The sequence below is a fragment of the Atractosteus spatula genome, chromosome 3 (genome assembly GCF_055471065.1).
Source record: "Atractosteus spatula isolate fAtrSpa1 chromosome 3, fAtrSpa1.hap1, whole genome shotgun sequence".
Taxonomy (NCBI): Eukaryota; Metazoa; Chordata; class Actinopteri; order Semionotiformes; family Lepisosteidae; genus Atractosteus; species Atractosteus spatula.
Genome location: NC_142708.1, coordinates 3,795,637 through 3,904,331, shown reverse-complemented (window position 1 = coordinate 3,904,331; position 108,695 = coordinate 3,795,637). Strand labels below are relative to the sequence as shown.

Below are 108,695 nucleotides of genomic sequence, written 5' to 3'. Positions count from 1 at the left end.
TAGCAGCCCTTTTTTTTTGACAATTAACTCTCCTCTTTAACTAAGTAGGACCGGCGAGCTGTTTGGCTATTCATTTCTGCCCAGTAGGTGCTTTGTTTTGCTCGGCGACGGAATGCGATTTTGTTCCACCACTTCATCGTTGAGTGAAATAAATGGGGTTTCGTTCAACTCTACAGAGCGAGCGGGTATCGGGCGTTCCTGTTCTGCACTGTTTTAATCTGTTCTGTTTCATCCAAGGCTTCAACATAGATAATGAGAGCCCACCGAAAAGGCAGTAGTCTTTATTCTAACTTCCAGTTGCATAACTTTCTGGGAGCATGTATGGAACCAAAGGTGTGTTTCCATTTTTTTCTTTTCCTTTCATTTTTTATTGGAATAGAGTAATATTGAAGGAGTAATATTAAATTTCTCCTTGGAAACAAGAAGTCCCAGAGCCATCGTACCTACACCAATTACGATTGATCGTGATTTTTTATGTTCCAAGTGACACTTTCAAAACCATAGGCTTTGAGGGCAGATGTATTTTGAGTAGGCAGATGAACCCATGCAGGAAGCGCAGAGTTCCGGCGTTTGAAAACAGAAAACGCCAGTCAATTCTGGGTGCACAGACAGCAAATGCGTTTGAATAACATTTAATGTCCCAGAAAAACAAACACACAGTACGTACAGGGGAAAGTAGAGTGTTTGTTGAATATTTCGTACGACTTAATAACAACACCGATAATAACTCGTACATTTACTTTCTAACCGTATCATCCAATCCAGGGTCGCGGGGGAGCTGAAGCGCATCCGGCGAGCATTGAGCGCCTGGCGCGACACACCCTGGACTGGACACCAGTCCATCGCAGGCCACACACACTCACACCGGGGCCAGTTTCCACAGAAGCCAATCAAACTGTCATTATGTTTTTGGACTGTGGGAAGAAACCCGTGCAAACATGGGGAGAACATGTAAACTCTGTCACCCCAGTTATAAAAATAAACTGCTCGAAAGCCCATTTGCATTGGGAAAAAGAGGCGATGGTGTGACCCATCTTACCTGTAAAAAGGCAGCCACTATGAAACCTACTTCTATTTACTGAATAATCGATGATTAAAAACGTTAAATATTTCAAAACTATTTCGTAATTTATTTCTTGTTAATGCAATTCGTTGCATTTCTTTAAATTTTTAAATGGACTCTGGATTTTGGTACGAAAAAAATGTTTTGCGAACGTATAAAACGCGAGTCTAGATGTCCGTTTTAATCCCTAATTAATGTTTGTCATGTACAACTCAATATTGCCTAAATACGATCTTTAAAAGAAATAACGCCATGCAATAAATTCCGTCTCATTTAGTATTTTATTTTGAGAGGTCAAATGGATATATCCTATTTCTTTCGGTTTTTACATTTTTAACTATAATACTATGTTAAATGATTTCCCGTACCGCTAGAATTACTACAATTAACGCTTTTGACATATTATAAATCGCACCAATGTCTTATTCTGAGTGTAATTGATCGATTTCCATCTCGCAACCAGCACCGACGTGACTCATTTAAACAAAACAGGTGTGTGTGTAAGTCTGCTTTACAAGCAGGATAAATTTAAGAAAAACTGCAAGAACTGTAGTTTTGTATACCGAAACATTAAAATCGCGTGCCCATCGTCTTAAAACAAGATTTATCAACTACGTTTTTTTAAAGGTCTTTAAAATAGATTTTTAAAAGATAAAAAGCAGCTCTGCACTTTTGTGATGCAGAAGCTAACTGCATCTCACAAGCGCATTACAATTTCAACGATATCTAGCCAAATTCAACGAAGCATGTGATCAATAGAATGTCTGCTTTATCAATAAAGGCAAACAGTTCAAACAGTGGAATATTACACATTGGACGCATTTTTCTTGTAAACGTGGGTCGGTTTTATTGTCTATGACACAGACGTACTACAGGTTGTGTAACAATTCCAAATGTTTAGGCGAAAAACCGTTAGATGAAAAAAAATGTTTTTGTCCTTTTAATAATCGTATCTAGATCTATTATGGATTCCGTCAGATGTGTTTATGTATGCCTCATACATCGATTTAAGAAAACACCAACCAGCTTTGAACCATACCCTGATGATGGTCTAAAAAAGACCAGAAACTGGGTTTTTGATTTTTTTTTCTCCAAGTGCATGTTGTAAACATGCTATTCCGGGAGAATTACGATATGCTAAATATCAAATTTATTTAAAGTATTTCATGATAAATATTGCAACTTTTCCGAAAGGGTCAGCCCGGACACACATATTATGTGGAGTGTTTTCTGTACAATGAACCTTATAAAATTTCAGACAGGTGACTGCTGAAAGATAATTCGTATTTTTATGAAGGCGGAGGGGTGGATTGGCAAAACAGCGTTGCGTTATGTCTGTAAGACTATAAACTGTAATTAACGTCTGGTTGTGAAGATAATCGTCGGATAGATCTTCGATTAAAACTAAGCTCGCTTGTGGTCATCTGTAGACTTAATTTATTTAAAAGGAATACTTATCAACGTAATGCAATCATAATGACGTTACAATACCGTGGTATTGCTTAAATGGAACCTTTTAAGCTTCTACTTCCAGTACTAAGAATAATCGCAGCTTTTTATAGCGCTTTACATGCGAACAGATCCCGTTATTATAGCGCTACACACGGAGGAAGAGACCGGCTTCATTCAAAGCTGAAGTGTAGCGCCCGCCTGAGTCACAACCAGCGTGTAAACAGAGCAAAACTGAAGTATGAAACCGCTTTACCATTTGAATTCAAGGAGACCAAAGTCCGAATCGCTGCAGCACCGCTGCTCGTATGAACAGTGCCGTGGACATCACTGCCGCCTACTGGTCCAGCGACACCACTTACAGAAGGACCTGTTTGTCCTTAGAGGTCTCCCACCTCAGGACTGACCTGGCTCAGTCAGGCTTCGATTTTGAGATATGACCCATACCAGTTACAACATGGTGCAGTAGGAGTAGTGTTAATAGTTGTACTCGTCATAATCATCAGATGCCTTAAATTTAACACTGAAGAGGATTTAGTGGGTCTGGTCTTTAACCAACAAGTCACATTGTTTGCAAAGCGAAATAGGAAGAATATAAGGAAGTCTAAAAACAGGCATTCAGTTGAATTTATTTTATTGCATTTTTTCACACTGTGCTGTGTTGTGTACCCTTTCTGTGTTTTTAGTCTGCAATCCAATCTTCTGTCAGAACCCCAGGAGAATGTCTCACAGCTGTTTACTAATGCTGATCCAGAATTTTGTTTGTTCTGTTTTATTTATAAACATTCCCTTTTCACCCAATTCATTTCTAGAAGTTCCAGTAGACACCAGATGATGATGGGTTAGGACTTCACAAAGCCTGCTTTGTTTTGGTGCCAGCCTGCCTGATACAGGTTTTAAGTGTGTTTTTGGTTTCCTAAACTATGAGAAAACGCTGTAATAATAACATTCCTCACCTGCTTCTTCAAATTTCACTGCACGTTTATGTATATTACATTCTATTAGGAATGTACCTTCTATTAGGTCCAGTATACTGTCATCTGAATGTTTCAGACATCCCCAAAATCTAATTTGGACTCCCTTCACCATTGCACTCTAAAGAGTTAGTTTTTGACTCTTGGTGGGGTGCTTCTTACAGGCAACTAGTCTGATGGATCCCTTCTCCTTGCTAACAGTTTGTACTAATGCCCTAACGCCACCATCTTCAGATAGTTACTGCACAAAATCAGGACCACTGATTGGCACCGTCGTCTTGATTTGTTGTGATTGTCTTCTTTATTTCTTGTTTTTAGTGCATCTATAGAATCTGCAAAGCTATCACGGTGTGTACAGTTTCCTCTCTTTGACTGTAACCTTCATTGGATAAGATTAGTAATTCCACACAGCCGGTAAAACATTAATCTGCTCTTCTCGCCATTTTGTGGCAAAACCACAAATTATTCTGAAACTGTGTCTTCGGTATTAGGATATTTACATTTCGTTTGCTTAATTTCAATTGACAAGTGGTAATAAAAAAACGTTTCCCAGAAAATGAATTGTAAATTACACCTCTGCCCGATTAATCTTTCTGCCTCTGTTTTTAATAATTGTGAGCACTCCTTTCTTTCTAGATCATAAAGAAAACGGTTTGAGTTCCACGTCAGTTCGCAGAAGTTAAGCAAAACAGAAACAATTATTTTGTAACGGTCTAATTCAATGTATTTCCTTTCGAAAACAAGTGTCACTGTTAGAATACTTACTATTGCGCAGATAAAAATGCAAGTGTGACCTCTAGTGGAACATCTATTTCATAACTTCTCTCAGTCTGTGGTGATGTTGTCTGTTTTGTGCAGGTGCAAGTACGCAGAAAAGACAGAAATACAACGCAACACATTTCGCAACACATTTGTTACCTACATTTCAAAGTATTTTACAACAACAACAACAACAACAACAACAATAATAATGTTTTATTTTAATAACGCGTTCACCGCCAGCTATAAAAAGCACATGTAGCTGAACGCGCTAGAACTGACTAAAAGCTTGGACAGTGTCAATTATACTTAAAACTCACAGAAAAACGTGTCAACATTTAATTGCATGCAGTATGACACAGTAGAGAACACGATATTGTGATATTTCCCCTGAAAATAAACCGCAAAGCGGATATGAAATGCAATTTCATGCATACGCACTTGCATTTTGTTAGTCTGGTGTAAGACATAGCTTTAATACGTGGGGGGAGGGTTCGAAAAGAATAGAACTAGCACGTAACCTCTACATTACTTAAATGGGCCTTAGTGCTTTTAGAACTACTTTCGACTTGTTTATATCAGGAAATGCATCATGACACGACAAGTTCTAATTTTCGTCTGAACCAGATAGAAAATGTACAATAAGAAAGTTCTATCTGTTGCTTATATTTGTTGTTTACTAATTCAATTCATGAAAATGGAATAAAACACACTTCCCGAATATGAGACGAAATGAGACTGATCTGCTGCAAAAAAAATATATAATGAATCATCCACAAAAACATCGAATTTGTGACCCACATCAAAACAGATACATTTCATAAATGAATTAATTAAATGTGATTACTCTGAACAAATCCATAATTTAATGCTTACATCTATTTTAATCAAACGCTTGGCAACGGTGTACATACACGACACGCCAAAATAATACAACCACATTTTTAAAGCATTTTTTTCAAACAGATTAAATATAATTTACTTTGTATAACGAAAATTCTAAAATTGAAAATAACCTGCCATTTGGTGACATCCTAACGTCTTCGTTAGAAAATCGTGCTCAAATGTGAATATTAATTTGTATTGCAGTATGCTAAATGGAGGCACACATGTGTTTCTTTCCTCTGAAAGAAATTTACACCTAAACAAGCAATGCTATCTCACGACAAACACTGTGATGTGGGTATAAACGTAGATATATATAAAAAAAAATTCCCGTCAAATATCGGAAAAGTGCCTTTGCACTGTGTGCTGTCCAAGGTACTGAACGCAAGCAAGGGCACCATCACCTAATGTTCCTCAAGATCCGAGGTTGTGGAGACTAATAACGCAGTCCGCATTATGAAACGCAACGTTTTCAGGCCATTATATTTAATAACACAAATATGTGTTTTAATTATATTTAATTTCGCCCTTGATCTAATTCAGACGAATTCAAACACTCTCTTGGTTGTCGTGTACTCGAAATGGAGTTGTCCTGTAAGCCGTGAGCTCAATTGGAATTAACAGATGCAAAGTGCTCAAAAACAGCCTTCAGGAGAAATGGATGTTGAGAAAATTTCTTGCCCAGCCCGCCACATGGTCGCCTTAGTCAATTCGACTTTTTCTCATAACGGTAAATACATTTTCAAATATTATATGTTCAGTTGTAAAATTTATTATATGGCAGCCGAAGAGATTATGTTTGTGCGTGTGTATTTTATCCATCAAAATGTATTTACATTATACGTATACATCATACATCGAAAGCAACTAGACATAACGAAAGACAACGATGACTGGGACAAATAATTAGGTGTGCACTTGTTGATTTTTAAAATCCCTTATCCCTAAACAGTACATATTTCGCGAACTAATTGAAGTGTTTGGTATAACGCAGACTAGGTTGTGCATTTCGGATTTTGTTTTTTAATAAATTAGTTTACTTGGTGGAAACGTATGTCGCCAGTGTGGTCCACCCCTGCGAAACTATGTTGTTAATGGAACACTCTGAACACTATCTCGCGTTAGAGATGAAAATCCTTCCTTTTAAAAACATAATAAAATTGGGTGATAATATAGTCTGTCATGGAGTCTAGCGAACCCATATAAAACAGGTAAATTCCAGACGCGTATCAACATTTCGTTTTTCTTTTTCATTTCAAGAGGAAATCCAAATGGTCAGGAAGAACGCCCACCATGTACTCATTTATTTCCCGGACAGACTGTAATATTCAAGTAAAAAAGTAATCATATGTTATATACCTATACATATATGTGGTCGTGGATCGTCGTTCTCCGGTTTCATAAAAGGGCAGCACAGCTAAATAAGTAGGGAACGATTTTGTATTGCAAAGGTTAGAACTGTAATGTTGACTGAATATCCCGGTGTGATTTATATCTCCGCGCTCTTCCGGAAGGTTTTAGAAAACGCTGCTTTGAGCCGCTTTTGAGATGTTTACAGAAGATAATATTTTTTTAAACTCGCACGGAAAACTTCAAGTATCTGGGACAGAACAGATATTTGTAAAGGTAACAAATACGAAAGGCTATGATTTTATTCAATCTGTCATTGGCTGGCCACGTAATTCTTTTACTCCGACATCTATCTACAAAATTCATCGTATAATAACCGGTTCTCTTTTGCTCAGCTAGTCTTCTTTGTGAGCCATGTTTAGTATGCATTATATCATATTAAGGCTTGGGCTGGAAAAGAAAAAAAAACGGATTTTGTAACATTTCGTAAGTACATTTCTTAATCTTAAAATCACGAACCTTTGAGATGTAATTGTTTTGAATAAAGCATTCAAAACAAATGCTGGTGGCATTTGCTTGCAAGACCACCCCCTTTATTGAAAGTCACATGACCTAGCAAATTCCTTTTTTTTTTAGTGCGATTAACTGCAGTTACTGACAATATTGAATAGTGGTGATGTCACTATCCTCAGTGGCCCTGAGTCTTATACAGATGTTGGAGCCTCTGTCTGGGAACCTAAATAGTACTGAAATTTCCTGTGGCAGGAAACTGGGTCCATTGATGTGGTGGAATTCATCTCAGTCTGGAGATCAGCGCCGTGTAGGGTTGAATCAACCAAGGATCCAGTGACTTTTATTTTACCTCCAACAGAGGTTTTGTCACACGAAGGCCTAGTTAAACAAACTGAGAGGTGAGTGTTGATTGCCATTGAAAGTAGGTGACTTCATTCTGTAATTTAAGTTCAGAAACAGGAAACAAAAATCACTCATTTCTAAAATCGAGGATTCATTAAAAGTTGAAAAAAATCAGTCCCTGAGAGTCATTAGTCCACATCATTCTCCATCTAGTTCTACGTGTATTAATTATATGGAATAGCTCTTTGGTATAGAAAGTCGTTATTATATACTTTCAGCATTATATAAGTCAGCATTAACTATTGGGGAATGATCGGACAAGTGAGAACATGCCTAGATGAGTAATTCCCAACCCTGATCCTGGAGGAGCACTGTGTTTTCTGTTTTTCTGTTCCAGCCAAGTTCTTAATCACAGACTCACTGATTTCTGATTCTTTTTAGGGACTTGAGACTCAGTAATCTAAGCAGTTGCATCAGACAAGCCCATGGTGAGAGGGAAGCTGTATAAAAGAAGGAGCTTTTATTTTCCTTCTGCAGAGGTCCAACTGGTTACATTTATTTTCTGGAAAACTGCTATCATTCAAGTGTGCTCTCGAAATGTTACCAGATGCGCATCTGTAGAAGGAAAATAAAAGCTGATTATGGGTGTGTCTGATGCAGTGTCACTTTCACTAGGGGTGTGTCTGATACAACGTCGGTACTATCACAATGGGTGTGCCTGATACAGTACCATGCAATCCATGAGCATGTCTGATGTAGTGGCATTCCCACCTGTGTCTGTTCATCGTGAATTGATCAAATGGAAAGAGCTGTTAAGTCACAAGGCTGAATAAAGTTCTGTATACTAAAGTTGTTCGGAAACGTTTCTTGAATGCAGGTATTTTGTATGCTCAGGACTAACTGAAGAAACAAGATAAGTAAAGGTTAGTTAAGAAAGCAAGCAGATCAATTAAGATCAATCAGCCCTGGTGATTTAGAGCTCATCTGGAATGAAAGCCAGCAGACACAGTGTTCCTCCAGGACTACTATTGTGAACCATTGCTCCAGCTGGTCACAGTAAGATATTAGAAGGGAAAGAAGTAAAAAGAAAAGGAAAAAAAAACAGAGAAATGAAGTATCGCATCAGAAAACAGGTTTCCTTGTGTGTACTGAGCTTTAGCAACAGTGTTATACTGTAGCTATACTGTATGTAACTATGGAAGAGTCTCTAAGCATTTAGATTCAATGGGTAACACCTGGCCTGTGTAAACATTCTCAGCTTCAGAGCAAAGGGATGTAGAGATCCAGATTCAGTGATCAAATCAATCGCAAAGTTTACCTCCGTTTACCTGAGTTCACGAAGTCCTGGGTCAATGGCTAAGTGTCACTCAGCAGTCCAGAAAGACACCAGATAAGAGGATGGTGAACCGGAGTGGAAGACACAGTGAAGACCAGGAGGTGAAGGGGAGAAGACCAGACTGGGGCTAAGTATTTGAGCCTTCTTAAGACAGCTTGCTGTTCTGTGGTTTTTGTGGAACCCTGATTTCCTGTATAAAGAATCCTTCCTTAAAAAACAGCCTCTCCTGGTTTGTGTGTGCCTATTTACCATAGGGAGATAATAATAATAATTCCTTGCACTTATATAGGGCTTTTTGTTACCATTCATTTGGTGACATATGGGTTTATAGAAAGAGATATGTAACTGCAGGCTGTATTTTTTTACTTTAAAAGGCAACTCAACTCATCTCTGTGTAGGTCTGCGTAAGTGCTATTTAAAATATGAATACTTGGTAACTGTGTTTATTTTTGGGTAGTCATATGCTTTTGTTGATGATAATAATAATAATAATAATAATAATAATAATAATAATTGCTTACACTTATATAGCGCTTTTCTGGACACTCCATTTAAAGCGCTTTACAGGTAATGGGAACTCCCTTCCCCCACCACCAGTGTGCAGCCCCACTTGGAAATATTGTCATTTTTAATAAATATTTAATTAACCCAGTGTGCCTGAGTTGTCCCTCCTTTTACCAGAGCTGTTCCAGAGAACTAAGATGCTTCACATGCTTCTAACTATACCAACCACTCAAGTACATTCTTGTCAACCTGCTGATCGTAGTTGCATTAGGTCTGTGAAAAGGATTGGGCATTTACCTTATGATTAAAAAATTCAGTTATTTATTTGTCCAAGAAACCACTGACAATAGAAAACCATTATCCAAAATGTTTCATCCTGAAAAATGATTGTCTCTCTTTCCCATTCAATGTCCAGACTTATTTCTGCACCTAAATTCAAATATCCCACTTCATAATGTAGTTGAACTTTCAACTACATTTCAGCTTTCAACTTTCACCTTTCAAAAGAATATTCAACATGCAGCATTATTTGGGTGGGCTCAAAGCAAATTGATACCAACTAGTTCAATGAACTGAGTACAGATCTATCTAAAAAGAATAACTACAGGTATGTGGTTCAATCCAGTTGTGTGGTCTGTAACCACAGTGCAGACGTGAGCTGAGATGTGAGACAAGCAGGTCTGATTTTTTGTGGGTTTTATGCACACCCTGCAAATCCCATAATGAAGGGGTGTTGGTGAAATGATGAATGACACCATCTTCATTAGTTACCAGCAATTACAGTATAATAAAAAAGTGCTTCAAAATAATTGATAATAGGCACCATGTTGAGAATTCCCCAGATAGGTAGGTTTGGTGATTATAGTGTCAGGATTTCATTGTTGAAATGTGTCTTAAAAAACATGTAATTTCACTGTTCAATACTGCTAATTTTGCCTTGTAGTATTTCCTGGTTGACAAGCATTCAAAGATGATGTGTTTGTTCACTTAAGACAGTCTGAAGCATTTTGAGTGTAACAGGGCTCACTTAGGACAGAGCCTGTTACAGGAAACAAAGCCCACATGGTGCTGCTTTGGAAATTGGTTAGTGTCAAATTCTTCTCTACAGGTGGCACATCTTTTTGATGTTTTCGAACTGAGTGTGGCTCTATGTGGCTCTGAAGCCAAAGGTGTCAATCAGTGGCCTTGATCTAGTTAAATCCAAGCAAGAAAGAGCCACAGCCATCGCCCTAGACTACATACAGTAAACCTGGAAAAAGAGGAAACACGATTGAAAAAGGATTACTAACAGGATAGTTAAAATAATGAGAACATAATTCAAAGACATCACTTGATTACAAAGGGTTGAAGAAGAATTCTAGCAAACTTGACTGGAAAAAAATAACACTTTACATCTGAATGTCCAGGAAGCTGTTAACTGGTAAGTTCACCAGCACAATTTCACTGATGAACAGAATTTGGAGACTGAAGCCACCTTTCTTCTTACAGTTCTCGAAAGCTGCAGTGCACGTTAAAGACACCATGAAGAGTGGACAACCCATTTCTCTTTCAAATCTTTTTGTCTATAATTACGTGGTTTTTAGCCCATGAAAATGGCTATTGTTTCTAGCCAACCACAAACCCAATGGTGGTCAGCTGTTGGAGAATGACACAGAAAAGCATACACTGAAAGTACGAGCTGTGAGATGGAATTGCTCACTCACACATTGTGCTTTCATTTAACTTAAGTATTATATTTAACAATATGAAAAGTGGGAATATTCTGGAATTTTGCCAGTGCCAGGGAAAAGTAATTTAATACAAGACTAGTGCCTTGTTTTCTATCTCAAAATGCAAACTACAGTATGTTGAAAACTTAATATTTACAATAGCACACATTGTATCCTAGCCTGTTCCCCTTGTGGGGTCAACGGAGATATAGGCTGTTAAAGGCAGGAAGCACAGCTCTGTCTTTCTGATAGTCCCTTTCAAGCTGGAGTCTGGGTGATGCAGTCTGTGACGGTGGTGTGCATCATCCTGTTTGTGTGAAATTGTAGTGTCGTCTTTTATCTTTTCAAAAAAAATCTGTCAGTTAAACAAACTCAAGTAGATGGCCAGAAGGATCACTTCCTCTTGAGTCGACTTGGAAGGCATCATCCGTCGGAGAAAAATGGGCATCATGGCTGAAATTCCTGTAAGTGATCATGTGTTTACAGCAGAATAAAGAAAAACAGATCTTTCTGATTAACTTACAAAAAGACAAAAACATAATAGTTAACTCCACTAAAGGGTGCCAGTGTCTGCTCTTTCTCAGGTGTGTTCCACATCTCTTATCAGCATTGCCTTCAGACATGAAAAATTATCAAAGTCTCAATATGATATAATGCACTAGGAAACTGCACAACCAGATAGACAACACACAAAGATCTTTTTTTTTGAGAAGGTATAGGAAAACACACACAACAATTTGAATGTTTCTCCACAAACTAACACCATGCTATATCACTCCATAACATTCAATTAATTAACATGATTGCAATGTTTTTCGTACAGTTTTGACAGATGAATTATGGCTCGATAGTGCCTGTGCTGCTATCTGGCATATTGGCTGAATATCAGGAATAATGATACAAGACAGGCCACTGTGGGACATCACAGTTAAAATGCCAAATGTCTAAGTAAGAGAGGTCTGCAAGAGGCTTTGGAAAAGACAATGTGCAGGGAAGATGTCACTGTGACTCTTCTTGGGACTTTTTCATCTGATGACACCGCATGAATGCACATTTTCAATGATTCTTCAGTGGGCATCGTTGAAGGTGTTTCCCATGAATGTTTTACTCTGGTTGCTGGGCGGTTATGCAGTTTCCAAGTACGTTACTGCAAGGGCCATTCAACAAAACCTTGAGACAATAAATATGAGTTATTTCTGACATTTACCTAGTGTATACTTTAAGAAAGTAAAAGCACCACCATTTTCATATCTCGTAGCCACTTAGATTATTCGTGTTTTATTTTTAATATCAGTACGGTTGTGGATACTCCATTCAGTAAAAGATGAACACATATTTATAATATTTATTTTGAATGCTTGTAACACACACCATATACCTGAAAGATGTTCCTTGATAGATACAGTATCTATGTCTGTACTAATTCTTTTCTATAATCAGATTCAGCCTCATATACTTAAGATGTTCCAGTAGGGAGCTTTCAGCATGCTTAGGCTGCAAAGGAACAGGTAAAGGTTTATTCCATTGCTGAAAGGAAAAGAAAAGACACACAACATTTCAGCTGTGGAGCTTTCTTCACAGGTAAATAAACCTTTACCTGTCCCTTCGCATATACTTAAGCAGTATAGTCAGAAAATGCCTATTCTATAAGGAAAATGGGCTTCACATTAGAAAGCAAAGCATAAATGTGCATCCAAAATTTTAATAGCTATGCCATATAATGCATATAATGTTTTTAACTTTACATCATTTATATAACGAAATAAAAAAATTAAATACCATCACTGGTATAACAGTGCAGAGAGAGAAAAAAACACTTGGTTCTGCAGTTCTGTGCTATGGGTGGGAAGACACTTCTCAGCACACAGGAAAATGAAAAATCTTCAACTTCATTCGCTCTGTTGTAAAGGCAGCTTATTGGTTTTTTACCCCCAAGCTAAACTTTGGGAGACTTACAACCCAGCAAACCCTCTCCAAATCTGAAAGCTGTACAATGCATTGGACCTGCTGTAGAACAACAACTACAGAATATAAATGAATGCATGAATATTCAGAATAAGGAGAAAGGTTTCTGTGACTTATATGGTGCTTTGAAAAAGTAGTCACAACTTTCCTTTAGTGTTCAAAAACTAAAATCATGAAGTATTCAGACCTATGATGTCTATACTTGGGTAAATATGGGTAGGTCTACCAAGCCTACTAACACCAGCTTGATGTGTCAAGTCTTGGTGTTTCAATAGGTTTAAGGTGACAGGGACACTCAAGGACATTCACTTTCACCTTTGTATTCCACTCCAGTGTAGTTTTGTCCTTGTGCTTGGGGTCATTTTCCTGCTGAAAGGTGAATTTTCATCTCAGTTTTAGGTCTTCGGCAGACTGAACAGGTTTTTCTCCTAAGATTTGCCTGTACTTTGTTCCATCTAACTTCCCAATCAGACTTGACAAGATTCTCAAGATTGACAAGAGTCCCTGTTGAAGAGAAGCAGGACTATAACACAACACTGCCACCATGATGCTTGAGAGCAAAGATGGTTTTGTCTGGACGATGTGCTCTTTTGTTTACACTACACTTAACATTTTGCTTTTAGACCAAAACGTTCCATGTTTGGATCATCACTTAAAAACTTAGTTGTAAACAAGCAGGAATTCAGGTGATGTTTCCAGTAATGACTAACTTCTTGCCACTGTCATAGAGTCCAGCTTTGACTTGTGGACATTTTCTCTGTTTGGCAGTGTCTGAGCAGTATAAAACACCTTGCACTTCTTAATGATTGGCTTCACTGTGTTCAAAGGGATGATCAATGCATTTTTTATGCTCCTATCTTGGTCTGTGCCATTCAGTCCCACAGTTGTTTTGATAACTCATTAGTCTTAAATGTTGAATCTTGGTGTGAAATTCACTACCTAGCTGAGAGGCCTTACAGAGAGATGTGAATTTATTCTGAAATCACAAGAACCACTCTTACTGCACACAGAGGCCAATCAACTAACTGTGTTCACCTACAGTATATGACCATGACTTTTTATTTTTTTCATTAATTTTTTTTTGCTTTGAACTTGTGGAGTAGATTGTGTATACTATATATATATATAACAAATTTAAATTGCTACTTAAAAGTGTCAAGACTGCAAGCATTAACGCAAGCTTTAAAGCAACAAAATGTGAGAACTGAGGGTCTGAATATGTCTGCAGGGCACTGCATTCATTACTTGTTTACCTGAATTTGTGCTAAAGTGGTATCTCATGAGCTCAGTGGGGGGATTAGGCCCATATTTGGGAACCATCCAACTTCTTCAACCTGACCTCTGATGTTCTGACAGCCAGGAAAGCTTACTTTTGCTATCTCTAGGCCTCGGTCTTTCTCCATTCTGCTTTTGACAAGTCATGGGCTTGTATAACAAAATCCAATTCAAGCCTCTACTTTCAGAAACACCACAGCTCTGTTCAGTGCCTATAGAATTCGGAACACTGAAGTATTTCAATCCGCAATACTATAGCGTTCAAAGACCTCCAGAAATAGAGGAACAATCGGACTATGATGGTGTGAGTTCTTGGAAACGTATACACTGATATTCAACAGTAACACCCCACAAGTTCTTTGTGTAAAGCGGTTTCTTTAAATCCATTATTTGCTATGCAGACACTTGTGGATACTTGTCTGAATAATTAAGATAACTTTCCTAATGAATGTCATTACAGTATAGGGACATTGCTGCTTCTGAAACAAGAATTAGGCACCAGTTTGGTTAAGTGTGGGTTCAAAATGAATGGAGTTAGGAACTATAGCTTCGGACAGAAGATAAATCTCGTGTCAGTTTTGTTGAGAAAAAAACTTATCTTTCTTTCCGAGCTGTAAGGGGGTGTTTTTAGGTACCATTTATTTGAGACTGGAGTGAGGAGTGGAAATCGAATATGAATTGAGAAAAACAAGACTAACAAGACCAAAAGCCCCTTTTGTCTTTCATGTATTTTTAAAAAGAATACTTTGGTGCAAACAGGAACCCTACAGTTACTGAACAGGAGCAAAAGATGATCCCCAAATGTCCTACCTAAATGGGTGTTGCTTGTCACAACAGCTTTTTTGTACAAATATTGATTCAGAAATACTTGTCCAGTACTCATATTATCATATAATCAAATGTTGGGCGGAGGACAATACTAATATCACCAAGACACAACAAGAGACTCTGACGGTGGACTGAAGATCTTTCAAATGGACAGCAGGGCTACATCCCTGGAAACACATTTAGCGAACTGCAGGCTCTTTGTTGGAACCAGTGGGCTCAAGGGTGCAGGAGCAATGCAGCTCATGTACAGCAAGACTCCTGTGTGAGGAGTGAGGTGTGAGGGTGAGTGTTGACATTGTACAACATATAAAACAAGACAATATAAAGAAGCACACATAGACACCAGGTAACTAAGAAAGCCAGTAACTTTACTGATTTGTCTGCAAAATACAAATACCTTATCTTCCAGCAGGAGAAACTGTAATTTTTTCCATTTTTTTTTCACTACAGACAGCTGAATTAAGTCCCTTGAGATACATAGATGCGGTTTAATTTAATAACATCTTATCTTCAAGTGGCGACAAAGTCCAGCTTATGCCACTGTAATCCTCTTATTTTCAAAACATTGTCTTCCAACGTTCCCCAATTTTGTACAAGCTACATTTATTACTATTGTTTTGTTTTTTTGTATTTTTTTAAATGGAAACAACTTTCAGGAAGAAGAAAAAAAATATATAAAGAAAACAGCAAACCAGCTGGAGCATTCCAAGAAGTCTGCACGAGTTATACAATTACTGAACAACAACCAAGGTTCTGTTATTGAACACTGCCTTCACGTCACGCACCGGAATACTTTACTTTATTGCTCATGACACGGACCTCTGTTCGTTATCTGAGGTACTCTGTGGGTCAATTTGAGGTACAAGTAAAGAATGGAACAGGAAAACCTAAAACTGCTCAGAAAAAGATCTGCAGGAAATCTTTGACTGAAATCTAAAATTTAACCTTGGTTGTTCCATGTCTTTGGTTAAAATATAGGAACAAAACCATTATCTAAACATCTTGAAGCAGTCTAGTCATAAAAAAAACAGTACTCCGTCCGTCTTTCTCGAGATCTGAAGTGTCAGGAAACCAGTATCACAAAGCAGACATGACATTTTTTTAATCTTGTTTCGATACAGAGAAATGGCACAAAGTAGAGCAGACGACAAACTACCAGTTGCTTAGGCAAATCAGTCTTTAGCTTGTGTGATCTAGTGGCTTTTCCTCTGAAATTAACTCACTGCCATGTGAAACACCTTTAGAAAAGACAATTTGCAAATTCTGTGAATATGCCAATCACAGCTTTCGGATTATGTATTGACTCAAATTAGATAGTTTTAGTACTTGTATTTAAAGTTATTCACATTTTCCAAATGAAGGTACTTTGTTTTAAGGATGGCATATATTGTACATGTGAATTATTGAAAATGTGCCTAGTGAATTATTACCACAGAATGAGGAAGCAAAGAAGAGCTGGGCACTTCTTTTCTTTAAAAATATGTAACAGAATAATAGATGTCTTGTACAGAAGTCATTTGAATTGTCTTATGTTTTTCGTGAATTTGGTATGGGAATATGTTATATACATTAGGATTTTAAACTGATAGAAATACTTGTAAAATGGTTATGTTAGCATTGTTGATATGTGATCATCAATAAGCATGAATTTAGAAAATGATATAGCAGCAATAGAAAAGCAATCTTAAAATGCCACTAGCTTTGGTTTTTCTTAAAAGACTGTTGCCTAAAAACTCTGTCTGCCAACAAGGTTGTGTAGTTTCATTGAATTAAAAAAAAGAAACTCTTGGGGCTCTGCCCCTGAAAAACTTGACCACAAGTACATGGTAATAATATTGTAACCTCGTATCAACTCTGCACAAAGCAATTCCATAACACTTGGGTAACAGCAGATTCAGAGAGAGGAGGCAGAGACAAAGTGAGATTACTAGCTTTATATAAAAAGTGACTTCTTAAAATCAAAACTTGTGCTTCTCCTTAACCAGCTTATGGATTTGCTTAATTTGTATGTTGCCACTGCTTCAAGTCACATTGAACTGGGGAAACAGAACAGCCAGCTGACAGGCAACCATGAGGGTCATGCAGTGACTAAGCACTCTCACGCTCTTAGCTTCACCACATCCTGAATAACTGAACATCATTTATTAGGTAAAATATGAGTCTTTCAATTATTTCCTGAGTTCAAAATCTGTTGATTCTGTATGGGTTTCAAAAATTCCAATGCCATTTAAAGTCAAAGCTGTGGTTTTTAATAAACGAACACACATTTGTTACAGGTAAAAAGACAGACATCTGAGGGTTTGGACTCTAAATATACAATAACTTTCCATAATATTTAAAAAGGGACAAACCCCCATTTTCAATGTTGCTTTTCACCTTGGGTGCTTGTTAGAAAACATAGCACTTGGGTTTCATTCCTTTAAGGATGGGTTGCAAAGAAAGGTTTTGTAACGCAGCACATCCAACAAAAGTGTGTTCTGTTCTCAAGCTTCATATCCACATTTCCAGAAACAATTTCTAATCATGCACTTTTAAACCCTCTGTGGATGGTAGCCACCCTGCTTCCATGATATGTCAGCATTTGTAAAGAGGTCTTTTTTTTTAAATACAGACACGGGCACATAACTTTAGCTGGTTATCAAGGTTAAACTAGAATAAACCCCTGACTGACTCTGTTAAACAGATTAAACAGATCAGCAAAAACAATATGTGCAGATGCACATACATACCCCCACTAGCAAGATAAAAACAATGTTTGCTATATCCATAATTATTTTATATATATTAGAAAGCTATACACAAGCATGTTAATTTCACAGATTTGTTTAAAGATTCTTAATATTATTATATATAATTAGAAATACACTTTTTTTAAACAAAAACCTCTACAAAGAGAAAACAGTTATTTGTTCAGCAAAGCACGGGATTTTCATCATCTATTTTCATGGCTTAGGGTGGGGCTTTCTTTACAAAAAGCCCGTTTATCTTAATTCCTGTAGGCCCTTTTTCCTTCTTTCTTTTTTTAAAAGATCAGCAAAGCTATCAAAAACACATTCTGGCTTAGGTAAACTACAAAAAGCCACAAGTGCTTTGCATTTTTTTTTCATTTTTTATGAAAATATAAGCAAAATGTATCATACATCTTTTTGTATACTGATTATTAAATGCAGACCCGGATTTGTTTTTGATGAACTACAACAGCTCTTTTCGCTAACGTTGTCTTTTTTCCCCTAATATATAAGTATGGTCCACTTTTTACGAAAGTCCTTTGATCCTCGTAATCACTGAGTGCCATACTTGCAATGTAAGCTGTCTTCAATAGGTTCTAGATGGTCTGAATGTGGAAGAGACCCGTCCCACCCCACCCCTCCCCCTTACTGGGTCTGCAAAGATTCCTGTACACGTTTTAAAATGTTGCATAACAGCTTTCTCTTTTCGGTAAATAAATCTGCAAAGTCTGGCAAATTCACCAACCCGCCACCCCCAACCCCCGACCCCCAACCCTCTATATACATAAATACGTTGAACCTGCAACATGACATTATCTATTGTAACATACATTTTGCTAGGGAGCACTGCGATGAAGAGAAGTGAGCCAGAAAACCTCATCTGTACACGTTGGTTTAGTTGTACAACTCAAGTGCTAGGCTGTTATCTCAGCCATTTAACTTTTTATTTTTCATTTTAGATATCCTTGTTATCACTGAGGCAAGTTAAAAGTACTTTTACAAAACAGAGTACCTGACTTTTTTTTTTGTTGCTTTGTTTTTTTTTATTTACTTTTTTTTTTCCACACACGGCACAAGTAATGCATAGTCCCGCCCCCCCTCCCGCCCCCATACCCCGCCCCAACTGCCCCCCCCCTCCACCCCCAGCTCCCCCTTCCCTCTCCTGCCCCCCCAACCACTTGAGTACGTATAGCACACACACTCTGCAAGAAAAATAAAATAACCCTTTGTTTTTTCTTAAAAAAACCCGCCGCGATCATGTGGCCCAGCCTTCTGAGAGCCGCACTCTTTTGACAGAGGGGCTTTCCCTTTCGTCCGGGGAGGGCCTGACGAGTCCCAGGGGCGAGTGGAAATCGTTCCTGTGCTCCTCCCGGTCGCTGCCCTCGTAAGAGCTGCTGCAGCTGCTCAGACTGTCAACGGGAGACCTCCCCGAGTCTTGGCGGGAGTGTTGCTGGGGGTACCCCGATGGCGTGGCGGTGCGGTCTCTAGGAGGAGAAACAGGTTCTGACTTGATGTGGAGGCTTTGAGCAGAAGGCAGGGAGAGATTTGTACTCTGAGATAAGTGAGTGCTAGTGCAATTTCTGTAGGAGGAAAGGAAACCCAGTTACAGAATGAGGAGCCCAAACAGCCCACTTTACTCCCCACACACATATACACACACATGCATGGCGCCCCCTTGTGGACAGCCGGTTCATTTACAGCACTCCCCCCCCCTTAACGAACCACAGTTCAAATGAGCCCACTGAAAGCACTACTACAGCTCAAAGGGCATTGCACATACAGTCACGTGCAGCACTGTGCATGTCAAGCAAGTGTTGAGAAATACATCTACCCCACTGACAGGGTCCTTAAGACCGCCTGTGTAAGCCTTTTCTCCTGATGAAAACGCGGCAGACCTGCGCTCCTTCTGTTGGCTGCTCATGACTTTCAGATGTGACCAAAAATGACCGTTCTCTGGACACAGTAAAACAGTGTCTCCAGTTGTTCTCCATTGAACAACTGCGATTATTTACTGACAGACACGCTATAAAATCAGTGCCTGGACCATTCGATACGGTTTTACAACACGTTTTACACCATTTAGAAATGAAGAAAGAATCTTTCTGATGCTAAAATAAAACGGAATTGAAAATGATTTGCAATAGAAGATCTGTCATGGAAAATTGTCAAATGTGGTAGGAGTTTGTTTGATGTAATCTATACATTCTTCAAGCCTTTCCAAGACAAAGATTTACCAGTGGTTTGAAAAAGAAACCTCTTGCTGGCATGCACCATTTGCACATGGTCTCAAAGGAATTATATTTCTGACAAATCTGCTGTAATTTCTAAAAGGAAGCTATATGGAGACTTATATACATTATGGTAGGCTAATAAGAAACAGATGATAGTGTGTATTGCACCCAGACACAAGACTGAAGTAATTTACCATTTTCTGTGTGTCCTTCATTCGGTTAACCAGCCTGCCATTCTCTGTTTTTATTTGTCATTAAGAACAAAAAAGCTTTTGTGAGGGCAGGCCTAGATGCATCAGCTAAACTCATTAAGGGTAGACGTTTGAGTTTACCCATGATCCTCTCTGACCACTGAACATACAGTCCATGATCACTGCAGAATCTGACAGACCTTGAATTTATAAGGGAACCAACACCCAAGACGAAAGAAACCACAACAAAGTGAGACTCAACAACAAGGGGGGCGATGAGGGAGTGGATAAGCTGCTCTTCACAAGCGATGTTAACGAACCCCTTCGTAAGTGTCGGCACAGTAATAAGACACATCTGAAAATCAGTAACTAGATTCAAAGTCTGCAAACATATTTCTGGGTGATAAGCTAACAGAAATCTGGAAATCTTTGTGATAACAGCAAATGCCCATTTTTCAAGTTGTCTGTTATAATGTGTATTGTTGCACATTTGGAGAACTCAAAGAAAATCTCAGTCTTTGCTTTTAAAACTGCCCTATTATCTCCGGCACTTTTGGCGTGGTGCAGGTCTGCCCTGAGCTCTCCTGCCCTTGAATCCGTGAGGCGAGCAGTGTTCCCGATACTCACCCTAACTGGCTGAGGGCTGAGTGCTGCATATTCTGCAGGTGCTGCTGCTGCCAGCCTGTCACTGAGCCCAAATGAAGGGCGCTGGCACTGTTGAAACCAGACAGCGATGATAGGTCTGCACTGCTCAGGGAATATTCTGCAAGAGCATGGGGAGAGAGGCCATGTTAATCATTCCTTATGTCCCTTTTCCCAGGAAAACCTTCACACCCTGCATCAGGAAGTCGAATGTCTATACTGACATTGAAGTCCGGACGCTGCTCTTGTGGAAACACAAGTTATACAGGACAGGAACAAGATCTGTGCTGACAAATGCAAATTGCACCATCTGCTGGTATAAACGTATCACTGCACTCAGCTCAATTGCTCTAACGGGTCCACAAGGTGATCACTTATTAGTTTGAGCAGTTCCCAATTCCCAATTCTTCTTAAATGTTAGAGCAGAAAAGAAACACATAACTAAAGAAATATATAATAAATTAGTTAAAGCCAAGAAGATAACATCACGCAACATTATTCAAGACTGACAAATCTACAACTGAGACATTGTAATTAAACATTAAATTACTTTTATTTCCACAAGACACTAAAATCAAATTTAATTACAACTGTCTTGTGCATATTTGCCACACACAAATAGAAAGTACTGTCTAAACGTAATTGAAATGGACGACAACGTTATTGTGTGAATTGGTGCTGTGCTGCTTCCTGCTTTGACCTTGTGGCCTCCTGAACGCCATGGAAGAGTATCCAGGCTGTGGTGGGTTTGTAATCAGGGCTTTCAAAGCTCTGGCCTCTGCTTGGAAAGGGCAGAACAGTGCTCCTGAGGAAAGGGAAGTAACATGAGGCTCAGGTGCGCAGGTATACTGCCCCATATAACAATGCCGTTGAAGGAAATCGGTATCTTATTTTCTTCTTTTTTTACGGGCTGATCTACAAAGCTGCGTGCCGTCCACTTTCCAGAGATGGTGTTTTTTTTTCATTTGTTTTGGTCTCTGCAATGTTCACTGTGAAAGATCTACAGGCCAGCTCACGGCAGGACAGGGCGGAGCTGGGTTCAGTGTGTGATGGTCTTTCCAACAGCAACAGGTATTCCTTACCAGTACCATATGTGGTAGAAATGGCTGATGGGTACCCTCCCATTCCTTGTCCTGGCAGAGTCGGTGTTGCTACAGAAACCACTGGAGTAGCCAACGACTGTGCAGACTGCGAGTTATTTATTCTCTGGTTCTGAAATGAAAGAAAGGGACATGATCGTAAATTAAGCTGAGGGCAAAACACATTTTGTTTTTAGGCACTAAAAGAATCAACAGGATGCAAATTTTTAAGATTAATCATTTAACATGTGGCTCCTCTGAACTCTGGCAACCCTATCATTTACAACCCTACAGAAGACTAGCTGTTGCCATAGAAACCCATTACATCATGGTCTCCTTGGCAACAGCACCAGTAACAAGTAAAAGGGCTGCTTTATTGTGGTAGGAAGCACACAGAATGGAAATATGATGAAATATGCATGTCGAGCTTTTGTTTTATACTGTTTTGTTTATTCACACTGAAAACTTTTTTAAGTACACTACAGCAAGCAGGCAGGGAGAAAAAATAAACATATTCTTGATATTTTGATCACTACAGCGATAACTACAATCCAGTGTAGTTATTTTAAAAAACCGCTAGGTGGTGCTCAAACCACTGTCATTAGTCTTTTGTCCTTAAAACTATAAAACAGACGCAATAGATCATGAGACTCATATTTAGCCTTGTTTTAAGAGTACAGCCAGAATTGATTTAATTTCTCAGTTCTTAGCTCTTTATGCCTTAATGAAGGATGAGGATGGTATATATATATATGTGTGCTGATTTTTTTTAAGAAACAGTAATCCCACTTACCAGTAGGAGATCAACATCCTCAGACTGTTGGCATTGAGATGAGGCAATAAGTAAGAATTAGTCGCAGTGTATTTGCTGAAGGGGAAGGCTCTTAATTCTAATTTTTGAATGGTGAATATTGCAAACACCTCAGAAATGCCTGTCCCCATAAGCCACAATCCAGCAGGTTTTCTAAGTCCGTCTTTAAGCTAGCTAGAAGTAACCTCAAACCTAGGAGAGGAGTTAAACTGGTCTAATAAGGTTTTAGGTAAGTCTACTCCAACGGTCTAAATCTACTGACATTTTACAGACCAAGCAAACCTGCTGGACTGCTCAATGACCGAAACTGGGGACTCTTGACGGTTGTTTAAGTGAACAGCAGCCTGGTTATGCATGCCACAAATACCAAAATATTTTATTTCAATTAAATTCGCTTAGTTTCATTAATTGCAAGATAAACCTGCTCCAGGCACATTTTTAAAAGCGTTTTTTTTTTCTGTTTTGCTAACAGGGAGGCATTTGGGTCTCTCACGTTCCTAACACCTTCACAAAGGCATTACAAGGCCGTCATGCCTGGGGACGGCTCTTCACTCAGCTAATTGCCACAGGCTTGGAGAACAATAGCGGCTTCTTATTTTAGGACCTGCCATGGTCAGGTTGTGGAGGTGGAGGCAGGGGAGGACACGGAGGAGCGGGGTGCGAACTGTCCAGCGGAAGGCGGCTCTTACAATCGAGGGCATGGTGTTCTTGGAGCCCGGCGGGATGAGCACGCGGAGGTCGGGCTTGCGGTTGTTCATTCCCAGGTTCATGGGCGGCGGAGACTTCGCCTGCATATTCTTGTTCATGTTCCCAGGTGAGACCAGCAAACCTGGCGAGTTGCGGTGGTTGCCGTAACCGTTTCCTGTCGGGGCGACACAAGAAAAAGCCCAGAATCATCAGCCTGCACTAGCAAGGGCACGGCCTACTGCTACGGCTCATCCTAAAGAACCCCAGCGCGTCTGGAGTGCAGTGACACACAGCAGCACCAGCCACGAGGTCTTTACCAAACCAGCAGCCCAGACATCGGTTTCATTTCCGGGTGTCCAGGAAGTGACAGCACTTCCTACAGGTGTCCCCAGTTCAGCTGGCCACTGGCTTCTGGTTATTCTGGTCCAGAGGGAAGGCCACCCCTTACTGGACCACCAACACAACTTAAAGCACCAATTGAGACTTTCTCTGGAAGTCTCCTGTCCTGTGCTGACCAGGCTCAGCGTAGCTTAACGTCTGAGATCTGACAAAAGCAGCCCGCTAGGTGGTGATGCTGCTGACAAGGAGCTAATGATCCTGTCAGGGTTAGACAACGATATGCCCTGCCCCTTGACCAGTTTTTACCTGGACGGAAGTGACTTTAATTATTGCACTCCGAAACAACTTATTCTGGAAATGATCTAAGATTGTAACCGCTTGGATTATGACTTTTACCTCTGCCACACCACACAGAAGAGCAACATTCCTTGCAAAATGCTCTGACAGTTACAGAACGTGCTACAGGAGCTGAGCAGTTCATGATGGAGCAAACTGTCTCGCAGAACAAATACATTAAAGAAAAGTATTTAATTAGAATCTTTATTTCTGCTTAGGCAGCACAACAGCCCAAACAGCCTGATTTTTCATTCATTCATGTACTTATTGTTTATTTTTACTTCATCCTCTTAGACAAAAAAAAAATGCCTCAACTTCACAAAGCAGGTGAAGAAGTCGCACATCGGTAATTGAAGAAGACCTACAAAGCTCTGTGGTTTGGCAGGGCTGGATTACAGAATCCACATCAATAGAAGAATCAAGCAAACGAGAAAAAAGGCATCTGCCCAATTTTGACAGCTTTTTCTGTAAAAAGGGAACTACAGCTCACACTGTAAATGTGCTGTGGTACTGATATGGTATGTGTCTTCCAATGTGTGAAAATGAAGCTTATATTGCAGTCTATAAACTATCTTTAGAACATTTAAATTATCACTGAAGCCCCAGTAAAGAGTCTCATTTGTCCCTAGTGTGGTTTGTGAACAGGTGTTTGGCGATAAGAAAGATACACAGGTTCTAAGATTTTTCTAATACCAGGTCAAATTTGACATGTGCCAAAAACTGTGCTGCTAGACGCCATTTGAAATACCAAACATGCATAACCTCCACTCTGTCAGTTGCTCTTTTCTATACATCTCACTCTGTGAACACTCTGTGAACTCTGCAAATAATGAATACATGGTCCGTACTTTCAGAGCATGCCAGGGATCAACGCGAGGAGTTTCAGAGTGGATCTCCCTAATGCATTGCTGCGTCAAAGTGAGACAGACTTTGGAAATGAGTCATAATTGCTTGCTTACCCCTGCATGATTCACTGTATGAACGCCAGACATGACAGGTGCTCATTTTTATCTGGCATCTACTCAGACATACATTCTCCTTACTATGTAGTTTCCCTGGCATTGCGACACCTGTTTTAGATATGTCAAATTAAGGGAATTCAAACCGATCAAGTTAAAGTCATTATTTTGAAAAGAATGATAAGTACACGTCTATGGTTTACTATAACAAAGAGCTTGCATTAAATCCAACAGAAATCAGAAAACCGTTTTTCCTCTGAAACCAAGTTTATTTTAGTTACAGCCAGAGGTGCAGAAATCCTGCTATCATTCAAGATGTATATATACTGTGTTTTCTCTTAGCCAACATTCAGATTTTTGAGGGACTAAATGCAAACACGCTATACTGCACTTCCCACTTAAAAGGGAGGGAAGAATTATATGTTAGGCATAAATGAAGTTCCTAATCATATACTCTGAACAGATGAAATGCAGCTGCTGTCCACAGTAATTCTTCATTATTTAATGTCAAGGCATGGTTTGTTTTTAAATGAAAGTCTTGAAGGCACAATTTGTACAATCAAAGAATATATGGGGTTTCTAGCAGTAAATTAAATGAAGCACCATAATTGTCAAAACATATACTGTATATATATGCGTATGGTTGGTGTGCTAAAGGGATTCATATTGCCAGCACTTCAGTGCTTTGGTATTTGCTTTTGCAATGGCTCCAGCCCGTCAGACAGAGTGCAGATCTGCAAATCTGCAAAGTATATTTTGCAAAAGGGAAAACTGTTTCTGCTGAAATGATTTAAAACTTACTCAGTAAATGCTGAAATTCATGACTCGCCATCTTTAACCAAAGAAATGCAGAACCAGACCTTTATAATGGTCAGGCATTTATAGCATGTGAAGTCACTAAACAGTACTATTTTCTAACAAACTAACATAGAAGCTTGTAATCATTTATTAACCTGATATTCTAATCTTGTAGGTACAGGTTCAGGAATTGTGAGATGACTGATACCTGCTTAATTCAGAAATAGTCCTGAGAAACAATCTTGAAGATAAGCTATGTGCGTCTTTAAAGATTGAGAAGTTGTTGTCCTAATGACGAAGGACCCTTAACTTTTACTGTATTACTTTACAGCATATGACGCTGGTTTTCACCTCTAAAACATTTCTATGGACACTACACTGGCACTCTACACTGGTCCTCTATGTCTTGGCAAGCTTGCGACTGGCATTTTCATGTATGACTAGTTTTCAGAAAGCTTATAAAACCCAACTAAACTCTCCGAACTCTGCTGTGGCCGTACGTCACTCTAATTGCTCACTCTCTCACCTGCTGGAATAAAAAAGGCCGTATCCATGGAAACCAAGTGTTGCCCACTGCTTTACTTTAATATTGACTCTTAGATCACAAATATCATTCGGATGCACTTTAAAAATCTGAACTAATGTCCTGAAACCTACATCAAACGCTCCCTTGCCGTGTGCGAACTCAATGACAAGACCCGAAAAGCAAATGACTGGGGCAATTAAATAACACTCTGGATTTTTAAAATTGCACTTTAAAAACACAAACCAGGAGGAATTCTGCAGCTAGTGGAGTGATACTAAGCCTTCATGTGTACCTGTAAAGTTTCAAGCAGGAGCTGCGCCGCTACATGAATACATCAACAAGTCAAGAAGACGATGTCTTCTAAAATATGACAAATGGAATGGGAAATGAGATAAAGGTCCCGTCATCATGTGAAGCACAAGGTGACAGGAACCTGTGGCAGTCCTAGACATACACTGCTATCTCATGGACCACTGTCTAGTTATCAACTCCTTCAGCTTGACCGAAGGAAGATGTGCTCGTGAAGATACGGTCACTGTTCCAGACAATTTATCTTTATTTATCCAGACAATGGAGTGTCATCACGATCACCAGTGGTGGGACTGCTGTGTGTGGGCACTGTACTGCACAGCCTTATGACACACTGTATCATACAGACACACAGTGATCAAAACTGAAAACAACTGGGTCACTTATTTTTTACTTTTAAGCACTGTCAAAGATTACTGCTGATATTGTACGGCAAAACCCTGTATAATCCACTTTTCACTGTGTCTACTGAAATGCAGTGTGCACGTCCAATATTTCTAGAACAAATGTATGTGTTTATCTTCAATGCATTCTTTTTTTTTTGCACACAGGCCAGGTGTGGTTTTGACTGTACATTTTCCTTCTGCTGTACAATCTAATTTCCGATATTTTCTTTTGTGGTCTAACAGATCTTTTCTATCCCGTTCTCCATTCACACCTACTTCTGTTTAACTTGCCAGTTCTCAAGTTCTCCAGTCCGCAAACTGAATTTGTGCAGTTATTACAGAAATAGCTGTAACTGCAAAACGCTGACTGCTGCTATTGACAGCAACGTGGATTCTCTTCACAAGTGCCTGATCTAGAGTGCTCAAAATCACCACCTCCACCTAAATAAAATAGTATTTGTACTTAAAAATGTTTAGTAATATATATATTGCAAAAGTTTTATGATCTTTTGTATTTTATGTCAGAAAATACACAATTGAAATCTGAATTTTGCATTTTTATAATGAATCAATTTTCTTTCCAAAAAAACAGCATAAACTATTTAAAATATCTGCATATACTGAGATTAAAAAACAATAAAAACACGGCAATTTAACTATTATTTTAAAGCTGCTGTCTTAACTTTGTGATCAAATATATTTGTTGTTTTTTTCATTTTTTTTCAGAGTACCAGCGTTAATCTAGATGTGGATTGATAAAACATAATGAATTATGGGTATGAATATTAATTAGCTCTTTGTCCAATCAAGAAAGTCAAAGCTGTTACTCTTGTGGCAGTTTGACTGGATCCATATTAACACCCATAATTCACTGTAACGGCTGTCTTTGTCACTCTAACCCTCACTCACTCCTGAAAGGATGTTCATGCTACAGAACTAATATAATTATTTCTTAAGACATTCATTTATTTTGGAAAGCACAGACCAGCTTATAAAATGACACTGAGAGCCTATGTCTAAATGTAGAGAATAACCCCATTCTGCTGTCCAGCCGTGGGATGTCCTTCAGCCCATAACACAGAAACATCGGGTTGTTACTTGTAATAGCACACAGCTCTGATCACTCTGTCTAAATACTACCTGTGCTGCAACGTGACCGTTAACTCCCTAAATTTACTGAAATGATAGATGCACAATAAATAGATTTTAGAAGGTTAGGAGCTACAGACATACAGTATACAGAAGAAGGTTATTCCTGCAGTGATGGTTGCATCTTACCCACTTCTTCCTGACCTGGAAGATTTGAAAAGAGTGGATTACACAGCGTTAGCAGGCCTCAAAGGTTCTGCTCAGAACTCGTGTCAGAGGAGATGAACAGCATTTTCATCCCTCTCTAAAAGCTACCCCACCGTGCTGCCCTGTGAAAAAACGCGAGCAGCTTCATTTCAACAGCAGTCTGTCAGACTACACTGACAACAGGCTGAGATTTTTGGAATGGTCAAAATAATTGTCACCCCTTTCTCACAGCTGCTTTTAGCCTGTACCAGCTGATCTGTAAAAGCTGCTTGTATAAGGACTCCTAGCTCTTAGTTTTCACCCCGGTCTGGGCTTTGCTGCTAAAACAAACAAGGGGACAACAGGTGGGGTGAGTTCCTGTAGCGGCTCTGTTCCACTGGCTCACAAATCACTTGGACTCACAGATACACTCTTGTCACAGAGTCATTTCAGCGTTCTTCTTGGCGAAGGACCTGTGATGATTAGAACAGGCCACCTTCGTCATAAAGACCTCTGGGAAATAATTGACACGGACGAAATTAGCACCCTACCTTCAGAAGGTATGGGAACTGCGTGCTTTGCACTGCTAGCTGACAGAGGCAGCTGCTGCTCCAGTATGTGACATTTTAGTAAGAGCTGCATGGTTAAGAGCAGTATCTCCTTACCATTTCTATTTAGAGCTGTGCATGAGTACCAGCAGCTGCATTATAAAGTTAATGTCTGTAAAACAAATTCCTTGTTCTATTTAATTTGAATAAAAAAATAATTGAAAAAAATGTTGTTTGATACATGATATAAAAAAAAACTGATGAGAAAAAGACCTGCCTTGTATGGCTCCTGTAGACCAAATACATTTATTTATTTATTCAACTTCTATACTTTTGTATGGACCTGAGATGCACTCATTCATTTTCACTCAGTGATTCACATGTCTCTTTCACACTCTTGATTATTCAGAGGTTGTAGGGGATTAAAAGAAGAGCAAAAAAGAAATTTCAGAATAGGGTCATATGGACACTCAAAGCACAGAAAACGTACTGTAATTTGTTCATACTATGTTTGCTATCTAATGCACAAAAGAAGTCCTCACAACAGTGCTGCTGGGCTTCTGGATGTCACATAATGAATTCGTACCTGTAGGTAAAGTACAGTAATACCACTGTTCCTGAGCTAGAAGCTAACCATAATGTACCTTGAAAATCAACATTGAGAATGTCAATCCTTCTTGTTGTTTAGAAAAAAAGGCATAAATATGACAAGCTTGCTAAAATTTATTTCAGTCTTGGGCTACTGTACATAGCTGCACATTCACGGTCAAAATGTGGGTGGCTTCAGAAACTATTACTCAAAGTTAATAAACTCACAAAACATGTTGACTGGCTCCATGTTTTAAAATATGACTTGGTCCAACATGTCTGTTCCACTTTGCTGACTTTCTCATGAGCCTCATGCTTAATAGGGTTCAGCGTTCTCCCAGTATTAAACTTGACAAAGTTTAATAACTCGCATCCACATCAAATATTAACTTGAAAGGACTATGACTGCACTCTGAATGCTTGACACTGAAATCAATGTGCATGGAGTCTAAGTTATCATGAGTAAATCAGCACATGAAAACAGTCCAAGAAACAGAAGCATATAAACCTAGTAATTCAAGAGCCTTGTTAAATTTTCTTATCAAACATCTAGATTGTTATTCATATCATATCATATCATAATGCCTGTTATTCTGATATGAAATCAGCTGTTTCTGGACAACTGTATTACAATATATGGATTAGTACTACAGACACCTCCTTCAACCATTTTCACTTCATCTTTCCCAACATATGGGACTACTTCACGAAGGTCACACTCAGACCTATATCAGTGGCTGGAAGAGTGTTATACATTTGAAACTAGGGAGAAACCTGTAGACCACTGTTAAATAGTATTTATTGCAAGAATGGTTTAATGATCTGTGTAGCAGTTTAATTTGCTTTGTTGGGCTGTGGTCTGCCTGCTACTTCCACCTCATCCTAAATTAGCCCACCTGAACTTCTTTATTGTCTTTATATTACTGCTCTGCCAGCTCTACAAGGAGGCGTAAGGGGTGAATAAGTGCCTTTTTAATTATTAACACTTTTTGCAAAATTCTGACAGAGCCAAACCACCAAAAATGACAACTCCCCTGGTCGGAGTCGGATACATAACTAAAAAACAAAAGTTTAAAAAATTCAGCAGATGCACATAAGACCCTGTTGTCTGTCTGTTAACAAATGGTGCTAAATGGAAGTTAAAAGCTCCACATGACCATATCCATATTTTTCGGGGCTGTGCTGGGAAAAGAAAAAAACACATAGGGTCTTCTGTTCCTTCAAAAAGGAAGGACAAAGGGCACATTTAATGGATATTCCTCAGTATGTGGCTGATGGAATGCATAGCAAAAAATGCAACTTTTGTCCGGGCAGTTACACATGGCCAGACAGTAAAACGTCCTTCTGACCTTCTGCCTGTCAACTGCTGCTGGAAGCCATCTCAGCAGCTGCACACGCACACATCAGTCTGTGAAACAGCCACACCAGCGAACTGAAGTCGACATCCAATTAACATCTAATTAATTGTTTCTGAGGCATGTATCACGGAAACTTCCAAAATGTAACAAGATTCCTTATGAAAATAGCTGTTGTTAGAAATAAAGAGCTATGGACACACAAACATTGACAGTGATAAGAGGCACAAACAGTACATTCAGGAATCCATTTGCTATCAAGCTTTCAGTGTTTTTTTTTAATTCACTTGGTCAATTTGCTTACGGCTTATGCACGCAGAGCTGAGTTTGCACGGAGATTACACCTTGGGCAGTAAATCATTTTGTGACTCTTACATTCTGCAAGTTTTGGGTTTCTAGGAGCATTACAGTGGGTGGACGTGCGTATGAAAATATATACATTTCTTACCAGCACTGGTGCCTGCACCAGTTGTGAGGTCTGAACCCAAAAGGCCACCTAAGATTAAATGAGAGAAAAAAAAACTGTTTAGGGAATGACTTCTAACTGCTCATTCCAGCCCCTTTTCCAGTGTGTTCACTGCATTACGGCAGGTCTAACCAAGTTATTTCAACAAGTCTTTCCCCACCTAATGACATGCCTGTGTGAGACAGAAAAAATAATCTTTTTGGTTTACCCATTTCCACTGACCGTATGTTCTAGAAATGGCTTCAGTGAGCTGATGACACCATCCAAGAAAAATGATATATTTTTAAAGTCAGAGTCTGTGTGGTTTAGGTATTGCTTTCTTTGCCAAAAATCATATTTAGTTTTGCTCCTGTAATATGAAGCAAATTGCATCAGGAAGCCAAAGATAATCACATTGCTCATGGTGTGGGCATTAAGCAACTGACCAGAAGACAAAATAGAGCTTTCAGACAATACAAACAAACCAGCATAAGGATTGAGCTGGCCACAGATATGTCACAAGAAACTCAGTATATAAAGTGAAATGTCAGGGGATAATGTGTTTTATTAAAATCTCGAGCGATGTTAACTTCCTTTCAGTAAAATATTAGGCCGCAAAACTGGAAGTTTTAAAAAATGAAAAAAAAAACCTGAAGTATTTCAATTGAATGAGTAAAGATGTCTTGTAATAATTGAAGCCAGAACTAATTTGGAGGAAAATAGAGCTGTTTGTTTCTGGGACACAGTTTTGATTATACTGATCAAATGTCTGGCTCAGCGTCGAAAGGCTAGCTCCTTAAACATAGGAGAAAATCAACCAAAGAAACTGCAGGGCAATCGGAACCAAACGGAGGAGAAAACGTTTTGGTGCTTTGGAAAGCTTTATTTATTTGTAACCATCTGTTAGAAATACTTCAGACATTGTCAGATATTTGAAACCATATGCTTCGAATTTCAAAAACCTATCATTCTTTCTCAGTCAGCTGTGTTTCGGCGCAACAACTTTGTTATCAACAAAAGTGATATCATTCCGAGCAAAGACACGGGCTACTTCTAATTTCCTTCTGAACTGCTCTATATAAGCAGATGGGGCCTCTTTGTCACTTATCAGGGCTGACTCAATAGCGTAATACGAGAGAACAGTGAACAGTGTCAGAAAAAGAAAAAAAAAAGCTCACTGGAAGGAGGAATAAGAATAAATGGAAGCGAGGCCTTGCAGCGTACCTGTGTTGCCCGCACTGGGTGGCCGGTGTGTCCCTCCTGGAGACATGCTGTTTCTCTGAAGAGAGGGGTGGGCCAGAGGCAGGAGACTGTGGTTCCCCAGTGAGCTGCCTGGGTGGCTGTATATCAGGCTGTTGGGGTTGCTCACCGGGATGGAAACTGGCATCTCGTAGTTCGAAGGGGGAACGGCCTACGCAGCAGCCAGGAGGAGGAGAGAAAGAGAGAGCATGATAACAGAGGGCACAGGACTCGGCAGGCAGGCGGAGGACACCACTCTTCCCGCGGTGGGGAAAGACTGGCGCACAGAGCTGGCTTCTGAGTGGCTCGGGCACGGGAGGCCAGCTTCGTAAGGCAAAGTCGAATCCGAGACAGACGCACTTCGAGCGCGACCGTGAGCGATCCCAAAGCCACCGTCACGTGGATCCTCGAGGGACTAGGGCGGGACCGGCCGCTTTCAGCCTTGGTAATGTGGCATGCAGGAGCCACACTCCCAGGTCCACGAAGGGCACAGAAAGGAAGGCGGGAGGATGTGCTCGCTGCAGAAACGGCTCTAGTTTCGCTCTAGTTATTACTTTGGCTCCGTGTAAAGGTCTTTGCTTGCAGCTGAACTCCAGCACTGTGCAAGAGGCAGGCCGACGTAGGTATAAAGCTGCCTTTGTCACAGCCCGAGCAATAGGCCCATGGGAAAGCATGACGCTGGTTTGGACACCAGTTTCTTCAGGGAAGCCTGTCCTTCCATCGACACGTTCTAGTGAGCTCCCTCTTTTAACTCAGCTACAGCCTGCTGCCCTTTCTCCTTCTATCAGCTTCACTTTCTTAAGACCCCTTTCAGCCCAAAGTAAAAACTGTGGTTTCCTTTCTATTCCTTTATCTGCCTCAGCACACTTGTTGTAAACTCAACCAAAGATGATACGTGGTAACAAGCAGAATTATTTCCTCAAAGGAGAAATTAAATTACAGACAACCATATTTAAGACATAAATACTTATTTTTTTGGTTCCTAAGTCTCCAGAACTTGTGAAGTCACACGTATTACAACATTTCAAACATATTTATAGGCTATCCATCAACACCAAATATTTCCAGACAGATCTGAATTTAATTCTGAAGGCTAAATCTTGCCATGGCTGCTATATTGAGTCAGATGGACCAATTAGCCTCCTCTCTTAACCTTTGATTTGCTTTTGACTCCTTCTTATCGCATTTTTGTTCAGTTGAAGGTAAAGTTCCACAGGAGACAAAATTGTAGCTCTGCTCTAGAGAACACCATGCTCCACTGGCACAACTTATCATGTTTATTGGTTGCTCTTGTGCTGCTTTTAACCAGTGAACAAGCTGGACGCTGTCCCTACACAGTGTTATCCTTGGGAAGTACAAATAGCCTTTTAATTGCTGCCATGTGTCCCAGGATCAAGTAAACACCCATCTCTAAGCACATCCAGTGGAAATTTGATCTTCTTCATTTTGCACAAGGCTATGGCCAGTTCTTTCCCTTTGGCTGCGCAAATATTATTTTAAAAGGATCAGCAGTGAAGGTCTCAACACTAGCGGCTTAGCGTTCATTCTTGTTTTTTTTCAATTGCAACCCACCCGGCGGGGTTTCAGTAGCTCTTTAATTACTGCCTGGCTAGGTCTTCCTTTTTTTAACATCTTCCATTTTGGCTGCCTCGTGCGCTCTCCCTGCCTGCCTGCCTGCCTGCCTGCCTGCGGTTGAGTGGGAGAGAGGATCTGAGAGGAACAGACCACGCCTCACATGCGTGGGCTTTCAGTAGGCTGTCATTTAGATGGTGCCATCCTTCCTGTGCACACTGATCATCTCCAGCTTTGGAATCTGGGAGCCCTGTACTTCGTAGCCACAGCGACTGTGGGCACTTGCTGTGCCCACAGTTGCCAAGGCCCCTAACACCCTTTCTCCCTGTGACACCCTCACTATCACAGCCGCTGGACAGCTGTTCCCCTTGCCTGGGGACATCCAGTTCAGCCATTCACAAATCATGAAATGAAAGTTATAAGTTCACAGAATAAAAAAAAAATGCAGAAATACGAAACCAAGAATGGTTTCTGTAGCTAAGCTGTAGCCAAGCTGGATTTCACAACTGTAATGAGAAGGGGCCACAGATTTAAATGTTTTGAAAGCACGTAAGGGTTTTTCACAATTAAGCACTACCCTTTTCTTGTCGTCCACTGGAAAATCATGCAAAAGCACAAATTTCAGAACACTTGTCACGCAAACTAAAAAAGTTCAAGCTTGGTGGCCCTTTAAATAGCCTGTTAAATTGCTTCAGAACTGGAGAACTCCACTTCAATCGCATGCAAATTTATAAATAGCATAAATCTAGACAGATACACTTCACCTCCTTCGGCCATGTTGTTTAGTTCACATGTAGCTGGGGCCAGTAAAGTTGTGTCCAGTTGTAGGCACACATGCACAGCCTTGCACAAGAGTGTTAAATGAACCTTGTTAAAGGCTGTGTTAATTGGATAAAGAAGAGTAACCACCAGGGTATGAATGGGAGCACTGCAAAGTATGTTCTGAAGATATACAAAAAAACAGCACTGGCAGAATTGCAGCTGAAGCAGTAGTTATTTCTCTTAAGAGCCTGGCAAGGCATAGGAAGAACTGTTAGACAGGAATATCATGAAGGGAGATCTGTGTTAAATGAAGATAAACCTCAGAACAAGGGGACAAGCACTCTGTCGAGGGCTGGGAGAGACTCAGATGTAACCTCCCTTTCTGTGCACACAGGGTTAACATTAAATCAGGAACCTCTCATGCAGAAATCTCTGCTTTAACCCTTCCAGTGTGGTGAGCTGTTTAAATTACCAATGCGGGCACAGCATCTTAAAATTTCATGGTTTAAATGAATGTTACCGTTTGATGTAAATGCTGTTACTGCTCAAATGCATATAATTAGTGATCAATGGATCTCATACATCCAGCAATCGCTGACAGCCTTTTAAACTCTAATTACACGGAGGAAAAAAAATGATATCTCAGGAAAAATAAAAACTCTTGGCTTATCAGACTACATGGTAATTATCTTCTAGTAAACTGTTTATAATTAAACAGAATTTCATCATTATATACCATATGTGTCCTGAATTATTATGGTGAATACACTGATAATGACCCTAGCATTATATAGAGTGGGACAATAATTGCAAATACTAAGATGTAAAATGATTTTCCCCTTTTTTTGTGTTAAACGGGGCGATTAAAGGTGGTAACTGAGAAACCCACACCAGGAGGGTTAAAAAGGTTACTGCAGCAGCTAGCAGCAGACCAGCTGTTGTGTTTCTCTTTGATACTTACAGGTATTTTATGGGTCTTGATCATATTATCAAACTCTTCGTTAATTTTTTTGTATTTTTCTTCAGTGCATGGGGTGAGAGCGAGAGAAGAGTCATGATCAGGGCTTTCACAGCCCGTACTTTCCTTCTTGCTCAATGCCTGCCAGGTTCGGAGAAATACCAGGAAACAAGACAAGACAGAGAAGAGGAATGAAATGAGGCTCAGGAGTACTTACACACAATCTTTGCCTGCTGATCATAAGATCAATATCTTCATTAATCTTTCTGTACTTGTCCTCAGACTCAGGGCTGTGACCCACTGAGTCGTCTGCATCTGGGTCTGGACTGTCACAGCCATTTAGCCCCTTCTTTCTCAACGTCTGAAACAAATAAGTGGTCAAGTTCAAAGGGCTGCTTACATGGGCAGAAAAAAAGAGACACGCACCTACGGACAAAAGAAAGGTTACAAACGAGAGCAGGCCATTCAACCCATTGAGAGCCCATTGCGGTTTCTAGCAGCTAGACCTCACCCTGCTGCTCCTTGAAAGAAACCGAAGATGTCATCGAAAAGCAATCTAGTATTTGAAAATCAACAAGCGGCTCAAATGTGTTAATCTCTCTGCACTTGGCCTCAGACTCAGGAGGGTACTGCAGTCTCCTAAAATGCCGCGAGTCAGTACCGCAGGCACTGTGACACCTTGTATGCACAACTCCCAGATTTGCTTAATGCCACATCATGAAGCAAAGCTGTGGGAAAGTGCAGATGTGTCTCTGAGGAACTGGGGGCCAACGTGAACTCAAGACGTTTTAATAAACTGCAGTGCGGCGCAACAATACTGGCCAATTTTGGAGAGCAGCGATGATGTGGCGGCTTGCTCCGCTAAAAGATCAGCGGTATGAGAATTTTCTTCAAAACAAAGGCGGAACCCAGAGACTGTGGGAACACTTCCGAGGGTCCCTGGTCACTGAATTGGTCTTTTATGGCAATGTTGACATACTGGGACAGGGAGAAAAGTGTATTAATTGGTGCTCACTGCTTTCTGACCCCCTCACTTTAGTGCACCAGGGTGGGACGGTCTTGGAAAATGTCCTGCAGGCTGCAGGAGGTGACCAGCTGATCAGGTCAGCAGTGGGGTCAGCGGTCACCTCCTGAATGACCCCCCCATTTCTTGTGGGTCAGAATGTTGTGCACTTTTTTATTCATGGGGGGGGTCAACTGCATTTTCTTTATTAGGTAAATTGGTTGGTTACCAGTTTAACATGTTTACATTTTTAATACTGTTAACCTTTATTCAATTACACTAGGGCTCAGTGGGCTTTCTCTCTCTCTAAACTACAACTATTTTATTATTATTTAATGAGATCTGATTTAGCGGTATTTTGATACTGCAAAGTGCTAGGCTAATTGAAAGAACAAAACAGTTTTTACTGATATTGCTAAAACACGGTGAAAACTGACAGACATAAAGCATTCCGAAATAAAATGTAAGAAGATATTTGTGACCGCAGCCCCCAACTCCACACTTAATCTTAGAGCCCAAAACAAACTTCATCCATTAAAACGAAACTGCTGGAAAAACAGAGTGTTAAAGAGTCTTTTTTGTAAGAAAACACATAAGAAAAGAAAGAGGGGAAGGTAATAAATATAAAAAGTGAAATTAATTCAAAGACGCAGTGTGTACTTGCTTCTTATTTCTAATCTTTCCAATACAGTTATTCTCTTTTAGTACAGGAGTCCCTAAGCTCTCTGTAAATGGCAGTTTCTAGTTTAGCCACCTGATGGCCACATTCTGGTAGAAATCAATGCTTCAGCAGAAGACCTGCTTTCCTGTCTCCCAGGGAAATTAATCTTTTTCAGTTTTTTTTTCTTCACCAAACCTATTTTTTTTACACGTAGAATTTGTTTTACTGGCTGTACATCCAAAATGCTGACATATTCTGCTATGAGATCACGCACGTCAGAGGAGTTCAAGCTGTATGTACGTGTTTTATTCTGTATGAAGGGATGAAAGAGACCAGATAGTTAGATGTTTCATCAAAGCCTCCTTTTTCCAGATTGACTCACTTTAATAAAAGGGGATTAGTGTAGGGGAATATTATCGGGCTGCTACTGTCTAAACAGTGATTGCTTCACATTATACTAGAGGCTTTCATGTGAGTGTTGTCTTCAGACTACAGTAATTAAATTTACTTTAGAACAGCCTGTATTTGATCTGAAATGAATGAGAGAAGCCAGACAGGTTATTCTCTCTCCTCCTTAATCTTCTAATTTGTGCAATGCAGTCCTAATAATTAGAAAATACATATATATATATACTTAGTCATCTGGATGAGACTGAAATGTATGGATCTTGCATCTTTGCATTTAGTATATAATATACTGTATGATTAATAACTCAGTTAATCTTTCAGTTAAGATTTTACAAATCACAACTTATTTTCCAACGAACAGCTCCACTTCCTATGCCAGTGTTAGCCGTTCTCAGAGAAAAGTGAGACAAAGGTTGGTCAGTATATCAAAGTTGATGACTTTTAGTCTGATTTATTATGTCTCTGCCAGATGACATGACATACAGTATATCACGTCCCACAGCAGTTTTATGACGGAGAATCGAGAGCTTTAAAAACCCATGCCTCTGGATTACTATGTGGGTCTAAACTTTAACGAGAAATTGGCTGGCAGAGACAGTTGGCAGATCTGAGGGCATACTTTCGAAGCTTGCCAGATAAACGGGTTCACAAATACTGCCCTACCTCCCTCCTGACAGGATCACATTTCACAGCTTTCTGATAGAGAACTCCGATAGCGAGATGCCTGGCTTGGCTGTCGCTGGGGGGGGGATTTCTTCAGGGGTCGCTGTGGGCCGGAGAGCGCCAGCGTCAGGCGACCAGAAGGCACGTGGCTTGGCCGTGCTTTCTGCCAGGGCTCAGCAGTTTCCGGGCCGGCCCGCGGCGACATCACTGGCCGTCAGCAATGCGACTCATTCGAGACATCCACACCTGTCAGCAGCCCTGCACCTGTCCTTCTCAGCCGCCGGGGTAGGGGGGGGGGGGGGTGAGGAGGGGTGCCTGCTGGCCGCCAATCGGGGGGCATGGCTCGCAGGCATGGCCATAGAAGGCTCGCTCTCTCCGGCCTCTGCGGCCCGCCGCCCCGAGCTTCGGTGTCACGCCATCTGGGACACGCTAATGCTCAAAACAAAACCCGGCCAGCTCCGAGACGCAAATCAGAGGCTGCTCGTCTGTTCTGCTTTTCCGTTTCCAGTCTTTGTATGAGACCATGTATGTATTATCATAATTATTAAAACTGATACTCAAGACATGGTTTTAATTCTTTGTACATTCTTTAACACAGCGATTTTAATCCATTCACTAGTCATTAGCCAAGAATGGTCTGATCAGATATAGAACAATCACTCAATTTCACTTTTTACTTTTGTATCAGCAACACTTCCTATTGTGATATCAAGGATTTCCGGAATAACACATACAGTATTGTGCAAGATCAAATATTACAAACACTAAAGATAATATTTTTAAAACCTGCCGCAGACCTATATCATGTAATATATTTTAATCAAAGAACATTTTTTTTTGTCTTTTCCTAACAAGACATCTAACCCCACCAGAAAGTCTCAGTGACTTGGAGCTAAAACTGTTAACGGGTGTAGTAAACAAAATCAAAAAGCAGCTGACTGGCTTCATCTGAAGTGCTGCGAATCCGGGGGGAAAGAAACTTTTTCACTCATTCTCGGCCTTCCCCTTCGGAGCTCTGCTCCTAATTAAACCGCTTCTTCATCATTCTCCCTCGGCTCGGCTTGTCAGGGCACTACTTTGTGCCATGCAGAATGTAGACATGGTGTCCTACATATCCTCATCATCTGTAACCTTCAGCTCAAGACTTGCAGCTAGGAGAGCACAGCACGGGGCTGGCTCAGGCTGTGGAGGGCCGCCAGCTGACGCCAGCCCATTGCCTTTTGTGGTGAACATCTTGCTCAAGCCTCCACGAGAGGCACATCAGAAACCCCCTGTTTCCCCTGTGGCTATCCTGTATCCCCCCTCACTTCAGCTTGTGAGGTGATTGGTTCAGATATAGGACCTGGTGCCTTGCTTTCTAAAGGGACTTGCAGTGCTCACCTTCAAAGTGAAGCTGTTCTTACATGTTACGCTTTCTTTTAAAAAAAAAAAACCTTCAGAATTCAATACTGGGAGAGACTACAGGCTTAGTACATGCCTCAGCACAGTATTTCAGTCATATGACTCTCTGCTTCCTACAGTCAGACTTTCCTGACATGTCCTCATTCTGCTAACACCATTGTAACGACCACACTCAGATGTTTCGCTCAGTATCAGCAGTGGCCTTTTAAAAGCAAAGCTGAAGATGTGATCAAAAGAGTGCTTTTTGTGTTTAGAAATGAACAAAAAAAATACATCTCAGCACGACACTCTGCAGCTGTCCAAGGCCTTGTCTTCCTACAGTGGATAAGTCTGGTGCCGAGTGAAACTGATGTTAAAGTTCATGTGGACAGTGACCATTACAAGTAGGGGGGTGACAGACATCACTAATTCTATATCCTCCAAATGAATATCCCCTCAGACCAATTATTATCACTGGTAAGCTTGTTTACTGTGCAATATCAAAATTCACTGCATCAGAATATCATCACAAAAGGCAACAACCCTCTGTGCCTCTACTAGATTTCCAGACTGTGGCTACACAGAAAAGGACAGAACCCATTTAAGTCCTGGATTCCTATTTGTATTGTTAAAACCAGGCTTATGTTGGAGAACAGTTAGATTTATTTTCTAAATAACACAAAACTTGTTGGCACTGAAGTAGTCCAATTAAGACTGAATTACATCATTCTGTTCTGCAGTTATGCCCACTCAGCTGAAGGCAAGCAGGTTTGTTTTTGTTTTTCTCTGAAAAGGGACATTTTAGCTATTAATTTTAGAAAACATTGGTAAAGCATTAACGCCTGAAATAAGACTGAGCGGTACATTATCTCATGAAACATTAAACCTTCTGAGCTTAGCCATCTCACTCTCACCTTAAAACAGTGCCATTTGAGATGAATGCTACACTACTTCTAAAACACAGCACCTTACACACATTTGCTAAACAAAACAAGACAGTTCAGTATGTCAGCATTTCTGACTGTAAGGTATATGATGAGTGCCTCTTTTCCCCACAACAGTGCTTGAGTACTAAAAATGTACTACAAAACGAAATTATAAGAGAGCAAAATTATAATATTCGAGTATTGATAAACAACAAAGTTGTTTTGATACCTGCTTTTTTTAAAAAAAAAATGATTATCCTTAAAAAATGCAGTAACATACTGGTCTTCCAAACTTCCCTTAACCGGGTAGTGGCTCTCAGGAATTTTAAAGAGGACAGAGTTTGCTGTTTTCTGTAAGAAACGCAGACACACATTTTAAAACTACACTTACGCAATGAGGATTCAATCCTAGCTCCCTGTGGACTCAGAGAAAAAACAACGTCACCCCCTAGACAGCTGATAACTCTACCACACCAAAAGACCGGGCTCTCTACTGCCATCGAGTTCCTACACCGTCTTGATTTCAGAGGGGGGTGATGTCACTCCGCCAACTAGTGCACTAAGGCCTGTTACACTTAATAAGCTGACTTAGTCGGATTCTTTTTTAGTCATTTTTGTAATATACTGTCACTGCGAGCTGTTTATTTCTACATCTTGTCATTAATATTAAGTGTAATAACGTATCATTGTTTTATGCGTCTCTGTGTTAGGTGAAGTATATTCACCTCAATGTTCCCTGCAGCTGCTGAGACAGTAGTGTGTGGTGGCCTAGCTTTACCTACACTTCTTCAGATATGGTGGTATGCAGTCTGATTTAAGTAAAAGAAAGGCTAAAGTTATAGTCGGCCTGAAGCTAAAGTTCTGATATGGTTTTTAACAACAGATGTGCATGATAAGACCTTTTATACTTTTTTAATAAGTATATTAAATTGGTAAAACTTTCCTTATTCCTACTTCATGTCAAGGAAACTCCTAGTAATTTAAGTGAAAAAATTATATGTATATCTTTTGTACAAGAATTATTATTTTCTGGTTAGCGCTGTTGAAATGCTATGCTTTTATTGATTTAGCATACGACACAGCAATAATTTTTAAATGATATGTATTTATAACATATCTTAAGACATCATATAACTGGATTCCTCCCAGTCAATGTTGTTCAGCGCGGACGTAGCCCACTGCAGAACTAGATTCTGAGTGCAGTCTCTGTTAATTTACAAGGAAAAAAACTGTGGTTCTTAAAACACAAGGATCCCCTTCACAGACTCACTGCATTCTAGGCAGACTCCTGGAGAGCGACATTGTTCAGCTTCTGCCAGTACAGAGCTGAATGGCAGGCTGATCAAAACGGCTGAGCATATTAAAAGCAGATTCTAAGAAAAAACGGGAAAGCCTCCATTTCATTATCTGTGGTTTAAACACACCAGAACCATGCAGCAGGCATTCCGGCAGACAACGGCACTGAAAACTGGAGCTGTGTTCTGATGGCATCACTCGAAAACCCCTGATGCAAAACGCCATTTTCATAGCACTGTATAATCTGGAGCATTTCCAGTGGTTTGATCCACTTTGATTCAATCTGTAGCAGCTGTGCATCATTTGAAACCATTGGATTGGTGACTTTTCCATAATTTGCCTCCTTTGAACACTCCAAATGCTATAATAAGGAATCAAAGACATAAACATGTGATTTTACAACCCAAAGTAAAGTGCCAGTGTATTTTGTAATAATGCACTTTAATATGTAATTATAGCTGTCTGAGGGATGACATAGGATGCGTTAGATGAAAAAAGAAATCTTTAGATATTCAATCTGTGAGGATTTACTGAATATTTAATCCGTCACACAAACAGCCAGAGGATTACAGCTGTGGCTGTACAACAACTGCAATTCACAAGCAAAATATTAAAGAAACTGTAAGGGTCATGAAACATCAAATTACACGTTTAGAGAACTCAATGGTGATCACGTGGAGTGTGTTGTTTACAGTGAGTTTTAATAGTCGGGGCTGAATGCGTTTCCACTACTGACATCAAGGAGCAACGTTTCCAGGCAGTTTTCGAACTGGGGGGGGGGGGATTTCTCAGATCTTCAGACAGGCAGCATTGGAATACGAAACTGCGTGTAACATTTGGAATAAAAACAGCGCTCGTCTTTTCATCGGGAGCGAGATCTAAGTTAGGTGACGGCTGACCTGCCAGCGGGAGGAGCTGCAGTTGTTTTCTGCTGTAACGCTGAAGGAAGAAAGACTTGGGGGCTGCAGATGAACTACAGGGACAAACTCGCTTGTTTTCACACACGCGGTGGCTCCGGCTCTAGGTTCACTGGGACTGTGCCACATTTTTGCCCTGTTTTTCCATGTCTGCTTTAGGGAGACAATACGGCAAATTCATTTGAAACCTCGGCCAATACGCCCCACTGACACAATGCCAGCAGTGTGAGTCAATAAAGAAGACGCTTGTGGCCGTGGTCCCTTACAAAAAGCAGCAGGGAGCCCGGCAGGCAAGATGAACAAAACGCTTTATAATGGAAGGAAGAGCTCCAGTCTGGCCGATGTGAGCAGATACAAGGACTCTGATTCTTTTCGGAGTGAGTCAAAGCCCTCTCCATCAATTATCAGCTTTTGTCTCCCGAGCCTTATCACCAGCAACACTGCAGGAAGGGGACTGGGTCTGACTACAACAATGAACAGGCGTTTGACCTCTTGGTACTTTGCTGCCGTCTCCACACCCTACCCACACCAAGCCGAGACAGAGTGCCCCGTACGTATGATTCCTAAAATAGCTCCTGATTATTCGCGATTTTCCATCCTTCCATCCAAATGCTGAAAAAAAGTCTCACAAAATACACGAGCATCAGTTTTCTTCTGCTTGGTGCACAAAAGCTGACATGTTTCAGAGTTTTCTTTTGTGCTGTACATTGTCAGGCGTCAGCTGCAACACAAGCAAAAAGTGTTACAGTATCTTAGCATCCAATATTTTGTCTCCCCTCACACTGCGGGATACGGTAATTTCCAAAACTGCCTTGATGGATATATCAGACTGTGACATTAGATGTGTGCGTCATTTTGATAAAAGCACATGTGCCACCCGGAATACATTCATGCTCAAAAACTGCATTGATTTCAAAACAAAGTTTACTTTTCTATCTTGGGATGAGGCAAATAATTTTGCCAAAACAACAGAGGTAAACAGGTAGAAACTGCAAGGGGTTTTAAAAAGTTGGAATTACTAACAAGGTGATTTTCTATTTCTTTGGAAGCGAACTGTCTTTCTAACCATAAAGCTGATAAAGTAGCCTAATGAATTATATAGTGCTTGTCTGACTTTTTACATTTTGGATACTTTTAATGAGATAAGATCACTTTATTGGCCATATACAATTTCTTGTATTAGGAATTTGTCTTTTTGCATACCCCAACTTGCTCTCCATGAGACACACAGACAGGGAGAGAAGATGGGGGTCAGAGCGCAGGGTCAGCCATTGTACAGCACCCCTGGAGCAGTTGGGGTTAAGGACCTTGCTCAGGGGCCCAACAGAGTAGGATTCCTCTGCCGGCCACAGGATACAAACCGGCAACCTTCCAGCCACAGGCACTGATCCTTAGCTACAGAGCCACCACACCTCCTATGAGGCAAAGGGTGTAGAAACCAGGTAATATCTGGTAGAAATCCTTTCTTAAATAATTCTGCTGATATGTCACACCACGAAAAACTTAGCTTGCCCGATGATCATATTTCTACAGGTTTCTACGATCGCTGCTAGTCGGACCTCTCCGCTAAGCGGTACTATAGCTACACATCTTGCGGTCTAAAAGAACAACAACTCATCGACATCATCCATTAGCAATCGCACAAAGCAATACACATGGTGTTGGACATGTTGTGGCGATGTAAAAAAAAGCCAAAGAGCCTTTGTATACAACAGTGCACTTGAAAACCCTCTTTCTCAACAGTGTGAGGGCATAAATAGTATTCATGTGGTGGCTCTCTCTGTCCCGTGGGTCCCTAAGGCATTTTCTCTCACTGTGAAAAGACATTAGCTACAAACTAGCATGGCGAAAGGCGGGAGGGTACTTGGGCTTGAAATTTCCTTTAGCTATTAGAGACTTTGGAAAACAAAGCTGTCCCTTTCATTTCTTAAAGTGTTTACAATCTCCCTGAAAAAAAAAAACTGTATCCTTGGGCTAAAATGTTTATTGGCACCTAGCAGTCTGAAGGCAGAGTCTTGTGCCTGTGGTTTTCAAGGGTACTTTATCATCGGCTGCATTCTCAGAGGGATCTCTGAATGAATAGAGCAGGGTTACTCAGACTGCTATTCCACGCCTATTCTTCTCCATTTTCCTTGGCACGAGTGTGAGCCAAATCTATTTTTAGCTGTGCTGCTTGCTATTTTTAGACAACTACCGGTTATGAGGCATTTATTAGGGAAAGAATACAAAAAAATACAAAGGGGGGAGGAGAGCCAGAGCCAGCTCCCAGGCACAGAGTTTGAAACCGGCTTGTTTTAACGTGTATCTCCAGGCCATTCAGCTGCTTCCAATCTGAAATGGGGCAAGAAGAGAGAAAAGAGAATTCAACAGTTCTGGCTTTATAAATAACCTCGCCTCCTGGCGAGAACACCCAAACGCAACAAGCTGTTATTATGTTGGAAACAGTAAGTCCAAGAGGAAAAAAAAACAACAAAATAAACAAAGAAAACTATTGGAACATTTGGGGGCTAACACAGCTTTGAAGGGTGGGGGGAAGCTTCACAGGCATGTAATGTGTGACAGTTTTTATGCTACTTTGGAGTTTGTTTGCAACTGTCTACGTTGTTTAAAAAAGAGACCACATGGCTTGTACACTAGGCCCGGTTCTATTTTTAACAGCTATGTATAGAGCCTCACACAACCCAAATCTAACTGCAATTTTTTGCAGAAAATAAATGGCAAATATAATTTAAGCTGTCCCCACAAAAGAGAGATGTACTTCCTTTCTCTAATACTTCTGTATGTCTTTTTTATTCTTTTTAATCATCAACAGTTGTTTCGTAATTAACCTACATTTAATTTCACGCTTCGGTTAGGTACAAAAAAGTGAAAGCCTGAATCTTTTAAGATATGCATATTCTTCAGTCACGATCTGAAACAAGTGGTAAGAGAATCGTGTCCTTACTAGCCCCTTAACTGTTACGTAACCATCCTCAAAAGGTAATTTACTTATTCCAGCAAATCCGATTCTCTGTTTAATCCTTTGCATACAAGGAAAAAATATGGCTGAACTGAACTAATAGTGCTCATTTTCAGATATACAAACAGGAAACAACTTTCAACCTTCTACTAAAAGCTAAATGTTTTTTAAAGAATTATGTAGATTTATTAATAAGGACATTAAACAGACATCTCTAATTTTAAAAATAACAATGAGTCATTTTTTAAAATAAAAAGCAACTACAGTATATATCCATTTCTTTCCAGCACTGCGGCATATATCCAGTAATTGTCATTAAACAATGTAATAAGGATTCAGAAGTTACATGTTGGAAAGAAAATTAAACAATTTTGTTTTCTGTCACAAGTTAAAACGTGAATGATTTTACAGATCTCACTCATCTAAACCAAAAACAATATTAATGAATAAAATTAGAAGATTAGACTAACAGTTTAAAGGCATATCATGTTGTAGAAATCTGTTGATGTTCAAGTAAATGATTAAACATTTTCTTAATTAAGTCAAGGGAAAAGGTCTGATGCAAATTAGCCTGAAATCAACCTAATTAATTAGCAAGCCTGTTATATTAAAATATTAAAATCAAGCAATTTTCTTTTTGCTGAAATAAACATTGCATAAGCAATTTAATGAACCGGTGAGAATGTTTATTTTTTTCATGCAACAGTTTTAGGGATGAAATTACACATCGCTCCTCACACATTTCAACACAAGACAAAACATACCAGGTTGCACATCCTAATGAAAAAGCTTTTTAGAATCTCATTAGCCAGGCAGCTAGTCATTAACACTGTGACCTTTGGAAATAATTAACAGATTTTTTTTCCTCTCCTCTCCTCTCATTCAGAAGTTCTCTGTGGGTAAGGGAAAAACGGTCTGCTGCTGGCTTTCAAGATTTAAGAGAGATAATTCAGATTAGGCTAATTGGGGAGATGGGATTGTCAGATTCCTTTCAGACACAGCACACTGTCCATGTGGCAGGTCATGTGCAGGGTGGCTTTGTCACCTGAATGCCATTCAATAATCCTCACTGATGATGCCAAGTCTTATGCGTCAGCAAACCCCTGCTTCTTCGATGCCACTGCACAGTCACAAGGGGATGTTTCAGTAAGCTTTCAGAAACGTGTACCTGTTAATGCCAGTTTGTCAAACACATACAACGGCAGGCTTTGAAAAGACAAAAAAAAATAGAGATCTTGCCTCTGACCAGCTGCTGGACTTTCAGATCTTTAAAACTGATTTTTAAATAATTTGCCACAAAAGGTCACCTTGAAGCTTTCTTTAGAATCCACTGTGCATGGTCTCTTCAGCGTAGCCAATTTTGGTAAATATCAGAGCTGAAGCTGAGGATCGAACCCTTGTCTTGATGTGAAACATCCTTCGATAGAGCAATTAATGAAACAAGGCATTATCATACACTGAGTGATATCTAGAAACAGCCCACCTTTCATGCTGTTCTGAGTGGTTTTCGACAACACTTTATTCAATATTCAGTTTCAAGTAATGTATTTAGTCCAAGCAGGTTAACCACAGATACAACACAAAAAATGGTGCAATTGTATTATGCTGTTTATGATTATAGTACAATGATTTATGAATGTTTAATTTGTGACACTCCGTCCTCAGACATGGGTGGATTTGTCTGGGTTTTTGTGATGTGTAATTACATATTTACATATGTGCAACTGCATTATCTAAACACACAAGCAATTATGACCAAAGAAAGAGGCATGAGACAAAGCCAGAAAGTTAAACTGTGATGTTTTACCGTTTTGATGTTATTTACACATGAATAACATACAAATAGTAAAAAAGATAATATTTTTCCAACTTGAACTGTATGGTTGGATGTATGACTTTTTATTAGCGATGAAACTGTGGCTTTACTGTTCAGTTACGATTCCTGATTGGATTTTGTTTCTGTCCAATAAACAGTAGCACAGGTTTATCAGTAAACACACAATAAGAGTTGGCTCAAGACCTTGAGGCAATTCAGCAATGCTATAGGTGTCTTTCCTAATTTTTTCAAGTTAGAGTTGATTATGCTAAGAAATAAAAAAAATTGCTTCTTTTTTTTTCCTCCAGTCCTGAAAAAAACAACCAAACTACCCTGCAGCACAGACATGAGAAAGGGGTTTTTTTTACAGAAGAAAGGGAACATTTGGACTTTATCTTCTGCCAGGATTCCCACAAAATCCGGTCTCTTTCTATAGCACTTGGTGACTTTCCTTGCTCCGAAATCACATCAGCTACACTATTTAAATGTTAGAGAAACAGCTAATAATAAAGAAATGCCAATTGAAGATAAATAACTAAAAAGCAAAGAGCAATTTCATGTCAAGCATGTGTAATCTCTAGTTCCACAGGCTCTGCTGTAATTATTAAGAACATCCTAGCCTTCTTTCTAACTTTTGATGTTTCCAGGTGGGAGACCTTTAATGAGAACCTTCAACGGCCAGCAACTCGGGGAATAATGTTTACATCATATATAGTCCTGCAATTCAAGGCTTACAAAAGCAAAAGGAGGGACCAAACAAAAAACCCATCCATCCACTTGCGCCAACCTCTTAGCGCAATACAGGGTGACAGTGAGCTGGAGTCCATCCGGGAAGCCTACAGGTGTCTGGCAAGGCACACCGTGGACAGGACACCAGTCCTTCACAGCACACACACATGCTGATGGGGGACAATTTAGAGGCAGGCGGCTTACCTAGACAGCATGTCTTTGGACAATGGGAGAAAGCTGGTGCACTTGGAAGCAACCCACCTGCAAACTAAACACACAAAAGCCAACCACAGGCCCGAATTGAACCCAGGACCTAAGTGATGTGAAAACACCATGCTACCTTTAAATTGAATTATTTTTGTTAAAGGACTGCTTTTGTCAAATTTCTGTTTAATTTTCTGAACGTAGTGCCTTCCTTTGTTTATATATTTTTTCCTTTTTATAGGACTAATTCCGGTAAGAAAACTAACGATTCAGTCAGTCAGCTGGAAAGAGAGCTGAGGTACCGACTTTTTCATATAAAACACACTCCCTGGTGCCTGTGCCATTATTCACATTTCAAACAGTGTATTGACAATACACCTCTGGCCGACACTCCTTTATATATGATGCGTGCTGGCACAGAAAACAAGGCTTTTCATTTGGTCGTTCTTAGAGGACGCACAGTTCAAGCTTTCATTGCAAAGGATAAGACATCTGCAAGAGCACCCAGAGACCAAAGCTCTTTAGTCTGTATAAACATTGCTGAAGAGCTTTCACAGTCCTCTGCGCCATTACACCAACAACGCTAATTATCAGCCAAAGACATGCTAATTACATGGAGCTTCATCGCTAATGTAAAGACCGCTTTTCAGCCACCCACACACTTCAGAGCTCTTTTCTCCTCTGCCTTGAGGCAATTCAGGCTCTTGAAAGGCTGGACAAACTTTCTTATGTACTAACACTGGAGCTGTACGGGCCCAGCACAGTCAGCTGATTATCTGCCAGCACTGCTTCAAGTCTCCTAGCCCCTGCACCAGGCTTCTTACTCACACTGCACACATAACAGGAAGCTTCGATTTGTTCCCCGGCAATATCCAATGACATAACTCAAGAGCTCATGAGTCTCAGCACAAAAGGAGCCGTGGTGATGGAAATCAGCGCGCTGACGCGTGTTCGAGGTCTTATAATGTTATAATTGAATAGGATACTGCTGAGCAACATTACGTTAGATCCCTTACTCAATCGAGGAAAGAGGCCCAGAATAAAATGTGTCAAATAATACGGACTTTTATTTTTCCTGCACATTTGTATCACTGAAGCTTGACATTTCATCTAGGCTTGTTGCCAGGTTCGGGTCACATCCTTTTTTCCCTTACATCTCCCCCCTTACAGATCTGTGTTACACAATATCTGTAACGCAGAGTTCCCTTTCTGCAGGCAGATATTGGAACCCAAGAGAAAGTCCAGTGCTCAGACTTTCTCGTCGGTGTACAGACAAAGATAAGGGGTATTTTGCTTTTTAAACATGCGGCGCAGAGCCAGTAAAGCTATGCCTTTTGCATCATTTACAGCGGAAAGCGTAGCGAACGTCAGTCCTGCACACCCAGCTGCAGGTGGTGTTATTCCGCAGCCCACTTGGATTTTACATCCGGGAGAACTGGGAGGGGAGACTGAAGGATTGAGCTTGCATTATGAAAGGTCAGCTGTGGGGAAACCTTCCATTTGTCGTTGGATTAATACTGAAAGCTAAAACTTTCAATGACTTGCTCAAATCACAGAGGGCTTTTGGGAAACCAGAAAACCCTGCTATAGCTCTACTTTATCTATAGGAACCATCTGGATGTAAACTCTTTTCTGTCGATCTCAACAATTGAGAAGGAAAGCGGCATGAGCTGTATCTACCCAAAGAGCTCAAATGAAGCATGTTGTCAATCTAACCCACAGCTAACAGAAAGGAGACACAACGTTTAATTCTGACTTTCCATTCTGATAAGACAGAAACACCCAGTGCTGTCGTGAGTCTCATCCGTTAGCCAACAAAATCAAAGTCTGACGTGCCCAGAATGTGAGCTGATGTTGACTGGGTCGCTTTACAGTGCAAACCATCAGGTTTTGTCTTCCTAGGACTGAAACGTATGTCATGATCCGTGTGCAAAGAAATCTCAATTGCACTCCAATCTGAAGTGAGTCTTGGGATGGGGGGGGGGGGGGTCACTTAATTATGCTGAATGCACAGCCATTCTGTTCCTTATTCTTACATGAGTGCACGAAGTTTGCGTTTGCCACATCAAACACTGTAAATTCCCTCCCCATGGTCTGTACACGCTACCTGCACCTGCTTCTTGACCTTTGAAATGGCACATGTTTCTGTAAATCTCTCCTCCCGTATCAGTGGAGATGAAGCAGGCATCAAGAAGCTCAGTCCCACGGCAGACCACCTTCCATTAGAGCGTACTCGGCCGTTTGTAAGCCTGTTGCATAACAAGGTCACTCTGGACTTAGGAATCCTTGAGGATATTCTTTTCATCCTTAAACTGACTTTGCAACTCCTTTGTCACTCCAGCTTGCAACTTAAGCCACAGCTACCTCTGCTTGTCACGGGCTGTCAAAGACGTTCACTCTGCTGATGGGTCAACATGTTTCCTATCTTTAGAGAAATACAATAAGCTTACACGCTTTATACATTTCTAAGTAGTACGAACTGTAAAGTAATGATTTTTTAAAATGCTACTTATTAACAGGAAAATGAAAAAACTGTGTCTTTGGATAAGAAGCAGCCAGCTATTATCAGTCTGAAAGTACAAAGCTGATATCATTTTGCTATGAAAGGCCTAAGGGAGATAGTGCCCTTACCTCAACAATATCTGAGTTTGTCCGGCTCTCATGTGGCTCATTATACTCTGTGTATTTCAGCAGCACCTTGTCCATGTCTGTGCTGGCGTACTGGAACAGTTTGTTAGTGCTGTTGAAGATGATCAGAGCGATCTCACAGTCGCACAGAACACTCAGCTCGTAGGCCTTCTTCATTAACCCAAACTTTCTTTTTGTAAACGTCACCTGCAGAAAAAGGAGACAAGGCGTCATCAGCTAACAAGCACAAAAATCCTGCTGTTCAGCTATGTTATTTTTATCTTTACGAGAGCACACGGCTGCAATCGCCTGGCATCCCATTCAGGGTGTGTCCCGCTATGTGCCCACTGCTTGCTGGGATAGGCTTCAGCTCCTCTGCTCCTGTATTGGGTAAAGTGTTATGGATAGGAAAGAAAAAGACAGGGATCCGCAATGGCAAGTAGCACTGCTTCAAACACGTTTGTGAACCTCAGGACTTGTGTTTCTCTCATTTGTACAACAGCAGCAAACATTTTTCTTTGAAGACTGTTTTTTGACACATGGTTTGCCCTTAATGCTTTAGAAACAATTCGACAGCGCATTAACCCACATGACAGTAGCCTGAAAGGTTTCTTTAAGGGGTTTTGGAAAGGCTTCTAAGTTTTCATTTTCAAGCAGCACTTAAGCTTATCCTAAACTACTTGTAAATGAATAACAGAAAAGTGATCATGTGTGCTGGACCTACACCTTATATCCTCTATGCCAGTGCTTTAAATGTAAAGACGTGCATTAAAGCCAGACCCTGGTTTCAAAATGTGAAACTTTTAAACCACATTGATTCACCTTTCTTCTGCTAGACGTCTTGCGACTTGTCCCTTACAATGAAATTAGGAGGTTGCAGCTCGCTCCCAAAAATAAACCAAGGCCTATTCAGAAAATAAGAAAAACTCGACGTGTCCGACGCACGTTAACGTCTTCCCACAAAAACCACATATGCCATCTACATGCTCGGGCCTTGTTCTTTCACCTCAGCACAGAACGTCTCCTGCTATTCTTGTGTCTCAGCCTTGCAGCGACCTGGGCGAAGTCTACGGCCCTTCACTGCTCTTGTTATCCATACTGTACGAGCCATAAATAAGAACAGAGCCTGTGGTACAACTTGTTTTAACTAGAGACCAAGGTTACGCCTACGTGATACTGAATCACACAACTATCTAAGATGAAAGGGCAGGTTTAAGACACTTGAACTGCAAAGCTCTACAAACACAGCCCATCTCTCCCCCTGGTGCAGAAAGTCTGAAGATGAATACGTGTATAGTCATGAAATCGTTAATTAACCCCTTTGGTAGATGAAGTTCAGAAGTGTGTTGAATACGACAGGCAGACTGAAAATCGATGTTATTAATTATTCAGCCCCTATATATTGTAGCGCATCGTGAAGAAGTCATTTTGAAGCAATTCATCAGCTTTGTTAATGTATTAGGCAAAATTGAATCCAGTGCGCTTGAGGTGAATTGTGACCTACTGCGTTAAAAAGAAGTGCGGTTCCTTGTTGTGTACCGGCACTGCTCGGGAATATGGTGAAGACTGGAGACATGTGACTGCTGCTGGACTCCAGAGTTCTCAGACTTCGACTGGCACTTTTCACCTCTGACAGGGAGCTATAAAAGTCAGAGGCAACCCTGGAAGCAGAAAGGAGCCGCTACAAAACCAAATTGTTCTCGGTGCAGAAGAGCTCAGGGGCCCTCAGTGGAAATGTGAATTCCTTGAAAGCTGGACAGTGGAGGATCGTGCTGCATCGTGCTGAGGCCTGGGCTCGCAGCGCTGTCTGAGGAGCGGCGCTGAGGGCACTCTGAGCCCCTGAGTGACCGGAATTCCCACCATAATCCCAACCGGAATCCCGGAAGGGGCAAATGGCAAAAAAGAACGTTGAAAGAAACCATCGTTTTGATTTGACTTCAAGTAGAAACACTTTTTTTCCCAGTGAGAATATCTGGGATCTGACTGTAAAATAATTACGCCACTGGACAACTGTTTAATGCAGCCAACTAATGCCAAGAGAACAGATTTCACTCCTTGAAAGTGCTTGAAAGTAAATTGTTTAGACATTTTAGCTGGTACTCTGATTATTAGGTATCATGAAAATGAATCAATGTATTTCCTACACTGCGATCAAATAATTATTTTCCCATGAAAAGAGACCTCACCTGGAGAAAGAAAAATATTGACCATTGTTATGAGTATTTTCAGTTCCCGATATCTCCAATTTGATCATACTGGACTATTCCTTCAAAATAAAAAAAACAATCTTTCAAACAGCACAGGAATTGCCAGTGATAACTAGGTTGTGCCATTACGAGAAAAAAGATCTGTATTTTTCTGGAATAACAGATGGTACACAAAGTTTCAGACTGACTTTTTGTTACATAAGAAACAGGAACAAAAGCGCAAAATTAGCTGTTAATCTCTTAGAATTAGCATACAAATCCTTCCAGCAACGATGGACATGGAGATCAGTGATAAGAATGCCAACAGCCAGCCATTTTGCTAGTGGGAACACTTTGGAGAACCTCTGCTCTAATTTTGCAGAGTCTCAGCTGCCTCAGACCAGTATGCGAGTGAAGAATAAAAAGAAAAACCTGGAGCACATGATGACTAACACCTGTGTCACAATGACTAATTGTCACTGAGAAAATCATCTCGGCTTCTTCCTCTTTTGTGCATTACTGTCTACTACTCGGACTATAAAGTAAATGAGAATGACTCAGAAACCCCAAAACACAGTCTATGGAATAATTCAAGAGAGGAAAGGGCTTGTCTTTAGTATCATTTTGAACAGTTCCCCAATCAAGAAAGTTCAAGAGCTGTGTATCAGTTTTAACGAAATGGCTGACCAAATGGTGCAGAAATGGTGGCATGTGGGGGTCAGTTCAACTATAGAACGCAGATGAAGAACAAAACAAACAAAATTCTACAGCGCTTTATTTAAAAGAACATTTTGGATGCAATGGATGTAATATGAGGCATTAACAGGATAACTGCAACCTGTAAGGTTTCCTGGAAACCACACAAGAGAGGGCAGCACTCAACAGCACTTTCGATCATTTGCGGCTCTTTAGGAACTGTGAACGAGGACGGGCAGCTGGGTTTGCACTAAGAATAAGTGGCTCATGTGGGAAAGCGAGTCAAACGCGCGAGAGGCCGAAAGCTGGAAGCCGACGAGGACAAGGCGAAGTGTCAGGGTGTAGGGGACAGAACAAGGAGCCGCCCGGAAATATGGCTGATTCGACTGTTTAGTTTCGGTCTCCTATTAATTTTTTAAAATGTATCTGTAATGCGGAGTCCACAGCTTGCAGTATTGGCTTTCCTTTGAAGCTCCAGCTGGTCATGCCAGGGAAAACGTGACATTCAAGGCCGTCTAATCCCAGCAGTCAGCCTGTATCTGCTCAAAGAGATGTCTCTGCATGCTAGGACTCTGTACTCCTACTCCTGGGGTTGGCACAGACGTCACATACAGACAGGCACACATTCAGGCTCCGAGTCACACACACACACTCTAGCACCAGTGTGCAGCCTGTCTGTACTGTGAATTACACTGTACTGATAAAAAAAGAGAAGCCTGATAATGCACAGCCTGTATTCTTCTAATATGATAATTAACCTTCTGGATAACACTTCATAATAAGTGTCATAAATGCAAAGGCAATTATTATTTAACATATTTCCTCTTGAATTCAAACATCAGTGGGTGGCACAGGGAATATTTATTACTAAGAGCCAGTTATCAGCTAAACATATTCAGCAGGAAACAATATTCACTGAAAGGACCTCATGCAATTATAAGGACCAGCAGCCGGGCCCTGTAAATCACTGTCACATGACGGGGGTAAATCTGACAATCTGAAAGGGTTCCGCAGAGCTAGATTTGTTCTTTATTCCTTCTGAATTTTTTAAATGATTAATAAAGAACAAAGAGAACGTAAAACGTTCACTGACACGGCTAAAACGATATGTTTCTGACTTACAGAAAAACAGACAGTGAGTGACTTCGCCTTCAGGGAGACAGCAGAATAAAATGAAAACCAAAACCTCAATAAAGATTAAATAAACTAAATCCAAGTATTTTTAATGCACTCTGCAGTGCATTTTCTTTAAAAAAAACCATGGCTACAAACAATGTATCAATGAGAACCTCATCATGTGTTTATCCAAGTATCAAACTTGAGATCTACTACTAGAGATCTCAAACTACAGGTAACCACTGTTCTTCTAGCTGGGGTGTGATAATGGCCAATGGAACACTGTTCTCAGTGATCTTAGTCAAACACACTTTCCTTGGAATATCTTTCAGCTGATTCTGTCACCACCGAGCTCCAGCTGAGCATAATTAGACATTTGCTCTTCAGATTTTACTTTTTACTTACTTTTTAATGTAAGTCACCTTAGGTACAAAGTGCAGTGTGATCATTGAAGCTCTTAAACCAGTGATATTACTTCAGGCAAGAGCAAATCTGTCTGCATCAAAGAACCGGATTCTACAAATACACATTTCTGCAGAATCAAAATATGGTTTTACTTGGATCTGCTTACTTTTGCCATTTAACACTGAACTCTGACATCTGGCTTCAAGATCTTTTACAGGTTAAAGGGAAACTATTAAAATGAAATCTTACGGAACATTCTGTCTAGTTATAATAAAAAACTTAAAATGTATTTAAAGTGGTCATACTGTATGTTTAAACAACAGTAAGATGTTTACAAACAGGCAGAGCACAAACAATGCAGATGTAGATCTATAAAAAAAAGTTTATTTTGTACATAGATTTTAGCACTAACTGCCCACCATGGTCACTGACTCAGTTAGACTTCAGTTTATCTGAATGTAACTCAAATACATGGCCTTGCGGGTTCAGTGCGATAGAAATTGTTGTCAGTAATGAATCCACAGATATAGCAATAGGAGCTTCAATCATTTCCTTTCGTTTTGCAGCTCCAGTCGAATTGGAAAATGTTGTCGAAATACAGAAACATTCCTTACCGAGAGTGACTGTGGTCTCCAATTCACTATTGGCGTTTGCAAACCTACACTTCTGAAAATACAATTTATTCAGCTGTTTTCTGTCGTTGTGATAATGTAACACACATCCAAACCATTATATCAAAGAGGATTGATACATGTTGTCAAACACCTATTTCCCACCGAAGCTAATTACAGAAAAGGACAGTTTAAACACCTTCACCACACTGTGAAGCGTTCAGAAGTGTCAATATGCAACAGTTTGTTTAAAACTGTAGTGCAAAACCCAAGCGTGGAAAAGATCCTTTGCTCCTTTGCAACCACAAACCATTTTTAAACCCTTTGTCGTTGACCTGGTAGCCAAATTTCCTACTGCTCTTCTATGTATAACTTCAATACCAGTTCTGAGTTTGCTAGATGATTTTATTCCACCCCAGGGCTTTCTGTTTCCCCACCTATGATTTTGGAAGGGCCCGAGTATTAGTACCAGAAGTAACAGAAGGTCACTCAACAACCGGGTGATTAATGGGAACAATCATCCATCATGGAGCCCGTTTCTCCAGAGCGTCCGTGCTTGTTCTGGGGGACGGACAAATCGCCGGGCTTCGCTCTTCCGGTCCCTCTCTTGGTGGGGCCGAGGCAGCGCAGGTACGCGGCGCAGACAGGACAAACATGTTTACTGTCGAGGAGGCGGGAGCTCAGAAGTACCTCCAGCTCAAGAAGGTCAATCGGAGCTTCATTCCCTGTCATGCGAAGGGTCAGGAAGCACATTTGTATGCATTTCCTCTCATAACAGGAAGAGCACAACTGCTTCCCCTTCACAATAGCTCCGGTTCTGCGCCCCACCGCCCGCCTCCAATCCCTCAGGGCCTCCCGAAAGAAACAAGGATGACAGGCGGCTCTTTATCCCTGCCCCCAGAGCCCTTCCCTTTGCGAACACTGTCCCATTGTTTTGGGAACCAAAGAGATCAGGGATGAATTCAGTCAAACTACTTGAAGAACTATGAACTTTTATGCCTTTACCGATCAATGACAACTAAGCCTTTTGTTCTTTTACTTTAACACAAGCCCAGATTGCGACCACTATCTTTTCCTAAGTTATGTTGTTTTTTTCCCCACTGTTGAGCTACACTTACACCAGCTAAATTGATAACAGCAACATGTAGATTGGTTCCTCAAATGAAAACAAATGAACTGCCTACCTAATAAAAAATTTAAAAAAGTCTTTCCAGGCTGGCTACTTTATTCACTAAACCTCCATATCAACCTATCAAAAACCTTTTTCTTCACTTTTGCAGAGATGCAGATGTAGCTGATGCTGTTATTCACCAGCGAGACGCTGAAATAGGTGACAGCTGAGGACTTTTCGGTGTTAGATTTGATACTCCCTATCAGACCATCCAAGGAATTTGCACAATATTAAAAAAAAAAGTCAGAGGAATATCTGCAAAACAGAAAAGGTGTTAAGGTTCTGAACTTCCGTAGAGAGCAGAAAGCGCGCCTGTTACGGGTGACGAGAGCAGACATTCTGAAGAACTGCTAGCAAACTAACAAGCAAGTAAAGGTGGGAAACATGGGGTGTACGTGTGGCGATGGCAGGGGGTGACAAGCTACCCAAAGGGCCTCATTATTTTCCTGCTGCTAATTTGACTGATTCTCGCTCTTCTGCTGCTATTTCCACAGAAGGAAGACATTTTACTTCCAGTGGCTTTCGCGAGCCTGGCTCTAAAGTCAGGAAAAACAAATAAATAAGTAGCGAGAAGCATTAAGGGGCAAGTTAGAGTGACATGAGCCCTTCCTGCCCATTCTCCCTCAGGGCTCTTCCCCTTTACCCTTCCATCCCGACCAGCGGATGCCCCGAAGAGCACCAGCCGACTTAAAAAAAAAAAACATCCGACGACTCAAAACACTTTGGTAGGCAGCCTTAGCAGGAAATGGTTAAAAAGAGGCACGTATCTTTTTGCTGTTCCTCCCCACGCGAGGTGTACACCTTGAAAGCTTCTGAAGGGCTAACTTACGGGGGACAAGAAAGCTCACCCGTGTCTAACTTTTAGCCGTGGCACTTCACAGAAACTGCTTGTGTGGAGCGGAGGGGAAGCAGACCTCTGTGTACAGTAACACTGCTTGTCTGTGTGCTCAGAAGAGGCAGCCTGCTAACCAACTGAACAGACAGCTTCCATTCGGATTTGTATGTACAGAGTGTGGGAGGACGGGCAACAGGACACACCGTATTTTTAAACCCCTGTCTTTGCTGTCCGCCTTCCTAAATATAGCTGCCTCTCCTCATGTCTGACTTTGGTTTTACTAGTCTGTACTTTAATCATCTTTGCTTACAAATTAACATACCATCAATGAAAAGGCACCGCCTATCTTTGCGAGTAGGAACGCCATGCCCATATAACTGGAATTCGATTGGCTTATATAATTTTCATAGGGAGGATCTAAATCCGTTACCTGAAAGGATTTTAATGGGGGAGACTCCAATAATTGCACGTCCCAATGCTAAAAATGAAGGACGTTCAGAAGTCACTGTGAGGCTGTACATCATGTGGACTGAGAACAGGTCAGCGTTTGTGTATGAGCTCTCAAGTGGCAGGAGGAGTAAAATGAGGGATAAGGGGACTGCGAAAGGCAGCCACTAACAGGATGTGAAATATTATTCTAACAAAGCTGAGGAGCATGACTGCTGCACAGAACTTCCTGTATGAATTGTTAAAAGAATCCCACAAATACCCACCCACGTCAACTCAAGATCTTTTATGCCCGGATCTGATATGAGTAGCCAAGGAAACAACACAGGTAGTTTCATCAAAACATCATTATCAAACATCAGAATGGGCGACGAAATGCAGCACAATCATTTATATACAAATATCACGCACACACTGTTGGATACACACACAATGGGGATTCAAAAGGGCAAGAAAAGACACTAGAGCTGGACTCTCATACAAACACCTCGCAGGCTGCTGACTTCTGTTCTGAATAAACTGAAGATCTCGATTGTTTTCGGAACTCAGCAGGGACAACGTGAGGAGTATAACACTAGACTGGGGGGAAAAAAGTTACCGTGCCATCTGGGGTGTGCACTGAGCTTTCTCAAGTGCCGACTGACTGGCGTAAGAAGCAACAAATCATTACTTCTGCCCAGCTGAGAACTTTTATTTGGAATTCATGGGAAAATGTAAGACAATGCAAGACAAAAGGTTAAGGGGAGATGAAGAAAGAAAAGCCTGACATAACCAATTCCAGCTGGTGCATTTCAACTGGAGCAAAATCATCCGACAACATGAAAAATCATTGTTCGTCTGTTCTTTTCATCAGTGTACTTTTACTTTACAGCAACACAGATCAAAATCACACAATTTCTGTTCTTCCAGTATTATTATGAGATTCACATGGCTGGGAACTTAAAGACAACTAATGAAATAACTTTACAGTTGAGTCTTTTTTCCTCAACAGCTTGAAACAACTCAAAAAATAAAAGATCCTGAATAAAAACAACAGTTTTAGAAAAGAGTCCTCAGTATTCCTGTTTGTCTCAAAGAACAAAGGCAATATAAGCAGGAATGTTTAGATAAATGTTTTAGTGATAATGACATACATGTCAAATTGAAAAGTGTGTTTAGAGGACTAGTGTTAAAACCTGACTATTTTGTGAACTAAAAGTTTGAACCTCTATGCTCTTATTCCAGTGCGCTGAAGGTGTTGATCCTTGTAATCTTATTAAAATTAATCTGACTTGGAAAAAACTAAATATAATAACTGGGCCTGATAAGCATCACAGCTTTTGACCTTACCCCACAGCTATTAAGTTTCAATAGTCTAACAAGCCAGCAGAGACCAACACATTGGGGTCTTTCAGAATTAAGTTGCATGAAGTGTAAGAGAGACTACTAATAAAAGGAAACTGCAAATGTGTCCGTGCACTTTCAGACACATTGCTGCTTGTTTGATCTAGAGTAGAATTTTAATCGGACCGACAGCAAATCCACATTGAAGAAAAATAATGTGAGTACGACAGTTTATCATGAGCTGCTGCAGAAAATCGATTGGCTAAAACTTTGTTTTTAGGGGCTCAGAAGTTATGCTTTATTGCAAAGCTATGCATGAGAGGTCTTAATTTTGTCAGGAATGAAAAGATACATTGTGGCGTTTTCTTTCATTTTTCTTTTTCAGTTAGAAGGACCATTTTAGCCGTGTAAATCGTTCATCTTCCAGCAATTGGGGTGTCTCAGGACACAAACCAAAAATATTATCCCATTCTGTTCAACTTTGATATGCTAAGTGCATGGCTGAAGAAAATGAATATTAAACAAAAATGCAGACAGACATCTAGGATTTTTTTTTCCTAAATTAATATATAAAAGCATTACCACATATATTAGTCATTCAAATTCTTCTTTTTGCAACTTAATGTATACTGTATTAACTTGCTAAAAAGAGCTATTTCATAGAAAATTAATAGATGAACTAGCCTTTAATTGAAATAAATCATCGATCACTTTAGCAGTTAACCTTGCATCTAGTTCAATAATTCAGCCTGACTTCCAACTCTAATGCGTAAACCAATTAAAACAAATAGAGTACGTTTGGTCTGACAGAGGTATTACTTTCTGGTTGGGTTCTAAAGTAATAAGTGACCTGTTAGGAGTAAATGAATACTATACCCATCATAAATCCTACAATTTTCTCTAACAGAATTTAGTATTTAAAACACAGAGTCCTAGTCATGATTTATTATGAATATACATGATGAAAAACTCAAATGCCTGTAGTGGCTGTATAGCCATGATTAGCTTAAACTAAAGCTTAAATCTTCAACAATGTTGTCAAAGGGAACAGCTGCTAATAAAATAAATGTATTCTTTTTGAAATACCACAGGCTTCATGCCTAGATACTCTGATTCTCAAAAACCAGTTTCTTCATGCTAAATCTAAGATGACCTAAATTTGTCTTCCTATGACAAAAAGGGAGGTTTCAGGCAATTTAGTTTAGTGAAACCAATTCTCCCTATGTTTTCTACATTTAGCTAGCAGTTCAATTCCAAAAAGACGCTGAAAGGGATTTGCTTTTTACCAATATTTAGAAAAGTTCTCCAAAGATAAGTGATGTCTGGCTGAAGCCGATGTGCTTTCAGAAATTATTAAAGATGTTTTACTACTGTACTTCACGCAAAGCAAGTCTTGGAGTTGTCATTCACAGACAACGATGTGAATATCGGTCTTTCAAATGCAGCACACTGAGATGTAAGACATTCTGAGAACGTAAGCAACCACAAGTATATTATAGAACTTTGGCTCTATATACTTTGCACATGTTTAATTCCTTTGTACACTATATTAGGTATTTGAGGGCAGAATGGCACACTCAAAATAATCTTTTTACTTCAGCAATCTCATTGAACAGACCTCTGCAGACTATGTTCAATAATTCATAAGGCATGCCCTTGAGATTTGCATTTAATGGAGTCCATTTTTTAAAAACTAGAATTGACTTCTTGTGTTTTATAATTAAGTTATTTATTTTAAATGTTAGATCAGATTTTAAGCCAATGAATTTTTAAAGGCCACTGGATGAAACACTGAAGAGTGGGCTTCATATTAAGGGCCCGAGGTTTTGTGAACTTGCAGCAATCCTTTAAGGTTTACAAGACATTTTAAAGAGTGTCATTAAAACTGTTAGAAATCTACGTCTCTTTCGCAAAACATTTAACACTTTGGGCTTTAAAACACGTTACAGCTCAAAGCAGACAAGAGGCTAACAATAAGAACAATACTATAGGTTTTGTGGTTTTGCATCTTTTCTGAAATATGTATTTATCTAGGTGAGGCATTTTCTTGTCATGGTGGTTAAAGGTAGGTTTAGGGCTAGGGTTAGGCTTAGGGGGTTTTCAAAGGATTTAATTCTTCTTGGGCTGGTTCCCAGTACCACCAGCACTGACCAGGTGACTATAAAGAAACAGGACCAGATGAGCAGAATGACCTCCATTCATTCAAGGCTTCTCCAAGAAGTAAGCTACAATATGAACTAAAGATTTTAAAAAAGTGTTTAAAAAAGAGAAAAAAAAAGTTTTCCCCAACTTGAAAACCTCAAATTCGTTAGGCAAGGCTGTTCATTAAAAGCTGATAAATCATTGTGGCGTTTGCTCTCAAATGCCAGTGCTAATGCATGGATCAAGCCTTGTTGTTTAGCTTCACATTTCCTATATACAGATAATGGGAAACGGATGGATAGTGCAACTACTGTATCTAAAGCACAGAAAATTAAATACTTAAATGGATTATTTGATTGTATTTTTCTTGTCAAATCAGGTATTGTGACACTGTTAACCTGAACACAGATTTCTCAAACTTTTTTTATGTTTTATGCCAGTATTGGTAACCTAAAGCCAGTGATCTCAAGGCTGGGCATGTTAAACACTTCTGAAAATAGGATTTATGATTTGCTGAAAACACCAAGCCTTTCTCATGTCTTCTCAAATGCGTGCAGATTGTGAAATGGCTGCTAGATTTAAAAGACCTCAGACTATTGTGTTAAACAAAGGTAAAAAACAAAGGTAAAAATAGTCTATTAGCTGATAATGGCTTTGTGGCCGTTATCGTTTACTGGCATCTTGGTTGAGGTGTAAGATTGAAGTCATGCGTTCTTGGAAAATGTAACACCTCATAAACCTGTAGCTCAGCCACTAGATGCCTGCAGGAAAACCAGGGACCTCAAGATAGACTTGACACTCTTGAGACAGATAATAACAGAAGATGCCAGAACTCATTCTTTATAACGAGGGCCATTTTTAAGTCATATCAGAGAAACTACCAATCAGAGGAGGCCATTTGGCCACAGAGCTCATTGTTTTCTATTTCTCTGCAGTCCCAAAGCCAGTGAATGAACACCCCGTTGCTCACATACAAAATTCCCTTGTACACACCCTGCAAAGGGACAATTTAGAGGAGCCAATCAAGATGAAGCTGGATGTCTTTGAGAGATGGGAGGAGAACACACCACATGAGCACTGGGAGAACTGAACCCAGAGCCCAGGAGCCACGAGAATTTGAATAAAAGAAGCTCAGACTGCAAGTCGGCACGCCTGTTTCACCTGCCACGTTACCAGATTTCTATTCCATGGAGATGGCGCCACGTGTGAGGGATGTGGCACCATGAAGGGAGATGTGTCGGTGGCTACGCTGCTTCAGAGCCGATCATCTTCAACGCTCCCACATGGGAAAGGCTCCCACCTGTGCAATCGCATTCCCTTGGTGCTGAATGCCAGCTTGAGAAAAAAAAATCAACGAGGTTTCCGCTTACCTGTCTGTTACGTTCGTCCATAATCCGCGTGATCTGAATCTTTTTTCTCCCCATAGTCCCCGTCTTCTTTCCTCCCTTATCTCCAAAGTATTGTATTTTTCTCCTTCCTTTCCTTCGAGTATCCTTCCCACCACTCTTTCTCTTCTTGACTTGCTCCGCTCAATTCACAAAATCTAGCATCCACACCTGAAACAGAAAAACAGAGGCAAGCTGTGTTTAAACTGGCTGCAGGAGCAGAGCCACTCACCGGGATAATCGAGCAAAAGACCCTTGTTCCCTTTTACAACGAGAATTCCTTCGTCGTTTTGTCAACCGATTGCTGTGCATCACCTTCTCATGTCCAACCTTAGTGAAGCAAGTCTCAATCATTCATTATTTCTCTTCTTTTGAGACTTATACCGTAAATTCACCTAACGTTTTACTCCTTCACTTTTGTGTCTTTATTTGTGTCTTTATTTCTCCAGGATTAAACTGCTGTAATGCCTTGCTTACTGGGGTATCTACTTGGTTGTTAAATAGGCTTCAGTATGTCCAGGATTGATAGGAGAAGTCCAGTGGCTCCCTATGAGTAAGAAGGTGCTTTACGTTTCTCCTGTTCTCTTGGAAGGTTCTGAATGGTTATCTGAAGGTCTTATTGGAGTACAGTCCAGCTCTTAACCTGAGATCTGCTGATTCTGGCCTCCTTACTCTGGGAAAAAGAACAGGTTTTCACCACATAATGGGCAACAGAGCCTCCCATGTGCTGCACCACGTCCGTGATTGTCACTGCCTGAATCCATTCGAGACGGTTGATGCTTTGAAAACGACTTAAATGCCCGTCTTTTCACTTCAACTCCTGGAGATTTTTTTCCTAGAAGCAAACTTTGTGTTGTGTATTAAGTAGATGCAACTGGACAGCACTTTGAGTTTCTTAAAATAATAATTTACTACAAATGATTAATCTTATTGAGCCCACTGTTCCTAACTCATGAGGCACCATCAAACATGCAGCTCAAATGTGAGTCCTAACGTTATTTTTTATGGTTTAGGCCTGGAAACGCACAATTATATGAATCTTTTTTTTGAGCTTGAAGAAATTAATATTGGTACTTAAGATAAATTCAGTTTTTCTTGGTCTTCTTTTAACTAAATGACCAAATCTCATGAAGGACAGTGCAAATGAGAGATGTAATGAACCTCTCTGTATCTGTGTGCATTAAGTAGGCCAGCTAATTCATTTCTGAAGAGAAAACAGTGCTGTGTTTTGACAGCAGAGGTGATAACGTCCCTCGTTATGGAAATGAATGTCCCATTACTTAAGCTCTGCTTAATACACGAGAACTGTCAGCGCCTTTGGATCAAAAATCTTTCTTTCCCTTTTCTTTCAGAAGCCAGATGTGTGGCGACTGAGGCACGTGCACGAGACGGAATGTAGGACGTCTGTGACAAGAAAGAAACATGAGACGAATCCATTGGTGTGTCTGTCTCTGAACGTGTGCCTCCTTCATTCATATCGCGTATAGTCTGGATCGAAACGCATACTGCACAGCATGCAGGGCCGCACAAAAACCAGGAGGCTTTAGAAATTTGAAAGTTAATCAGACAAATACATACAACACTGCTAATCTGAAATTTTGCGCACAGAACATCTGTACTGTATTTTCACCTTGGAAAATCACGGCTAGGAAACACCTACTACAGCTGAAAGTCTAGAACGGTAGCACTTAAGAAATGCCTTTTGTATACAAAACATTAGCATATGCTTCTGTACATTCTGTGCGTTATACTTTTTTTCCCTCAGCTACAACAAACAAAAACATGCTTGAAAGCTGAGGTGAAACTCAGGAAATTAAACAACGTTCTCACAATAAGCTTGGGTGTTTAGAGGGAACTTAAAGCCTTCTTAGAATGTTTAGGCGGCAAGAAGATTTTTTTTTTTACCATTAGGTGCTGACTGTGAAACAAACTTGGTGTTGACATTAGACAGTACTCAGGGGAGGAAGTCAGAAGACTTACTGAGAAGTCCTCAGAGCAATGATGCAAATTAACAGACATCAGAGGGAGAAAAAGCATATTGTGAGATAATTTCTAGTTTTTTGTTGATTTTTAAACTACAGTTCTGTTATTATTGTCATTAGTAATAGTAGCGGGGTTTCTAGTAGTAGAAAGTAGTGGTAGAAAGAAAGGAAGGAAACTAAAACAGTTTTGCTTCTGTTCTACTGAGTTTCTATTGATATCGCAGTACATTGCTCACTCCATCTCAAACAAACGTAGACTGAAATGGCTTGTTATTTTAAGTTCCTTAGTAATATACCTAAAGACAAAAGATTTCTCTCCTGTTCAAATGATGCAAACCTTACATTGTGACAAAGGTGAATACTATACTTCTGTATTACATCAATGTGTATTCACATCAAATTAAAATGCAAACCCATATTTCTGGACAAGAGCCTTCATTCACACAAAGATAGTACTCAGTTGATCCTTCTTTAGTTCCTACTCACAGAACACAGAAGGTTTTTTCAGCATCCATGCTGTGAAATGTTTTCCAGTTTGTCAGGGCGAGAGTCTTGCACTGCACTGCACGGAGACTAGTGGGTTTCCTGGCTGCCTCAGCCACAGTCAGGTGATTCTAATGGCCAGTCCAGCACTTTTATCCTTTTTCCTGTCTAGAATCTCTTGTTGTGGCTCAACCAGTAAAGGCAGTCATTGCAGGTTGGGTTCTACGATACAGATGTTGTGGGTTCCTTAGCTCACTGTGACCAGGGTTATCCCAACATTCCCCAAGGGCAGAGTCACCCAGGGCTCTCTGAGCTCTCGACAGCACAGCGCCCCCTGTGGCCTCTCAGGTAATTGCAGACTTGTGCTGCTGTTGGTGAGGAATGTGTCTCTTCTCCAATCAGCCCTGACTGACACTTGCAGGGGGCAGTACTGTCTGTAACGTGTTAAAAGATGACTGGCTCGATGGTAGGCAGGGTGGAGGAGTCTGTGACTACCTTTCCGCTCTCCTCCCCGTGTGCGGTCACAAGGTCTGCGAGTCCACATACGATAAACACACCACAGCAGGTTCAAAAATAGGGTGGGTGTATATATGTAAGAAAAAAAACATACCGGACATACTAAATTAATATATAAGAAGAAACTCCACTGATGATTTGGCTATGTGATTTTGTGATTTTGATCATTGGATTATTGTCCTAGGCGGCATTTCAGTCACATATTGGTCTTGGCGTTCTTTTCCACGACCATGTCAAGAATCCTTGTCCCCAGGAAGGCACCAGCTAATGATGGAACTGCCACCACAGAGAACATCAGAGGCGCAATTAACTGCCTTTTCATCTACACATGGATGAACCTGCTTTTAAAAAGAGCCCTTCAGATCCCTGCTTTAGAAGCAATTGGGAAAATAAGGCTTGAACTTCCTTTGGAACCTTGATCTATGTTTATGTATGGCTCAGCTTGCTCAGCAACTGTTGTGCTGGTCTTGTGAAGTGATACTCAGACTTCTGATGAACCATTCTGATGGTGCTTGCCTTTAATTCTCAGCTTCTTTGTATTTTCTTTTAAGCATTATTTTCAATTAACCTTCAGGAATCTCGTATTCAGATTTACCGATTAAGACAGCATTTAGCTCACTGGACACATAACCTTCTTAGCTTGGCAATAAACAATTAGCTATTTTGTCACTATTTCAATGACACATTTAAATGTCAGTTTATGCTTACAATTAATTTTGAGTTCTATAACTAAGATCTGTAAAGGGAAGCAATGTAATTATAAGATTATGCTTGTCCATGCATGATAATCTACTTTTCTGGTTTAGTTTTAGAACGAAATTGTATAGCTGCACACTTAAGCATGGGTTCCCTGTAGCAGACACTTAGTGTTTCACTGTTATTCAGAAATTAATTTCATGCATTAGATTGTCTTATATGCCAGTAACACCTCTTTGTATTAAGCACTTATTCATCATAGTAAAAGGTAATCAAAAGTGTTCTAATGAATTAACTAAAGACAACAGGCGCCAGTACTTATGTTATCAATTGTATATAATGTTGTTTTATTTTACAATACTGTCCTTTTATCGAAGTTTCAATAATTTTAATTTGAAAACCTATCAACGTATTTGGCACAAGTCAGATTTTTATCTGTCAGTACATACAGTACAGCAGCACTTAGCTGTTAAATACAGCGAATCGAGGAGAGCAATACTACACCCTAAAGTACGAACTCACTATCACTTAGTTTGACTTACAGAAAATTCCCCCTCTGAACTCAGCATTTAATCATATTTCATTCACTGCAGAAGCCATGCAAATTCATAACCTCAGTGTAGATATTAGCGAGACTAACAGCTCTGTTACACAAAATTAATATGCATCAACTAAATGAGCTTACCACTTTGACTTCTCCCGATAACACAAGAAGAGAATAATAATAAGAAGAAATGGTACCTCAGGTCTTGAAGGGTGGCTGTTATGTTCCCCCTGTCCAGCACAGTGAAATTCTCCATTAATGTCACTCTAGTGTAGTTCTCACAGTACCAGCACACTTCTACACTGCCTTATGTAACAGTAAGCCGATGTCCCCAAACTTTAATCCCAGATTTGACTCCCATTCCAGGCAACTGAGGTGAAATGCTACTTAATACGATACGTATGATCTTTCCCACATTAAGACACGGGTTTCCTCAGAACATTTCCAAAAACTTGCTGCTCTTATCGAGAGTCACATGCGGTATATGAAAACTCCATTTGTGTTGTGTTGCGTTGCGTTGCGTTTTCTAATAAGAATTCCGACACACAGAAAAATACCAGATAGAACAGGTCAGAAGTTTTTTTTCTTCATATTGGATGCGCTTACCATATGCGGGAAGAAATAAGAAAGATACAACTCCAGCACATGCAGGAGGCGGAGGAGCCTAACAGGCTTTCTCCAAAGCCATAAACCAGTACTGTAATCTGCAGCAAATGCATGTGGTGAAATCTAGTTTTTTTGCTCTTCGGAGTGAAGCTGATGGCAATATCGTCTTACTGCCTCACACCCGTATAAGCTGCTGCTCAGGTGGAAGGTCAGGGATAGTGGCTTAAGAGATGCAGTGGGGCTTTAAGAGATCACAATCCTTCACATGAGTGAGATGCAAAAAAAAAAGACGAGCCTTAAAAAGCACTAAACAGGGAGCCATGCTTCTCCCAGGAAGGTTATCTGGATAGTGTGTTCCTCCCACCTGCTAATCAAGCCTTTTATTTCTTAGTGAGATGGAGGAAAAAAAAGCTTCAACTTAGAGAACTAATGAAGCGCTGAGCTAAGTTCATGCACGCAATATGTTATCAGCAAGAAATGACAAAAGGCAGTTGTCAGAGGCTGGAGACCTGCGACGTCGCGCATTTTGGAAGCTTTAAAATGCTGAAGTTTTAAAACCGTCTTTGATTTATTAAATTTGACATGTGTGAAGTGAGGGGACTGAAAGGGGGGTGTTTTTGGTGAGGCTCTTCAGTAAAAAAAAAAAAAAAAAGAAAAAATTCTGAGATAGCATGCCTTATTCCCAAACCCTTGTTTTTAACAAGAAAAAAGAAGTTTGCAGGCTTTCTCCTAGTTTCAGTTCTTTGTTTCTGAATTTCTTTTACTTGTGTACGTCAACCGAGATTTGTATCTACATAAGGAAGAGGACAGACAGCTATATTTTTAATGCTGTACTGCATTCAGCGAGGTGCATCACATTTCTATTAAAAACTCTGGGCTCTACATCGAAACGTAGGAACCAGTGGGGCTTTTAAATACAGGGCCCTTTGTTCTTAATGATGGCGAGAGTTTTCTTTCAGGTGATGGTACAGACAAGATCTGGACTCGTGTTCCACCTTTCTTCTTCTGCAATGCTTTTTTTTCCACTAACCAAAAAATTCTGGAGCCTAACCTTAACGTATCAGAAGATGATTGATTATACCAAGATTTGGGATGTTTTTCCTAGAACTTTACTGGTTCGTTACTGCTACCACATGCCTTCTTCTTGAGCACATCTGCAACGCATTTAGTAATAACACACATTTGAAAAAAGGCAGTATCCTCTATCCTCATAGGAAATGCGGTTATAAGGATTTGAAATAACATATTACAGTACAGTAAGTAAACCTTTTAGGAGGTGTACGATACATTAAATAAACCCTCACTCTTTTTAAATAAACTCTCGTTTCCTTGAAGAAAAAGACGTCTTTAACAGAGTTTATTTAGGATCCTAACAATCCAAATGTGGATGTTGGTTCAACACACATTCGCATGTGCATCATGCTAATGTAATCCCAAAACAGTTTGCAAAGGGTTATTTATTAACAGGCTTATTTCATGTTATTTTCTTTCAGGCACAGCTATTCAAGATGGTCAATCAGTGATCTGAACATGTGCCAGCTCCTTGGAAGCCTAATGTCATTACAGTCAATGCTTCTTAACATTCGGCATGCTTTCCCCATGCCTGCCAAAGGAAGATACTGTGGTGACGAAGAGCTGTCTACCAAGTATCCCATGCAAGTCCACGTGATATAAGAAAACTGACCTAAAACCTCTTAGCCTGTGACTACTCTTTGTAGTTTGTGTAGGTTTCCTGATGATTCGCTCTAAATATAGGATAATTGAATTCAATTTTAAGCAGCTCAAGGAAATGCATCGCTCTGCTTAATGTGATACAACCACTTAAAAGACGCATGCATACTGTGTGTAAGCCAAATTGCTCTGTACTCTCTTTATCCTTCAGACAAAAGTTCGGACCTGTGAAACTGTCCGGCCCTCGTGCGGCCCGCTTGAGTTTTGTGAATACATTTTAAAAAACAAATCTGTAAAAGTAGCCTAAGAAAGTCCCATAACACCCTTGCGTGCCCGGAGCTCCTTTCAGATAAAACATGCCCCCCCCCCCCCCAAAAAAAAATCAAGAGCTCCTACTGAGCAAAAGAGGAAGTTGAAGCGGGCATGCGCCAGAGGACCCCACAGCGCGGGCCCGGGCCTGCAGCAGTGACGGACGGGTGCCTGGACGGCGATGTAGGAAGCGAGCCCGCTGGACAAGCTCTTCTGAGCTCCCTGCAGTCCCTTTACCCCCACGAGCTCGGCGCAGGCGAACAGAATGGCAGGAAACATGCACAGAGTGGTCACGGAAGGACGTGACATCACAAACCACAAACAATAAAAGGTGCAAAGGTGCTTCCTTCCCTAAACTGTTCCAGAAAGTGCAAAATGGGAACCAAAACTCCCCCACTTCCTTCTCCCTAACAAAAACTGTCTGACTCTGCTCCCGCCGCTATGATCCACAAACTGTCTTCTTCTGAAAAACAGTCAATCAGGGGGCACGAGCCAAGATGGGTTTCAAAACACCGACAGTAGCTAAACAGATCAACACATCCACGCCGATTTCCTAGCGCCCTGCTCTCACTAACGGCTGATGTCTCTTGATTCGCACTGCTCCTTAATTATGCTCTTTGAAAGCCTTATAACCACCGTTCCAGAGGCCTGCTACAGTGTGTATATGTAATATATTTCCTTGCAAACATAAGTGTGTCACTGTGCTCCATTAAAAGGGGGTCAAGTTGTGAGTTTTTATAAAGAAACCTAACTGGAAAATAAAGAGTAAATAGGTTTTGGGGTTTGGGCTTAATGGTTTTGTAGAGAGAGAAGTCTCTGAGCGCAGCGAGGAACAGCTGTCTTAAACTACAGCAATTACAGGGTGGCAATGAATTCCTGGCAATGGAACTAAATAAACGTGTTCAATCTTTGTCTTAGTTGTACATCTACCATCCTCATCTTGAATTCAAAGCCATAATACAAGGGCTAAGGACTGACTAAGCAGCTGATGTGATGAGTGTAAAATAAAAAAGCAAGCTAATTCAACTTTTCATTTGTGTTGCATTTTCCATGAGATGTAATAGAAGATATTCTCTCATTAACATTTCAAAATACTGTATTTGTACATTCCTGATTAGAAAGACTAAAAACTCCTTATCAAGACATATGTGTACAACAGCGCATTTACCTTAGTATAACCAAAGCCTTTATTACTTAAAGTGTGAAAATATGGATGAACTGCATTTCTGTTGGACAAAATTCTGTGAATAGGTCTTTTGAGTTCTTATGGTAGATTAAAGCATTAGGAAAAAGAAAGTTTGTGCCTCACAGGGCACTCTTTCACAAGCTAAACTGCAATGTTTTTTACCCACTTCTCCACTGATCAGTGGCAAAACCGGTTAATTAATTCTGAAAGGGATCACTTGCTTAAACTGCCTATGCATCTTTCAAAAGTACGTTCCTTTCAACACACACTAGTATTCATAGCGCATAAAAACAGAAAGAGGGCACTCTGCTATTAAACATGTGCGGGTTACAGGCCTTTTATTACTGGCATCTTAGTCATCTTTCAAAATTTCACCCAAAACCTGAAACTCTGATGTACGTGGTACACCCATCTCATTGCAATTACATTTTAAAAAAATATGGAATATCACAGACACACAAATCTCAATAATCAGTTATGCCTACAAAAAGCAACTCAAGCCCTAACAAGGACACAGGCAGTGAAATAAGTCTTTTGCTTTAAATATCACAATGCTTTGCTTGAATATTATTCAGATATTTTAAACTTCAGACTTTTCATTAGCTAAGCAAACATCAGAAAATCTTGTTCACGTGCCGTGTTTTTGTTTTTTTAATTTAAAAAAATAAACATGACTAAAACGGTCATAAAAAAGGACCAAAAAATTGCCAGATTAAATTCCCATCATTTTTAAGACGGCAGATTCCTACAGCATCCTAAAAACTAAACTGAAAAGGGAGTGTAGTCGAGTTCAAATTATATCTCTCAAAAATCCTCCGAAATGATACACACATATGTTCTTTTGATTTAATTAAAAAATACATGGCAGGAGAAAATTAAAAATTGACCCCCTTAAAATTTCACCTTTTAGATGTATTTTTCTCGTTCGCGAAAGCTACAGCCTGATGTTGCCACCTCTCTCAACACAGGCCCGCTGCGCGCTGGCAGGCTGGCAGGCTGGCAGATCTCTTTCCACGATCCCTTTCCTCGCCGCTCCCATCACAAAACTTCCCAAGGACAAAAGGACACGAAACGGTGTCAGCCGGTTCGGAGCAGGAGCTGTGGAATGCGGCTGCAAACCCCAAAGGAGAGGACGTGCGGGCGGCCTAATCAGCTGTTTTGTCTGCGATGTATGTTGTCGCGAGGGTCTTCTGCTCAGGCTCGCATTGTTTTTACCCAAAAAAGGCTGCCAGAAGAATTAACCGAGCAGAGCAGTGAGATTTGTGCTCTGGGAGGTTAACCCCCCTATCGCAACTTCATGAGCCAAGTCGAGATCACAGAGAGCACGAGGGACACACAAGAATGCTGCCCACTTCAGGAGACAGGGATATGGCCCAACAGTCGTCTACTGCGTAGTGCGGGGATGGCAAGAGTATCTTAGAGGTCCTCCTTTAATCAGCAGTTTGTAAAGACTTGAAATGTGTGACTTTGGAGAAAATTAGTCAGTTAACTGCTTTGGTTAAGTCAGGTCAGCTGAGAGCTATAAGGTGCTGGCATTTTTTCTTTCAAATGGTCTCTTAAATTTGTTACTGATATCACGATAACCAAACAAAATTATTCCAAGTGTTTAGATCTCCAGGATAAGCGCTGGCCTGGTCCTCTCTTTATAAGACGGTTTGTTTTATGACATAGAGAAAAACACTTTCAAGCTGCACCCAAAATACAGTAATAGTTTGTTAGAGAACTTTCTGTCTGAGCTTTGTTTAGGCCACAAGATAGAAGCCTCTTATTGAGGGTTTGTAATGTTTTGTTAGGTCTTTCAGCTACATTTGATGCAATTGATTATATGATTCTTTAAAATCACTTGTAGTCTCATGTTTCCTATTTTGGTCATGTTTTTGATTGGTCAACCACTTTGGTAAAGATGAACAGTTTGGTGTTCCTCAGAGTCCAATCCTTGGACCTTTTTTGTTGTCTACATGCCAGCTTAAGGCATCATAATAAGAAAATAAAAATGCTGACTTTCATTTTTCTAGGCGTATTTTTCAACATATTCCCATTCTTGGCATGTAGCACAAGCGACTTGCCCATACAGAGTGCCTAACTGGGATTCAGACATGAATAGCTACTGTATAAAAGGTTTGAACTGCAAAGCTATGACCCTAATAATGTTACATTTAATGGAAATGTTATTATGCAATCTACTAGAGTGAAAGATTATAATGGACTCTGAACTCTCTTGTGTTTCACTTAAACTCTGTAGTTACACCTGCATTGTAGCATCTCGGAAATATAGCCAGATTGAAACTTATGCTTGATGTGTTGGATACAGAGGTTTTACACATGCTTTTACACTTTCACATCTTGAGTTTTGTAATTTCTTGTATTCTCTATTAAAACCAGACACACTCCAGCTCTAAATTCAGTACACAGTGAATCATCACATTGACTTTAAATGGCTACATTGACAAACAACACTCCTCATGATCTGTTCCTTTAAATCTGCAAGAGATGCTTATTCCAATGGTTTCAGAACAGTCTCAGTGATTCGCAAATTCTGACACAACAGGTACGCTTTTGCTGTTATGCTGTCCGTTCATGAAGTTTGTGTTCGACATTATGCAGCTTGAGACTTTAGTTATTTTAAGCCTTAGTAAAACAATTAAAAATAATTTTATTTGAATGCGCTTATTAATGTTTTCGGCCTCTACAAGCAGGTTGTAAACCTTGGTTTTGACCAAAGATGTTCTGCATTGAAGGATGCTATATAAAAATACATTTGACTTGACAAGCTTTTTATGGGATTAATGAACAAAAAGAATTAGAGAATGAAATTGAAATGAGGCTAACTCCCTACCAAGGAGCAACATACTGACTTCACTTTGCATTACCAGACCATGTACTAGTCAAGCACTGGGATAGGTAACTGGTCTGCAGTGACCCTGCAGGGCCCAATCAGTTCAGCTGTTTGCTCCGTGCTGTTGTCTGACAAGCTGACTTCACCTTCAGTGTCCTGGAGGGATGTGCTTCAGCTATTATGGGGTGTTTACCACAGAGCAAAGCCCATGTAGTGTTAGCGAGCATGAAACCGCTATCGCACATCGCAGATCGACTACTTGAATCCAGGTGTAACCACTGCTTAGACGAGCACTGCAAGGCTCTACAGCAGACACAGAAACCTGTGAAGGAGATGTCCAAGACTCTAACCAGGCACAGCCTAGGTTAAGTTACATTGAGAATCCCAGGTTTAATTGAAAAATGATTTGCTGTTTTAAGGTTTATCCACATACAGAAGTCTCAGATTACTGGAAAAAACTATAAAACTAAAACAATACCCTTCAAAGGCTTATCATTTTGAATATTTTTGTCAGGTCACATAAACTTCACAAAAACACAATAACATATTCAACTAATTATGTTATCTGCCAAAGACGACAGTGCTCTGTAGTATTCTGGATGTTCACCAGGAGTTTATATGCTCCTTATCTGGAACAAAGAGATGGGAAGGCAGTGTCACACACCATGAAATGCAGAGCAGTATGGTTAGATGATCCTCCGATTACTTCATCTCACTTTTCCAGCATCCTAATCAGCCTAATTAAAGCTTTGTTCATTTTTAAATCTCAGATGACAATTTGTTTAACTCTACCCTGCAGCAGTCCTGTGAAAAAGAGAATTAAATTTGATCTTCTGACAGCAATTATTAAATGTTCCCTCCTGGCCCCAATTAAGGCTCTAGGCTTTACAGGCCTCACAGATTCTTCAGGCTGCCAAGTTCCTGTCTTTGTTTCTGTGGCTCCCAATACTGCAGTCCATTTGGTATAACTGTTTATCACTAGTCCACTAATATAATGATTAGAAGTTTAATTGTCTTTTATTGTTCCTGCAGTAGCTCTCAGAGAGCGAAGACAGACAAAAGAGGAAGTATGATGAATTTGTATTTGTAATCGAACAGCGGTTTCAGAGAATGTAGAACAAAATTCTGCTTGTTTAGCACTTTATAGTCACTCCTTTCTAATTATCATGTCATGAGAAAAGGGGCATGAGCTTAACTTGTGCGTTTTTTCTTTCATTTGTTTTGTATTTGAATGTCTACAGTCAGGCGGCTTCAAAAGAATTTATTTGGTGTTCAAATCCTTTCATTTCTTGGGAAAAAAAAGGTTCCATTAAACACATAACCAGTTTATCTTAGAATACGAATTAAATCAGGAAATTTATGCTTCCTTCATATTCATTCTCACTGCAGATCTATATTTGGAAAAAAAACGTTTGCAATATTTCTAACTTGGAAAAGATTGTGCTTTTCCTACAGTTTGTTTGTTTTTTCACACAAGTCATGTCAACAGCACTGAGCTTCAAACAAGTACTAGCAGAGCGTAACGTGTTGGGTTAACCTTTTTAACCTTAATTTCTGGTCCAATTTTGTCACATATGTTCAGCAGTAAGCTATGAAGAAGGGCTCCCATGTCTAACCGGGCGACACCATCAATAAATCAGGCAGGTACGCGGAGAAGCCAGACGGAGACCCAGAGCTGTGTGCTATTCAGCAGAGTAGCAAACTACCCTGCGAGTCCACGGCCGTCTCTGTTCACATCTGGCTTCCTTTACACAAAAGCTCAGAACAGCCTGAACAATGCAGAATTCCCTCGGCGCAATTCTGAAGAACAAATGGGATAAATTTTCCAATAGGTGTGCGCTAAAAACGAAAAATACTAGGCTCAAGCTAGACTCCAGGCCTCTTTTTTACTGCAAGAAACTGAAAGGAGACTACAGTGACACGTTGCTTGATGTATTTTCACACACGTTTACTGAAAAATCTGGCGTCATGTCACACTGCACTTTTAATCTTGCTAGTTACTAGTAGCACTGTGAGCAATAATGGCAAACGCAGAGGGAAAGATTTTTCTGTTTTTTAACCATCCATAAAAAAAGCTGTTCACGGCTTGTAATTTTTTTTTTACTTAAAATATTCTCATGCATCCAGTTGTCATCAAACGTGCTGTACGCACACTCCTCGCAGCAGCTCAGTCATTTTCGCGCAGAATGTGCAAGACATTTCCTTTTCACTTTACTAAGCATCTTCTTGTTGATTTTCATTTAGTAACTCCCTCACCTTGACACTCTGTGAAACAGCTGCAATTGTCACATCTTCTTTCTTCAGACATTTGTCCAAGATTTGACGAATAAAACTAGTTATGTATGACTCTGTTTGATACAGAAATCTACATACAGAAGATAAGAAATTTAAACATTCTATATGTGCTCAACAGGGAGCAGTACAACCTCATGCTGTAATGGGTAACAACATAATATTAGCATTAACATTTTATAATAATGCAGATGTTACATTTTGCTGTCTTTTCTTCCTTGATAATCTATTTCACAACAATAGCACGGTTTTTGCAAGGCAGCATTCCAGATTGCTGCTGTTCCCCCTTCACTTATATTATAATCCGTTTCGCAGAACTCACTGGTTCATACCAAGTTCCCCTTGTCATTTTTCTCAGTTTCAGGGGAGCCTTAAGCAAATCGAAATTCTCTACATGGCAGCATTACAAAACACAGCAATACAAACAGCTCACAGTCTTTTTCTGAATCCGTCTTCCTGTCGCAAGAAGCCAAACCCCAGCTGTAGGCGAGCACCTCAGCCTTTATTACATGAGATCTACTGAGTTTACCATGTACTGTACACATCCATCAAGAAAGATCAAATGTTTTCAAAATAAGAATAACAGAAGCACAGCTGGAAGATTCCCCAGTCTCAAACTCATTTTCTTCAGTGAAGAGGCCATTTTTGATGGCTCCATTTCTCTGGTCAACAGTGACAATAAGAGGCTAAAATACTTTGAAAAGAGCCGAACTTGTCTAGCCATGATATCATCCTAAATGCAAAATTATATTATCATCAATAAAACTACTCCTTAAAAAACTGAGTTTGGATTTCTTACATTGGTCCATTGCTTGCATTTGAACTTAAGTTCTTTGTGCAACATGAAACTTAAAACTATATTTCTTGTTTTTAAAGAATTATTTGAATGTATTATTACATTAGTGTTATTTTCTGATGATTGCTATTATCCTATACGGTTCCCTTCACTGATACTGTATATGAATGTGGTGCAATAATTCTGTTCCATATATAGGAGTAATGTTTCAGTACTTTGTAAGCAAGCATACTCCTAAAGGCAGTTTATAAGGCACGTTTTGAAGTAATGAAACATCTAAGCTATAGGGATCCTGCTTCGTTACGCACCACTTTGGAAAATGAAAAAACCACCACAGCCAACCCAGTCCTCTCATTACTCAGCAGTACAGTGACGTACAGATGTTTGTAGTGGTTTGAGGAACCAGCAGGGGCTGGAAACTCTACATGCTCGACTCCAACATGATCACAGTTGAACCTCATCAAAGTAAGTGCTCATAATTTGTCACAGAGAGCAGCCAATTAACATATGTTAGGAAAAAGCTCCAAAAAAGATAGTATATGATTAAAGACCCTGCACAGCTGCAGAAAATCAAAACTGCAGAGTTTTCAAAGAAACCTCAACCGAGGCTGAGAGATGGTTTATCTGATAATGCTCACTGCTGTTTAACCCTTCAGAAAAGCTCAAATATTAAATTACAGCAGTTTAAATTTCAGCTCAGGAGAATCCCTCTTATCACTGCAGATGACTTAACTACTCCACAAAACCACTGTATCATAAAAAGCTGACCCTCTGACCAAAACTCTCCTGTCATTTGGTTCAAGTGCTGTTTCAGACATTACTGAGCTTTCTTGTACTCGAGGTAGCACTTGGGGATGGTTAATTCCGCCAGTTTTGTATGCCTCCCTAAAGATAGATATACAGAAAATCACAGTATACATTAATCCCCTGTTCTCACAGAGCAAGTGCTGAGTTTCTCAAAACTTAAGCAACTTGATATTTTATTCTCCTTTTCTTAACTCTTCAGCTCTTCCCTTTTGTAAAAGAACTGTGTGATGTTTCGTGTTTTTTATGCCTTGTTGTTCGATATGGTGTCAGGCACAAAATCATTTGCATAACTTCCTTTGCAGTTTGTTTTTCACAGCTGCATCGGATTCAGTGCTGTACCGTATATGATCTCCACTGGTGACAGGAAAGTTTGACTTTGTCATATTGTAAGAAAGAGGACTGAGCTCCTCCAGTCGCATTTTTTTTTCTTAAATGATTCACTAAAAAAGTCTCACAAATAAGCAGTCTACATTGTTTGCTACACTAGTACTTTCCTGTTCATTTGTTTTATTTTCACTTTGCTTCATAATTACATACAGTAGCTTAAATAGCTTCATCATAACATTATCAAACCAAACAGCTTCAGAACCTTCTTCCAAACGCTACAAGCTTCCCGAAGTAGCGCGCATAATCATGTTTAACATGGCTTTTTGTTGTTTTTAGAGGCAAAGTGAACTTCACAAGGCTTGCTGCAGTTGCTCAAGTTGGCAGGATTCAGATCTGACCAGAGTTTACAAATCCCAGGGCTCTCTTTGCAGCTGCAACGTTCACATAACCTCCACTGTCCCCTGCCTAATGATAGCGAAGCACGGAGCTCTCAGCGCCACAGAGTTTTTCCATTCAGATACTTGTGGGCAAAGAACCGGGCACATTTCACATAATTATTTCTTATCCTAATTTCCCCCGTCTTGAGAAAGAATCAAACTATGCTACTTTCAGAATTAAAAACCCTCCCTTTCCCCTGCATTGTAAAAGCTCTCCACCGCTAGGTCTTCTTCAGCCTGAATTGCATGCCCTATTCCTGCTGTGTGTTATCACAAATAAACATCTAATTACACGTATAATTAACCTACAGGGCTTGTGTGTATTTGAGGCTGATCACTGTTTTCATTGCCAGGGTTTATTTTGTTATTAGTCTTGAAGGCTAAAGAGGTTGTGTGGGAGAAGAACGTTACGAGAAAAAAAAGATAATCGGTTACTTTCGACCGATAATATTTGCTGTGTTCAGTTTTGGGCTGTTTTCTTTCCACGACTTAAAACTGGGTCATCAAAATCCTACGTGCCAGCATTTTGAAGAATAGAAGAGGCACATACTGCAAAAAAAAGGCCATTTGGAACTGACAGCCTGATCAAATTAAGTATGCATAAATCTGTGTGTAGAGTACTCCTCTCTTCATTTCACTTATAACACCAGTAAGCAAGATAGCTATAACTGTACCACCAGCAACATTTAAACACTTTGCTTTTCTTGCTAGGACGCCCTAGTTAATAAGACTATGATGTTTTATATGTGAAATGAAGTACAGTACATTAAATTGCTCATATCGTAATAGAAAAATTACTAACAAATTAATTCAGTGTAAATTAAAGTACCAGAATTCTCACTGAGCACTCTGGTCACTTTTAACACGATCGATAATTCTTAAATGCCTACGTACACAAAGGGAGATCGGTGTCTCAAGCCAGCACACTAACAACAACAGCAAGAATGAGCACTGCGTCCCAATTTAAATATGTCAGCAAAAATCTTAAAACGCTCATACTGTACCTCAAAAAGGTACGTTTTGAAAGCAAGCAAACACCCAGTTCTCCACACTAAGACCCATCACATTATTACACGATCGGGAGGGGCTATAGCAAGTCAGAGCTCATTCAAAAGGTCAGTGGTAAAGTCTATAGGACCAGTCAGAGATTAATTCTCGCCCTTTCGGAGTTTGTGATTCTCTCTCCTTCATGCCCAGTGGTCTCCTATACCTGCATATGAAACGCCTGCTGAAGACGCTGCTGTAAAGTTCTCTGTGTCAACTTGGCACGAAGGGCACTATAATGAATACAGAGCGACAGGTTGATTTCAAAGGGAAAAGACCCCCTTTCACGCGGCGGTAGTCGAGGGCGACGCGCGACAAAGGCAGAACGAGCAGCCGCCCGCGGATCCTGGCCAGCGGAGGAGAATGGCCACTGTAGGTCTCTCTCCCAGTCTGTCCGTCCCCTGCTGTGAAGCAAGCCCTCTCCACCAGCTGAGCCTGACACTGGCAAAGGCATTCCAATCTCACTGGCAGCCATCACTTCAGGGAACTGCACACCCGACACAGAGAATCAGTCAATGAATGGCTCCAGATCATTTAGCCAGATCATTTCATGTGACTAGAAAGCAAAATTATAGTTCACTGCCCTATAAAGGAATACCAGTTACCATATTTTTTGTTTGTTTTATGAACCAAGAGCAAGAAGTAGGTTACAGTCAAAAACACACCAAACTTTTTCACCAGTTAATAGCGTAGCAAATTGGCGCTATGACATTCAGCACCAAAAACAAAAAGAGAGAAACTAATTTTATTATCAGAGAGGGCCCTAGATTCCTAAAGAGAGAATGCTGAGTAATTCTGATGCCTCGCAGAAAAGTGTATTTCCTCCAGTTCTGAGAGGCAGCTCAAGGTTAATCCTGGTTTACAACAATAAACCAAGAGACCCGAATGGCACAAGCTGCCGGCGCACAGATTCAAGTCTTTGTACCACCTGATAAGCTCAACTGGTAAGGCCCAAGGACCAAACCCGTTTAACGAACTGGATTCCTCACTCGTGAAAGCTTCCAATACTCTAGAGAGGCCGCAGGAGGTGGCGTCACTACAACACTCTCATTTCCCATTTCAAGACCTGGTAGAGCAGCATACCGACATCTAAAGCTGTTTCTGGGTCCCCTGGAAATAACTCGTACAGGAGACACTATTTGGGTTGTACATCAGAAGGTGCTGAATTCGACCTTTGGCGGTCAAGACGTAAGGATTGGTGCCCCTGATAGGATTTTTTCAGAAATGTTAACATTTAGAAGATTCTTAAGAGCTCGTGCCCGACACTCTTAAATACAACACAGACTTCTTCACAGGCTCAGCCTACCATAATGTAGTAGTTCTCACCTCGGGACATCCTCGCTATAAAGAGAGGATGCATTAAGGCCACTGGCCTTGGCTTACATCCTGCTTGAAGTGTGAAAAGAAAACAGAAGCAGAGATGTGTAGCCTATGTTCAGCAAGAAAGGAAAAACAAGTGAAGAAACTGCTTTTGAAGGCAATTTTGTTTTCCCACTCAAAGTCGTTAATTAATTTAAAATATAAAAATACCACTTGTAGAGCAATGCAGCACAGCAGACGGGACCGTCAGACATTTCCAGTCCTGAAATGTCCAATTTGTGCTGAAGTGTTTTTTAAGCACAGGACTCGCCTTTGAATTCCACGGTTAGTTCTGTTCCTACCATATTTCCACTGTCGACAAAAAACCTGATAAGACCAAGGGTGCAAACATGCAGCACACTGGCATTACTCCACCTTCAAAGAAAAGTATATAACAGTTGCTATTCCTAATACAGACATAAGCCACCCTTGCTTTTAGAAATTCTTGTGACTTTCTTTAACCAATAACCTGCTTAGAACAAGCTCTGCTTGTGAAACCAAGCCAGTAACGCAAGGCGTCCACGACATCAAAAAGATTCCTCTCTATAGGAGTTATATACATAAGCCTGCAATGGTAAACTCTGCCGTCTGTATTTTTAGTCAGACAAACCCGTAATCTGTCTGTGCGCGATGGCGTGTGTCTTTTTAAAGAAGACAGAACCTTCTTCGTGTGAACAACACAACTGCGGCATTACACGGGCACGAAAAAAAAACTCAAGAGATAAAACAGATCATATCAATCACAACCCCTCATCCCATTTCACAGCACAGTAGAAAAACGGTTATGTTAATGTAGCCGCACAAACTAACACATTCAGCCTGGCTACCAATGAATGTTTCAGTTACATCACTTGAACTAGCTTTACACAGCTCTCAAGGTCTAGGCTTGTACTGCTCCACTAATAAAGATAAGGAGCAAAGCAAATACAGCAAAGACTGGAGCTATCACCTTCAGATTTAAGCAAGAGCTGCAGCTGCTTAATGCTTTTTTAACAACTGCATGAAGACCTTTACTTCCTAGGCAGATTTTTAAAAATATATTCAGTGGATCGGCTTCATTTTAAAAAACATAAACATTAAAGGAAAAAAATGATACACCAGATCACACTGTTTCAGTATCAAGAGGTTTGAGGAAGGCTACTCAAGGTATTTCAGCTTTGTATTTTTCCTTCCAAGGTAACCGATCAGTGCTTGCTACACTCCACCCATTCCCACTCCAGTGTAAGAGCTACATATGTGAACTTTTTTTTTAATGTGTTACATAAAGCTGGGCACGTTTTATCCAGCTTTGTCCAGTTTAGTCTCATGCGTCTCATGCAGGTTGGTGCACTGCTGTGGGAGGCTACGAGCTGAGTTTGAAATTGCTGCTGCAGAACCCGAGTTTGATAATTCTGATGTATTCATCATGAAGGACACTCCACAACTGTCCTGCACGTTTCAGCAGCCTGCCTAGAAGAATAATTGTAAGACTCCAAGTAGTAAACGTTTAGAGGTCATTTCATTAAACATGCCAAGTTGTTGATATATTCATGGAAATATGAACAGACACTTATGCTCCATATTTACATAAATTGATTAAGACTGTATATGGAAAATCTTATTATTACTATTATCTTTACTACAACAAATATCTTCTCCAGTTTAATCTACTAAATAAGAGATAAGACTACTACTGTGCTACAACTCAACAGGTACATTAATTCATTTTAGCTCTATTCCTTTTTTCTATTCTATATTAAAATAAAGATTTTGTCACACTGTTCATGCTATTGTATACCTGCAAGTGGGAGATTACTGTTGCTGCTCATGAGTGACGGTGCACAATAACACAGGAATTACTGAAAAACCACCGGAATCGGCACAGGTATCCATACAACTGACCATGCTTCCTCTTCTATTTATAATATCAGTGTCAATGGAGCGGGCTTCCAAAAATAAAATAATGAACTTTTTACCCCAAACAACAACAGTATATGATTCACACACACACACAAAAAGTCAGTCTCATGGCTGGGCTATTTCTGTAGGAGCACTATTTAGGAAGTATGGGATAGGAGCCAATTTGTGTCTGAACGATGGCGTGTTACTGAAGCATATGCATTTAAGGTCTCTCATCTTGTGCACAGCGCTGAAGCTCATGCTGTATTACCAGTGGTTAGGCTGAGACTCGCGCAAGGTTATTCATCTTTCCACGGAGTTTGTCCACCAGGCCCAATAAAAGCATCAGTCAACCTTGAAGTGCGATGTGGGTTTGAAGTTTCAAATATAGTGCGGATTTCATTAATTATACATGTAATATGGTGCAGCAAATTTGTTTTGCTTTCTCCTCTTTCGTTTCTTTACTGCAGTAAAGCTGAAGAATTAATGGCATTGCTGACTGCATTTGAGAAGGACTACTACCACCAGTGTAAACAGCATATTGTACTGGAACGGTCAAAAAGTTCTTTAATAGGCCACTCCACTTCAATATTGTCCTTCTCAGACTTTTCTTAATATGCAAGGGATATTTTGTGTGCTAAAGGAATCCACAGCAAAGCAAAAACCCACATATCCATAATTCTCCATATTTCACAACACACAAAAGCACAACTTCAATTTCCTTTTGTTTTTCAGCTACTAAATAGCAACCTTCAATGTTCTGTGACCGCCTTGACTCTTTGATTTTTCTTTTCTTTGCGTGTTGTTTTTTCAGAAAGAGAAAGGACAAAACTCAAATTACAGTCATTGTGCAGAGAAAAGGATAGATGTCATTTCCTTTCTGTGAAAATCACAACTGGCTGTCTACGGATTTTAAATATGAACACTGAATATCAGGCATTGCTCAGACTTACTGTATTGTTAAGTGCTGCATCAATTCTCAGGTTTACATTAGGTCACAATAAAGCTAAACCAAAGCTATTTCAGTTTTACCAATGCAGCACTATTACAAACCCAAAATATATATTTATCTAAAATGCACACATAATACATGTGCTATTTCTTTGGCTAATCTACCATAAGGTACAATCATTTTAAATGCCAATTGAACATATAATATCTTACCTGTGACAATTTAAAGTTTCATGAAACATTTCACTGACATAAAACACGAGACAGCTTTGAAGTATAGACCAATGCTTAAAATATGGCTTATGCTTTATAAAAGGCAAATCGTCTGGAAAAAGGAAAAGGTTTAAGACGTCTGGAATTTAAGGTTTCACTGCCATTTTGTTTTTCGGTGCCATTGCACAAGTACACATTTTGACTTGGACACAAGCTGCTTCCCAGTATTACAGCTGTCTGATCTACTGAAGTAAACCTGACTAATTCTGGAAATAAACTAAATTAGAACATGCATTCGCGCTCGACAGCAGGAATATTAGGCCGAAAAGAAAGAATTTCATTAAGATGGACTTTTAAAAATTTTCCTACAAAGCCCTCAGGGGTTAAGAGCTCCTGGTCCTGGAGTACAGATAAAACTAGCCCACCGATCACACTCTCCGTCACACTTAAACGAGAGAGGGGAGAGTGACCACAGCGGCATTTTCTGACACATTCTTTTCACAAACTAAACCCTGTTAGTGACAGCAGAACAGATTGTGTACATCTGCTGGAAACAGGACAGATGACAATGAAAACAAATGCGTCTGTGGACTGAAGCAGGACACTGTTCATGTACTGAAGGAGGGACAGAGAGCAGCGCAGGATTCCCAGAAACTTCAGGCTGAAAGTGTCTGACAACACTTCCTGTTGGGACACAACGTGACGACAATTGTTTGGCTGCATGTTTTTAGATTCCCCGATATTCAAAATAAAAAGGATTTCTTTACAAAATAAACAATACTTCATTTTTTCTTTTCCTGCATTCTGCAGCTGAAATAATTTAGAAAAGGCCAAAGGAGAAACAACCTTTAGAGTTCAACTATTCCAAAAGTAAAGATGATGTAAATTGTCAAAAATATTGTATAGATTGTCCCTTCCTTTGGTCTAGATGAGATCGAGAGTATTAAATTATTCCTAGTCTGCTCCATTGTGAACACAGGATCTGCTAAAAATACCCCATTTAATGCACATTTTTAAAGGGAATTTCAGATTAATTTTACGTGCAACATTAGTATAAAAGCTTCTCTGTTTACAGCTGTCTTACTGAAGGATGTTACAGAGTGAATTGGCTATTTTGCGGCACTGACAAAGATAAATTACATTTACTGGAAACTATTTCAGTTTTGGGCAAAGTCCAGTAATGCCACAAAAACCCATTCGTAACAACATCAGTAAATCCATTCCTTACCACACCAGAAAGATACAGGTCAGTCACTGTGTGTTTTATCACATTACAGACGCTCCGTCTGTGAGTTTACACAGAGTTAAATGTGAAACATAAACATAAAAAGAAAAATATGCTATTAATAATATTTTAATGCCGGGGTATTTAGCAGTGCTCTAATAACAGAGCAAATCAGAAGTAGTGCTTGACACATACTTTAAAAGAAAATGGTAGCAATTATCAGTATTTGATGTTCTGTTATGGTTCGTACCAAAGACTGCACTGGTAACAAATATTTTGGACTCATTGAGACCAAATCAATATTGAATTCTCAAAGGGTTTCTGAAAAATAAAAATCTGTATTAAAATATAATTAAACAGGCACATTAAGAACAGCCAGCGAGCAATGGCAAAAGACTGGCCTTCAGAGCACCACAGAAAATATATTTTTTTGGTTATTACATCTCGACAAAGAGCAATTCTAAGAAAGAAAAATGAATGCAAAAAATACAATTTTGGTCTGTTCTTTTCCGTGGATTCTGCAAGGCTCCCTCTTACCAACAGAAAATCGTAGACATTTTTATTTTTTCCTGGCCTTTCAATCATCATCTTTTTCTCTTCTGCACCCTCGCTTCAGACAACCTAGTCAGGAAATCAACGTTACATTCTCATCCAGATGCTCCAGTTTCTGGTGTCTATTGGCGCAGCCACAGCTGATGATATAAACTAATGGTGACTAGCCAAAAGGTCTTTCTCTCTAGACCACCCAACAACTCAGCCTGGCCTAAAGATCAAATCTGACAACAGGCTTGTTCACCTTTTCCAACCATTTGTAACACATCAGTTCTCACATTCTGAGTAAAATCAACACATTTAAACTGCACAAGGCCAGAGCTGGCCTTGCTGCTTGCCCTGTCAATTCTGAATCGAAACTATCTCTGCTTGATTGAGTTTCCAAGATGCATGACACTGGTCCTTTCAATGAAACCCGGCAGACTGCAGTATGTTCTCCTTCTTTTTTACGTCCTTCTCCTTTCTGAGACAAAAGGAGAAAAGACCACTTACACAAATACAACGGTTTCAAACACAACCAGCAGTAAATGCAAAGAGAGTAACATTCTTACACAATTGCAATTAAAGATCAAAGAGAAATATTCTGCCGCCTTCTTTAATGCCCTGGTGACTACAGCACACAGATCCTCCTCCAGTTATCAGTGGAATAAAACTTACAGAACATCAGCACTAATTATTAAATACAGAGGGAGTCGTTCTGTTTGAACTGTGCATTAAAAACATAAAATATGAAAAGAACAGTCGGAGAAGATAGTTCAGCTATTTTTACAATTATTTTTCCACAGTTTTCACCTTTCCTAAACAAAAGATCTGAAATTAAACAAGACCTTTGTGCTGCAGTTCCAAAACAACATGAGGAAAAATGATCATTGAAACAAAAAAACTGACGAATGCTTAAAGGCTTTGTCAGCACTTATTGTACTCGTTGTTATTATAAGAAACGTAATAATGCAACAGATGACTGTCCTTTATTCATAGCTCCTTTATGGTGGTCTTTGTGCATCTGTTAGTACAACAATAAAAGGTCCTGTACAAGACTGCCTTCATATTAACAGTAGCAAGAGTAACACCTGCCTACAAAGCTGTTTCAACTAAACAAGAGGACTACTGAGCTATCTTCAGCAAAAATATAATTGTTTTCATCTGGGCAAGCTGTGAGGGACAGTTTTCATGTGTGTTGTAAAATGTTGCCGTACAATTCAAATGGGACAGATAAATTAAAATTAACTTCACGAGCAGGGAAAAGCAAGATTGCCTCTGCATGCACAACCCTCAAAAACAGCTATTACTGTCAAAAATATACACAAACCACCACAGAATAAGAAACATGCTGTTTCTATGGAGAAGAAAGTAATTTAAACATGGAAAATAAAATAGGGTATTTTAAAACTCACCAACAAAATAAGCACACCACTGCATGTTCGAACAAGTATAATTAATTGTAATATTAGCGCATTAAACAGAATATTATTCTAAGTATTTTGTGAGGTAAATTGAATATTATTTCTAAGAAATTTAATGAAAAAACAAGAACAGCAAAAGCTTAAGAACGCTATTTACTCGATCACACACACCTCATCTCCAAGAATTTATATCGGCTAATAAAAGCAATGCAGATTCAGTGAAATTACAGATTGGTTTCAGTATTTCACAGTTACGACCAAGAAACCCACTTTAATGTTCACATAGATAACACATAAAATATATTTGAATTGATTACTGCACTTGTTTTTACTAGCTGCACTTAGATATTCACATAACAAAACCGTCTATGACTTGTAACACTTCACAAATAAATCATATATATAGAACCATTCATATATCTTTATAAAGAGTTTCCTTCTTCTTTTTAGTTTTGTTTTACAGCACCTAATTTAAAAACAAAGCTTCAAAAGTCAGGCGGGCTTGAATTAAGTCTCCGGATTATGAAGATGTTTGAGAAATGTTAGGTCAAAGACTGGATTTGGTTCTACCCCACAACACTGTTAGAATCTAAAACTTTAATGCCAGGCTTCGATGTATAGGAAAACTGCCGCAAATTTCTTTCACTGCCAGAATGCTGGGGCACTTTTCAAAGACTTTCACTTTCGCCAATCTGTACAAAACCTTTGCAAATGTTTGCCTGAACTTCTTTTTGTTTTGTGCTAGCATTCTCATTGACAAATACAAGACACAGAAACTAAAAGACAGCGACATACTCTTTTAATGAGGGCACCGGTTTCGGGTTACACTTGATATTGTGGAAGAGGCAGGGATACTGCCTCCTTTTATAAAAATCAATTGAGCCCAGAGAGTGCCATGCCCTGCTCCTGCAATCCGCTCAAGTCTTCAGCCAATCAGAGAGGCACGTGAAGCACCTAATCCCTCTTTTGTAAGGCACATAAGACTCTGTTGTCACTATTGGTTTTGTGAATCGGCTATAAGATCCAGTGATTTCCCAAAGGTGACAGGTCCAGAGAACAAAAAAAGCTGCGTGCTGCAGTCGGTGTGACTCTGAGATTAAAGCGCTTAACTGAAGACTCCTGTGTAATTGACAGTCCACGCTTAGTGCATTCACCTCAAATCTAAGGAGATTACCATAAATCCTTCAGGAGCAACAGGCAACTGTTGGGCTAAACAACGTGGAATTTTCTGCACTTCTTGTTTTCCTTCTTGGGAGGAAAGCCACACTGATATCAGAAGAAAAGCTTTAGTTTCTGCAGCTTTCGGTACTCCACATAAAATAATTCACGGGCCCCAAAGTTGAAAATCAGAGATCAATAATCTGTTGTGCTCATTTGATCCTGACTAATAAGTCAGATGTACACGCACGTTTTAACATCATAATTGCACAAATAGTGCCATTTCTTTCAAACCATGAATTATACTTGTCTCGAGCGTGCCCTGTCTTTGCTAGGACTAGATTCAACAAACACTTTGCCATATGGATGGAAAGTAATTTGAGATCAATTAACAACCAGCATAAAATAAAATACAGCACAGCCACTTTGTTTCTGAAATGTCTGCAAATCAAGTACAAATAAATGTCTTAAATAATCTTCTAAAATGTCTGTCTGTTCACTGAATTAATTCATAGTTTCCAGACCAAAATCTTAGTAAACTTTTTTTAGCCAATTCTTAATTGCCTGATTTAGAAACAATTTGCAGATGGATATTTGACAGATTTTTAAGGCATTCTAAAATATTGCAAATTATACTTCAGAAGCGGTGCTGTGATGGTATCAAAGTATTTATTTAGAAAGCATGCTTTAGTCAGTCAAACCCCTCACGTTTTTAGCTGACAAAAATCAGGAACACATAAGTAGATCTCAATACGGAGTTAAAGAATGAAGCTCCACAACTATTTTTTGCTTGTTTTGCAGGTGTAATTTTTGATAAAAAATATCTGGGGGGCCAGTTTTTGTTTTTAGAGGTTTGCAAGACCAAAAATGAGTAAGAAGGAGGAAAAAAAGGACTAGACATGATATTTTATAGTCCACTAGTTTATATAATCAGTAGTAGAGCTGGATAGATCTCAGAGGGTAGCAATGGTTCACAGGTGCTTAGAATTCGATGGCTTTTGCCAAACCTCCAGGGATTACAGTTATTATAGTCCGTATAAACATCTTTACTCTGCAACCACAATACCCAGCACAGAGTGCCAACAACAACATAACTGGTCACTTTTCTGCCTGGGCACAACTCGAAGTACTGGCCACCTAGTTTCCCATTTAATGCAAGTAAGAAAACAGAGTAACTTTAGTTCTTTAAATTGCTATCATTAAATCCACCATCAAGTTCATGATGTCGAAAGGCTTCGTTTGCCAAGGTAATTCTCCACAGACCTACAGTAAAACACTGGCACCCTGCCCAATCCTGTTCAGCTCTCCCGAGTCCTGGTATTTATGCATCAAAGCAGTTTAATATGATTACCTGCTCTTAAAAAAGGGCTACACTTGAAACATTATCTACCCAGTTTGTCTCATGCAACATCTTATACACACAGCAGCAGAGGCGTTTCTGTTTGGAATAAGAAGAAAAATAATGAGGACCTGACCAAGTAAATTGGCATAAATGGCAAAGTGTGGGTGCGCGGGCCTTATTAAAAAGGCAAGCCAAAAAATTACAACTTTTATAAATCGCTGTCGGAGAAACGTGGATGTTAATCGTCCCTTTGTAGTACCGCTAACAAGATCTGTCTGTTTAAAATATCTGAATAAAATGTGTATATGAACCCATAAAAAGAAGAAGAAGATGATGATGATGATGACGATAATGGGTTTTAAATTTCTCAGAAATTATATATTGTTACAAATGTATGACTGAACCGTCCGGCAGAACACAAGTTTTTAATGTGCTTCAGGAGGAAACAACGCAAAATAAAAACGCAGTTGAAACTCCACGACTTGTAGGTATATACAGTACGATACTACTTTTTTTCCCCCTGGTAAATTTGGTAAAAAAAAATACTAAGGTTTGTAAAATAATGAAAATAACGGCGGGTAAAAACACAGATGGCATATATTTTCCGTTTCTAATGCATACGCCTAAATGTTTTAATACCGTGGTAGCCAACTACAGTACTGCAAGGTCAACGCAGTTGTAAAAGAAATACAAACAAAACCACGAGTCAGACCCCGATTCCCGTTTTAGACGCACAAAAGGGCTATTTGTGGTGCGTGGCGTTCTAATTAAATAAAGTTCTAATTGTCAAAGAGAGATGGAGCATTTAAGATAAACGTCTCGAAAGGCTATTTACAACTTTCGCCGAAGAAGCACGGCTAGAATCGCGCAGAACTTCGCCGGTGGTGTCAAAATGACATCGCAGCTGTAAACCAAACTCTTTCATATCGGCCAAATCGCGTTCCCATTTCACTAAGCGCTACGGAAAACTGAAGATGACACAGTTACAGCTTAATACTTACTTTGTGGTGCATGTAACCAGTTCGGCTAGAGTCTGCGTACAGAAGGCGATCTCTTCGCTTGCCTCCTCCAGCTGATAACAGCGTTAAAGCCTTCTCCCCTACGCCGGGAGCTCACAAAAACTCTCTTAATCCAGCACAGCAGAAACACAACTCAAGTGAACAACGTGAAAAGTAGCTCTGAAATGATAACAAAAAACTAGCCGGTCTCTGGTCTGGCATGAAGCGATGAGGAAATGACAGTGTCTTAAGGAAAAAGGGGAGCGCGCGTGTTTCGTTCCCCGGCTGTATCTGGAGAAGGAAGGATTAAGAGGAATGCCTGGTGATGATGATGATGATGTTGAGATCTGTGCTCCTTTCCTCTCCCACAATCCTAACCGAGTCTCTCCCTCACCCTGTTCCACTGCGGGGTGAAATAATCAGTTTCACTCTTGAAAGGGGGCGGGATCACATCTCCCAAGTATTTTAATGAAAGAAGCATTGCACTAAATGCCTTTTTGTCACAGCCGAGCTGATGAAACGGGCAGACAATCAGAAGTAACGTTTATAATATTCGGGCGCTATGAGCAGCAGACTAAGAGCGCTCTGTAGTTGGCCCCAACCATTAAAATACAATATGCGCCGCACAATGACATTCTTAACCTATATTCCCCGTGTAGGCATTTGAGCATTGTGCGTTCATTGTACAATGTAGCAGGCATTTGCCATATATGTAATCCGTTTAGTACAGGTCAGTCGGATTAGTTCCTCTCTAGTTCACCGAGTTCACATCTAAACTAACTGCCCGACCTGTTGTGGACTTATCCGGCTGACATGTTAAAATACAAGGCAATTATGAAGGTAGGGCATAAAGAATAAAACACCGTACAGAACAACGGCGTGGTTATTTTTGTTGGTGGTGTGTGTGGATTTCGGAAAAGAGCCCGGCGATGTGTGGGAGTCTTGGTGGTGGCACTGCAACTTTATCGGGTCCCAGCGGAATCTGGAAGAGGACTGGAGACTGTAGGGGTCTGTAGCGCGTCGGCACACGCTCTCACAAGGCATCCGCGCCGCGTCAAATCGGGGGACTTCTCTCTGCCTCCTGGGTTCCATCAACACAGGACTCAGCTATCACTCCCGATAAGGCATGACATCGATGGGAGAAATAAGGAAATTGCCAACAGCGTTATCCACTAACGATGTAATTTAGGAACAGAATACCCTCTCAAGTACTCTCCCCGATAAGAATAACCGAGATTGCCTGGATGTTCCAACAACGATTTGGTTTGATCACTTTTTTTTTCCTCTCCCAGTGTACCTGCTTCGCACCCGCTCAATTAAGTATAATGTGCTTTTAAACATTTAGTCGCTTTACGGTTTTTTTAAAATAACCAAACTGTAGTTTCACTTTAGCTCGCTATAATAGAAATAAAAATAGAGAAATAATTGAAATCCAACAATTTTCTCGTGGCTGCCAAATCCCGTTTTATCGCTCAGTCCATCTGCCGTAGTTGAATGCCATAAAAGTTTTTTTTTAAAATGAAACGTGGGTCCTATGCAATATTATTCTGTCAGTGTGGCCGATGCGTCTACAGAGCTTCACAGTTGGAAAATTAAAAACGAAACCAGTTAATTAAACAGGGCGATATGCAAGACACAGAAGTACAATGTAAACTGTAACAAAATCCTTTCATATCTCCTCGGATCGGATGTCACCATTTTGAATCCTTGATTCAGTCATTTACTATCATGTCCAATACAGAACCTCTTAGGCAGTCACTGATAAATACTGTATTTAAAAAAATCATTTTTTACCGTCTTATAAAAGTGTCCCTGTTTAACTGCCTTCATCAGACTTTATTTATGGCCCCTGATAATATGTGCTTATTGTGAGCTTTGCAACCGATTCATTACATTCGCACACTGCTAGAATGAACGGATCACAATCCCCAGATTGTGCAAGCTATAGAGGGCGCAATGCAAAACGTGCCCAGTACAAGTAAAATAGGGGCTGAGGGTCACACAGGAAGCCTGATTGCTCAATTACTTCTAGAAAATAAGACTATGAGCAGGATGACAAACGAGAGTCAGCCACATGGCCCCACTGTTTGATTGATTGCTGCTAGCTGACTGATCCCCAACCCTCACGTCCACATCCTGATGCCACAGGAGCAGCTTCAGTGACGTGGTTGGCCTGCAGACCTACTGAGCAACTGTTTGAGAAATGTGGTGCCTTTTAAAATACAGTAGTAGTGAAAGTCTAGAAAAATAGCTCATTGACGCTGCGGAAGTTGACAGAATACACTACTCTTTGGGTCAAATTCATCGTTCTCCTCTGCATGGTCTTTTGATGGAGAGCATGGCTGTCTACTGCCACAGCTTGGCATAGAGACACACCTTACTGACCCACCACATGCGCGTCTCCCACTGCCAAGGCCTCCACTTCAGATCTTTCCCTCTTGCGTCCAGTGTTTCAATGATTCATGAGAAACGACTTCCTTTCTTTTTCAGGCTTCAGCTCAGCTTCGGTTGTTTGGCACCTGAGAAACAGAGAGAAAGAAAAATCAGTTTAAAAAAATGACATTTTTTCGCACGCGGTGTTTCTCCTTCCAATAAAGAAATCAGCAGTAACAACCAATTGCCAATAAACCAATTCGTCAATAAACGGGATCCAATTCTCTGTGGTTATACTGGTGCTTAATGTTAGTATGGGAAGCACATGGTATTGGACCTGGGTCTCTGGAGAGGCACATTAATTCAGCAGGCAGCTGTCAGTCCCTTTCTGAGCACATAGGTGTCTGGAAGGCAGTAATCGTACTGTAAGAAGTCTGGCCCGGTTCAGTCCACTGCCTCTGCTCGTCCCAGCAGTGGCTGGGGAGGCTCCGTTCTGGCACCAGTGGCTGTTGAGCAGCAGCCAGGAGTACCAGACAGCTCCACCGGCCGGAGAGAAGGCAGTGTGGAGTCTGAGTCACGGCGCCAGCCCAGGCAGGGCTGGAAGGGCACCACTCCTTTTCTTCAGCAGTTCCCAGAGAAAAGCAGTGACAAGGTGGAGTTTCGGCAGTGGCAGCTGCAATAGCAGCAGCTGCAGCAGGGATGAGCTGGTCAGGCCCATTGCCATTTCCTGAGAGTTAGCAAGGCAAGAATGCAAAGCTGTAATACACCTATACACTAAAAAGTTGAGGGATGGCGGGACTAGTCTGATCACCGGAAGGTCTGGGAAACAGCAGCCCCATAGTGCGAGTACTCTGAAAAGAGTTGAGTGAAAATTATTAAGAGCATTTGAACAGACACAACACCTGATCAGCTGGGAAGGTAATGAACATCTACTGTATGTTTGTCTGACCCCTGATTAAAATATTGAGAAAGCAGTGTCAGACTGATGAGGTCATTGTTGCTGGACTGCTCACATCTCTAAGCATCAAGGTTACTTGTATTTTACTGCTGCACAAATTCTGGGCTGGACTTTCTTTTAGGTGTGTCTTACCATTTTCTCCCTGTTTGCCACCTATTATGGCTAAGGTTGTGAATGAAGAATGCTGCTCATGTCAAGAGTACTTTTTACATTTCCCTTTCATAGTTGTAAGCCAAAATAGATTAATAGAAAAAGAAATTCCGTGCATGGAAACCTTACGTTTAATAACACAATCTTATTATTTCTTTCCGAAACAGACATTTTAAGCCAGCAAGGCCCATTGGTGTAACTGGTTACACTTCTGAATCTTTAACAAGTCTTCTACATTATTTATCTGAATGCTGGCTCTTTTGTAATGATCTGCTTGTTTTGTTTTCCATGACTGGCAAGGCTAAAATCTCAACAGCAATAATGTTCCATTTATCATTGTTTTGATTCAGTACTTACAACTCCCTTTCATGAGAAAGTGAGTTACATATTTACAAATTTTAGCTTTAGGCAACTGAAAACTTGACAAACTGGAACATGATAACATAAGTCAGATTGAAAGTGATGTTAACCACTCTTAATTCTCCTACTGTTTTTCATTTTATGATTCTTAAATGATGGTTCAATAATTTGTTCAAAACAGAAAAAAGGGAATTATGATATTTCCCTCAGTTTCCTGGGAATGAGCATTAGTTGAGGAAATCCTTTGTTTTGCAGTAGTTTTTCATCCTTACCCAGAATGCTATGTGTGGAACTTCTTTTCAGTAGTTCGGTCAAATTCTAAGTCTGATGAAATGAAAAAAATGACCTTAGAGAACGTAATTCTTTGGTATTAAGTTGCCTGGCTGAAGAAATCAAGTGCCCTCATGAGGAATGAAGCAGGGAGCTGCTGCAAGGGTGCAGCTGGGGTGGAGGGAGGGGAGCTAGAAAAGATGTGCAGTGCTGTGGGCAGTCACAGACTGATTAGAATCTGATCTGAGCTTAAAGACAGGGACTAAAAGTGACAGAGCGGAAAGTTCAATTCACCAGGGCCTTCGAGAGTTCAGTCTCGTACTGAGGACTGGAAATGGAGTTCAGAGTTCAGAAACCTTGTAGATGTCGGAGGGGGCTACCTGTTCATATATTTTTTTTCAGGAGCCAAACAATTTCATGCCCTAAAAGCTGAGTACCAGTATTTTGAATCTAACTTTGAAATGTTCTGGAAATCAGAGAAAGGATAAAAGGATAAAGGATGAAAAAGGATCAATCTGCTCATACAGATAGGTTGACTATCTTATGAGTAATTAGAAATCTGCCTTCCCAAACATAAGGCAAATGTCCTAATTACCAATGTAATGACCCTAATGAAACAGACAAGTGTTGTTCCCGGATTATTTTTTTAAATTCATGTTATTAGTGTATTTCATTTTAAAGACTTGTAATCAAATCTGTGCTATTTATGATGATGATCCTAGGGTTTTTTTTTAAATTAAGGAAGCTGATCTGTTCTTTACCTGCCATTTATCTTCATGTGGAAAAGCTGAACAAGCCTTATTTTAGTAGTGAAGCATTCGTATGTTCATCTGGTGATTGTTTTAATTATTATCTGGAATCAATGTAAGTAAAAAAATAACAAGACACTGCAGGCTTTCAGTTTAGAAAGTTTTATACAGACTGCCAGTTTCTTAGCAAATATGCTTAATTAGAAGTACACATATTAGCAAGCTAGTTGCTAATACTTATACAGCATTAGTTTAATGATTAGCATTATTTCAAATAAACACATGACACAGAATTTATGTGCATAACATCCAGTCTCATGACTATGTATGATAGAGCAATTGCAGAATTCTGTTTCTCCTTTTTAACCTGAGGAGATTTGAGCACTATTGCTGACCTCATTTCAAGACTATGGAGACATACAGTATAGGCTTACAAACGCAACAAATGAGTTTTGGAACTAATCAAGTTTATTGTATTTTTAATGACTCTAGGTCCATAACTACACCTTCCTTACTCAAAAGATGTGTTGAATTATGTTCTTACTTCCAGCTGATAGCTGTCTTAGATAGATACAGTATCTTTCTGGATCAAGAACAGAGTTTTTTTTCCTGTACCTCTGAAATATCTTCCACACATGAAATGTCTTCTGCAGTATGGGATCAGTCATTCCACAATATATAGTATTATAATCTTATAATATATCGATTGTAAGATTCTAGGGCTTCATCAATTGCTTCTATCTAAAAATCAAGGAAATGCATCAAATTAGGCAAATTTGTGTTGCCTAATTTAATTGATTACTTGAAAATACCATTCAAATGTCTAATCTAAAATAACAACAGTAAAGAACATAACCACAAATGTCAGTCTTTTGAAGCTGGTCAGTGTTACAAAGTTGACATGACCTTGATAAAAATGTTATAGGACTTTAGTCTGTCATATTTTTATCTGTCAGGACTGGAGATAATGTGTCAAGATCTCATGCTCTAAGAGGACAATGACCCCAAGGTCACTTCTGACAAATATCAAGCTGTGTTTTTAGAACTGAATTAATGTTTATGATGGGTATGTAAATTAATCATCTTAGCATGTGAGAGCTTAACAGATTTAAATGCAGTGTTTTAATTTTAATTTGCAGAGTACAATATAGCAATGTATATATAAAACTAATGAATACTTATCCAAGTGGTATACAGAGTTCAGATACAGTTAGAAAGACTTTTAGTTTATCAGCACAGTGAGTTCAGAGATGCTCTTGTCAGGAGGTGTAATTTCTACAGCACACAAAGACATACTCCATCAGAGGACAATCTGGATAACTTGCACCTTTTTTGGGAAAATATCTTAGGATATTGTCAAGGATGTTATATACATTGCAGTTTTAAATCAAAGTACACAGAGTTAAAATGCTTTAAAATCAAAATCTGGATTTCTACATAAAACTATGCAGTTATAAGCTTGTCCTATAATGTAAGACTGTTGTACACATTAGTAATATGAGTCAATATTATTTGTTTGTAAAAAAGGCTCGGGCTGCTTTCCATAAAAAAGGATAAACTAACTTTTTTTCTGTCAAATTTGAAGTGCGGCAGCTGTTTTTAAGGCTTTCTGAGTATTCTTCACATGAAAATACCATTTGGTTGTCAGAGATGATAATGTTGTCAAGCATTGAGGCTACTCTGGAGATTTCCTGTACAGGTAAGTATTTTAAAATATGCTCAGTATAGGAAATCCTTTTTAGAGTCTTCTGTGGTGTTGTTCAAATTTCTGCTCCCTGAGGTGTTTGTGCACGGCTTCAGTTACACATTTTCTTTGACTTGAGTTGACTCCTAGGAAATGGGGGAGTTTTTATCAAACATGTCAGTCTGGCAGACACAGACAGAAAGTATCTCCACTACAGACGGCTGCAGGCTTTTGCGAGTTAACGTGCTGCATGATAGCTGTCACCTTTCAGGATAGCAAGCTTCCATTTGTTTCACCTAAATAAATACCATCCTCAAAGACATTCTTCTTGTCCTCTGAAATCTCTCCTTCCTCACTACTGGACCATGATGTTTCCGCACACAAGCAGTTCAGAGATGTATAATTATCGCCTTGTACACTTGCAGACAAATGCTCTGGAGTGTCGTGCTACCACTCCACAGAACACGGTGACAAATGAAGTAGGAAATAATAAGATTTTTCCCCCAAGAAAATGATTATGCCTACACATGCAATGTAATGCATGAGACCAATAATTTGTTCCGGCCTTCTGACTCGATGCAAAAATAAATATTTGTAAGGGATAAAGTAGATATGCTGTTAATTTTATGGTACGTCGTTAAGATAGGACAAATGCAAATAATATTCAGTATTGTCATGTTATTTTTGGACGGAAAATGTTTATTATAAAAAACAGTAAATAGACAAGAAAGGAAGAGAAAAAAAACATTACATTTAAAAACCACATTTATACCTGTTATTCACATACTGTATGAAGCTGATTCATTTTATGTATTTTCAGTCTTGTTACATTAGATTTTGGACTAATCACGAACTAGGCATTGAGGTCACAGTTCTTTTAGGTGGTCTCCATCACCTTAATTTGCCAGTTCCTACAGTATGTAACAGTAAGAATAGCTGTGCAAACATTGCCCAAGATCAGCATACATGTAAAGGGATTATCAATCACTGTACCTAATACTCCAAGCCCAGCCAGCTGAACATCTCACAAATCTAAAACTGTAAAACATTTTCAAAACTGTCACAGTATTCTGTGGTCAAACTCTGCAAGCCTGATACAAGGACTTTCTTTGTACAAAGCAGTACTTCTCTCCCTTTTTACTGATAAGGAAGCATTGAATTCGAGCTTTTATATTGTAGTTCACTCAGGTCATATTCGGCAGTAACAATAAACATGAGAGCAAGTCATTCCACTCTTAGGAAAGTGCAGTCTCCTAATACAGGACCAATCAAGGAAAGTAATTAATGGAAATAATTAATTGTACATTGGAAATCAGCCAGTCAATTAATTAATTGTCAAGTGCACACATTTTGAAAATTCTAACGTTCATTCCTTCACGCAACTCCACTGATAGCAATGGGCTGACATATTATCTTTATTAGGAAAAGGAAACCAAAGACAAATAATTTGATAAAGTGAGTTTCACTGTACAGGTACAATCCCTGCTAGCTGCTTTATAAAACAACATGCACTGAAAGATATTATTTTAGATTTTAAGTTGGTGTCCTGTGCGTAATGGAGTTTACCAACTAAAAATGGTAAATTTCAGACTGTTGTTGTTACTTCAGACACATGTGGAAGACAGAAGATGCTATTTCCGCCAGCTAGGTCATCCACTCTGTCACTAGCCCCCTGTAATAATTTTAGATATGAATCTTTTTCAGAAGGGTCACTAGGGTGGAGAGTTATCCAAATCAAACTGAATGTAAGAATGTAATACAGGACACATTTAAAGATTTTGACTTACAAAACTGGACTACCTCTCACCACAGAGTATATTAAAGATAAACCTGAAAGCCCCTCTTGTCTGAATTTTGTCACATTAAACTTCCTTGCATGTATATACAGTAGGACTACTCATCTGAAAAAGTACTTTACATAAAGGAGAGGATGCACTTCACCCACATTTAAGGGCAACACCCATCTGGGTGAAGCATATTGGCCAGGATTTGCCAACAACTCCACTACAGGGCAGATTAGGTGGAGATGTGAATAAGGCTGAAATTTAGGGAGGGCGGACTATACATGGCCACAGTGGAATTTACCTACTCTGAGAGCTGTGCCATAGGGTCTTTAAAGTCTGAGTAGTCAGGAGCATGCTTTAATATCTCAGCTGAAGGACAGCGCCTCCTATAGTACATTGTGGGACATTCAAGGGGCCTCAGTTCAGAAACTCTGGGCAGGGGGACTAACAGCATCTACAGCAGCAACCTGGATTTGCTTGAATGGAGCAGAATTAGATGTGGGAACCTGCGTGTTCTGTGGTGTGAGCAGCACTGAGGGCTATAAATGGATCCATTATAGATGAAGCAGAAGGAGTGTAACATGTTTTCCTTTGTTGTCCGTGCAGCTTCTATTTCATTATCTGTCCTGGCAATGGAACACAGCAGCTGCATTTGGACTGCATAGCCTGACTACACCCTGCATGACTTAACTTTTCTTTTTCCGGGCCACTCTCTGTGCTTTTCCTCTCCAAGCCTGAACACACTGTGAATTTACTGTATACCAGTGAAAACCGGTAGGGGCATGGTGCGTAGGTATCACAGTACAGTAGTATGCATTTCTGAAATGTCAGTACTTATGCATCTGTGTAACTCTATCAGTGGCATTCAAATTCAAAAATATTTGCTGTTTCTGCCAGCGGATTGGTCTGCGAAAGGACCAACAGAATGCTTTGCCATCAGATGTTTTCGCGTGCGGACCTGTGGGTATATTCACACATGTTTTCTCTTGTACAATGCTGCTGCCTTGCGAACCACTGCCTGGATTTGTTGTGATTCATGGTGTAAATAGTGTCCTATGTCACGAGCAACCTGTGAGATGGTTTGGAAACGTGTTGCTTTCACATAAATGTGGCCCTGGCCAGTTGGATCTGTGGTCAATAGTGTGGAAGTAAACACACCCACATACTAAAGGAGTTGAAAGTTTTTGTGATTATAAATCATTTTTCATAAAAAAAAGCTTTGTCACTGTGGTGGCTTTACCTATGAAGTCATGAGATTCTGGTTGTGTTAGTTTTGTTCAAGGTACCTTCCTTTTTCACGTTTCCCTTGGTCCTTGGGCTCCTGGGGGAAAAAGGTTATTACTGTCGTTAATACTGAGATGGCATTTTTGCTTGTTAGGCTGAATGACTTAAATGTAGTTAATTTAATTTGTTATGAAGACAAGTCAATGAAGCTTGCAATGCACTATATTTTCCTCTTTCCTCATTTAATTTATAATCTCCTTGACATCAAATGTGTGGTAACATTTATATTTGATGAATTCTGTTACTTCAAACTGATATGTTGAAAATTAGAGTTAAAAAACTTTTAAGTTTCAGGTTCTACGAGTGCTGCAAATGTGATAAGAAATGCACTTTGTCCTGTCTGAGGAAAACAGTGAAATGCGGTTTCCATAGATCTATTTGGTTAAAAAGTTCACTTTCTGTCATTATTTAACAGTTTTTTTTCTTCCTATAGCACAGATTGTATTTTGGGGCGGCCTTTTAATGATTTTTTTTCTTTTAAAGGTCAGAAAATAATTCACTTGCGGCATGGTGAAATATGTACAATAACTTCATTGTTTTAGCCCTTTTTATGGAGCCAGTGAAATAAAGGTGCCAACATTACACTTTTTCTCTTTCCAAAATGAAGGTGCCAACCAGTTTTTCCTGAAGTCCCAAAGAGGCGGTAAATTTTGAGTGGCAGAGAACAAATGACCTGTTGGCACTGGCATGGCATTAAATGCCAAAATAACAAGCATATGGGCACAGAAGTAAAGTTCTGTTGTGTTTGCCTTCTGTCGTGTTTTTGTTACATCAATAAGGATACAGCATTCTGAAGGTCTCATAAATATAAGCACGCCTGGGTTTACAGCAAACCTCATAAAATGGAGTTATTTCCTATTTAGAAAGTTATTACTTGTCACTTAAACAGCAGAATGAAGAAAAAGAGTTTTATAAGAAGGCATAACAGCATGCTCTCATATTTTATTGCATTCTTCAGCTCCTCGCTGGATAGGTTAAATAAGAATGTATAGCATGTACTGTAGTTGCTTATGTTGCAAAGACTTTGACAAAAAAAAGGGAGCGTCTTTAAAGAAAGGTAAAACCACAAGTGCTGTAACTTTGAGCTCTTTCAGCCTTGGCGTCCCTTACCCTCAATCAAAGCAAAAACGTAGCATTATCTATGCTGCAGTTTACTGCAGTACATGTCCTCCATCCCCTCACTAACTTTGCCAAAGGAGTGTTCCTTCTGGATGCAGCCGCCACCACCGTTCACCGCCCTGCCTTCGGTTGGACCCACGCGTGACCCTTCCGACACTTCGCACTCCGCCCGGGCTCCAGCCCTGAGCAGTGTTGCAGTGCCTCCCTGTCCTTAAGTGCCTCTGCCGTACGGTGCCCGATTAAGGACACCAATCTGACTTTCCCTCCCTTACTCATTTTATACATGAGCCGTTAACCTGTTCGTGTTTAAATAAATCTGGGGGAGATACTGGTGTCCGTTTTTTAACATCCATCCATTACCTAACTGTTTCTTCCAATTCAGGGTTGTGGGGGAGCCGGAGCCTATCCCAGCAAGCAATGGGCACAGGGCAGGATACACCCTGGATGGGACACTAGTCCATTGCAGGGCAGACAGGCACAAACACAGACACACACATTCTCACAGCGGGGCCAATTTTCCTAGAAGTCAATTAACCTATCACAGTCCAGCAAGAATCCGGAGCACCCAGATATATTAAACTAATTTTTTTTTAACACGTTGGGTCACTTTGTAAACTAGAGTATGGGTTTTAGTCTGTTGACATCTACACCGAAGACATGCTTGAACAACTGAAGGGCAGAAAGGGTTGTCTTACTGTTGAGTTTAGCGAGCATTTAAAACATTTTAACTCTTCTTTTTTGCCATGTTTGATCCAGAAATTTAACATTCTAAAAAAAAAATGAGAGATTTTAGGAAACTCCAAAAACTTATTGGGATTTTTTGTTGTTCTTGTAGTCAGATGGCAGTGGAAAAAATAGTTTTGTACAGTATGCAAAATATCTAGTGGGTACATTATGTTATTTAATGACGCCTAATTGATTTCCCCCTTATTTTAATAAGTGAAGTCCTTTCTCTCTTCTCTTCCTAAGTTATCATTGCAGTGTTGCTCCTTGTACATAAAGGCTGCCATTATAGGAGGCTGCACTTCCTTCCCAGCATTCTTTGTTTAAAGCCCTCCAGTATCCCATCTTCACTGCCTGGCAGGAGCCATTTGGAACATCCCACTCAAGGAGGGGATGTGGGAGGAACCACCTCATCCACATCCTGGTCATCCCCCATCGAGCTAAAGTGGGTGAAGCCAAAGTAAATTTTGGTGATAACTCCGGGGGGACTGTCTTGTACCAGAGGGCACAAGTGGAAACTTTGTGGAAGCACATTTTAAACTGAGAACGGGAGGCATGTCTTTATCCAAAGAGCTGTGGGAGTATGGAACAAGCTAGCCAGCTGTGTGGTTAAAGTCGATATCCTGCTTTTACTTAAGTAAAAGTCAGGATGACTTTTAACTACTAGCTACCAAACAAACCAGATGGGTGGAATGGCTTTCCCTTTATTGCATCCTTATTTTCTTACGCTTTTTAATGTCTCTGCTATATTATTTAGTTTCGTAATTTTATTCAATTGCAGTATTTGATAGTATACTGTAGATGACACAAAAACAAAACATTAAACATAGATTCATTTTGTATGCTTTCGAATCTTTTTCACATCAAGAACCAATTGGTTGGATTTAAGTTTGGGATTTTGGGACTGAGTGGAAAAGGAAAAACAGTCAAGTTTTGAAACCCAATTTAGCTGGCCAGAACTAAGTGCGATAAAGAAGGTTACATTGTTATCAGGACTTCAAGTATTGGAATGGAATTGTTATTAAATATGGCTAATTTAAACCAATATTAAAATACATGTATGATTTATTTTCTCAAAAGTAACAACAGTAACTATGTATTTTATATGATTGTTTCTATTGATATATTGTAGTCAGGGAACCCATATTTTATAAATAATAAGGTGAATAGTGTAATACTTTATGGAAAGACATCTGAAACATTCTAAAGTTGTACATTGTGGTGCAAAACACAGATTGTAATTTATATTTTTTTCTCCCCAGAGAAAAGAAATTTGCAGATGTTGGTGCAGGGGATTTATATTCTGGAGCAAGGTAATTAAAAAACACTGCCATCAAAAATTAATTAATAGCATCGCTGGCAGTAAAACCGCTGGCTTGGTTCTTCTAGGACAGGGGAGTGAAAGAAAGAAAAAGAAAGAAATTACTGTCTTCATGCAATTATCATTGTTTATTTATCTGATTGGTAGATACACACAATCTACAATCATACATAAAGCAGCTACATGAAGAAATCATCCAAGCACACAGGAAAAATTAAAGATACAAATGACAAGATAATCAAAGCAGTGCAGCCGACACGCACTGAGATGTTATAGAGTAACGCCTGTGCAGTGAAGATCAGGATGAAAAGTATATTGAACGGCAAACAACATGATGGTAAGAATCATTGATTATAGTAGGGAAAAACATTGAGCAGAGCACACATTTTTCTAATAGTTTATATAGTCGTTATTTTCTTTCATCTCCTTTCGTTATCTTCTTTCATCTCCTTTCGTTATCAACCTGCTCAGACCTGCACTTTCTTGCTCCCTTACAGTATGTTCTGTGTTTTTTTAAGAGAGCTGCTGATACAAACTAATCAGATCCTCACCAAATTTAAGATTTGCAAAACTGTTTGGAACTTTGTATTTAAAATACAATTCGAAATGTTTTGAAATACTAAATTGAAGGCTTTTGCCTGTAACATCATGAATTCCCGTGGTGGCAACAATAACTTAATCCACATACGTGACAATTTTGCCCTTATCACCAATTAATTGTTTTCAGAAATGTAAATTGATCAGAAGGCACAATGCCCTTTAATGGAATAGTTCTTGTATAAAAAGTAATTTTGTTTCAAGTATTTTATAGTGGCCTGCTTCTGATTTTCACAACCATGGCATGAAAAGTAGATAAACTGTCAAAGAATTAAAGGGCACTGCACAGCAGCAAAGTAAACTGAAATATTTTAAAATAGAGCAAGGAATCTGTGTGTACGAAAGCGCCGCCCTGCAGTTTGTGAAAATAAAACATTTCCTGAGACAGGGGTGCATATCAAATCTGTGGAATTTTTGAACAATTCTAGTCACACAAGGCCTTTGTAAGAAGCAGTAGCTCTTCGGTGATGCCAGTTTAATACTTTCAAATTTATTATACTACAAATGATATAACATCCAATCAAAAACTTCAAGAAAACAGTAAACAGATGCTTTTTTTTATAATTGTTTAATGTACAAATCTAGTCATTTTAAAAACCAAAATACAGTTGATTTTTTTCACATTTTTATTGTCATCAGCCACAGAAACAAGTCATTTTGGATTACTTTTAAATCACTGGCTATTCATCAGACACAGACTTTTTCATTATACAAATGCCTATTCAACTTGCTTACAAAGTTTTAATTTTATTAAAATGGTACCATCTAGAGGTATTAAAACGTCTTTCAGCACATTTTCCTTCTCTAGCTTTCATTCACTTTATCTTTTTAAATTTTGAGTTTAATGCCTTGTATAGTGTATATCCACTCCAATCTCCAATAAGATAGTACTCCACACAACAACATAACAGTGAAGTCCAACTCAAAGGGATTTTGGTAATTAAGAGGTCACAGCTAAATGATTGCACAAATGAATAAACGAGAATCACTGGCTTTGGAGGTTAATATACAGAAAGTTGCCGATTTCTTTAATCACTCACTCAAGAACAGAAGAGTGACTTGAGGCTTTCTTTTTCTTCTTCACATTGCTAATACTCTATTTGCAAATTGTTAATCTTTTTCTCTTTTTCTGATTGGTTAATTGCAACTGTCGTGATTACAGTACAGAATCAGTTTAACTGGGAATGGTTATGATTATTACCTGTCCAGGTTAACAAAAAATACAGTTGCAGCAAGAAAAAAAATGAAAGGGTCCCTTTCTAAGACAAAAATCTTTTGGTGATGCAAGCTGGTGTTTAGAACTTAAGGGATTTAGGAAGCGCACAGTGTTAGCATGGCATTTCTCGTTCAAGGCAGCTAACCCTTCCGATCTGTGAGAATCAGAAAGAGCTCTGACCTTAGAGAAGCAAAGCATGTTTTTTTAAAAGCCACGTCACCTTTGCTATACATGGTTGTGTTCCACTCAGGGTTCATACGAAATACATCTTCAAATAATTATAATACATCTGTTTTAAATGGATGCACACGATACAGGGCATGCAGTGAAATGAGTTGTACAGTATAAAGGAAATAACGTTCATTAAAATCAAGCAGAAATTTTCAATCTGGCAAAAAGACTATGTAGACATTCATGGAGATATTTTCATTCATTATTATGGCTACCAAGAAAACAACCACAACTCAGTAATAATAAGAAGAATTTAACTTCAGGAAACTACTGATCAATATACTGTATACTTTCATTTTAGAATGTATTCCGTATAACTGTGCATTTTGGAGAACAGAAGAGGAGTCAAAGAACTCTTCAGAGGTACATAAAATGTCTACGTTTTAAAATTTCAAGAGAAATAAAGTCGTTTTTCTGTCCACAGATCTAAATGCTTGACTTATTGAGGTGGCGGTGGTGGTGCTGACGGGTGGGACATTGTATTTAAAATGTTCTTTACTCTTTGTTAATAATCTGCCCACTTATGTCATGCTTCAAGAAAACATCTGTGGCATTGCTTGCCCTGAATTCTTCATCTCTGTGAGCGTTCACACAGGAATCGAAGAAGTTCCAAAGTTTATTTTATAGCACTAATGAGAAGAGGCAGGCATAAAAAAATCAGGTTCATAATGACACCTAATTAAAATGTGTGAAGTTTAGTGTTTCTATCACAGCCTGTTGAACTCAACTCAAGCAGTAAAATCAAACTTCTGTTGCTCTTGTTCATTTGTACTTTGTTTTCAGTGTATTCGACTTACAGTATATTAGGAAAAGGCGTTTTGCATTCACTTAACTGTATTAGAATCTTTTACAGATACAGATTTTGGGTAAGGGGAAATGTTTCTTTTAATATGTTATTCTAAAAGGATTTTGTTTCAAGGTTCTTTTCCTTCAATTTATTTAGTATGACGAATTTCTTCTGTTTCACCGTTTAGCCAGAACTGTCATGCTTGAGCTGCAGGTTGTGAGATATAAATTAATGTTGAAGTCTTCTGTGGCCACTTAGGTAGATACCTCAGGGGGTATGCTGTTTTTAAAGCAAACAACATTTTGAAGTCGTATAGTTTTGACTAACAGATCTCTGTAGATTGAACAGGCAGGTGCTCTGACTAATTTAGCTCAAAAGAACAAATGACTTAAACTGACTGCTAATACTGAATCAAAATCCCATTAAGCCTTTTTAAATAAAAAACTAAATTATGCTATTGAATACCAAATATAATATATATCTATATGTATGTCTACTTTGTAAATGTGTAATACATGTATGCACAATGGGCTCGCATTATGACCCGCAAACAGACGTGCATATAAATGATGAACAACAGCTGTAACAAATACTCTCACGCGAGTCCAGAATTTCAAATGCAGAGCTAAATTTCTTCTCGAAACTGCTTTTAGCAACTACATTTCCACCTAAGCAGAAACACTGAAAATGCGCGTTGTTCGCCACAACGTTCACGCCATTAGCCGAGCAATATTACATGTGTTTGACTAAGCCCTGTGCACCCCGACAGCTGAAGTGTTTCCACAAGAAAGCCGAACAGCAATCGCACCTCGAGCAATTTTGAAAAAATGCCCCAAAACTTACCAGCGCCGTTGCTTGACTTCCCCAGGAAGTTACACCCAGCAGCACCTGCTGTGGGCCTGGATGATCAAACATTCACAGGTAAAAAAAAATCTGCAGAAGTAAAGCCAGACCAGCTGGCTTTGTAAAGAAACCCCCAATTTGGGTTGTGTTTTGCTCAGATCTCTCTCCGCACTGAACGCTGAAACGTTTTTCCCCCTACTTAGTTGTGACCTGCGAGATGTGTGATCCTCCAGCACAAGTGTCTGGCAGGACCCCGTCCACCTGCTGTTGTCACTCTGGGGTATATTTAGCTCTGAAAGGTATCACTAACAGCCAGACCTTTGTCAGCTCTGGCACATGAACCCGGGATTATTGCCCCTAAAAGCACGCAGCCATGCACTGTGGAAAAAAACGAATCGCTGCTCACATCCAAAACTCACTTCGTTGGAAAATGAATGGCTTTCATAACCCAGGGGGGAAGAAAAAAAAAGTGAATTCCTAGAACATAGTATTCTCTACTGTCTATCCAAGAAAAATGCCCTTAGTTCCCAAAACCAAAATGTGTTTTTACTCATTTAGTAAATGGAAACGAGACCAGAATTGTTTTTTAAAGGGGACAACACTCCACTATACCGGTGTAGACAGGAGTTTGAATTTATAAATGGTGACTTTCGCCTTCTGCCTACCACAAAAGAGGTTTTCCAAGGTTTTCAGGAGGCGCTCGCCAGACGCTCTATCTTCCCTGCCACCTCTGAATTCTGCAGAAAAGACAGCTGACGCCACCCAGCTCCTCTGACACCCTGCAGAGGAATTCTCCACTTATTTCCCTCAAAAGGCTCAGGTCTGCGCACACGGATGTTAGCATTCTTCATGGGCAAAACTGATGGTTTAGTTCCTAGTCTTTCTTTCTCCTTAATTTGTTTTTAAGGGCCTTTTTGGCCCTTTAACCCTCGATAAAAGAAATGACTAAACAACATGGAGAAATGAAGTTACTGATCTGATTCAATTTTCCAGTTATGCTCACATATTGTC

General features: G+C 39.8%; 1 protein-coding gene across 9 annotated transcripts; it reads right to left on the bottom strand.

The window, feature by feature from the left end:
• Nucleotides 1-15,299: 15,299 nt before the first annotated feature.
• mef2cb (myocyte enhancer factor 2cb) lies at nucleotides 15,300-107,905 on the bottom strand. Of its 9 annotated transcripts, none has more exons than XM_088910648.1 (12): nucleotides 107,685-107,905; nucleotides 100,804-100,884; nucleotides 93,612-93,754; nucleotides 63,610-63,795; nucleotides 51,311-51,514; nucleotides 35,935-36,078; nucleotides 32,411-32,597; nucleotides 31,190-31,237; nucleotides 23,325-23,497; nucleotides 21,828-21,957; nucleotides 20,731-20,866; nucleotides 15,300-19,261 (listed from the first exon to the last, which is right to left on the bottom strand). In XM_088910648.1, the coding sequence occupies exons 4-12, from the start codon at nucleotides 63,661-63,663 to the stop codon at nucleotides 18,937-18,939; spliced, it is 1,401 nt and encodes a 466-aa protein (XP_088766774.1). In that variant the 5' UTR covers nucleotides 63,664-63,795; nucleotides 93,612-93,754; nucleotides 100,804-100,884; nucleotides 107,685-107,905; the 3' UTR covers nucleotides 15,300-18,936. The 9 variants fall into 9 exon arrangements, with proteins under 9 accessions (XP_088766774.1, XP_088766781.1, XP_088766773.1 ...); XM_088910655.1 differs by lacking the exon at nucleotides 100,804-100,884 and adding an exon at nucleotides 21,446-21,550; XM_088910647.1 differs by lacking the exon at nucleotides 100,804-100,884.
• Nucleotides 107,906-108,695: the final 790 nt, after the last annotated feature.

Coding starts and splice junctions, on each gene's coding strand:
- mef2cb (XM_088910655.1), bottom strand. CDS start 63,663: ATGGGGAGAAAAAAGATTCAGATCACGCGGATTATGGACGAACGTAAC. Junction 51,515..63,609: donor TGGACGAACGTAACAGACAG/GTAAGCGGAAAC, acceptor CTTTTTCTGCAG/GTGACGTTTACAAAAAGAAA. Junction 36,079..51,310: donor CAAACTCAGATATTGTTGAG/GTAAGGGCACTA, acceptor TATTTGTTTCAG/ACGTTGAGAAAGAAGGGGCT.